Source organism: Pipistrellus hanaki (genome assembly GCF_964339955.1).
Source record: "Pipistrellus hanaki genome assembly, chromosome: 21".
Lineage (NCBI taxonomy): Eukaryota > Metazoa > Chordata > Mammalia > Chiroptera > Vespertilionidae > Pipistrellus > Pipistrellus hanaki.
The window spans coordinates 638,357-774,766 of NC_140523.1; the positions used below are offsets into that span (position 1 = coordinate 638,357).

Genomic DNA, 136,410 nt, shown 5'->3' on the forward strand with positions numbered 1-136,410 from the left:
TGGTCATACCCCTGTGATGTCATCTCTCCGGAAAAGCCCCAGAGGGGGCGTCTCCGTTTCCCACACTTCACTTCCTGATTTATCTTTTTTTTTTTTTTTTAATATATTTTCTTGTTTTTCTTTTGTTTTTTGTTTGTTTTTTTTTTACAGAGAGGAAGGGAGAAACATCCATCAGCCGCCTCCTGCACGCCCCCCACTGGGGATGTGCCCGCAACCAAGGTGCATGCCCTTGACTGGAATCGAACCCGGGACCCTTCTGTCTGCAGGCCGGCGCTCTATCCACTGAGCCACACCAGTTAGGGCCACTTTCTGGTTTATCTTAACCTACACAGAGACCAAGGCTCTTTTGGACACTTGATTTGATGAACATTTTTATTTTTATTTTTATTAACTGTGATGTCCATCAGTACTGGATTGTTTATTGATTGATTGATTGATTGATTGATTTTTTTATTTTTTTTGCCAGAGAGGAAGGGAAAGGAAGAGGGAGAGAGAGTTAGAAACATGCTTGGATCAGCTGCCTCCTGCATGCCTCCTACTGGCGATGTGCACACAACCAAGGTTCATGCCCTTGACCGGAATTGAACCTGGGACCCTTCAGTCCGCAGGCCGATGCTCTATCCACTGAGCCAAACTAGTTAGGGCTATTTTTTAAGAAAAATCTTTATTGTGGAAAATACTACCTAGTTCACATTCCGCCCCCCCATGGGCCCCTTCTAGCCCGCCCCTGCCCCTCACCCCAGGCCTTCCCCCCTCCATTGTCTGTGTCCGTGGGTTATGCATCTGTGCCTACACGTTCATTCTTCCCACCTGCCTTCCCTCTGAGGTTGGACAGTCTTGGTTGAACATTTTTGTAAAGCCACGGCCAGAGGAAGATGTTTGCAAGCTTCATTTCCTCCAAACCCATGAGCTCTTAAAAAAAAAAAAATATATATATATATATATATATATATATATATATATATATATATATTATATGTGTGTGTGTATGTATACATATATATATGTATATATATATAATAAAAGCATAATATGCTAATTAGACCGGACATCCTTCCGGAAGACCTTCCGGACCACGCTGGGGCTGTGAGGGAAGCCCGGGTCCCTGGTGCCAGAGAGAAGCCAGTGCTGGCAGCGGGGGAAGGAAGGCCTGCTCTGGCATGAATTCCTTTCATCGGGCCGCTGATATACATATATAATCTCTTGGAGAGAGAGGGGAAGGGACAGGGAGAGAGAGAGAAACATGGATCATGGCTCGGCTGCCTCCTGCACGCGCGCTCCCAGGAATGGAGCCCACAGCCCGGGCCCGGCCCCGACCGGGAACCGTGACGCCCGCAGGCTCACGGGCGGACACTCAGCCCCAGAGCCACACCCACCCCTCCATTCCTCACGCACCGCTTCCCTCAGACAAAGCTAATGCCTCTGGCCTGCAACACACGCCTGCCATCGAGGCTGGAAGCCAGGTCGGATGCCCGGAACAGGGGAGGCGCAGGCGGGCGTTCGCCGGGCACCTGCCTAGCAGGCCAGCGATCCTGCCCCGGTTCCTGTGACTCAGGCCGTCAGATCTCTCTCTGAGGAGCCGACGCGCTCCTCCGGGTTCCCGGGTGGACGGTCGGTCGGAGGGTGTCTGGGCGAGGAGGCTTTGAACTCCGCGTCTCCAGGGGCGGGGCTGGCTCTCGGCTGGCGGGAAGGGGAGGGCGTGGGGCTTCGCGGTGGAAAGAGCGAGAAGGATCCCAGGGACAGCCCGGCCCCCCGGCGTGGTCCCCGAGGAGCAGCCTCGGTCCACGGAGGAGAACCAGCCCCGTGATTCACCGCGTCCCCGGCTGCAGGATGTTCAGGAAGGCTGGGTGGGGCGGCTTCGCCTGGCATTGTTTTGCTTTTCATCCCGGATCTTAAGAATAGCACGGACGTCACTCACGGCACCGCACGGACACGGGGCGCGGCCGAGAGCACGGACAGACACGTGTGCTCTCCGGGCGTCACGTGAAAAGAATTCCTATGTCCCTTCTTCAGGGCAGTCAGAGCTGGCTGGTCACGGATGTCGGCTGCAAACTGGCTTTGTTGTTTTTGCTTTAAATCCTCATCTGAGGATAGTTTTCCCCCTTGATTTATAAAATATATCTTATTGATTTTTTACAGAGAGGAAGGGAGAGGGATAGAGAGCCAGAAACATCAGTGAGAGAGAAGCATCAATCAGCTGCCTCCTGCACATCCCCCCACCGGACTGAAGGGTCCCAGGTTCGATTCCGGACTGAAGGGTCCCATGTACCTTGGTTGCGGGCACATCCCCAGTGTGGGGTGTGCAGGAGGCAGCTGATGGATGTTTCTCTCCCATCGATGTTCCTTTTTTTTTTTTTTTTTAATATATTTTATTGATTTTTTACAGAGAGGAAGGAGAGGGATAGAGAGTTAAAAACATTGATGAGAGAGACATCGATCAGCTGCCCCTTGCACACTCCCTACTGGGGATGTGCCCGCAACCAAGGGACATGCCCTTGACCGGAATCCAACCTGGGACCTTTCAGTTTGCAGGCCCACGCTCTATCCACTGAGCCACACCGGTTCTGGCCCATCGATGTTTCTAACTCTATCCCTCCCCCTTTCTCTCTGTAAAAAGTCAATAAAATATATTTTTAAAAGGGGAGGAGGAGGAATAGCAGGAGGAGGAGGAGGAGGAAGAGGAAGAAGAGGAAGAGGAAGAGGAAGAGGAAGAAGAAGAAGAAGAAGAAGAAGAAGAAGAAGAAGAAGAAGAAGAAGAAGAATGACGTTTTCTAACCCAGAAGGACCCTCCTACTGGACACCCCGCCAGGCTGTCGGCGTCACTGGCTGGGAAGTCCTGCCCCCTTGTGGCCGTTGACCTGCTCTGTAGCCAGCCTTGGGCCCGGGGAGAAGGTTTAGTTAGGTCTACAATAACCAAGTCAGCCGGGCCGGCGTGGCTCCGTGGTTGAGCGTCGACCTAGGAACCAGGAGGTCCCGGTCAAGGGCACAGGCCCGGGATGTGGACTCCATCCCCAGTGGGGGGCGTGCAGGAGGCAGCCGATCCCTGATTCTCTCTCATCATGGATGTTTCTCTCTCTCCCTCTCTCTTCCTCTCTGAAATCAATAACAACATATGTCTTAAGAGATGTGGGCTTCCCTAAAACACAACATGCTCTGCCACTTCCATGTCTCATTCCAAGGCTCAGACGCCGCAGAAACACCAAACGAGTTACAACCCTTTCGTTCACACCAGCAGGGACCCTCGGGCATCGGTCCCACAGCCCTCCACAGCCCAGGCTCGCCATATACCTGAACTTCTCTGCACACAGACGCCGAGACACCGCCTCACTTACTGCACTTCCCGGAGATGGTTCGTCTGTTCAATGTCAACACTTTGGAACTCGGACCATTCGGGCCAGCGAGTGCAAAGACATGAAACAATACAAGATGGTCTCTGAAAAGCCACAGGCGACCCACTTCAGTTATTTATCTTACCCATAGTTTTACGGATTTCAGAGAAGAAGGGAGCCGGGGGAGGACAGAAACATCCATGATGAGAAAGAATCATGGACCGGCTGCCTCCTGCACACACACACATACACACACACACACACACACACACACACCCCTCCCTCCCCACTGGGAATCGAGCCTGTCACCCAACCCAGGCTTGTGCCCTGACCGGGAACCGAACCGTGACCTCCTGGTTCAGAGGTCGATGCTCATGAGCGCACTCATTCAGCGCACAGGGAGGAAGCTCTATCTCTGTATTTCTATATTTGCAGCCTCCTCTGGCCGGCGCGCCCGCCCCACTGCCCTTGGCCAATGTCACCGATTCCCTCCACACGTCCCTCCCCACCCCCACGCCGCCCCAGCTCATCGCCCTGAGCATGGCACCCCGGGGTGAGTTCCGTTGTTCAGAGATTCGGGCGGGGGGGTAAGGGAGAGGCCACAACTGGCATAGAAATGTGACAGAACTGTCAGAGCCATGACATCCGCTCGGTAGATTTGGGAGCGGTCGTGGCTCTTCTCGTCCTGTGACTGCATGAAACATGATATGATGCCTCCCCGGGAGAGTAAAAAAGAGAGAGGAAAAGACCAGCCAGCGTGGCTCTCTGGTCGAGCGTCGACCTATGAACGAGGTCACGTGTGGATTCCTGGTTGGGTCACAGGCCCGGGTTGCAGGCTCCATCCCCATTGGGGGGCGTGCAGGAGGCAGCCGGTCCATGATCATCTCTCATCATTGATGTTTCTATCTCTCTCTCTCTATCTCCCTTCCTTTCTCTGAAATCAATAAAAATATTTTTATTTTTTAAATATATTTCCTTATTGATTTCAGAGAGGAAGGGAGAGGGAGAGAGAGATAAAAACATCATTGGTAAGAGAGAATCATGGATCGGCTGCCTCCTGCACGCCCACCACTGGGGATCAAGCCCACAACCTGGACATGTGCCCCTGGCCAGAATTGAACCCGGGACCCTTCAGTCCACAGGCCAATGCTCTATCCACTGAGCCAAACTGGCTAGGGCAATAAGAATATATATATTTTTTAATTTTTTTAAAGAATAAAACCTTCTCACAGCAAAGAAAGTTCTGGCAGTCTCTTTATGGCACTGAGCTCTCTTACGGACTAGGACAGTGGTCGGCAAACTGCGGCTCACGAGCCACATGAGGCTCTTTGGCCCCTTGAGGGTGGCTCTTCCACAAAACACCACGGCCTGGGTGAGTCTGTGTTGAAGAAGTGGCGTTAGAAGAAGTTTAAGTTTAAAAAATGTGGCTCTCCAAAGAAATTTCAATCCTTGTCCTGTTGACATTTGGCTCTGTGGACGAATGAGTTTGCCGACCACTGGGCTAGGACAATACAATTCTTAGGGGGGGGGGGGGAACATGCATGAATTTATCACACATCCATTTGAAAACCTGTCACTCTGCTTGGAAAAAAATAAGACCCCTCACGTCAATCACTTAGAATGGAAAACACCATCATTAAGCACACTGACATCTGTCCTAACAATACCAGAATAACTACCTTCTAAGTCAAAAGCATGACTCGTCAAAAAAAAAAAAAAAAAAAAAGGAAAACCATGATTCAGCAAGAAATCAAATGCATGACAGCAAAAAGTCAAAACCGTGACTAAGGTGTTTGCGGTTTATCAGATACTTAGGTTTCTACTTACACGAATATGTGGATTTGTCATTTTCTGAGATTTATATTATATTATATTATATTATAATTAGTTTGAATTATATTATACACTAGAGGCCTGGTGCATGAATTCGTGCACCAGTTGGGTCCCTCGGCCTGGCCTGTGGGATCTGGCCCAAACCGGCTCTCTGACATCCCCCGAGGGGTCCCAGATTGCGAGAGGGTGCAGGCCAGGCCTAGCGACCCCAATGGTGCAGATCGGGGCCGGGCAGGGACGCGGGAGGTTGGCCAGCCGGGGAGGAGCCATGGGAGGGCAGTTCCGGCCCACCTTGTCCGGCCCCGTCTTGCTCAGTCCCTATCGGCCGGACCCCAGCAGCAAGCTAACCTACCAGTCAGAGCGTCTGCCCCCTGGTGGTCAGTGCACATCTTAGAAAGTGGTTGAACGGCCTTAACACATCATTAGCATGTTACACTTTGATGGGTGGAACCGCAGACCGGACCACCGGACACGTAGCCTATCAGGCTTTCCTTCTATAGGATTATATCATACCACATTACAGACTGACTCCGTCAAACGTGATTCCGTTTCCGTGGTATCCAAAGAAGCATCGTTTTTACCACGGTGTTTGAATCAGAACCCACCGTTCACTATTATCAACGAACCGTAAGGCCACCAGTTCGGAAAGCATGCCGGCTGATAAACGTGCTTACGCAAACACAAGCCTGTGGTGTTTTCATGAGAAAACAATGTTTTTGGTAAAGAGACACAAAGACTGTTCGTGTCCTTTGGAACCGGAGAAGGGCGCGGAACCACCTGCTCACCGTCAGTTCATAGAAGTCGGCGCTGTCGAGGCTCCTGCTCCTGTGCAGCCGCCCTTTGATGCGTCTCAGGGAAGGTTTCCCTTGGCTGTTACTGGAGGTAGCACCATTCTCAGAGGACGGGGTCACCCTGCAGGAAGGGGCAACGTTTTAATTTTATTTTTTAAAATTTTTTTAAAGTCCTATTTTTATAAATTGTTTCTGTTGATTTCAGAGAGAGGAGATAGGAGAGAGAGGGAGAGAGATAGCAACATGGATGGGAGGGGAAACACCCCTCGGCTGCCTCCTGCATGCCCCCTACCTGCTGAGCCACACTCTGCAAAAAAAAAAAAAAAAAAAATGGCAACATGATTCAGCAAAAATCAATACCGTGACTCGGCAAAGGGATCAATCCTTGGCTTTTTGCTGAGCCGCGCTTTCCATGTTTGCTGAGACGAGCTTTCAATTGGATTAGCGAGATGGATCTGGTGGGTGGAATCAGTGGGTGGGATCAGCTCTATTGGATTAGTTTGCTTACATCAATGTATGCGCTAAGCCAGCTTGCATCGGGCTGATTAAATGAGTAGGTGATATTAGCTAGATTGGACTAGCATGCTTAAGTTAGGTTGATTATATTTATATATACTACGGTAGAGGCCTGGTGCACGGATTTGTGCATCAGTGGGGATCCTAGGCCTGGCCTTCGGGGATCTGCCGGAAACCAGCTCTCCGACATCCCCCGAGGGAGTCCCGGATTGCAAGAAGGCGGTTCTCTTGTGATGGACCCAGAATTGGGCTCTCTTCTCTCCCGTTCCAGGTGCGTCACCTGAGAACCGCAGCTGCCACATCGCTGCAGCTGGGCAGCTCCTTCACTGAGCGTCTGCCCCCTGGTGGTCAGTGTGATCATAGCTACCGGTCGGGCGGTTGTGCTGTCGCTTAGGCTTCTATATATAGAAATACACACATATATAAAGAATAACAAAGAATTGGGCAAAAATAATCCAGATTGTAAAAAATAAGTTAGCTATACAAGAACAAAAGGAAGACTTGATAAACCTACAACATGTTTCTTTTTAAATATCAGCATGGACAGCAATGACCATCTTTAGAGAATGAAGCATCCTTCAACCAATTGGGGAGGAGTGGGATTCCAAGCCAGGGCGTGAGCACAGGAGCCTGGGGACACATGCACAAAGTTTGGCTCAGGGGAGAGAGCGTCGGCCTGCAGACTGAAGGGTCCGGGGTTCGATTCCGGTCAAGGGCATGTACCTTGGTTGCGAACACATCCCCAGTGGGGAGCGTGCAGGAGGCAGCTGATGGATGTTTCTCTCTCATCCATGTTTCTAACGCTCTATTGCTCTCCTTTCCTCCCTGTAAAAAATCAATAAAATATATATATTTTTTAAAATACGCAAAGCAGCTGAGGTCACACTAACCCTGACGCTTTCAGCAGAAGCCAGTAAAATGCTAATCTTCCTTTACGAGTATGAGGCTTCGGAAACCTTAAGAGCTCACTTAAAAGGTAAATATTAAAACGGCTTTGGGTTGCTATGCTTACGATGACGTGTGCAACTGCCTGTAATTCGCTCATTAAAGAAACCAAGCAAGGACTTGGATACGATAGTATCCAAGGACTTTTATTTTCTTTCTTTTCAAAAAACAAAAATGAAAAAATTCTAGAGGCTTGCCCTGGCTGGTTTGCCTCAGTGGACAGAGCATTGAAGGGTGGACTGAAGGGTCCCGGGTGCGATTCCAGTCAAGGGCACATGCCTGGACTGTGGGCTCGATCCCCGGTGCGGGGCGCGCAGGAGGCAGCCAGACCCAGGATTCTCTCTCCTCCTTGGTATGTCTGTCCCTCTCCCTCTCCCTTCCTCTGTGACACCAATAAAAATATACATATCTCCAACATGCAATGCAACCCGAGAGAGAAAACCCCGCTGCGGGCACCACGCCTGGCCACCCCCTGGGCCTCGCGCTCTCGGGGCGGCGATCCCCGTGTCCAGCGGGAACTGGGGCGCGTGCAGAGGCCCCCCCGGACCCTGCCCCTCCAGCCCGGCCGCCTGTCCACCTGTCCCCGGGCCGAGGAGCTGGGGGCGCCGGTCCTCCCTCCCTCCGCCCCTCCGGTGGAGACATAACGGAGCAGAGCGCATGCGGGAGCGGACGGTCCGGTGCCCAGCCGCCTGGGCCTGGCGCGGGGAGGTGCCCGGGGCCCCCTCCCGCCCCCTCCCGCCCCCCGGGGTCCCCGGGGCCGCGGGGGGGATGCGGGGAGGACGCTGAGCAGGGGTCGCCCGCCCCCCCCCCCCCCGGGCCGGCGGCGGACGGTGCGGTGCGCCCCCCGCGCCCCGGCCCCGGCCCCGCGCCCGCCCCGCGCTCACCAGAGGCGGCGGCGCAGCGGCAGCAGGCTGCCCCGGTTGGCCGGCGTGACGCCCACCGCCATCTGCAGCACCGTCAGGTACTTGTGGTACCGCATCCCGTCCCCGCGGCCGCGCTCGCGGCCCGCCCGCCGCCGCCGGCGCCGCCGCAGGCACAGCCCCTCCAGGCGCCGCATAGGGCCCCGCCGAGCCGGCCGCCGCCGCCCGTCTCCGCCGCCGCCGCCGCCGCCGCCGTGCGTGCGGGCGCTCCGCGTCGCCGTGCGTGGCCGCGGGCGTCACCCTGTCCCCCCCCCGCCGCCCGCGGGGCACCTGGCACCGCCGCCTCCGGGGAGATGGGGGGGCTCCGCCGGCCCGGTCCCCCCGAGACCCGCAAAGACAGGCTGCCCGGCCGGAGGGCGGCGCCTACCTCCCACCTGCGTGTCCGTCCTCAGCCAGCGCGGCTGGAGGTTCTGTGTGTCTGTGAACTGCATATGCATGCATGTACACATGGATGTAAATGCAATTTATAGGCACATGTGTATATGTGTGTAGATGCAATTCACAGGCACATGTGTATGTGTATGTGTGTGCAATTTACAGACACGTGTGTATGTGTGTGTGCAATTTATAGGCACATGTGTATATGTGTGTATATGCAATTCACAGACACGTGTATATGTGTGTGCAATTTATAGACACGTGTGTATGTGTGTGCAATTTATAGACACATGTGTATATGTATGTGTAATTTATAGACAGTATGTATATGTGTGTGCAATTTATAGGCACGTGTGTATATGTGTGTATATGCAATTTATAGACACATGAAATCTCCAGCCACTCTCAGCTGAAAACAGACACGCAAGTTGGAAGGTTTCACACGTGTGTGTGTATGTGTATGTGTATGTACTAGAGGCACAGGGCACAAAATTCATGCACCACTAGGAGGGGGGCCCCTCAGCCCAGCCTGGTCTCTCTTGCAATCCAGGACCCCTCGGGGGATGTCTGGCTGCGGGTTCAGGCCCAATCCCACCGGCAGCTGGGTGTCCCTCTGGCTCCTAACCACCTGCCTGCCTTTGTGATGGCCCCTCACCACTGTCTGCCTGCCCACCCGCCTGATCGCCCCTCACTGCCTCAGCCTCGGCCCCGCCACAGCACCATCCGGAAGATCATCTGGAAAGACGTCCGGAAAGCTGTTTGGTCTCATTAGCATAGTATGCTTTTATTATATTTATATATATGTGTGTATACATATATATAATGTTTGCGTGTGTGTACACAGTATACACATATGAATACACATGTGTATGGACATATGAACACACCTATACACACATATACATAAATGCATACACACATACTAGTACATGCAGTCCTGACTTGTCCGGTAGCTCGGGACAGCAACTATGAACCAAACCAAACTATCTTGTTAGTCAACGGGAAAAACTAAGAGAGTGCTGGGCTCTTTAAAAAAAAAAAATGTACCCACATATCCCACCCTCTTCATTGATGGTTATCAATGTCAAGGGAAATGAAAAGTAAATAAATAAAACGAATCACTGAATACACCGTGGTTTACCAGGTTGCAAACATGGAGAATTCAAGTGTCTTATTTCTTCTTTTATTTTTATTTATTTTTAAAATATATCATTATTGATTTCAGAGAGGAAGGGAGAGGGAAAAAGAGATAGAAACATCAACGATTAGAGAGAATCATTGATCCGCTGCCTCCTGCACATCCCCTACTGGGGATCAAGCCTGCAATGATCAGGCATGTGCCCTTGACCGGAATCGAACCTGGGACCCTTCAGTCCGCAGGCCGACGCTCTATGCACTGGGCCACCAGGGTTAGGGCAAGTGTCTGATTTCTTTGTCAAGTTTGTCAAACTCTCAGCCGGCTTCATTTATTCCCGGTCAAGGGCACATGCCCGGGTTGTGGGCTCGATCCCCAGTAGGGAGCATCAGGAGGCAGCCAATTAAAGTTTCTCTCTCCTCATGGATGTTCCTCTCTCTCCCCCTCTCCCTTCCTCTCTGACATCAATAAAAACCTTAAAAACAACAATGATAAAAACACAGGGAGCATCAACGGCTGAACCATCAGTTCTTCCTGTGGCTGCTCCTTCGTTAAGAAGGGGTCTCAGACCCCAAATTTGGGCTTTTTTTTTTTTTTTTTTTTTTTTAACCAGTCGGGGGAGGCGGCTATAAAAAGATACCACGAAGGAAAAGCTAGGACCAACAAAAATAAGGAGAACTTAATCACAGCCCTCTCCACCCACCACCAGGAGCCCCGCACGGTCGTAATCAGGCTGATGTGATTAAGACAACAACCCCTAATTTTCCTGACAGCAGTGGGTTTTTTTTGTGTGTGTTTTTTAAAATATATTTTATTGATTTTGTACAGAGAAGAAGGGAGAGAGATAGTTAGAAACATCAATGAGAGAGAGTCATCGATCAGCTGCCTCTTGCACACCCCCTCCTGGGGATATGCCCGCAACCAAGGTGCATGCCCTTGACCGGAATCGAACCCGGGACCTTTCAGTCCCCAGGCCGACGCTCTATCCACTGAGCCACACCGGTTTCGGCTCGACAGCAGTGTTTTGGTGGAGCCAGTACTTTGGACTCCTGCCTCCTCGGAGCCGGCATCCTAATGGTTCGAACATTCTCAACGGTGAATGAATGTTTGCTTTCTGTATTCGAATACATTGGAGGAGCCCTCACCGGTGTGGCTCAGTGGATAGAGCGTCGGCCTGCAGACTCAAGGGTCTCAGGTTTGATTCCGGTCAAGGGCATGGACCTTGGTTGCGGGCACATCCCCCATAGGGGGCGTGCAGGAGGCAGCTGATGGATGTTTCTCTCTCATCGATGTTTCTGTCTATCCCTCTCCCTTCCTCTCTGTAAAAAAAATTTTTTAAAAAATCAATAACATATGTATTTTTTAAAATACATTGGAGGATATATGAAGGGGGTAATGTGTTTGTCCCACCAGGCAGTAAAGAACTTAAAAAAAAAAAAACATTCATGGTGGTGCCATGTGTGTTTTTTTAAACATGGAAAGAAGTGAGTTGCTTTGAATTTAGGAAGAACAGCACATATATAATTAGCGAGGTCCCTCTTCTGTTTGGATTGTAACTTGCTTCCTGCTTAGGCTATATATAGGGGCGGGGCGGGGGGATGTGTATAAGTAAGAATTAGAGAAATAATAATGTAGGCTATTCATGAACTGAAAATAGTCCTTGTTCTGACCGGTGTGGCTCAGGGGATAGAGCATCAGCCCATGGGCTGAAGGGTCCCAGGTTCGATTCCGGTCAAGGGCATGTGCCTTGGTTGCGGGCACATCCCCAGTGGGGGGCGTGCAGGAGGCAGCTGATGGATGTTTCTCTCTCATTGATGTTTCTAACTCTCTATTCCTCTCTCTTCCTCTTTGTAAAAAATCAATAAAATATATTTAATATATATATATTTAAAGATGGCATCTCTTCCTAGTGAGTCAAATCTCAGAAATGCAAAAGTCTCAACAACCAGGGTCTTAGGTATGGAAACTCAGAGATTGATAGGCTGCCTTCTTTCTCTCTCTTTAATATATATATATATATATATATATATATATATATATATAATTGATTTTTTTAAAATATATTTTATTGATTTTGTACAGAGAGGAAGGGAGAAAGATAGAGAGTTAGAAACATCGATGAGAGAGAGTCATCGATCAGCCGCCTCCTGCACACCCCCTACTGGGGATATGCCCGCAACCAAGGTACATGCCCTTGACAGGAATCGAACCCGGGACCCTTCAGTCCCCAAGCCGACGCTCTGTCCATTGAGCCAAACCGGTCTCGGCTGATTTTTTTTTTTTTTTTTTACAGAGTGAAAGAGAGAGGGATAGAGAACTAGAAACACCGACGAGAGAGGAACATTGGAAGGAAAAGAACGATGTAAGGAAAGACAGACACGTCCCGGTGGAATCTGCAGAAGGGCCCGTGGTCTCCGGCTCGGCATTTGCTGCCTTCTGGGCAGAGCTGCTCGGAGGGCGTGTGCCCGCGTGATGGCTCTGGTTCCCCCGGAGCCCGCTGCAGACAAAGAGGGGGGAGGGGTTGGTGCGGGTTCAAGGCCCGGCGGCTCCCAGTGTCCGGCGGAGTCAGCTGACCAGGAAGCCGCCGGACACAGAGGCCCTTTATGCTGTGATGCCGGGCCCCGCCAGCCTGGCCGCCCCAGGCACAACCCGCCATTCATTTGTCCCCTTTGGATGTCTGTGCTTGGGTGTGTGTGTGTGTGTGTGTGTGTGTGTGTGTGTGTGCGGTGTGTTTGGGATTCATGTTGCTGCAAATGACAGCAGTCAGGGGTGGCTGTATGTGAGAGCAGGGTTTTCTGGGTTATTTTTATTTTATCAACTATTCTTTTTTAATATATTTTTATTGATTTAAGAGCGAAAGGGAGAGGGGGAGAGAGAGAGAAACAACCATGATGAGAGAAAATTATTGATAGGCCGCCTTCTGCTTAAGCCCTGAGCCAGGCAGGAGCCTAGAACCGAGGGACATGCCCTCGGCCGGAATCGAACCCGGGACCCTTTGGTCCATAGGCCGACGCTCTATCCACTGAGCCAACCCGGGCGGGGCTACATTTTGACGTTAAACCCAGGTCCATCTTTCAGTCCTAAAACACAGAGCCGAAGCCGGGACGTGTGGGTTTACCTGAACCAAACGGAAAAATGGTGTCTTTCTCCACCTCTGCAAAAGGAGGCCAAGGATTCACCCCAGTTTTCATTATAACACTGAGCCAGCACCACATGCAGCCCTTTGCTCTGAGTGGAGGGCTCTATTTTAATATATATATATTTTTTTTTTTTAATTGATTTTTTTACAGAGAGGAAGGGAGAGGGAGAGAGAAACATGGATGAGAGAGAAACATCGATCAGCTGCCTCCTGCACACCCCACATTAGGGATGTGCCCGCAACCAAGGTTCATGCCCTTGACCGGAATCGAACCTGGGACCCTCCAGTCCGCAAGCCGATGACCCTGGAGTCTGTGGGTGGAAGGAGCATACGGCCGGGTCTGGGTACTGGCTCTGCCCTTTAGCTGTATAGCCTTTAAAAAATTCTTTTAAATGTTTTTAAAATTGGATTTTAGACAGAGAAAAGGAGCGGGAGAGAAAGAGAGAGACAGAAGCATCAAGGATGAGAGAGAATCATGGCTCAGCTGCCTCCTGCACGCCCCAGACTGGGGATCAAGCCCACAACCCAGGCAGGCATGTGCCCTGGATCAGCGTCGAACCCAGGACCCTTTGCTCTGAAGGCCGATGCGCTATCCACTGAGCCAAACCGGACATTTTTTTTCATTGAGTTTTAGAGAGAGTGAAAGGAGGGGAAGAGAGAGAGAGAGAAATATTGATGTGAGAGAGACACATCGATTGGCTGCCTCCTGCAAGCCCCAACTGGGGCCGGGGGTGGAGCCTGCAACCGTGATACGTGCCCTTAACCAGCATCAAACCCGAGACCCTTCAGTCCGGGGGCCCATGCTCTGTCCACTCAAACCGGCCAGGGCAGTGGGCGGCAAACTCATTTGTCCTCAGTGCCAAATATCAACAGCACAACGACTGACTTTTCTCTGGAGAGCCACATGTTTTAAACTTAAACTTCTTCTAATGCCACTTCTTCAACGTAGACTCGCCCAGGCCGTGGTATTTTTGTGGAAGAGCCACACGCAAGGCCCCAAGAGCCGCAGGTGGCTCGAGAGCCGCAGTTTGCCAACCACGGGGCCAGGGCATACACTTATGTTTAAAATATCCATTTACTGGTAAAGTACACGCCCAGGGCTGGGCTGGGGCAATATACCTTATATTGGGCAGCACTTGGAGCCTCACGGAAGACTGGACCAGCGGTCCCAGAATTGGTGGCTTTCCTTCCCGTTAGCCATCAAGTTAGTTGGATGCCGAGTCGAAAATTCTGAAGGAAATGCTGCCATCTGGTGGGCCTTTTGCAGTATTACAGGCCACGTTTTTTGTTTTTTGTTTTTTCTTTTCTCTTTTTAAATAGACCTTTGGAGCAGTTTTACGTTCACAGTAAGGGCCAAAACCGGTTTGGCTCAGAGGACAGAGCGTCAGCCTGCAGATGGGGATGTGCCTGCAACCAAGGTACATGCCCTTGACCGGAATCGGACCCAGGACCCTTCAGTCTACGAACCCGCCAGGGCTCAGTGGCCACTTTTTTTTTTTTTTTTTTTTTTAATTTTAATCTTTATTGTTGTATTACAGATGTCCCTCTTTTTCCCCTCATAGCTCCCCTCCACCCGGGTCCCACCCCACCCCAGGCCCTCGCCACCCTATTGTCTGTGCCTATAGGGAATGCATACATGCACACAAGGTCTTTGGCTCATTTCGAGCCTTGAAGCCAGGTGAGAGACTAGTGGAAGCCAGAACTTGGGAGGGCGGAGTCAGGAGCCATTCCCGGGAGGGAGATGCTAACCTTTCCAAGATTTTAGACCATTTGCGTTCAGCGGACGCCCAGCGACAAGCGAAGAGCCTTGAAAGCACCTTGAACTTATTCGGGCCCCGCACCGCCCTCCAGGCCCCGCCCCTGCGGTCTACGTAACCTCAGTCCCACCCCTCCCCGGCGCCCCGCCTCCCCAGTCCCTATAGCCCCGCCCCTGCGCTGTACGTAGCCGCAGCCCCGCCTCTGACGATCGCCCCGCCCCCTAGCTCCCATAGCCCTGCCCCTTCGCCCTACGTAACGGTAACCCCGCCTCTCCAGTTTACGTGGCTCCGCCTCTGCGGTCTACGTAAGGAAGCCCCGCCTTTCCGGTTCCCATAACCCCCCGCCCCTACGCTGTGCGTAATGGCAGCCCCGCCTTCCCGGTGCATGTAGGCTCCGCCCCTACGCTGTGCGTACCGGCAGCCCCGCCTTTCCGGTTCCTATAGCCCCGCCTTTGCGCTGTACGTAACTGTAACCCCGCCTCACCCAGTATAACCCCGCCCCTGCGCTGTACGTACCGCAGCCACGCCTCTCCGCGTGGCTCCGCCTTCTAGGTTCCCATGGCCACGCCCCTGCGCTGTACGTAACCGCGGCCCCGCCCCCCAGTTCCCAGGGTCCCCGCCCGCCCGTCGCCCTGCCCCTCACGGTGTCCGGTCCCCGCTGCCCCTTCGTCCTCCCCGTCCCCCCGCGCTGCCACGGCGCGGCGCCCGCGCTGAGGGAGGCGGGCGCCATGGCGGCCGAGGCGCTGGCGGCCGAGGCGGCGGCTTCGCGGCTGCAGCGGCAGGAGGAGGACGTCCGCTGGCTGTGGGCCGAGGTCCAGCGCCTGCGGGACGCGCAGCTGAGCGCGCCCGACCGCGGCCCGGCCGAGGGGCCCTGCCTCCCGCGGGAGGTGGCGCGGCTGCGGGCGGAGAACCAGGACCTGCGGCGCCGCCTGTCCCGCCTGCGGCTGAGCCTCGCGGAGGAGCGGAGCCGCCGGGCGGCGCGGGAGGAGGAGGCAGGTAGCGGGCGGCGGGCCTCCCTCCGCCGGGGGCACCCTGAGCCTCCTCCCCGGTCCTTCCCGGTCCCTGCGGGCGTGCCCTGCCCTCCCGGGACCCGGGACCCTGCCTTCCCGCGGCCGCCGGGCTGGCCGGGGTGCACGCTCACTCCGCTCAGCGCCCCGCTTCCATCGCTGCCGCCGTGATTCTGCAGGAGCAGAAGAGCCGTTTCCTTTGCTTGGGGATCCCTCCCCCCAAAAAAAATTGCTGGCGTGTTGAAAGTTCTAGTCTTCGCTTGGGCACGTTGGGGTTTTGTTGTCTTGAGGTCTGTGTGCTGAGCATCATTATTTAGTGCAGGATTTCACTCTTTTAATTCACGGAAGGACAATGAATTTAATTCATTACTTTTCTGTAACGTCACACATTTCCTATGTTTAGTGGGCACAGTTCTTGAAAACCAGGGGCCCTGTCCCCATCTTGGTGAAATAATGGGCTGCGAGTCCCTGGTGGCAGCCACACCACCGTGTTCCAGTGACATTACTTGTTTAAAGTCTAGGGGAGGGGGGGCTTTAAATAATTAAATGTATTTAGGTTTAAAATGCAGTAAGTATATAGACATAGCCCTGCAGGCGTGGCTCCGTGGTTGAGCATCCACCCATGAACCAGGAGGTCAGGGGTCGATCCTCAGTGTGGGGCGTGCAGGAGACAGCGGATCCATGATTCTCTCTCATTGAAGATGTTTCTATCTCCCTCTCCTTTCCTCTCTCTGAAATCAACAAATACTTATGTATATATATACTTAAATATTTTAAAATATATCTCCAGTTCTTAGCAAGAATATAGGGGAATTCCCAGACAGGAAGGACCAAACCTCAGAAAACAACGTGGCCCTTGAGGGCTGTAGGGGTTGCTCAGGACAGCCCAGAGCCCCCAAACAGGGGTGGGGGGCACTTGCTGCTTGCTGGCATGTCCCCCCTCCCCCCTCAGGTCTCAGATGTGCTGCTCTTCCTTTTTTTTCTTTTCTTTTTTAATATTTTTTATTGATTTTTTTACAGAGAGGAAGGGAGAGGACTAGAAACGTCAATGAGAGAGAAACATCGACCAGCTGCCTCTTGCACCCCCCCCACCAGGGAGGTGCCGGCAACCAACGTACATGCCCCTGACCGGGATCGAACCTGGGACCTTTCAGTTCACAGTACGATGAGCCAAACCGGTTTCGGCTGCTGCTCTTTCTTGTCGTGGGCATGAGCTGTTTACCGTTTACCTTTCTCTCCCCAGCCTCCTTCTAGTCCAAACCAAAAAGAGGACATTCAGAATGCCAAGGGGAAACAGGAGCCTGACAGCCAGGTAAGTAAAAATGCTGCCTGCGATTCATGTCAGCACTCAACCACCGAGCCACGCCAGCCGGGCCTGTGCTGCTTTTAGTGTAATTTACGCCCCCCCCCCCCCCGAGTTTTATTTTTCCCACTATTGTAAACATATTAACAAGACTGCGGACATCAACCAATTTATGAATATCGATTGCCTATTCATGAGAAAGAAACCCTGTCGCAAAACAAATCGAGAAAACTCAGGTCTACGAAATGATGAATTGACCTGTAAAAAAAAAGCGTTTTCTGCTTGACTGAAAAATTCAAGGGTCCTTTATAAAGAATACTCTTACTCTTTAACTTAATTTACTTGTTTTTCTGGTTAATCTTCACCTGAGGACATTTTCCTATTGATTCTTAGAGAGAATGGAAGGGATGGGGGAGAGACAGACAGAGAGAAAAGCATCGATATGAGAGACACATTGATTGGTTGCCTCCTGCACTTGCACCCAACCAGGGTTGGGGATCAAGCCTGCAATCGCGGTATGCGGCCTTGACCGGAATCGAACCTGGGACCCTGCAGTCCATGGGCTGATGCTCTATCCACTGAGCCAAACCGGCTTTTCTTTTAAAAGGCCAGAGGCCCGGTGCATGAGGACAGCCCGGCCAGGGAGGCGCTGCAGCAGATCTGCGGGGTGTCCCTCCCTGAGAGCAAGATGATGGCAGCCCGGGAGGAGGCCCGGGAGGAGGCCGGCAGCCGAGACCACAGGAGAATCGGGAAGGTGGGTCCGGCGTCTCTTTCCTCCCTCCTCCCTCCCCCCCCCTCGCCCCCCCGAGATGGAGCAGGCCTTTGTCGGCTCGCCACTCTGTCCCAAAACCAAAGTGTCCCAAAAGTAGCATCTGTCCTCCTAGGTGCTTAAATATCTTTTAAAAACATTTTATTGATTTCAGAGGTGGGGGGCGGGGTGGGGGGAGAGAGAGAGAGAAACATCAATGAGGAGAGAGAATCATGGACCGGCTGCCTCCTGCACGCCCCCTGCTGGGTATAGAGCCCGCCACCCAGGCCCGTGCCCTGACTGGAAATCAAACCCAATTCACGGGTCGAAGCTCAACCACTGAGCCAAACCGGTTTCGGCTAAATTCTGGTCTTTTCGCCGTGTTTTCTCCCCATGGCATCCGTCCCCCGAGATGCCAAGTGAGAACGTCAGCAGGAAATAGAAGGCGGAGCAGAAGCTACCGCTCGAAGGGTAGCGAGACCGTCCATCCACAGTGTCGCTTCCCGGGTGCCGCTGGGTGGAAGTCCCGAGGGACAGTGGGTGCCGTGGCTGGGGGATGGGAACGGGGGTCCTGCACACGTTATGTGTCAGCACATGTTGTGTCAGCACGTGTTATGTGTCGGCACGTGTTATGTGTCAGCACACGTTATGTGTCAGCACATGTTATGTGTCAGCACGTGTTATGTGTCACGGTGTCGTTGCAGGACCAGGAGCTTTTCTTCTTCCACGACCTGAGCCCCGGGAGCTGCTTCTTCCTCCCGCGGGGAGCCTCCATCTACCACACGCTGCTGGGCTTCATCCGCGTGAGTGGGGAGACGGGGCGGCCCCGGGGCAAAGAGGGAAAGAGCTCTGGAAGGTGCTCGGCCGCCGGGCACACGCGTGGGCCGGCGTCCGTCACGGGCGGGACCGCGTGCTGCGGCTGCTGCTGCAGGCGACCCCGCGGACTGCGGGGTGACGTCCCTCCCGCGCTCTCCGTCTCTGTCCCCGTGGACCAGCGCCAAGGGCCACGCCCTGTGCGGGTGCCCGCCCCTGGCCCGCCCTCTGCTGTCCGTCAGGACCCGACGGCCCTTGGGGCGCACTCTGATGGCCCGGGGTGGGGGCCTCGGTGACTCTGTCCTTCGCGTCTTCTCGCTCAGAGCGGTGCCGTCTAAGGCTCCTTCCTGTCGCCGTCCTGTGCTCACGCTCCTCTCCCCCTGTCCGTCTTCCTCCTCCTCGCTTATCCCTCTCATTGGGATTCGCCAGGCACTTTCTCCAGGGGCTTCCTGAGGAGCCGGGCCGGCGTGGCTCAGGGGCTGAGCATCCACCTAGGAACCAGGAGGTCACGGTTCTTATCCCGGTCAGGGCTCAGGCCCGGGTTGCCGGCTCCATCCCCAGTGTGGGGCGTGCAGGAGGCAGCTGCTCCATGGTTCTCTCTCATCATTGATGTCTCTCTCTCTCTCTCTCTCTCCTTCTCCATCTCCCTTCCTCTCTGAAACCAGTAAAAATATATATATTTTTTTTTTTAAAAAAAAGAACAACTTCCCGGGGACAGAGCACGGGCGTGTGCGGTGGTTCTGTGTGGCTCACTCTTCTCGTTCTGTCCCCTCTCCTCGCGCTGCGCCCAGGACGCTGCCCCGCGGGGCTCTCATCCGGGCTGCGCGTCCTGCCCAGCGGCCGGCGGCCCCGTGAGGCCGTAGGAGGCCATCAGAGGGCAGGGCGGCGAGGCTTGAGGAGTCGCTGACTGTGATCAGAGGAGCCAGCGGGGGGCAAGGCCCATCCTGACCGCTGACCTCACTGCGCCGTCTTTGCTGGAAAGGCATCCAGGCCCGGCACCTCGGACTCCGCAGGCCGCGGGAGGGGCGCGCCGAGAGGAGGCGGGGCCTCCGGGGGGCCTCACAGGGTCTCTTGTCTCTCGTAGATGCGACACAGACCTGGCGGGGGCGGCCCCAGGCCTCCCTGTGTGAGGCGCAGGGTGCGCAGCCCTTTAGACACAGCCCCAGGCCTCACTTGCCAAGGTAAGGGTGCTGGGGGGGGGCCTGCGCCCCGGATGTTGGGGTGGGCACGGGGGGCCAGACATAGCCGAGGGGGTGCCTGGGCCTGCAGCACACACAGAAAGCTGCAAAACCGGCCCGGCCGGCGTGGCTCAGCGGCGGAGCGCCGACCTAGGAGCCAGGAGGTCACGGTTGGGTTCCCAGTCAGGGCACAGGCCCGGGCTGCAGGCTCCATCCCCAGTAGGGGGCGTGCAGGAGGCAGCTGATCCATGATTCTCTCTCCTCAGTGTTTCTGTCTTTCTTTCACTCTCCCTTCTTCTCTGACATCAATAAAAATATATTCACTAAACACACACACACACACACACACACACACACACACACACACGGGTGGCCTGCAGCAGGAATGTGTCCTTTCCCTGTTCCCGAGGCCGGCAGCATGAAATCCGAGCGCGGGCAGAGCCGTGCTCCCTCTGAGGCCCGCGGGGAGCCGGTCCTCCCTGCCTTCCCCAGCCAGGGCTGGCGTGTCCGTCACACTGGGCTTCCCTGGCGGGTCAGTGCCTCCCTCCAGTCTCCTGCCTTTTCCTGGTGTCCTCTCTGCGTATCTTCGCGTCATCTTCCTCTTCATGTGTTTCTTTCTCTCTCTCTCTCTCTCTCTCCAAACCTCCTCTTTTTATGAGGAAGCCTGTCCCATTGGATTAAGACCCAGTCCAGTGACCTCCTCTGAACTGACCACCTCGATAAAGCCGTTTTCCGATCGGTTCGCGTTCTGCGCTCCGCTAGCTTCTCGGGGGCAGGGATACCATCCACCCGGACAGCGGGCGCCTCCATCTTCCCCCGGGGACCCGGTTCCCAGCGGGCCTGTCTTTGCTGGGTCCCTGGGGTTCTCCGCTGGCCGCTGTGGGATAAGGACGGCACCCCCGACGTGGTCTTCGCACTCCGCTGTGTGCCAGTGTCCCGGGAACCGGGGCGGCATCCTGCCCAGAGAGCCGGCCGTGCTCTGTCTGCGGGCTCCGTAGCATCGGGGGCCCCACGCGGGCAAGGGATGGCGCCCGCTCCCCGCAGAGGCAGGTCTGGTGCCGGGGTTTGCGTGTGAAAGCATTACCGAGAGAGAAAGAAAATACTCTAAAGGCGTCCCGAGAGAGAGAGCACAGGCGTGGTGTGGGGTACCGGAACGGCAGTGCTGCTTTCGAGAGGAGACAGAACCGCTGCCGTAAACATGTGGGTCCCACGGCCCGGCCGGCGTGGCTCAGGGGTTGAGCATCGACCTATGAACCGGGAGGCCGCGGTTCAATTCCCGGTCGGGGCACGTGCCCGCGTTCCAGGCTCGATCCCCAGTGTGGGGCGTGCAGGAGGCAGCCTATTGATGTTTTCCTCTTCTCTGTGTTTCTATCCCTCTCTCCCTCTCCCTTCCTCTCTCTGTAAAAATAACTTTTGTAAAAATCTCAACGATAATAATAATAATAATAATAATAATAATAATAATAACTGTGGGTCCTAGAGGCCTCTGTCAGCTGGAGCGGCTGCTTCCAGATCCTCCCTGCCCTGCCTTCCTGATCCTAAAGGTGAGCTTTCACCTCCGCTCCTTTCCCGCTGGCCTGGGAGGTTCATGCTTTTATAAACGAACGCGCTCTGTGTAGCATCCCAAAGACTTAAAGCATCGTGCGCCGTCCCATATGGTAAAACACACGTACCCGACGTGAAACACAGGCGTGTGCACCCCCCCCCCCCGTTCCCGACCCCGAAGGGACCACGCCCTGCTGAGGGCCCGTCCCCCCAGGACGCGGTGACCCTGAGCACACGGGCCCACGGCAGGGCCCCGCGGCGCTGACCTCCCCTCCCCGGCCTTCCCCGCAGGAGGAGTGCCGCCGCCGGGGCTTCCTGGAGGTGCTCTCCCCCAACGTGCTCAGCAGCAGGCTCTGGGCGGCCTCGGGCCACTGGCAGCTGTGCGGCCAGAGCATGTTCGCCTTCGACGTGGACAAGGACACGTTCGCCCTCAAGCCCATGAACTGCCCGGCGCACTGGTGAGTAGTCACCGGCCGGTGTGGCTCGGGGGGCCGGGCGTCGTCTGTGCACCGAGAGGTCACGGTTCCATTCCTGGTCAGGGCACACGCCCGGATTGTGGGTTCGATCCCCAGTAGGGGGCATGCAGTAGGCAGCCGATGGATATTTCGCTCTCACATTGGTGTTTCTCTCCTTCTCCCTTCTCCACTCTCTAAATATCAATAAACTAGTCTTTTTTGGGGGGAAAAATTTTTTCTTATTGATTTTAAAGAGGAAGAGAGAGGGAGAAAGAGATATAAACATCAGTGAGGAGAGAGAATCGTGGATCTGCTGCCTCCTGCACGCCTCACACTGGAAATCTGCAACCCACACATGTGCCCTGACCGGGAATCAAACTGTGACCTCCTGGTTTGTAGGTTGATGCTCAATCACTGAGCCACACCAGCCAGGCAATAAACTATTCTTTAAAAGAAAAAACGTGGCCTTTGGAATGAGTGGTAAACAGTGAGTGGGAATTCCCAGGAGGCTGCGTTGTGGGAGAGGTGCATTCTGGGAGAGAGGGCAGACAGGTCCGTGGGGCGCCGGAGCCATGCAAATCCAAGGTGCGGTAACTCGCAGGAGAAGAAATTTCTCTAACGCTGGTGACCTAAGGACCAGAATAAAGAGGGACCCGTCTGGAGGCGTCATCATAACTTGTTATGGTTTCTCTCATCGCTTAGCCCTCTCCCCGCCTCTCTTCCAGCCTCATGTTTGCCCACCGCCCGCGGTCCTGGAGGGAGATGCCCGTGCGGTTTGCCGACTTCGGGGTTCTTCACAGGAACGAGCCGCCGGGAGCCCTGAGTGGCCTGACCCGGGTGCGGCGCTTCCAGCAGGACGACGCCCACATCTTCTGCACCGAGGAGCAGGTGGGCGGGGCGCCCGCGCCCGCAGCACCTCAGTCCCTCAGGGCCTCTGTGAACTGCAGAGTTCAGCCTCGTCTCTGAGGTCTCCTTCAGCATCACAGTCTGTGATTCTCCAATCGGGGTCACAGATCAGTAATCTCTTTTAATTGTATGTATATTTTACATCAGAGAGGGAGAGAGAGAGAGAGAGAGACATCAGTGAGAGAGTCACAGATCAGCAGCCTTCTGCACGACCCCAAACAGAGGTCGAGCTCTTGACTGGAATTGAAACCCAGTTCCTGTCAGTCTGGAGGCCGATGCTCTATCCACTGAGCCACACCAGTTAGGGCTGAAGTCAATAAAATGATATTTAAATTTATTTATTTATTTATTTATTTATTTATTTTAATAAAACGTTTCCTTTGCCCTCTTTTCAGATTGAAGAGGAGATCCGGGGGTGTCTGCAGTTCTTGCAGTCTGTCTACTCCACGTTCGGCTTCTCCTTTCAACTAAACCTGTCAACGCGGCCGGAACACTTCCTGGGCGAGCTGGCGCTGTGGGATGAGGCTGAGAAGGTGGGTGGGGACGGGGTGCGGACTCGGGGAACGCCAGCGTGGCTGCGGTCACCGGGTGCGGAGGGCTCATAGGTCGATGTCGCGCCAGCCAGGCACGCTCTCATCTCTCTTTTCCTTCACAGCAACTGCAGAAGAGCCTGACGGACTTTGGAAAACCGTGGAAGCTGAGCCCAGGAGATGGAGCGTTCTATGGCCCTAAGGTAAGCGGACCTCCTTGTGGAAGGTCAGGGGAACAGAGAAGCGGGATCCGTGTCTGAGCAGCCCTCACTGGCTCTGCAGATTGACGTCAGCATCGAGGACGCCCGGGGCAGGTCCCACCAGTGTGGGACCATCCAGCTGGACTTCCAGCTCCCGAGGAGGTTTCGCCTCACCTACGTCAGGTGCGTGAGCGGATGTGGGCATCAGTGCGGTGCTACATCCTGGCCACGTGGCACTGTTGCGTGTCGAGAGCTCTTTATATAGTCTACATGTAAGCCCTCGGGTGTGTATGGGATTTGGTAGTATTTTCTCCTAAGCTGTAGCTTCTTTAAAAAAAAAAAAGAAAAAGAAATATATTGTTATTGATTTGGGAGAAGAAGGGAGAGGGAGAGAAACATCCATGATAACAGAATCATTGATTGGCTGCCTCCTGTAGGCCCCTGACTGGGGATCAAGCCTGCCACCCGGGCATGTGCCCTGACCAGGAATCGAACCCTGACCTCCTGCTTCAAAGATGGATACTCAGCCATTAAGCCACGCGGGCTGGGCTGCTGCTGCTTCTCCTGCTGCTTCTCCTGCTGCTGCTGCTTCTTCTTCTTCTTCTTCTTCTTCTTCTTCTTCTTCTTCTTCTTCTACAGTGTCTTGACGTTCCCTTTCGTTTTAGGTTTTGTATTTCACTGATGTCTAAGTGATGGGGTTTTTCTCTTATGGACCATGTCTTTGGCATCACATCTGCACACTCTTTGCCTAAGCACAGGCAATGAAGATTTCCCCTACGTTTCCGAGTGTTGACTTTTACACTTAGGTCTACAGTCCACTTGGAGTCCAATTTTTGTCTAAGTCTTAGACTCTGAGATGTGAAAGTTTAGGTCAGAGTTCACTGGTTGCGTCTCGGTGTCTAATTATCCTAGCATCACTGGTCGGAGAGAGCGTCCTTTCTCCATTGACTTTGCCATTGTACTTTTATCAACACTCAGCCAGGCTCAGCCGGTGTGGCCCAGTGGTTGAGCATCCATCTATGAACCAGGAGATCATGGTTAGGTTCCCAGTCAGAGCACACGCCCGGGTTGCGGGCTTGACCCCTACTAGGGCGCACGCAGGAAGCAGCCAATCAATGATTCTCATCATCGATGTTTCTCTCCCTCCCTCCCTCCCCCCCTCCTTTTCTGAAATCAATAAGAAATATGTTTTTAAAAAACAGAGCCCTGAAGTGTGTGGTTTTCCCTTCCCAGTAAGGACGGGGACGACAAGAGGAGCCCTGTGATCATTCACCGGGCCGTCCTGGGCTCCGTGGAGAGGATGGCCGCCCTCCTGGCGGAGCGCTGCGGGGGGAAGTGGTGAGTGACCTGGGAGAGGGGACGCGGCCGTGACTCCTCAGAAGCCACGTCTGGAGAGAAAGCTGCCGTGGAGGAACACGAGTGGCTCCTGTCTCACCATCAGCCAGCATCCCCTCGACGAGTGAAAAACTCCCGGTACTCTGCCGAGCCAGAAGAGACGGGCTGGTGACAGGAAGCCGTCTCATTGGCCTTTGGGGGAACTCAGTAGCGCTATACAGTCATCTCCTCGCCGTTTCAGGCCTTGGGAAGCTGGAATCTGGGAATCCCAAGGCCCACACTCCCAGGGGGGCACCCCCTCCTGCCATCCCCCCTTCACCCCCAGGTGTTGGCCTCGTGGGGGGCCCTGTGACCACTGACTTGGGAGGAAGCCCTGCAGCACAAAGGGCCCTGAACAGCAAGCACGTTGGCACCCAAAGAGGCTGCTCCCCAAGCCCGGCCCCGCTGAGGGGCGCAGTGAGGGAGCGAAAGTGTGATATATATATATTTATATTTGATTAGAGAGGAGGGGGAGGGAGGGAGAGAAACATCAATGATGAGCCCTGGCTGGTGTGGCTCAGTGGATACAGCGTCAGCCTGCAGACTGATTCTCTCTCCTCATGGATGTTTCTCTCTCTCAATTCCTCTCCCTTCTCTGAAATCAAGTATTTTTTAAAAACTATTGAGTGAGAAATCTCCTAAAAAAAATCTTTGGTTATTTTTAATCATGTAACAAATGGTCATTCTGAAAAGACACGTATTTCCTATTTCTCAGGCCTTTCTGGCTATCTCCTCGTCAGGTGATGGTCATCCCCGTGGGGCCGACTTGTGACAAGTACGCACTTCAGGTAAAATCAGATGCACTTGCCCTAACCAGTTTGGCTCAGTGGATAGAGCATCAGCCTGCGGACTGAGGGGTCCCGGGTTCAATCCTGGTCAAGGGCATGCACCTTGGATGCGGGCACATCCCCAGTAGGGGGTGTGCAACAAAGACTTTGGTTGTTAATATATTTTTATTGATTTCAGAGTGGAAGGGAAAGGGAGAGAGAGAGAGAGAGAGGAACATCCATGATGAGAGAGAATGACTGATAGATAGCCTGCCTCCTGCATGCCCCCCACTGGAGGTTGAGCCCACAACCCAAGCATATCTCCTTAACCGGAATCAAACCTGGGACCCTTCAGTCCTCAGGCCGACACAATAACGGAGCCTTTTCTATTCTTGTAGGTCTCCAGCACGTTTTTTGAAGAAGGATTCATGGCTGACGTCGATTTAGATCATAGCTGTACACTGAATAAGAAAATCCAAAACGCCCAGCTGGCTCAGTATAATTTTATTTTCGGTAATTTAAAGTTGCATCTGTTCTCCTAAATGCTTGTGTGATTTTTGTTGGGTTTTTTTTTTTTTTTTTTTTGTGTGTGTGTGTGTGTGTGTGTGTGTGTTTAGCACTTTAATTCTATACTGAAGAAAAAACTCAAGACACCGGTCATGTGATTGCTCGCTCGATCTTCTGCAAATGGTTGATTTACGATGCTATTTCCCTTCTTCTCCGCAGTGGTTGGAGAAAAGGAAAAAGCAAACAGTGCTGTCAACGTTCGAACAAGGGACAACAGAGTTCCCGGAGAGATGTCAGTCGCTTCTGCCATCGATAAATTGAAGAATCTCAAGAAATCGCGTACACTAAATGCCGAGGAGGAGTTCTGAAGCCCTTCCTTGCTCTCTCTTCCTTCTGTGTAACCTTGTTTTGACACCCGCCTCCCCCCCAAAAAAATGCATTTTTCTTCAATAAAGTTAGAACTTCTGAGAACTTTGGGGCACTGTCGGTTCCTCTGCTGGGGGCGGCAGAGGAGACAACGAATGAGTAGCCGATATATGTCCGAAGTTTAATTCACTCTTGTGTCTGAGAAGAAGCCTGGGGAAATTTCTAATTTCCTAAATGTCTCGAGAGACTTATATGGGAAAATGTTATTGATTGAAAAAAAAGGAACATACCAGGAAATGAGGATTATGAGGTGGTGTTGCTAAGATTTGTGATTTTCAGAATATAGGTTTTAAATAAAAGTCTGCAAGCTCTTTAGACTATGGCAGAAAATCTTATTTTCTAGTAACAGTATGTTCTCATTTGTTTTAATTAACCAACAACCACAGAGAAGCTAATCCGAACTTTGGGTTATTGACAAAGGTCTCAGGTTCAGTATTTTGAAATCTGTTTGCCACCTGAGCACACAGGATGCCAGGGGGCTGTCTCCCCTCCCCAGGGCTGGCCTCCAGGGAGGGACCCAGACTTTGGACCCTCATCTGACATCCAGGGCTCCTGTCCCGGTACCTGAGAGGCCTGGAATCCGGCCTCTTCCAGTCCTAAAGGAACGTCTGGACTTAACAAGTATCTTGAACCCACAGCAGCTGCAGAGAGATGCCAGCTGGGTACAGGCTGGGCCAGGCCCCAGGATCGGGGGCCACCTGGCACAGCCGAGAGCCTCAGTTTGGGCTACAGTTTCTTCATCTGCAAACTAGGCCTTGAAATGGAAAGCCATCCAAACTGTCGCACAGCCGACACCGGTGTGGCTCAGTGGATAGAGCATCGGCCTGCGGACTGAAGGGTCCCAGGTTCGATTCTGGTCAAGGGCATGTACCTTGTTGAGGGCACATCCCCAGTGGGGGGTGTGCAGGAGGCAGCTGATGGATGTTTCCTTCTCATCGATGTTTCTAGCTCTCTACCCCTTTTCCTCCTCTCTGTAAAAAAAATCAATAAAACACGCACATAAAAAAAAACCCTGCCGCACAGTACCTAGCACATGGCGGCTCTGTCTAAACATATCTATCCAGCCAACGTGCCATTTCAGGTGTGCCTTTCGGTCCCGGTGCCCTTCCCGGGTCTCTAGGGACGAGCGCCTCTGTCCTTGGGCACAGAAGGCGCTTGGAAACCAAGGCAACCAGTCAGCGTCGCAGCTGTCAGCGCCACCGCGCGCCTGCGCCCTGGATCCCTCCTCGTGGTGAGGAGGCGGGGCCGAAACGCTCCAGGCTCCTCCCCTTCCGGCGCGCAGACCGACGCCCCGCCCCTCAAAGGACCTCTAGCCCGCGCCCCGGAAGTGCGTCACGCCGGCAAAGATGGCGGCTGCGGCGGGCCGGCCGGGGGTCCTGGGCCGCCTCTGCCGAGTGCTGCTCTTCCTCTCGCAGTTTTACATCTTGTCGGGCGGTGGTGAGTTCCAGGCCGGGGCCACGGCGGGGCTGCGTCTGGCTGGGTAGCCGGGGGGGACCCCCGAGACCTACGGGAAGAGGGCGGAGCGGGGTGGCTGGGCGCTGCGGCCCCAGTCTGGCCGCCGCCGGTCGCGGGGGAGCCCCCCGGCGCGGGGACACCTGGGCCGCGAGTTCCACCCGGAGGGCTCGGGGGCGCGGCCCGGGCTGCGGGGCGGGTCCCGACACCGCGATTTGCTCCCTCATTGCCCACAGACCTCAGTGGGCGTCGACCCTTGGCGTCTCCTGCTTCCGTTTTCTGGGCAGCGGAGTTGTGAGGTTTTTTTCCCCACGAGCAAGTCATTGCGTGGCGTGGACCCTGCCGCTGCCCACCCACCGCACGGAGGTGTCCATGCCCCAGGGTAACCTGTTTCTCTGATTGTAGGATCCTTAAATCTAGAGCATTCGCAGCCGCTGGCGCGGGCCGTAAGGGATCCGGGCGCGACGCGCCCTTTCACAGTGGTTCCCAGGGCAGCAGGTACTGGACGTTTTTGTGTTCCGGTAAATGTGTGTACTTACATGTGCTGGGTTCTCCCTCGCTTTTGGTGGGTAACATGTCGTTTAGTACATGAAGGCACTTTCCTTCCCACCCACCCCCCTTTTTATCATTATTATTATTATTATTATTATTATCATTATTATTGATTTCAGAGAGAGGAAGGGAGATGGATAGAAACATCCATGATGAGAGAGGATCATGGATCGAATGCCTTCTGCATGCCCCTCTACTGGGGATCAAACCCGCAGCCGGGGCATGTGCCCTGACCTGGAATCAAACCCTTTCCTCCTCGGGTCAAAGGTCGATACTCAACCATTGAGCCACACTGCCTGGGCTATGTAATATTTCTTATGAAAGACTATGAGAATTTAATTTTATGAGAATCACTCTATTATGGTGGTGCTGCCATCTTCTGGGCATCCTGCCTTCCCCGTAGGCTGGCTCCCTTAGTGTGGGCGTGGAGCGGGGAGCTGGAGCTGGGCTGGGGAGTAGGGGAGTTCTGGGAGGGCAGCTTGGTGTGGTCCCCTAATGGGGATCAAGCCTGCAACTGGGGCATGTGCCCTGACCAGGAATCAAACTGTGACCTCCTGGGTTCATAGGTCAGTGCTCAACCACTGAGCCACACTGGCCGGGCTCAATGCTGTTTTCTAAGCTATGGAGCTGTTTTATCAGGTCACAGAGCCGGCTGGTAGCAGAGCCCTGCTGTCATTGCAGCTGTCACACTGGCTCCAGCTTTGCTTTTCCCAGTCCCTCCTTGCTAACCATCATGTCCCGTACCCTTAGGAAATGGTGTGTGTGTGTGTGTTTTAAATCGGCGCTCTGAGAGAATAGCTTCTGTCTGGCCTCTCGCAGAAAGCACCGACATCCCGCCCTACGTGATGAAGTGCCCGAGCAACGGCTTGTGCAGCAGACTCCCCGCCGACTGCATGGAGTGCAGGACGAACTTCTCCTGTGTCTACGGGAAGCCTGTCACCTTTGACTGCACAGTCAAGCCTTCTGTGACCTGTGTTGTAAGTGCTGCCACCGACCTGTTCTAAGTAAACTCGCCGTAAACCGGGAGCTCCTGGGAGAGGTTAGACCGGAGGGCGGGATCAATTCTGAAAGAAAGTGCTCTGCCTTGTGTATGTAATATTTTAGGACGAAAGCCAGCTTGGTCAAAAAACTGGAGCCTCGCAAGTCAGGTTTGGTTACAAGGGTTCAGATGGCAGTTTTTTTAATCTATGTATTTTTTCATTGATTTCAGAGAGGAAGGCAGACAGAGACATGTCAATGATGCGAGAGAACCATTGATTGGCTGTCTCCTGCATGCCCCCCACTGGGGATGTGCCCTGACCGGGGATCAAACCGTGACCTCCTGGTTCATAGGTTGATCGCTCAACCACTGAGCCACGCCGTCTGGTCTATTTAAAGGCTTTTAGAATCATGTGTGTGATTGGCACATCGTAGGTACTTAGTGAAAATGGACAAACTTTGCTGTGGAAGGGAAACCTTTCCAGAATTCATTTTCTTTGTTGCTTGTTTTGTTTTTTCTTTTAATATATTTTATTGATTTTTTTACAGAGAGGAAGGGAGAGGGATAGGGAGTTAGAAACATCGATGAGAGAGAAACATTGATCAGCTGCCTTTTGCACACTCCCCACTGGCGATGTGCCCGCAACCAAGGTACATGCCCTTGACCGGAATCGAACCCAGAACCCTTGAGTCCGCAGGTTGACGCTCTATCCACTGAGCCAAACCGGTTACGGCCAATAAAATATATATTTTTCTTAAAGGAAGTGTGCATGACAATATAATGTCAAGTGCAGGTAAGAAAGGTTACAAAATGCATTTAGTGTAAGTCTGCTTCTATGAACCTATATTACAGAAGGAAAAAGTGGAAAAAAAAATTTTTAAGATTGGGTCTCGAGGTTACTGGTTTTTCCCCCCCCTGTAATTTCCAAATGTACAGCTTACAAAGAACACACGCTCCTTGTGTGAGCAGAAAACAAAACAATGACTGCTAACAGTGGAATGAAAAGTCTGGTCTCAACAGCTCAGGCCCCCAGTATTCACGTGGGTCCCTGCTCGTGGGTCTCCTGAGTTGATGATTTTCTGGGGTGCCTGTGGGTGTGTTGGGAGCAGCTGTGACAGCCCTGGACTGTAGTGGGGATAGTAAGGGCGATTTGAGACTGGCAGGGCCTGGACTCTCGACTCTGAACTTGCAGTTCAGTGACCTTGAACAGATGTCCCATCTGTCCTTCCAGCTGTGCATGCTCTGGCTTTGTAGAATTTCCTACTTTTTGGTATAAAAGTATGCTTGGTTGTTGTTACAGAGTTAGCCAGGTAGAAGGGATGAGCTCACCTCTCCACTCTGAAATAACCTTAGTGCTTCTGATGTGCGTTTTTCTAGATGTTTCCCTATATATTTATGGGTGTATATTTTTATGATTATAGGATCATACCATATACACCGAGGGGCCAGATTATTATGCGTTCAGAGATCATAATAATCTGGCCACTCAGTGTGTATTTGCTTTGGATACATAACGGTTTGTATCCAAATACATTCTTTCCACTTCCTGCCAGATCATGGAGTATCTGGCACACTGTGCCATGTGACTGTGTGGTTCTGTTGACACATTAATAAGCTCCTCGGTGATGACTGATGAGTTCTGTGTCCTCTGCCGCCCAGGATCAGTACCTCAGATCCCAGAAGCACTTCGTCATCAACATGACCTGCCGCTTTTGCTGGCAGCTCCCGGAGACGGACTACGAGTGCACCAACTCCACCAGCTGCATGACGGTGTCCTGTCCCCGGGCGCGCTACCCCGCCAACTGCACGGTGCGGGACCACGTGCTCTGCCTGGGTGAGTCGGGGTCCGTGGGGCCGGGCAGCGGGGCGTCTCCCTCTGAGCTCGCCTGTGGGGCCTTAACCGCACGCTTGAGAACCCAGTCCAAGTGATTTCACCAGAAGCATTCATCAGCACCCGGGAGTCCTGCCAAACTCCATTAACACGAAAGGGAGCCGTAAACACCCAGCACATTTGCCATGCTCCTATCTTGTAAAATGTAGCAATAGAACAAGACAACATCCGTAAGGTATGAAGTTTAATGCACCGTCATTGGGCAGTTTATTATTTTTTAAGGAGAGGGGAAGGGAGAAGAGAGAAGCATTCGTGTGAGACCGTAACGTTGATCTGCTGCCTCTTGCACACTCCCTGCCGGGCATGTGCTCTGCCCAGGAACTGAATCGTGGCCTCCTGGCTCGTAGGTTGATGCTCAGCCACGGAGCCCCGTCGGCCACGCCTGATCTGACATTTAAATTCTAAGTCTACGCTTAGGAATGATCAGGTCTTTCTTTTTCTTTTTCTTTTTTAATATTTTATTGATTTTTTACAGAGAGGAGATAGAGAGTTAGAAACATCAGTGAGAGAGAATCGTCAATCAGCTGCCTCCTGCACACCCCCCACCAGGGATATGTGTACAACCAAGGTACATGCCTCCCACATGTCCTCCTCCTGGGGATCAAGCCCAAAACCCAGGCGTGTGCCCTTGACCGGAATCCAACCTGGGATCCCTCAGTCTGCAGACCGATTCTCTATCTACTGAGCCAAACCAGCCAGGGCAGGTCTTTCTCTTTACCACTCCCCATGGTGGGCATTGCTGTGCGGAGGCTGACTCTTAGGTCTTCAGTTACAAGGCCCTCGTGCCGGCAGGTCTCTGTGAGAGAATGTCCGTACCCGGGTGTCCAAATGGAGCCTTTTCTTTTCCCTGAAAGGTAACCGGACGTTTCTCAAGATGCTCTACTGCAACTGGACCGGCGGCTACAAGTGGTCCACAGCCCTGGCTCTGAGGTGAGCCGCTCCAGTGAGCCGGGGGGCCGGTGGGAATCGGTGGGGTCAGTGGAACCTTCCAGACACGGAGCTCAGACCCGAAGAGGCAGCTGTGGGAGGCGTTCGGGTTTGTGGGGTTGTGGCAGGAAGCCTGCACCTGCCTCAGCTGAGTCGTTACAGCATCAGAGCCACCGAGGGTCCCCAGCCTGATGTACCGCGAGCCAGTAAGCCCCGCGTACTGACTGCAACAGGCGATTTAACTTTTTCCTTTATTATAAAAGTACCACATGCTCCATAGTGAGCACCGGGAAGGTGAGAATGCTCAAAGAAAAACTAAAGCCACCTATCACCCACCATCCTGAAATAATCATAGATTTATATTTTTACATGCTTGTATTTGTCCAACTCCGCCAAGGACCGGAGATGGAAAATATTTGGAGTTGCAAAGCGTGCGCTGGTCCTGTGATCCCACAGAGGGCTGGGGTCTGGAGATGGGGCGGTGGGAGGCGTGTGGTGGATCTGTCCTGTTTGTCCTTCCAGCATCACCCTCGGCGGCTTCGGCGCGGACCGGTTCTACCTGGGCCAGTGGAGGGAAGGCCTGGGCAAGCTGTTCAGCTTCGGCGGCCTGGGCATCTGGACGCTGATCGACGTGCTGCTGATCGGGGTCGGCTACGTGGGGCCCGCGGACGGCTCCCTCTACATTTAGCGGCGGCCGTGCTTCCGGAAGGCCTCGGCCCGGAGGAAGGGTGTCGCGGGTGACACAGTGAGTTTTTAATGTACAGCATCTGTACTCGGCCTGCCTCGATGAAGGTAACGTTAAAGAAGAAAACACTGGACCGTGCTTCTCTGGAATTCGCTTTCATTTGCCTGGATGTATTTTTTTTCTGTGAAAAAAAACTGGGACTCATTCGGCTGGAGGAACTCACTGCAGCAATTGGAAATGGATTTCGTTCCCGTGGCTTCATTTTCTGTTGCTCAAGTCCACGTGTACCCCCCGGCTCTCAGCCTGCAAGCCTTTCAGCTGTGACGCGCAAAGCGGGCCGGTTCATTCTTTAGCCCAGTGAGTGACCACCGCACTTCTGTGCCCCGTGAGTTGTCCGATGTCGTACGTATGTCTGGTCTTCGTCTGTGACTGTTTAAAGTGACCTAGAGCTTCCAGATCTGGAGACTGGTTTGAACCTGATTAGTGATGAAAAAAGTTGTGCAGGGACGGAAGAGTTAATAAAGTTATAACTGGCTTTAAGAAACATTAGAGACTGTTTTCTGTATTAATAGATCATCTTGAGTAATTGAAGAAGCTTTACCATTAAGAGGTAAAATGTGCTCTCGTTGGTTTGGCCTGGGGACTGAAGGGTCCCGGGTTCGATTCCATTCTGGTCAAGGACACATGCTCGGGTTGCAGGCTCGATCGCCAGTGTGGGGCGTGCAAGAGGCAGCTGATCAATGATTCTCTGTCATCATTGATGTTTCTCTCTCTCTCTGTCTCTGAAATCAATTTAAGAAAGAAAAGCTATTTAACATACACACACACACATATTTTTATTTATTTCCAGAGAGAGAGGGAGAGAGAAATACCGATGTGAGAGCAAAACATCCATTGGCTGCCTCCTGCACGCCCCCCACTGGGGATGGAGCCCCAACCCACCTGGGAATCGAACCGGCATCCTTTCCATGAACGGGACGACGCCCTACCAACTGAGCTACACTGACCAAGGCAGGAAAGACAATTATTAATCCAAAATGGGTTTTACAAAGGTTTCTTAGGAAACGGCGTTCTCCTTCGGAATGGGGCATCTGTGCACAGGGAGAAGGGGTAACCAGCCTGTCAGGTTTGGGAGCTGTGACGTGGTTTTGGAGAATATCTCCGAGAATCTCATGGGGTTTTCTTCACCAGGGGACTGTGGGTACCTTGCCCTTGAAGATCTGCTCAGGTGTGTCTTGGTGTCACCGAGATGCAGTTCCAGCTCCGGCCACTAGAAGGCGAATCCTCTTTACATTTGAGCCTTGAGATCAGCTGATCAGAGCTGGACAGACACAGCGCCCAGGGCTCTCTGGCCTTTTGCCATTCCTTTTATTGAGATTCTGAGACAAAGACATCCCTTGGGCAGAAAATTCCAACAACAGAAAATCAACAAGAATTTACATAGATGATTAACAAATTAAAGTTGCCTCAACTACTACCACTATCTCAACTAGACAATGAGTTGATAGCTCCGACCATTCAGAGCCATCAAGGTTGGCCAGCTCCCTTTACGTTTTACTACCAGTGACAATGTTGGGTTTCCGGCAGTGAGCATCTATCGCCATCAGTGGCTTTGAGCAGCAAGTAGAATATCATGTACAATCCGTGAGCTGTTACCTAACCCGAATAGAAGCAGGGTGTCCGGCCAGCATGGCTCAGTGGTTGAGCATCAACCTAGGAACCAAGAGGTCACGGTTTGATTCCCGGTGAGGGCACATGCCCAGATTGCAGGCTCGATCCCCAGCGTGGGGCCTGCAGGAGGCAGCCGATCCATGGTTCCCTCTCATCATGGATGTTTCTCTGTTTCTTCCTCTCTTTCTCTAAAGCCTCTGTTGTCATTGCCTTGTGCCTGGGACCCTGCAATGGCCTCTCTCACCCAGTGTGTCCCTGTGGCCTGCTCCAGCTCACACACAGACCCTGTCACAGAGGCTCCTGCGTCGCTCTGCTGTGCCAAGTCTCCCCCCAACCCTTCCCAGCTCCCTGGCTCCCACTGAGACAGAGCCACAGCCCCTCTGAGGGTGACAGGCCAGCGTGATCCACCCTGCCCGACAGGGATGTCACCCCCTGGCCCTGCTCCCCACGTGGCTACCTCCACCCTCAGGGCCCGCTGCCCCCTCTGGGGCTCCCGACCTCATTTCCTGCGTCTCTCACATGTCACCAGGGCGGAGGGGCCCACGCACCCCACCCAACCAGCCAGCCACCAGCCAGCCACCAGCCAGCCACCGCCAGACCATGTAATTGCCGCCTCCCAAGGCCCCTCTGTCCTCTTTCTTGCTGCATGTGCCTCTCCATCACGTCTCGTGTCCTTTGGAAGGCAGCCCGGCAGGGTCCTTCTCCTCTCATAAAGCCTGTGTCCTGGTAAAAAAGAAAATAAATAAATGCCCTGTTTACGTCTGCCTACCCCGGGAGAGCTTAACAGAATGTCCACCCGGGAGAACAGGGCGTGGGCTGTGTCCCTCCCGCCGGCGTCCCCGGGGTCCCGTTCCCACCACCACAGCGCTGCTGAGCTGCTGAGCGAGGGAGCCGTCGGCTCAGAGCGGCTGCCCCGCTCCCTGCCAGGCGCCCAGGTCCCAGGGCCCACACACCCAGGGCGCATCCACGGGGAACAGGCAGGCCAGTCTGCATCCAAGTGATGGATGGCCCCTCAGCACGTCCACAGGGAGCAGCGTCCAGGGCTTTGCGTTCTAAGAGGCCCTTGGAGCTGGGCTGGGGCCCTGCAGGCGTGGCTACGTGGCTGAGCATCAACCTATGAACCAGGAGGTCTCGGTTTGATCCCCGGTCAGGACACAGGCCTGGGTGCGGGCTCGATCCCCAGAGTGGGGCGTGCAGGAGGCAGCCGATCCATGATTCTCTCTCATGGGCGTTTCTGTTTCTCTCTCCCTTCCCCTTCCTCTGTGAAATCAATACAAATATATTTCAAGAAAATTTTAAAAAGGAATAAGTGGGCCCTCAGGATCGCAGGGCCGAGGTGCGGGCACACAGGAGCCTTCCCTGCCGCCTGGGGGTCTCCTTCTCCTCTGCCCGGAGCCAAACGCTGGCGGATCCCCCCAAAAAGCTGGTCTCTCCCAGCCTCGAGGGCCACGTGGCCACAGCGGCTCCCGCGCCAGGACCACGGACAGCGCACAGCCCACGGCCACGTGCCCCGCCCGCAGGAGGTGCTCCGTGCGGCCACCGAGGGAGGGCGTGTGGTGGACATTGGAACGGGACCTTGTCTTCCCCGATAAAGCAGGGATAAACCCCACTCCGTTCCCCGAGAACCGAGCTCGTGTGTGTGTGTGTGTGTGTGTGTGTGTGTGTGTGTGTGTTTTAGAGAGAGTGGAAGGGAGGAAGACAGAGAGAGACATGGATGCGAGAGAGACACATCCATTGGTTGCCTCCCTCACGTGGCCCAAACCAGGGCCAGGGATGGAGGCTACAACCCATGTACCTGCTTTATTTATTTTTTAAAAATATATTTTTATTGCCGAAACCGGTTTGGCTCAATGGATAGAGCATCGGCCTGCGGACTGAAAGGTCCCAGGTTCGATTTCGGTCGGGGGCGTGTACCGTGGTTGCGGGCACATCTCTAGTAGGGGTTGTGCAAGAGGCAGCTGATCGATGATTCTCTCTCATCGATGTTTCTAACTCTCTATTCCTCTCTCTTCCTTTCTCTGTAAAAAATCAATAAAAATTAAATATGTATATATATATTTATTGATTTCAGAAAGGAAGGGAGAGGGAGAGGGAGAGAGAGAGAGAGAGAAACATCAATGATGAGAGAGAGAATCATGGATCGGCTGCCTCCCGCGGTACACCTCCTGCTAGGGATTGAGCCGACAACCCGGGTATGTGCCCTTAACCAGAATCGAACCTGGGACCCTTCTGGTATGCACTGAACCAAACTGGCCCCGGCATCTTTTTTAAAATATTTTTTAAAACTTTTTTCTTTTATAAAAAGACTTCTATCCCGCAGCCCCTGCCAACAGTCCCGCCTGCCACCTGTGGGACGGCCTGTCCCAGGTCCCTGCCAGCCCCAGGGTGACCCAGGCGACCTTCAAACCCGCTCGTGACTCTCCTGGCCTCCGGCACCTGCTCGGGGCGGCCGCCAGGGATCCCGCCGGGGCCCTGCAGCTGTGGCTTCTACGAACCACGAGGTCACCGTGCAGGACGCCCGCCCAGCCCCGCCGGGGGCCGCAGGACGCAGCTGCCCCGGGCGGTGACGCCGGCCTGGCTCCCTCGCCAGCAGCCACCTCCCCGGCCCAGCTGCAGGGCTGGGTTTCCTGCAAAGCGCGATGCTGGAGCGGGGCCGCCCGCCCCGTGACCGGCCGTGTTTATCCTCCTCGCCGACCCCAGGGACGGCCGTGGGCCTCCCGCCCCTGCCCCCGCCGCCCGAGGTCCGAGCCGCTGCAGTTCCCCCGACGCCAGACGCGCCAGCAGCTGGGCGTCCCCTGAGGACCCCCCCCTCCCCAGCCCGTCCCCCCCGCCCAAGCCTGGAGCCATCTGCAGGGTTTGCTAATCTCTCCCGTAAACAGTTGTTTTCCCAGCGTTAAATATTAACAGAGCGAGCGGCTCGGAGGCCGCGTTTTAAATATTGAAGCCACCACCGCTGTGCTGTCCCAACGCGACCCACCACCCCCCCACAGCCCTGCTCTTGGAAAAAAACGGGACAGGCTTCTCAGACACAACATGGCTTCCCACGTGGGCTGGTGTGCTCACAAGCTGCCCCTGGCAGAACGTGTGTCTGGCCCTGGCCAGTGTGGATAGAGCGTCAGCTTGCGGACTGAAGGGTCCCGAGTTCGATTCCCGGTCAGGGGACAGGCCCGGGTTGCAGGCTCCATCCTCCGTGTGGGGCATGCAGGAGGCAGCTGATCCATGATCCTCTCTCCTCATGGATGTTTCTCTCGCTCCCTCTCCCTTCCTCTCTGAAATCAATCAAGATATATTACCAAAGAGAGAGAGAGAGAGAGAGAGAGAGAATTCAAGCCGAAGGTCACTGCCCCCGACGCCCTGTTAGGACGGGGCGGCTGGGTGCCCCCAGCCAGGAAGCATGAACCCCTTGTGAGTGATAATCACACGCTGCTGCGCTTGGTCTCGTCCAAATATTTGGAATGCAGCGGAGGCCGAGGCTGGAGCGCCGGCCGCTGTTTACGGGGATGTGCGGCTGTTTGTTATGTTAGGCCTTTGTGTACCAGACCGCTTCCCGCCGCGACACCGGGCCCGTGGCTGCAGCCAGGGCTTCGCAGGAGGCGGCCGTTACGATGGAAATGGTATGTTTTGGGGTTGGTTTTTTAAAAAAATTTTTTTAAATAAAATCCTTGGAACCAGTGGAAGGCAGCGGCAGGCAGCTGCAGGTGTGGAGCGGGGTGCGCCCTCCCTCCAGGCCCCCCAGCTCCGGGCAGAGAGGTCCATGCTAGAAAATTGCACCCCGCAGCTGGGAAACAGGAAACGGAGAAGGACCGAGGACAGGGACTGTGGCATCTCTGTGCTCGCCCATCCCTCATCCGAGGGGCCTCAGCCATCCCCAGGGAGTGTCTTTGTCACTGGAGGATGGATCTGAAGAATTCGTTTTTTAAAAATATATTTTATTGATTTTTTTTTTTTACAGAGAGAAAGGGAGAGAGATTAGAGAGTTAGAAACATCTATGAGAGAGAAACATTGACCAGCTGCCTCCTACACGCCCCCCACAGGGGATGTGCCCGCAACCAGGGTACATGCCCTTGACCGGAATCGAACCTGGGGCCCTTCAGTCCACAGGCCGATGCTCTGTCCACTGAGCCAAACTGGCTAGGGCAAAAATTCCTTTTTTGTTTTTTTTATTTCTGGCTATAGATATATATATTTTTAATGCATTTTTATTGATTTCAAGGAGGAAGGGAGAGAAACACTAGAGATGAAAGAATCATGGATCGATTGCCTCTTGCATGCCCGCTCCTGGGAAAGGAGCCCGCAACCCGGGCGTGTGCCCTGCCTGGGAATCGAACCCTGACCTCCCGGTTCCTAGGACCAAGCTCAACCACGGAGCCACGCTGGCCGGGCGGAGCAGCAGTTTTGCTAGCAGACTTTTGGTCCAACATCCTGTTGAACGCCCTCCCTCCTGCTCTGGGTTCCTAGGGAAGGTCGTGGCCCAGCTGGGACCCATCGCTGATGCCCTCTGTTCCCTGTGCCCCCTGCTCTGCACCCCTCCGATTCCTCTTAGTGTCCTGGTTGCCCGGAACCCCTTCTCCTACCCCCTCCCCCCTGCACCCTCTGCCCCTGGGTCCCTCTTCATTGGGACGTGGTAGGCAAAAGGGAGACCCGTTTGCAAGAATCCACCGTCTGACCCCGCCAGCCCGCCGGCCCCGAGTGGAATGAGCCTTAAGCCTGGGCAGGATAAACGCGTAATTGGTTTTGCCTGAACCCGGGGAGACTACGTCTGAGGGGGAGCCGTGGGCCCTTTCAAGTTCTGAGCCGGTCGGTGCCGTGTGTCTGAGCCCCATGGACTTCCCGCCCTCTGCTCGCCGCGGTGGGGGCCGATGGGAGAGAGGCCAGATTTGCCGCAGCAACGTGTGTGACTCCAAACAGGATCCCGGCCCCATGGGGCGGCTTGGTGGCACAGCATCCACCTAGGAACCAGGAGGTCCAGGTTCGATTCCCGGTCAGGGGCACATGCCCAGGTTGCAGGCTCCGTCCCCAGGAGGGGGCATGCAGGAGGCAGCCGGTCGTTGATTCTGTGATTCTCTCTCATCATTGGTGTTTCTCGCTCTCTTTCCCTCTCTCTTCCTCTCTGATCACATGCCCACTCCCACCCCCACCCCCCAGCACCCTGCAGACTGTGACCAGGGGGCATGGGGAGGGGGGCAGGGCTGCCACCTGGCTCCCAGGAGCTGAGGGAGAAAGGGAAAATAGCAATATTAAAATATTTCTTCTAATTGTTACCCTTTCGAAGTGCATGAATTCGTGTACCAGGCCACTAGTGTGTGTGTGTGTGTGTGTGTGTGTGTATACACGGAGTGGCCAGATGATGATGATCTCTGAACGCATAATCATTTGGCCACTCCGTATCCTATATCATAAAAGGCTAATATGCAAATTGTCCCCTCGACCAGGGGTTCGACCAGCAGGCAGGCCAGCCAACCGCCCATGTCCCCTCCCCCTGGCCAGACTGGCCGGACTCCACCCATGCACAGATTCATGCACTGGGCCTCTAATATATAATATCTAATATATATTTTATATACACACACTGAATGGCCAGGTTTTTATGCGTTCAGAGATCATCATCATCTGGCCGCTCGGTGAGTATTAAACCAGAAAAGTCGAATGCAGGAAGGGTCGGAGGTGGAGGCCTGGGCCTCCCCATGGGAAAAGGGAATGGCCAGGTCACTCTTGCTTTTCCTCACACGCCTCCTCCTGCCGCACATGCGCGGGGAAAACATTCGGAAACACTTCCTGTGGGTAAGCTCAGCGGCGGATTCAGGAACGCCTCCCTGCGCTGAGACCTGGCTCTGAAACCATGTGGATGGGACGATTCTCAGGCCTTCACCCGTCCCCCCTCTGACACCTGGGCCTCGGGAATGGGGTTTAGTCAGCGGCCAGCATCCCTTCCTCATGGGTATTTCCGACCAGAACATTCAGAATGAGAATCCTGGACCAGCTGGCTGCCTCCTGCCAGCCCCACTCTGGGGATGGAGCCGGCAACCCGGGCCTGTGCCCTGGACCGGGCGGGCATCGAACCGGTGCCCTCCTGGTCCCTAGGCCGATGCCCCACCACCAACAGGGAGCCACGCCGGCTGGCAGGGCACCCACCGCTCGGACTTTGAAATGAAGTCAGCCGTTTCGGGGTGAGGGCGGAACCCCACAGATCCCTCACCTGTTTCCCACGGAGAAGGTCCTCACCCCAGCCGGAAATTCAGGTCACCTCGCTCCCGCCCCGCCCGGGATGTTTTCAGTGCCGTCAGCATCTCCGCCGACATTCCGACGTTCCGTTCACATGTCGTGAGAGTTGCATTGTTCTCCCCTTTAATGACCACGTGGGTGGGTGTCCGTCCCCCTGGGGCTGTGGGTCGCACCCCTCGCCAGCCCAGCCTCCGTGGGCAAAGCTCTCAGGGAATCACGCTGGCCTGGAGCTCAGAGGGCGCATCGTCCACAGTGAGAAGCAGGCCCTGGCCGGTGTGGCTCAGTGGATAGAGCGTCGGCCTGCTGACTGAAGGGTTCGATTCCAGTCAAGGGCATGTACCTGGGTTGCAGGCACATCCCCAGTAGGGGGCGTGCAGGAGGCAGCCGACCAATGATTCTCTCTCGTCATGGATGTTTCTATCTCTTTCGCCCTCCCTATTTCTCTCCAAAATCAATAAAAATATATTAAAAAACAACAACAACACAAATGATGTGTTGGTAGCAGAAGTTTGTGCCATGTCAGTAGCTCTTTGCCCTTTTTAAAAACATGTATGTTTTTATTGATTTTTTTTTTTAAAAAAATATATTTTATTGATATTTTACCGAGAGGAAGGGAGAGAGCTAGAAACGTCGATGAGAGAGACACATCGACCAGCTGCCTCCTGCACACCCCCCACCAGGGATGTGCCCGCAACCAATGTACATGCCCTTGACCTGGGACCTTTCAGTCCGCAGACCAACGCTCTATCCACTGAGCCACACCGGTTTCAGCGTTTTTATTGATTTTTAGAGAGAAGGCCCGAAGGTGGGCGGGGAGGGCTGGCCGGCCCGGGCTCCATGTCCAGGGGTGTCCCCTGTTGGGTGGGGTGCTGCATCGGACTTGCCGGATGGAGTCTGGGGCTAGGCAGGGAGAGAGGGAGGGCGCTGAGGGGGGGGAGAGGCCTGGGCGAGGGTGGGGCCCTTGCAGGGGGCTCCCACAGATCCTCGCCTGCCTCCCAGCCAGGAGCCCTTTGGTTTCGTAACCCCGTGACTCATTCTGGAGGCATGAGTCACCCCAAAAGAGGTGGGAGAGGAGGAGGCGTGATGGGAACAGCCAGGTCGCTGTTCACCGCGGCCTCTCTTGGAATCTGCGAGTGGATTTCACACACGCTCTCTCTGGGCCCCCCTTTTTTTAAAAAAAAAAAAAATATTTGTATGGATGTCAGAGAGGAAGGGAGAGGGGAGAGAAAGAGAAACACCCAGGAGGAGAGAGACTCATGGATCGGCTGCCTCCTGCACGCCTCCCCTCCTCTGGATGGAGCCCACAACCCAGGCATATGCCCTTGACTGGAACTGAACCCGGGACCCTTCTGTCCGCAGGTTGATGCTCTATCTACTGAGCCGAACCAGCCACGGCTCTGGGGGAGGCATGGAGCAACTACAAGCTGTCCCTCTCCGACGAGACTCTCCCTTTCTGTCTAGAACATCATCCCTGTCAGAAGAAAGAGCCTTGTGAGAAACGCTGGCTCCTTGTCAAACAAGGATCGTGGATCTAGCAATTATGTGTCACCGTGTTCCCTTCGTAAACTCCCACGTGGAAATACAGTGTCAAACAAGCAAGGAATGTCGGAGCAAAAAAAAAAAAAAAAAAAAGCTGACACTCCAACTCCTGAGGTGCCCTTCCCAACTGAGAGTGAGCGTTTTGCCATTCAGCCGCTTTCCCTTTTCGCCGTGGCTGCCGGGAGGCTCACGGCCCCGAGTGCTAGAGAAGCACGGGGCGTTGATTTCCTCCTGACCACGGCGGTGGGGTTGCCTAGAGTGCCCACCTCGAAGAAACACAAACAGAAGATCAGTGACAGGCAGGGGGAGAGTGGAGAAAGGCATGCGGAGGGGAGGGCATGGGAAAGCTAAGCTGCCCGGCCGGAATGGCCGGTCTGTCTGGGAGCAGCGTGTGGCTCCATGGGGCTGGGGGAGGGGAGGATAAGCAAGAAAGACAGCCCCATCTTGCTAGGGGCCAAGAGGGCTGAGCCCCAAGCCTGCTCTCCACCCTGCTGGCGGCAAAAACTCCAGAGAGAACCAAGACTGAGGTCGGGGCCCGGCCGGTATGGCTCAGTGGTGGAGGGTCAACCTAGGAGCCAGGAGGTCCGGGTTCGATTCCCGGTCAGGGCACAGGCCCGGGGTTGCAGGATTGATCCCCAGTAGGGGGCCTGCAGGAGGCAGCTGATCCATGGTTCTCTCTCATCATGGATGTTTCTCTCCCTCTCCCTCTCCTTTCCTCTCTGAAATCAGTAAAAATAAATTTCAAACAAAACAAGAAAAAGCCATTTCTATATAGTTCTCCAGGATGCACCGACCCCGTGTCCCTTGGGTTCCAGGCTGCCCGGGCAGCACCTAAGAAACTATTCACCCCGCTTTCGAGCTGTTACGAGCCCCCACTCCACCAGGGAACCCCTAATGTGGAGCAGGCCCCGGACTCCCTCACAGAAGCCAACACTTATCAACAGCTTACCACAGGCATGGGCTCCTGGCATTTTCTCAACAGCCCCCCGGGGGTGTTACCACTGCATTCCGCAGATCCCACAGATACCAGGGGCAGCTTGGGGTGCCGCTGGCTGCCCCCCGCCTCCTGAGGAGGCCCCGAGCTTCCCCAAACCACTAGGTGTCTCCCCGGAGCCCCGCGGATGGTCGGATATCTTTGACTCATTCAACACCCCCTACGATCAGGTCTCCTTTGGGGGGACAGGGCCATCACCCCGCCCTTCCTTGGGACTACTTTTTAAATATATATATTTTTAATTTATTTCAGAGAGAAAAAGAGAGAGAGAAATGGAAACATCAATGATGAAGGAGAATCATTGATTGGCTGCCTCTTGCATGTTCCCCACTGGGGATTGAGCCCGCAACCCAGGCATGTGCCCTGACCCTGACCAAGAATCCAACCCATGACCACCTGGTTCACAGGTCGATGGCTCAGCCACTGAGCCAGGCTGGTTGTGCATGAACTTTTCTTTAAAATATATTTTATTGATTATTTTTCAGAGAGGAAGTGAGAGGGAGAGTTAGCAACATCGATGAGAGAGAAACATCCATCAGCTGCCTCCTGCACACTCCCACCTGGGGATGTGCCTGCAACCAGGGTCCATGCCCTTGACTGGAATCGAACCTGGGACCCTTCCGTCCGCAGGCCGACGCTCTGTCCACTGAGCCACACCATTTTCGGCATGATTACTTTTTAAAAAAAAAAAAAATCTATATATTGTATCTTTATTGATTGATTGCAGGCAGAAAGGGGGAATTCAGTCCATCACCAGTGCCTGGGCCCTTGGCCGGGACCCGAACCGGGACCTCCTGGTTTCTAGGTCGAGGCTCCACCAGGGAACCAGAACCTGGGCCCGGTGCGCCCGCAGGCGGAGCCGGGCCACCTGTGCGGGGCCAATGGGGACGCGGCCGCCGCCCACCAGGAGGGCGCGGCCCGGACTGGCCTCCCGCCGGGTGCGCCCCGGGCCCTCCCCTCCCGCTCCTCCCGCCTCCCGGGGTCACGCGGGGTCACGGCCGCCGCTCGCTCGCTCCCAGGGGCTGCCCGGCGCCTGCGTCCCGCGGACCCGCCCGAAGTCGGCGAGGAGTTCCCGGCGCGGGGCGTCCGGTCCCCAGGGGCGCGGGGCGCGGGGCGCCACCGGGGCGCGGGCGGGAGCGCGCCGCCTCCGTCCCCTCCCCGCGCTCCCCGGCGGCGGCGGTGGCGGCGGCGGCGGCGCTCCCCCGGCGCGCGGGGCGGCTTTAAAAGGCGGCCCCCGCCCCCCGGCGCACACTCGCCGCGGAGCCCGCCGCTGCCATGCCGCCTCCGCGCGCTCCCGCCGCCGCCGGCCCCGGCCCCGCCGCCGGGGACGCGGGGGGCGCGGGGGGCGCCGCCCGGCCCGCGCCCCGGCCTCCGGCGGCGCCGCGCCCCGGGACGTGGCTGCTGCTGCTGCTGGCGCTGCCCGCCGCCTGCCCCGCGCCGCCGCGCCGCGTCTACACCAACCACTGGGCGGTGCGCGTGCTGGGCGGCCCGGCGCAGGCGGAGCGCGTGGCCCGCGCGCACGGCTACCTCAACCTGGGCCAGGTGAGTGCCCCCGCGCCCCGACTTCCCCGAGACCCCGCCCGGCGCGCCCCGAGCTTTCCGGACTCCCTGCCCGGCGCCCCGACTTCCCGGAGACCCTGCCCGGCGCCCCGAGCTTCCCGGACACCCTGCCCGGCGCGCCCCGATTTCCCCGGACACCCCGCCCGGCGCCCCGAACTCCCCGGACTCCCTGCCCGGCGCGCCCCCAACTCCCCGGACACCCCGCCCCGCGCGCCCCGAACTTCTCCGGACACCCCGCCCCGCGCGCCCCGAACTTCTCCGGACTCCCTGCTCGGCGCGCCCCGAACTTCTCCGGACACCCTGCTCGGCGCGCCCCGATTTCCCCGGACACCCCGCCCGGCGCCCCGAACTCCCGGACTCCCTGCCCGGCGCGCCCGAGGGCGCTGTCCTCTGTGCCCACCGGGCTGTCCTGGGCCCCTGAGACCCCCACCCCGGTCCCCGGTCCCCCGATCCCTCGATCCCCTGATCCCCGCGCCCTGGACGGAGAGCCGGACCCTGAGCGCGCGCCCGGGCGCACGGCGGGGCGATGGCTGGGGGCGCCTGGCCGGCCTCCCGGGCCCCTGCGCCCTCCCTCCGCCCTGGGCCCGGCTCCCGGAGGGGACACCGCCCGGGGCCCTGGGTCTCCGGCCGGAGAGTCGCGATGAGGAGGCGGGTTTCGGGGATGAGGGCGCAGGGCCCGCAGCCCCGGGGGTGGCCATGGCCGGGGCCCGCGGGAGGGGTCTTGGGGAGGGGAGGATGTAGGGTGTGCGGTGCGGTGTTGGCTTGGTGTCCAGGCTTGGGCCATGGCCCGGCGAGCGAACAGGGTGACCCCGAGATGAGTCGTTTCCCGGATTCAGTGGGGACAGGGACCCAGGGGAACAGGGACAGGGACAGGACGAGGTGCCAGCAGTCAACAAGTTGCTGGACTGATTTCGGGGTGACTGGCAGCCAAGTGCCAAGCCGGGGCATGAGCGGCCCGGAGCCAGCAGCAGCCTCCCGCGGCCGCTGCTGCTCGGCTGTCACTTAGCCCCAGAGGCCGGCGGTGTGGCTCAGTGGATAGAGCACTGCAGACTGGAGGGTCCCGGGTTCGATTCCCGTCAAGGTTGCATGCAGGAAGCAGACAATCATTGATGTTTCTCTCTTTCTCCTTCTTCCTTCCTCCCTATCTAAAAATAAAAATAAAATTTAAAAAATGCTGGCCCTGGCTGTTTTGGCTCAGTGGCTAGAGCGCCGGCCTGCGGACTGAAGGGTCCTGGGTTCGACTTATTTATGTATTTATTTTTTAAATATATATTTTACTGCTTTCTTACAGACAGTAAGGGAGAGGGATAGAGTTAGAAGCATCCATGAGAGAGAAACATCCATCAGCTGCCTCCTGCACACCCACCACTGGGGATGTGCCCGCCACCAACGTACATGCCCTCGACTGGAATCAAACCGCAGGCCGACGCTCTATCCACTGAGCAACACCGGCCAAAGCTTTATTTACTTTAAAAACATATTTGTATTGATGTCAGAGAGGAAGGGAGAGAGAATCACTGATCTGCTGCCTCCCGCCTGCCCGCCCCCTACTGGGGATGGAGCGTGTAACCCCGGGCATGTGCCCTGACCGGGAATCGAACCGGGACCTCCTAGCTCCTAGGTCGGTGCCTATCCACTGAGCCTCCTGGGCCAGTGGGCGGGCTGGGCCTGGTATTCTTCATTCAAAACCAGCCTTTGTGCCCCTCCCCCAGCAGCAGGTACATGTGGAAAAGGCCCCGGGCGGCCGGCGGCCTCTCCCTCCCTCCCTCCCTCCCTCCCTCCCTCCTTCCCTCCCTCCCTCCTCAATGAGAACGCTTCAAAAAGCCTCTGTGCCTTCCCAACCCTGGAGGTTTTGTGACTCATAAACGCGACGACGGAGATATTCTTAGCTTTGATTTACGGGCAAGTTCCCCGAGGGAGCAGGGGCCAGGATGGGAGCGATTTCGTGTCCGCACAGTAAAAGCCTGTGTTACCCCCCGACCGACCGACCGGGACGCCCGGTCTCTGTCCGCTGTGAGGTCCCCTCCCTGAAGCCTTGCCTGGTACCTGCCTTGACGCTCAGCCCAGCCCCGGTCCTGGCTCTGGGCTCGCCCCAAAGTCCTGGCTCGGTTCTTCTCAGGTTTCTTTTGCTCGGCGGGTACCCAGTCCCATGGTGAGGGGCGGGGGGGCAGAGGGCATGGGGACAGGTGGTGATCGCCGTCCTCCGATGCTGGGTGCCTTCTCCGGTGACAGCGAGGCACCCTGCCCCGGCCGTGATGGCTCTTTGGTTAGACAGATGTGGAAGGGTCCCAGGTTCGATTCCCGGGCAGGGCACGTGCCCAGGTTGAGGGCTGGATCCCCAGGAGAGGGGGCGTGCAGGAGTCAGGTGAGCTGTGAATGTCTCTCATCATGAATGTCTCTCCCTCTCTTCCTCTCTCCCTCTCTCCCTCTCTCTCTCTTTCCTTCTCTCTCCCTCTCTCTCCCTTCCGATCTGGGATCAAAGAAAGAAAAATAGGCATTTGGCCCTGGCTGGTCTGGCTCAGTGGTTGGGACGTCTATCCACTGAGCAAAACCAGTCAGGGCGAAAGAGGATTTCTTGAAAGAGAGAGAGAGAGAGAGAGAGAGAGAGAGAGAGAGAGAGCGCCCCCCTGGCCAGTGTCATTCATGGTTACAGAGCTGGCCTACCCACGAGAGTCCTGGGTTCGATACCTGGTCATGGGCATGTGCCTGGGTTGCAGGTTCATTCCCCGGGAGGCAACCAAATTTTTGTCTCTCTCACATCGATATTTCTCTCTCTCTTTCTCCCCTCCCTCTCTTCCACTCTCCCTAAGAATCAATCAGGTGAGGATTAACGACACCAAATTAATAATATTAAAGTATATATGTGTGTATATATATATGTATGTATGTACATATATATACACACATTGATTTCGGAGAGGAAGGGAGAGGAAGAGAGAGAGAGAGACATCCATGATGAGAGAGAATCTTTGATCAGCTGCCTCCTGCACGCCCCACACACCGGGGATCGAGCCCTCCAGCTGGACATGTGCCCTGACGGGGAATCGAACCTGGGACCCTTCAGTTCACAGGTGGCCGTTCTATCCACTGAGCCACACTGGCCGGGGCCTGAATAGTGATTTCTGGAAGTAAGGAGTCCCTCCTTGGAGCACCCGGGCAAATTGGGGCAGATTCGGGGCACATAGGAGGATTGGGGGCAGGGGGAAAGAATGAGTGCATTATTCTACGGAACTGCTCTTATTTATAGACTCGCCGAGTCCTATTACCGTATTTTCCGGCGTATAAGACGACCCCCTAATTTTACAGTTAAAACATAGGTTTAGGCCTATATTCGCTGTATAAGACTACCCCCCACTTCCGAGGCAACACCAGTTCTTTTTTTAATAGACCGCCTCTCTGACTCTGGCCAATCTGAGCAGGCTTTTTACTAGAACACAGTGTACATGTTCTGTACCCGAAGCTACACTGTGTTCTAGTAAAAAGCCTGCTCAGATTGGCCAGAGAGGCGGTCTATTAAAAAAAGAACTGGTGTTGCCGAATCCGGTTTGGCTCAGTGGATAGAGCGTCAGTCTGGGGACTGAAAGGTCCCAGGTTCGATTCCGGTCAAGGGCATGTACATTGGTTGCGGGCACATCCCCAGGTGGGGGTGTGCAAGAGGCAGCTGGTCGATGTTTCTCTCTCATCGATGTTTCTAGCTCTCTATCCCTCTCTCTTCCTCTCTGTGGAAAATTAATGAAAATATATTTAAAAAAAAAAAAAAAAAAAAAGAATGGTGCATTTTCCTGAAAGCGGCTTGCCTCAGAGGGCACTCTCTAGAGGGAGAGTCTGAGAAAATAAGGACAGAGACATAAAATACTTCGTAACGCCGGCAGGCGTGGCTCAGCGGTTGAGCGTCGACCTAGGAACCAGGAGGTCCCGGGTTTGATTCCCGGGGTGGGGGCTCCATCCCCAGTGGGGGGCATGCAGGAGGCAGCTGATCCATCATTCTCTCTCCTCGTTTCTCTCTCCCTTCCTCTCTGAAACCAATACACAACCTATTTAATAAAAGGCTAATATGCAAATTGTCCCCTGGGGAGTCCAACTGGGAGTTTGCTAGCTATGATGTACGCTGACCACCAGGGGGTGGTGGGGTGCTGAGGGAGCGAGGGAAGGAGGAGGCAGGGCGGCTGGGAGGCAGGGAACCTGGTCGGCCCCGGTCGCTGTCCGGGCCTTGGGCCCTCCCTGTAGTGCCTGGATTTCGTGCACCGGGCCTCTCGGTAAAAAAAATCAGAGGACGGTCTCCCAGGCTCTGAGGAGGGACACCTTACCTCCAGAAATCACTATTCAGATTGCCACACGTGGGCCCCTTGTGGACGTGAAAGGGGGCGGCTGAGGCCGGGTAAGGGCTTCGGGAAGAGAACATGAACTTGACTGTGTCGAAATGAGCCTTTTCAGGAACCCACAGGAAGTGCAGCAGCTTAATTGCATGCTCGGGGTTGGGGAGAACGAGGGGGGGTAGGAATACGTGCTGCAGAAGGCCAATTTGGGAGGCTGGGAAGTTGAGCAAGCATCTTCCCGTCGGCCCCAGCATATTGCCGTGTGTCTGTGTGACTGAAATGGGAAGCAGGGGGTTCTCAAGTTTTAAAAAATACATATATATATTTTATTAATTTTTTACACAGAGGAAAGGAGAGGGATAGAGAGCTAGAAACATCGATGAGAGAGATACATCGACCAGCCGCCTCCTGCACACCCCCACCTGGGGATGTGCCCGCAACCAATGTCCATGCCCTTGACCGGAATCGAACCCGGGACACTTCAGGCCGCAGGCCGACGCTCTATCCACTGAGCCACACAGGTTTCAGCTCAATTTTTTTTTTTCATTAAAAAAAAATTTTTTTTTTGGAATGCTTTAAGAAAATAACAACAAACCTCGCATTCTCTCTCTCTCCCCCCCTCGCTCTCCCTCTGGACTTCCTTCATTATAAACACCAGGTAGCCCCGCACTGGCTAAATATAGGCGCTCGGTGTGTTTATAACCTTCCCGGGCGGAAGCCAGCCGGGCAGGACGGAATTCATTTGGTTTTTTACGGGCCAATTAGTCGGGTTTCTCTTCGGCAGCCCCACAGGGACCCGTCACATTATATAACCGAGCCCCGTCGCCAGCGGCTTTTTAAACAGGAGCTCCGAGCAGACAGGGCTCCGCTCAGCGGTGTCAGGCCCTGGCTGGGGTGGAGGGTAGGGGAGGGATCTAGTGGGCTAGAGCATCGCCCTGATAGGCCAAGGATGCCGGTTCGATCCCCGGTCAGAGTGCTTGGAAGAATTAACCAGCGGCCCTGCCATTGTGGCTCAGTGGACAGAGCGTCGGCCTGCAGACGGAAGGGTCCCGGGTTTGATTCTGGTCAAGGGCACAGGTCCGGGTCACAGGGTCAATCTCCACTAGGGGGCTTGTCACGCAGGAGGTGGCCGAGCCATCCATGGTTCTCTCTCATCAATGATGTTTCTCTCTCTCCCTCTCCCTTCCTCTCTGAAATCAATACAAATGTGTAGAAAAAAATAAATAAAAGAATCAACCAATGAGTGCATGAATGAGTGGAGCACCCATCAATGTTTCTCTCTCACTCACTCCCTTCCTCTCTCTCTCTCTCTCTCTCTCTCTCTCTCTCAAATTAATAAATAGGAAAAGAAAAAGTTTATAATAAGCAGAAAAATAACAGCAGCCACCAGAAAGGAGAACATCTGTTGGGTCAAGGGCAGGCCGGGGGCGCTGTACAGCCAACATTCATCACTGAGCTCTTACTGGGCCCGTTCCCAGCTGCTTATCGGCTGCTCCTCCCTGGGGGCCGGCAGGCGGCTCCTACCCTGCAGCCTGGGAGGGAGGGAGGGACCCTGTGGCCTGACCAAAGTATGTGCTTGGCCCCACACCCCCTCCCCCTGCTCCCCCCCAGCTTGCTGACTCCGGAGCTTACAGACTTGCACCTGCGTCTGAGGTCACGTCCACGGGCGGCCTGGGCGGGCGGGGGACCTTTGAAACGGTCTGATCGGATGGCATTCGGGGTGGAATCCGCCTGTCCCTGGCGCCTTTGCTGAGAATCAGACGGGATCCCTATATCCTCTCTGAAACCAGTCAAAACACATCAACGGGCCCTGACCGGTGTGGCTCAGTGGATAGAGCATCGACCTGCAGACTCAAAGAGTCCCAGGTTCGATTCCGGTCAAGGGCATGGACCTCGGTTGCGGGCACATCCCCAGGAGGGGGTGTGCAGGAGGCAGCCGATGGATGTCAGAGAAGAAGGGAGAGGGAGAGAGAGAAACACCCATGATGAGAGAGAATCATGAATCAGCTGCCTCCTGCACGCCCCCCCCACTGGGGATGGAGCCCGCAACCCGGGCCTGTGCCCGGACCTGGGAATCGAACCGTGACCTGGTTCATGGGTCGGTGTCCAAGCGCTGAGCCACGCCGGCTGGCCGGGCGGGATTTGGGGGTTTGGAAACCGTTTCGGGGACCGTTCACCAGTGACGCCCCGTTTCTCGCCTTGCAGATCGGGCACCTGGAGGACTACTACCACTTCTACCACAGCAAGACCTTCAAGCGGTCCACCCTGAGCAGCCGGGGCCCACACACCTTCCTCCGCATGGACCCCCAGGTGCGGCCGCGCCCGCCCGCCGGCGGCTCCTCGGGGGCGGCTGGTTTTTCCGTTTTCGTTTCTTTTTTTTCTTAATTCTATTGATTTCAGAGAGGAAGGGAGAGGGGGAGAGAGAGAGAGAGAGAGAGAGACACATCGTGATGAGAGAGAATCACCAATCAGCCGCCTCCTGCACACGCCCTACTGGGGATGGAGCCCACAACCCGGGCCTGTGCCCTGACGGGGAATCAAACTGTGACTGACCTCCTGGTTCCTAGGTCGAGGCTCAACCCCCTGAGCCACACACCCACTGGGCTCAAAGTACTTTCTTTGTGTGTGTGTGGGTCTTGTTTTGTTTTAATCCTGACGGGAGAATATTTTTTTCATTGATTTTTAGAGAGTGTGGAAGGGAGGCAGAGAGAGAGCGGGGGGGGGGGGGGGGGGGGGGGGGGAATGGATGTGTGAGAGACACTTGGATTGCTTGCCTCATCCACGCACCCTGACCTGGGTGCCTCATCCGGCAATCAGACCTGCAACCCAGGCACCTGCCCTTGAGGCTGGAACGGAACCCGGGACCCTTCTGTGCGTGGGCCAGGGCGCTAACCACTGCGCCCGCTGACCAGGGCTCGAAGTGTCCGGCTGGCCGCTCCGAGGGCCCCGGGCCGGTCGCTGGGCTTTCTCCGGAGCCTGCCGTTGAAGCGTTTGTTTTCGGCGTGTCCTTTGGCCCGAGGCCGGCGAGGCCTCCCGCATTTTTGTGAGATGACTCGTCCCGGTTCCCTTCCAAGCTGGAGCGCGGTCAGTGGGTCTGAGGCTGCTGCTGCTGCTGCCGCCGCCGCCCGTGTCTCCCGGCCCTTGCGTGTCCGGGGGGTGATTCCGGCTCAGCCCCGGCCCGCCCTCGCGGCTCCCGGCCAGAGGGATGACAGAAATAGGAAGATAAAGATGTCATGCGGCCGCTCCTCCTGGGCGTGGGAGCCACCAGCCCGGGGCTGCGTGTTAACTGTGTTTTTACTGCTTTCAGGAAGGAAGGGAGAGGCAGAGAGAGAGAGAGAAACATCCGCGATGAGAGGGCAGCATGGACCGGCTGCCTCCTGTCAAGCGCATGGACCTTGGTGGCAGGCACATCCCCGGGAGGGGGCCTGCAGGAGGCAGCTGATGGCTGTTGCTCTCCCATCGATGTTTCTCACTCTCTATCCCTCTCCCTTCCTCTCTGTAAAAAATCAATAAAAAGTGTTTTTAGAAAAAAAATCAATAAAATATATATATATATATTTAAAAACGTCTCCTTGGAACGTACCAGGGAAGACATGGATGAGGACACATATTCATGAGAAGCGCACCCTCCCGTCACACCCAGGCAGAAGCCGCACAAAATCGGGAGGTCACCTGACATAAACCCTAAAGCCTGGAGCACTGGCCTAGGAACCAGGAGGGCACGGTTCGATTCCCGCTCAGGGCACACTCCTGGGCGGCAGGCTCGATCCCCAGTGTGGGGCGTGCAGGAGGCAGCTGATCTGTGATTCTTTCTCCTGCTGGATGCTGCTCTCTCTCCCTCTCCCTCCCTCGCTGGCATCCATGCATGTCTGTTACGTACATAAACACGTGTCGTCACCGTGCTGCCTCCCACGACAGGTGAAATGGCTCCAGCAGCAGGAAGTGAAGCGCCGGGTGAAGAGGCACGCGCGGGGCGACCCCCAGGCCCTCCACTTCAACGACCCCATCTGGTCCAACATGTGGTACCTGGTGAGTGGGTGCTGCAGGCTTGGTCCCCGCCCTGGTCAGGGCCTGTGCAGGAGGCCAGCAACCGATGTGTCTCTCACATCGATGTTCCTCTCTCTCTCTCTCTCTCTCCTTCCACTCTAAAACTCAATGGAAAAATATCCCCAAGTAAAGGGTTAACAACAGCCGGGATCGGTTTGGCTCAGTGGATAGAGCGTCGGCCTGCGGACTGAAAGGTCCCGGGTTCGATTCCGGGCAAGGGCATGTACCTTGGTTGCGGGAACATCCCCAGTAGGGGGTGTGCAGGAGGCAGCTGATCGATGATTCTCTCTCATCGATGTTTCTAACTCTCTATCCCTCTCCTTCCTCTCTGTAAAAAAATCAATAAAATACAATATATTAAAAAAAAAAAAAAAAAAAAAGGACAGGTAGAGACCCCACCCTTGCTTTTCCGGAAATTGAGGAAAAGAGCATCTCGGCCATAGGGGGCGCCAGAGAGCGTCTCCTCCGGCCTGCATGGGGCTGGCTGCCCGCGCTGGGCCGGCTGTGTCCGCCCCGGTGAGGACTGTCCGTGTGTCTCTCCCCCCAGCACTGCGGGGACAAGCACAGCCGCTGCCGCTCGGAGATGAACGTGCAGGCGGCCTGGAGGCGGGGCTACACGGGCGAGAACGTGGTGGTCACCATCCTGGACGACGGCATCGAGCGGGACCACCCGGACCTGGCCCCCAACTACGTGAGTCGGGCCTGGGCGGCCACGTGTCCGTGAATAGACGGTCGTGCACGAGTTTCTATCTTTATTTATTTTTTAAAGTCTATGGCCGGCGAAGTATTTTTTTATTCCTATTTTATTTTTTAAAAGCATACTGATTGATTTCAGAGAGGAAGGGAGAGGGAGAGGGAGGAGAGAGAGACATCGGTGATGAGAGAGAAACGTGGATCGACTGCCTCCTGCACGCCCCCTACTGGGGCGAGCCTGCAACCAGGGCGTGTGCCCTGACTGGGATTCGAACTCGGACCTCCTGGTTCATAGGGGATGCTCAGCCACTGAGCCACGCCGGCCAGGACTGGCAGCTCAGCTTTGAAAGTGAAATGTACTTTCCTAAACGCTGCCTTTATCGTTTATTCAAAGTGCGCGTATACGTATTTTTTTTTTTGTTTTGGAAATCCTAAATAAAGACGATGCGTTATAGATGTGTACGTCTGAAAGCAATGTAATTGTATGGACCAACTAGAGACCCGGTGCACGAAATTTGTGCACTGCGGGGAGGGAAGGGTCCCTCAGCCCAGTCTGCTCCCTCTCACAGTTCGGGACCACGGGCTCCTAATTGCTCATCTGCCTGCCTGCCTGGTTGCCCCTAACTGCCTCTGTGTGCTGGCCTGATTGCCCTTAACTGCCCCCCCCCCACCCTCTGCTGGTCTGGTTGCCCCTCACTAACCTTCCCTGCTGGCCTGGTCGTAGGCAGCCATCTTGTGAGGGCATGAGGGTTAATTTGCATATCGCCTCTTTATTATATAGGCTGTCACCCCGATAAATTCAATTAAAAAAAAAAAAAGGAAAGGAAAGGAAACCTAGAGAAGGCGACAGTGAGAGGGACGGGGTCCGGAGTCCGTTTTTCCCTCTGTTTTCCGATGGAGGCGCACTGGTAGCGTGGGCAGGATTGCCACCCCGGTGCCACACGGCCTCGCTCAGGAAGGTTTAATTCCGCAGGATTCCTACGCGAGCTACGACGTCAACGGGAACGATTACGACCCGTCACCACGCTACGACGCCAGCAACGAGAACAAGTAGGTCTCCCAGCCCCTCCTTCCTGCCATCCTCCTCCTTGGGATCCATGCTGGAGTGTCAGCCTGCGAACCAGAAGGTCACGGTTCGATCCCCAGTCCGCGCACATGTCTGAGTTCCAGGCTCGATCCCCAGTAGGGGGCGTGCAGGAGGCAGCGGATCCATGGGTCTCTCTCCTCCCTGGTGTTTCTCTCTCTCTCCCTCTCCCTTCCTCTCTATATTCAGCCCTAACCGGTGTGGCTCAGTGGGTAGAGCGTCGACCTGCGGACTGAAGGGTCCCGGGTTCGATTCCTGTCAAGGGCATGGACCTCGGTTGCGGGCACATCCGCAGTAGGGGCTGTGCAGGAGGCAGCTGATCTGATGTTTCTCTCTCATGGATGTTTCTAACTCTCTCTCCTTCTCCCTTTCTGTAAAAAAAATCAATAAATTATATATATGTTTTAAAAAGAAATAGATTAAAAAAATTGATTAAAACACACACACACACACACACACACACACCATGGTTGTCGCCATCACTCTGCTGCCAAAGGGGGCGGCATTGGGAGGCGGCAGGTCCCTCGGGTGCTGTCTGTCCGTGGCGGCCTCGGGGTCGGAGTCCAGCTGCTGTCCTTTCTCTGTCAGGGTGTCCCAGGCCTGAGCTTCTTTTTAAATTTTTTTGCATCCTTCCAAAAATATTTACAGGAAGGAGAACAAAAGCCCCTTTTCTCTCTTCCCCTGCTGCCGGGCCAAGATGCATCCTACCCACGCTCCCGTTTTCCTTTGTGGTCGGCCCGATTCCGACGGGCAGAGGCCGGGCCCTCCTGGCACCGCGCGGGGAGGCCTGGCAGGGCCAGGGACCCGAGGAGGCCCGGCTGGGGGCCTGCCGTCCCGGCCTCCCATCCCCCGGTGCCCTTCCCTCTGTGCACGGAGCCCATCTGGGGTGCAGGGCGCCTCCATCTCCAGCCGTACACCCACCGGGCACAGAGGCAGGGCCGTGGGGGGAGTAGGGGGTGGAGACGGCCCCTGAGCGGCCCCTGAGCGGCATGACCCCATGAGCAGCCGGCCGGCAGGCGTGGGGCGGCGGACGCAGGGCTTTTGGGTCCAGGCTATTTTTAACGGCGGTTTGACGCGGGCATCCCTGAGCCTCGGCCCCCGGGGACCGGCTCTCAAAGAGGCGCTGTTCTCGCAGGAGGGACTGAGCGACCGGCTCCGTGGCGGCCGGGGTCATGGGGGAGGCGGGGGGAGAGAGGGAGGGGGGGAGCAGTTTGTTTGTTTTCCTGGCGATTTCTCCCTAGCTCCTGCTTCCGTGGTGTGGGGATGGCAGGAGGGCCGTGCGGGGACGGCGGCCGCTCCCTGCAGGAGCCTCGAGCAGCACACCCAGTCCCCCCGGCGTGCCGGGCCGGGCCTCACTGCGTCTCGCCGTGCTTGTTTTTTGTTTTTTAGGCACGGCACGCGCTGCGCGGGCGAGGTGGCCGCCTCCGCCAACAACTCCTACTGCATCGTGGGCATCGCGTACAACGCCAAGATCGGGGGTGAGGCCGGGCGCGGGGCCGGGAGCTGCCGAGCCGGGCAGGGGGCTGGGAGCATCCCATTCTGGGGGGGGTTGGATCTCGGCAGCAAACCTGTCACCGAGGTGCATGCCCCTGACCGGAATCGAACCCGGGACCCTTCCTTCACTCCGTAGGCCCATGCTCTACCCACTGAGCTAAACAGGCCAGGGCAGGAGTGACCTGTCTTAAAGAGAGTCATTCATTTAGGGACGGTAAGACCAGCAGGCCAGGAAACATGGGTGTTGCACAGTGTGTTACCCACAGTTCTCCTGGCGGGGGCCACACCACACACACACACACACACACACACACAGGGTCAGGCAGGAGGCAGCGGGTGGGGAGTTGGGGGACACACAAGGCCTGGGCTGTGGTTTCTGCAGGAAGGAACAGGCCGGGCAGGTTCTGCAGGTTCGGGATGGGACAGTTTCCAGGCTCTGGGTGTGGGGCCGGCCTCCTGGTCTCGTGCCTGGCCCCGGGGTGACGGGATTGGGGCAGAGGCAGAGTGCCCGCAGTGTGAGTGTAGGAGCCCACAGAGCAGGTGGCTGGTTGGGTGTGGCCTCCAAAGGAACTCACGTGGGCAGGGGCGGTCTCCAGGAATTGGCTGATTGGAGAGGGGAGAGGAGGAGGAGGATGTGGGTGGGGGGTACCCGTCCCTTCAGACTCAGCCAGGCCCCACGACATCAAGGCCTGGTCTCCCCGAACTGCCCTCCCCTGCAGGCCCTGATGGCCCCTAACAGCCTTTGCCTTGGCCCCCACCACCGTGGCTTCGTCCGCAAGTCCGTCCAGATGGATGTCCTCTAATTAGCATATTACCTTTCATTAGAATAGATAACAATAATAGGCATTCCTGCCCAGCTGGGCATGGCTCCGTGGTTGATCCTAGACCTAGACCTAGGAACCAGGAGGTCACGGTTCGATTCCCGGTCAAGGGCGCATGCCCAGGTTGTGGCCTCGATCCCCAGTGTGGGGCGTGCAGGAGGCAGCCGATCCACGATTCTCTCTCTCATCCTTGATGTTTCCGTCGGCCTCCCTCTCCCTTCCGCTCTGAAATCGATAAGAATATATTTATAAAAAAAGAAAGCGCAGAAAAACAAACTGAGGGCAGACGGGCTCCCCGGCGGCGGGGGCTCCCCCGGGGGACGCACACCCACCGGGCCCTCTGTGCTTGCAGGCATCCGCATGCTGGACGGGGACGTGACGGACGTGGTGGAGGCCAAGTCGCTGGGCGTGCGGCCCAACTACATCGACATCTACAGCGCGAGCTGGGGGCCGGACGACGACGGGAAGACGGTGGACGGGCCCGGCCGGCTGGCCAGGCAGGCCTTCGAGTACGGCATCAAAAAGGTGTGAGGGGCCCAGGGCTGCCGGGCGCACTCGGGGGCACGGGGGGCGCCCAGAGAGGGACTCGGCCCTGCGGCCAATGGGGCTCAGTGGATAGAGTGTCGGCCTGCGGACCGAAGGGCCGTCCCAGGTTTGATTCCTGGTCAAGGGCGCACACACCCAGGTTGTGACTCGATCCCCATTAGGGGGTATGCAGGAGGCAGCTGATCAGTGATTCCCTTTTGTCATTGATGTTTCTCTCTCTCTCTCTCTTTTCCTCTCTGAAATCAATCAATCAATATATACACTGAGTGGCCAGATGGTGATGATCTATGAATGCATAGTAATCTGACCACTCGGTGTATCTTCTATAGAATAAAAGGCTCATATGCAAATTGCCCCCTTGACCAGGAGTTCAACCAGCAGGCAGGGCAGCCAACCACCCATGTCCCCTCTCCCTGGCCAGGCTGGCCGGAGCCCGCCCCATGCACGAATTCATGCACCGGGTTTCTAATACACACACACACACACACACACACACACACACGGAGTGGCCAGATTGCTATGCGTTCAGAGATCATCATCATCATCATCTGGCCGCTCGGTGTATACACTAGAGGCCTGGTGCACGAAATTCATGCACTCCGCGGAGTCCCTCAGCCCAGCCTGCACCCTCACGCAGTCCGCAAGCCCTCGGGGAATGTCTAACTGACGACGGCTTAGGCCCTCTCCCTACAGGTTATATTGTTCAGAGAAACACCAGTAATGAAAGAGAGAGACTCATGGGCCGGCTGCCTCCTGCACGCCCCCTCCTGGGGATGGAGCCCGCGGCCCGGGCCTGTGCCCTGACCAGGAATCGAACTCTGACCTCCTGGTTCCTGGGTGGACGCTCCACCACTGAGCCACGCCAGCCGGGCAGGAAATCCTGATCTTGTTTGCTCCCCGTCCCTGCAGCCGGCAACATGAGACGTGTAGAGTTTGCGTGGCGGGGGGGGGCGGGGGTGGCACCTCTCCAGGGGGCTCATCGGAGCAAAGCTCTGGGTGCCAGGCCTCCAGGCTCCGGGTGCACAGTGGATGCTGCAGGCTCCTTCCGGGAGGCCCAGCCCCGTTGCTCTGCGTCCCTGTGAGTCAGAAAGGCGGGTGTGGAGGGCGGGGGGAGGGGGAGGACTGGCGCTGACCCAGCTGTAACGAGCAGGGTGGTGAGGCGGGCGGCGGGGCGCGGACAGCTTCTTGGAGCCGCTGGGAGGCTGTGGTCAGCGCCCGGTGGCCCTGGGTGGCCCAGCAGGCCCCAGGGCCCGGTGACGCTGGCAGGGCTTTGGGCCGGACACCCAGGCATTCCCGGCAGCGTGTGCCTCCGGCTTGTCCTGTTGGCGAGAAGAGAGAGGGGCCCCGGGTGGGGGGCAGGGGGCAGGCCCTTTGATTCACTCATTCATTTTTTAAAAATATATATTTTATTGATTTTTTTAGAGAGGAAGGGAGAGGGATAGAGAGCTAGAAACATGGATGAGAGGGAAACATCCATTCAGTTGCTTCCTGCACGCCTCCTACTGGGGATGTGCCCGCAACCAAGGTCCATGCCCTTGGCCGGAATCGAACCCGGGACCCTTCATTCTGCAGAGTGACGCTCTATCCACGGAGCCATACCGGTTTCGGCCACTCATTCATTTTAAAATATATTTTTATTGATTTCAGAGAGAGGAAGGGAAAGAGAGAGAAACATCCCTGATGAGAGAGAATCAAGGGCACATGCCCAGGTGGCAAGCTCAATCCCCATTTAGGTGGTGTGCAGGAGGCAGCTGATCCGTGATTTTCTCATCATGGATGTTTCTCCCTCTCTCTCTCTTCCTCTCTAACTTCAATAAATCAATATATATATACATACATGCACACGCACACACACACACTAGAGGCCCGGTGCACAAAATTCATGCACTCCGTCCGGCCTGCACCCTCACTCGGTCCGCAGCCTTTGGGGGGGGGGTGTCTGACTGACACCTGAGGCCCGGGCCTGTGTCCTCACCGGGAATCGAACCGTGACCTCTCAGTTCACGGTGGTTCATGGGCTGATGACGCTCCACCACGGAGCCACGCTGGCGGCCGGGCCGCTATTCCTCTCCTGTGTTGGGGTTGGAGTCTGTATCTTTCAGAATGTCCCCCGCCCAGGGCCCCTCCTTTCTGACCTTAGGCCTTCTCCCCGCAAACCCCACCCCCGGCCCCACAGTCCTTCACCGCCCGGGCTGGCGCGGGCCGAGCCCCAGTGCCGGCAGCTCCCTCCGGGGCCATAAACACGCCTCCTCCTCTGGGACTCGGCGCCCGCCGCCCCCTCCATCACCCGGGCCCGGCTGATGACAGGCTAATCCTAAGCCGCAAATTGGAGCTGGCGCGGCCCGCCCCGCCCGGCCCCGGCAGCTGACGGCGGCCGCTCCTCTCTCCCCTCCCTGCAGGGCCGGCAGGGCCTGGGCTCCATCTTCGTCTGGGCCTCGGGCAACGGCGGGCGAGAGGGCGACCACTGCTCCTGCGACGGCTACACCAACAGCATCTACACCATCTCGGTGAGCAGCACCACGGAGAACGGCTACAAGCCCTGGTACCTGGAGGAGTGCCCGTCCACGCTGGCCACCACCTACAGCAGCGGCGCCTTCTACGAGCGGAAGATCGTGAGTGCCCGGGGCGGGCAGGGGGCGGGGAGCGGGGGCTCAGAATGGGGCTCCCGCCCTCCAGGACCAGTTCCTTTTCCTCGGAACGAAAAGAGGAGTCCAGGCCGGTGCGGCTCAGTGGATAGAGCGTTGGATGCCTTTGGACTGAAGGGTCCCGGGTTTGATTCCAGTCAAGGGCATGTGCCTTGGTTGCGGGCACATCGCCAGTGTGGGGGTGTGCGGGAGGCAGCTGACCGATGTTTCTAACTCTCTATCCCTCTCCCTTTCTCCCTGTAAACAATCAATAAAATATATATTTAAAAAAAAAAAGGAAGAAAGAAAAACAAGATCAAATAGCCCACCAGACATGGCTTAGTTTAAAAAGAAATAAAAAAAAAAGATCTTTTTATTGGTTTCAGAGAGGAAGGGAGAGGGAGAAGGAGAGAGAAACATCAGTGAGAGAGAATCACTGACCGGCTGCCTCCTGCATGCCCCCTCCTGGGGACCAAGCCCGAAATCCGGGCCTGGGCCCTGACCCAGAATTGGCCGGTGACCTCCTAGGTCATGGGCTGATGCTCAACCACTGAGCCGCACTGGCCAGGCAGTGCCTTTTTTTTTTTTTTTAATCTCCTGCCTCCTGCCGCGCAGCCACGTCTTTACCGATGGCCCGTGGGTTTATTTTTACATTTTTGGGGGAAGCAGGCAGGCTCCCTCTCCTCCCTCCTCACCCTGCACGCACGGAGAGGCCGGTCCCCGCGGCAGCTGCCAGCTCGGCAGCGGCCGGGCCGGCTCGCGAAGGTACTAATTTAGGTTGTTTTCCTTTCCCACTGGAGCACGCGCCCTGGGCCGGGCCGCCGGGCCCTGAATGGTTTCCTGTTCCCGTCGGAGCCCAGCCCGTGGGCACAGGGCACTGGCTGAGGCCTCGTGACACAGACGCCCGTCCGGGAGCCCGGGGAGGGGCCGGGGGGGGCGGCCGGCCTGAGGGGAGGGGAGTAGGGCAGTGCCCAACCTCCTGGTTCCCAGGTGGACGCTCAGCTCCGGAGCCGTGCCCCCTGGGTCAGGGGGGCTGCTCCTCATGTCTCAGCTCACGCCCCTCGTCCTCACACCCCCCGTCCCCCCGGCCCATCCTCACCCCACGCTGGTCTTGCTCGTTCCTATGGCGGGTGCATTTGTTACCGTGAGAGCAAAGCCCAGCAGCTCGGAGCTCCTGGTACGAAGGAAAGCGCGGTCGCCCAGAGGTGTCCAGGCCGGCCAGCATGGCTCAGGGGTTGAGCATTGACCTAGGAACCAGTAGGTCACAGGTTCGATTCCCGGTCAGGGCACAGGCCCAGGTTGCAGGCCCCATCCCCAGTGTGGGATGTGCAGGAGGCAGCCGACCTATGATTCTCTCTCATCATGGACGTTTCTCTCTCTTTCTCTTTTTCTCTTCCTCTCCCTTCCTCTTTGAAATCAGTAAAAAATATATATATAGATATATATGTGTGTGTGTATATTTTTTTTTATTTTAAAGAATGTATCCAGATCATCCCAGGTCCACACGTGCCTAGTGTCAGCATCTTTTTATTTTAAATACATTTTTCTTGATTTCAGATGAGAGAGAGAGATGGAAATATCAATGATGAGAGAGAATTGTGGGTCGGCTGCCTCCTGCACGCCCCCTACCGGGGATCGAGCCTGAGACTCAAACGTGTGCCCTGACCAGAATCCAACCCTGACATCCTGGTTCCTAGGTTGATGCTCAGCCACAGAGCCATGCCGGCCAGGCAGGACCAGCATCCTGAGTGCGTCGGCCCCTGAGTTCTCAGAGCTGACCTCCCCCCCACCCCCTTCCTCCCGCCCGCCAGGTCACCACGGATCTGCGCCAGCGCTGCACCGACGGGCACACGGGCACCTCGGTCTCGGCCCCCATGGTGGCGGGGATCATCGCCCTGGCTTTGGAAGCAAAGTAAGTTCCCACTCACGTCCCTCCTTTTTCTTTACACTCTATCCACTGAGCCACACCGGTTTCGGCAATAAATAGTATTTTTTTTTTTAGAAAAAGAGGGTGTGAATGATCCCTCTGACTGGGCATGGAGCCACCACGGCTTCCTGGCATTGCAGGCCGGGGGCTGGCCCCCTCCCCTGTGCTGCCGTCCGTCCATCCTCCTATCCGTCCGTCCGTGCGACCTGTGTGTCCCTCTGTCCTTGCAGCAGCCAGCTCACCTGGCGTGACGTGCAGCACCTGCTGGTGAAGACTTCGCGGCCGGCCCACCTGAAGGCCAACGACTGGAAGGTCAACGGGGCCGGCCACAAAGGTGCGGGCCCCGGGGGCGGGCGGGACCGGCCCCCCATGCTGGTGGGTCCTGGGGGGCGACCCTGGAGTCTGTCTCGGGGTGCCCTGAGTTCTCGTTGATCCCCGGAGAGCTCTGATGGTGTGTCATGGTTAAAAGTGTCCTGGAACCTCAACATGAAAATCTACGGTCACTGGAATTCAGGATGCCCCGAACTAGTGACCTTTAAAAAATATACAAATATATATTTTATTGGGTTTTTTTACACAGAGGAAGGGAGAGGGATAGAGAGTTAGAAACATCACTGAGAGAGAAATATCCATCAGCCACCTCCTGCAGCCCCCTGCACCGGGAATGTGCCCACAACCAAGGTGCATGCCCTTGACCGGAATCGAACCTGGGACCCTTCAGTCCGCAGGCCGACGCTCTATCCTCTGAGCCAATCCGGTTAGGGCTCAGGTCCCACTGTTTCAACTCGGCCCCTGATACCACTCCCTGGGAAGTACAGGTCACGCCCTGTGACCCCCGACCCAGGGGACACTCCCCTTCCTGTCAGGAGGCCGGGGGTCAGGAGTGGGGTGGCGGGCAGTGCTGTAAGGAGAGCTGACCCACATTTCCAGCTTGGCCTCGGGAGCGAGGGAGAGAGATGATATCGGCTGCCTCCGCCGCCGCTGGGCCTCGGAAATTAAACTTTGAAACCCTCTCCCCCGGCCAAGTTCAACATCGGGCCGGGCCAGTTCACGTGTGCCCGCTGGCCTGCGTCCCAGGCAGCTGGGAGCTGAAGGGCGAAAGGGGAGAAACTAGGGGTCAAGCCTGGAGCCTCCGGGTGTTGTTTTCCTCTGGTTTTATTTTATTTAAATACGAGAGGCCCGGTGCACGAAATTCATGCCAAGCGGGAGGGGGGTGGTTCCTCAGCCTGCCTTGCACCCTCTCCAATCCGGGACCCCTCCGGGGATTTCCGACAATCAGGCATCCCTCTCACAATCTGGGACCACTGGCTTCTAACTACTTACCTGCCTGCTGGCCTGATCGCCCCTAATCCCTCTGCCTGCTGGCCTGATCGCCCCCCACCGCCCTCCCCTGCCAGCCTGGTCACCCTTACTGCTCCCCTGCTGGCCTGATTACCCCCCACCACCCTCCCCTGCCGGCCTGATCGCCCCTAACTACCTCTGCTTCAGGCCCCCCCACTGTGGCTTTGTCCGGAAGGAGGACCGGATGACTGACTGAATGGAAGATGTCCAGTCGACCCAGTCTCCTTAGCATATTACCCTTTTATTAGTATAGTAGGTATTTTATTGATATGAGAGAGAGGAAGAGAGAGGTAGAGAGAGATGGAAACATTCGTGATGAGAGAGAATCATGGACCGGCTGCCTCCTGCACGCCCCACGCTGGGGATGGAGTCTGCAACCCGGCCCTGTGCCCTGACCTGGAACTGAACCATCTGTGACCTCCTGGTTCCTAGGTGGACGCTCAGCCACTGAGCCATACCAGCTGGGCAAGGAGTAGAGTTTTTATTGTTTTTATTTTGTTGTTGTTAAAATTCACGTGAGGGTATTTTCCCGTTGATTTTTAGAGGAAGTGGGAGGGAGGGAGACACATTGATCCGTTGCCTCCCGTACATGCCAGGACCAGGGCCTGGTGGGGATCCAAGCTGCAACCAAGGGACATGCCCTTGACCGGGAATCAAACCCGGGACCCTCCCATCCGCAGGCCAGGGGGCAGGAGTAGAGTTCTTAGACTGAGGAGCACAGAGGGTCTTGGGAGCAATCCTCAGTCGGGTGCCCCGGGAGACTGTCAGTCGGTCGGTCGGACGGATGGTCGGTCGGTCGGTTGGACGGCCGGATGCTTCCAACCCTGAGCAGCCCAGGGGGTCTGTCCCCTGGCTGTGGAGGGAGGCCGGGGTCCGGTGCCCTCCGTCCGGGGGAGTCGGGCCGGCGGGAGGGGCCCGGGTCTGAAGGGCCGTCTCTCCAGTCAGCCATCTCTACGGCTTCGGCCTGGTGGACGCGGAAGCTCTGGTGCTGGAGGCCAGGAAGTGGACGGCGGTGCCCGCACAGCACACCTGCGTCGCCTTCTCGGACAAGAGGCCCAGGTGAGGCGGCCCGCGGGGTCCCGGGCTCCTGGCCCTGGCCCTGGCCCTGGCCCTCACCCTGACCTTCACCCTCACCCTCACTCTGACCCTCACCCTCACCCTGACCCTCACCCTCACCCTGACCCTCACTCTCACCCTCACCCTTACCCTCACCCTCACTCTGACCCTCACCCTCACTCTGACCCTCACCCTCACCCTGACCCTCACCCTCACCCTGACCCTCACTCTCACCCTCACCCTCACCCTGACCCTCACTCTGACCCTCACCCTCACCCTGACCCTCACCCTCACCCTCACCCTCACTCTGACCCTCACCCTCACCCTGACCCTCACTCTGACCCTCACCCTCACTCTGACCCTCACACTGATCCTCACCCTCACCCTCACCCTCACCCTCACCCTCACCCTGGCCTTCACCCTCACCCTCACTCTCACTCTCACCCTTACCCTCACCCTCACCTTGGCCCTGGCCCTGGCCCTCACTCTGACCCCGGCCTTGACCCTGACCCTGACCCTGCTGCCAGGAAGTCGGTGGAAGGTGTGTGCTCATAGTTGGCAGGCACACACACACTCTCTCCTGGACTGAAGCCGGGAAGGAATGGTTTCTTTGTGTTTATCTTGTTTTGGTTCATCCTCACCCGAGGCTATTTTCCCCATGGGTTCTTAGTTATTTATAATAGTTATTTAAAAAGTTACTTTATTGATTTTTTTTACAGAGAGGAAGGGGGAGGGATAGAGAGTTAGAAACATCGATGAGAGAGAAACATCCATCAGCTGCCTCCTGCACCCCCCTGCAACAAGGATATGCCTGCAACCAAGGTTCATGCCCTTGACCGGGAATCGAACCTGGGACCCTTCAGTCCGCAGACCAACGCTCTATCCACTGAGCCATATCAGGATGACTCTTTTATTTTTTACTGTATATTTTTATTGATTTCAGAGAGGCACGGAGAGAGAGAAACATCTGTGATGAGAATGAATCCTGGATCGGCTGCCTCCTGCACGCCCCCTCCTGGGGACTGAGACAGCCTCGGAGGAGGGGGGAGGGCTGTGGGCTGTGGGCCGGTGGGGTGGACGGATGGACGGACGGACGGACGGGAAACTTTGGGAGCCGGCCATGCAAGCAGTCAGCCTCCCCAGCCCACGTGCGGTGCACACACGTCATGTGCCCGCGTGTTTACGGTCTCGGGGGGCTGACATCATTGTTTGTGACCGTGTCCGAGGGTTTCTCATGACTCAGCCAGCGATGTCATTCCTTGGGGCCGCCGAGCCCAGCTTCCCGCCTCCCCTCCTCCACTGCTGCTCGGCAGCCATAGGACCTTTCTGTCTTCGTCTGTTTTCAAATATGTCTTTACTGATGTCAGAGAGGAAGGGAGAGGGAGAGAGAGAAACATCCATGAGGAGAGAGAGTCATGGACCGACTGCCTCCTCCTGCACGCCCCCCACTGGGGATGGAGCCCGCAACCCGGGCCTGTGCCCTGACCGGGAATCGAACCCTGACCTCCTGGTTTCTAGGTCGGTGCTCAACCCCTGAGCCACACACTGGCCGGGCTCCATTCTTTTTTTTTAAATTTCCACCCTAACCGGTGTGGCTCAGTGGGTAGAGCATCGGCCTGCAGACGGAGGGGTCCCAGGTTCGATTCCGGTCAAGGGCATGGACCTTGGTTGCGGGCACATCCCCATTAGGAGGTGTGCAGGAGGCAGCTGGTCAGTGTAAATGTAAATAATCAATGAAATATTAAAATAAAAAACCAAAAATTTTTTCACCTAAGTTTCCATTGATCTTAGAGAGAGACGAAGGGAGAGAGAGAGAGAGGGAGGGAGAAACATGGACCAGTTGCCTCCCAATTGGGGATCGAGCCCGCCACCCAGGCATGTGCCCTGATCGGGAATCGAACCCATGACCCTTCGGTGCTCGGGACGATGCTCCAGCCGACGGAGTCACCCCGGCCAGGGCCTCTCTGAGGGAACCCCAGAGGACAGCCATCCTCCAGGCCGGCCGTCTCCTGCAGCAGGAGCGTCCGAGAGGGTCCGTCAGGGAGGGCCGAAGCTGCTCTCCCCGGGGAGCGGGGGCGGCGGGGACCCCAGAGGCCGCCCCGCACTCACCGTCCCCGTGACCGGGTCCCCCCCCTCCCCCCCCAGGAGCATCCCCGTGGTGCAGACCCTGCGGGCCACGGCCCTGACCACGGCCTGCGCCGACCACTCGGACCAGCGGGTGGGCTTCCTGGAGCACGTGGTGGCCCGCGTGTCTATCTCGCACCCGCGCCGCGGCGACCTGCAGATCCACCTCGTCTCCCCCTCGGGGACCAGGTCCCAGCTGCTGGCCAAGAGGTGAGCCGGCCTGGCCTGGGGGGCCGGGCGGGGGGCCGGGGGCCGGTACAGGGTGTCCGTGGCCGTCCGTGGCCGGCAGGGAACCACGTGGGCATCATCGCAGTCTGGACTCTCGCGCTGACACCCCTGCTGCTTCCCCCGGCAACCAGGCGGCCGGTCCATGACTCTCTCTCCTCATTGATGTTTCTCTCTCTCTTCCCCCTCTTCCTCCCTCTCTGAAATCAATAAAAAGATTTTTAAAATAAGATTTAAAGAAACAAGGGTGGGGCAGCAGTCCGGGCTTGCCTGCCCCTTTACCTCCAACGAAGACGAGGGCTGTCCTCACCCCTGCTGCCCTGGTCCCCCACCCCCCACCCCCACCCCCTCACGGACCCCCGTGTCCTGGCCCCGTCTCCCCCCCAGGCTGCTGGACCACTCCAACGAAGGCTTTTCCAACTGGGAGTTCATGACGGTGCACTGCTGGGGCGAGAAGGCCGAGGGGGAGTGGACGCTGGAGATCCAGGACATGCCGTCCCAGGTCCGCAACCCGGAGAAGCAAGGTCAGAGGCGCCCCGCTCCCCTCGCAGCCGCTCCGTCGTTTAAACTGGGGGCCGAACGCACGGAGATTTGTGCAAGAGCAGGCCTGCCTTCCCCTGGCTGCCAGAGCCCACTTTCCCTCTGGCCCAGAGCCGTCTTTCTGCCTTCCCACGCTGCCCAGAGACCCGGAGCAGTAGGGGGCAGTGTTCTTGCCCAGTGTATGCAAATTAACCCGCCATCTTTGGTGGGTCAATTTGCATACTCGCTCCTGATTGGCTGGTGGGCGTCGTGGGAGGTACGGTCCATTTGCATCTTACACTTTTATTAGTGTAGATGAAGGTGAAAGGCACATGATACACACATCACAATTTTCATCATTTTTTAAAAAAATAGGATTTTATTGCCTTGGCTAGTTTGCCTAAGTGGATAGCGTGTCGGCCTGCAGACTAAAGGGTCCCGGGTTCGATTCTGATCCAGGGCTCCTCCCTGGCCCGGGCCATGGTCACAGTGCGAGCAGGAGGCAGCCCATCGATGTGTCTGTCTCAGATGGATGTTTGTCTTTGTCTTCCCTTCTCGCTCCCTCGCTCTCTAAGAATCCATGGGAAAATGTCCTCGGGTGAGGATTAAAATGATAAATAAATCAGTTAAAAACTTAAAAAAAAAAAAATAATGTTTTTACTGATTTCAGAGGGGAAGGCACAGGGAGAGTGAAACTTATCAGTGAGGAGAGAGAATCATGGGTCTGCTGCCTCCTGCACTCCCCCCCCTACTGGGTCTCAAGCCCGCAACCCAGGCATGTGCCCTGACCGGGAATCGAACCCGTGACCTCCGGGGTCATCGTTTGACGCTCGATCCCTGAGCCACGCCGGCCAGGCTGCCCCTCAGATCTCCACAACTTAATTGTTTTGTGTTGTGTTTAAGCCAGCTCCGCTCCGCTGGCTGCAGGCCCTTCTACTGACTGTCCTGTGCTCTGTTTGACTTACTCAATCTCTGACTGTTCCGTGTCCAACAACAACTCAGAACAAACGCCAGCTCCGTGCCCGTGGCCGCCGAGGGAAACGTTTCCAAATCTCAGATAAGACCGGGGCTGTGTGAGGCAATCAGGGCGGCGGAGTGATAAGCAAGCTCCAGGAATGCCGCCTCTGGCACATTGGACCCAGTGTATGCCCCTCGCTTTGAACCTGCTTTCAAAAACACCGCATCGCCGAAACCGGTGTGGCTCAGTGGATAGAGCGTCGGCCTGCGGACTGAAGGGCCCCAGGTTCGATTCCGGTCAAGGGCATGGACCTTTTTCCAGGCACAAACACACTGGGGATCGAGCCCACAACCAAGGCTTGTGCCCTGACCAGAACCGAACCCAGGACCCTTTAGTCCACAGGCCTACGCTCTATCCACTGAGCCAAACCAGCTAGGGCTCCATTGATTTTTGAAGGGAGGGAGGAAAGAGGGAGAGAGAGAAACATCGATGTGAGAGAGACACGTGGGTGGGTTGCCTTGGAATGCACCCTGGCTGCTGCATTGACCTGAATCGAACCCAGGACCCTTCCATCCTAGGGCCCACGCTCCATCCATGGAGCCACACGGCCAGAGCTGCGTGGGGGGTTTTAACTCCGTGTTACATTTATTGGGCAGAGGCTGGCATTCCTGTGTGTGTGTGTTGACATAGTCTGTCCCAGCACGGCTGTATGGAAATGCAGTGCCCGGATTGTAGAACCCGCACTTTCAAAGTGTGCTTGTGTGTTTTTATGTTTTTATAAAAGCAGACGGGGCCATTTTTATCCCTTCCGCCCGCACCGCTGCGGCAAATCGGCAGCTCAGGGTCACGGCCCTGCGGCTGGGAGAGCGTCCACCGGGCGTCAGCCTGAAACAGATCCCCGGGTTCTTCTGGGCCTCCCTCCTCTCTCTCTCTCTCTCTCCTTTATTTATTTTTTTTAAAGATGGCATTTAAAAAACATGTTTGTTAGCCCTGACCCAGCGATGTATTCCCACGGATGAGATGAAGAGAAAAGGAGGGAGAGGGAGAGAAACATCTATTTGTCGCTCACTTGGGGGCAGGGTCATTGGTTGATGCCTGTGTGAGCCCTCACCGGGGATCGAACCCTCAATCTCGGCGTCTCAGGACCATGCTCGACCCTCCTGAGCTTTCCTGCCAGGGCCCACAGCTTTTTTTAAAAAAAACTAAACTTACATTTTCTAGAAAAATGGATGGATGTGAAAGGTAGTATATGCTGTGGGTTTTTTTTTTTTTTTTTTCATGTAGCTACACTGAATGGCCAGGTGATTATGTGCTCAGAGATCATCCTAATCTGGTCACTCAGTGTGTGTGTGTGTGTGTGTGTGTGTGTGTGTGTGAGTGTGTGTGTGTGTGTGTGAATGAGTGTGTGTGTGTGTGTGTGAATGAGTGTGTGTGTGAATGAGTGTGTGTGTGTGTGTGACTGAGTGTGAGTGTGAATGAGTGTGTGTGTGTGACTGAGTGTGAGTGTGAATGAGTGTGTGTGTGTGAATGAGTGTGTGTGTGAATGAGTGTGTGTGTGTGAATGAGTGTGTGTGTGTGTGAATGAGCGTGTGTGTGAATGAGTGTGTGTGTATGTGTGTGAGTGAGTGTGTGTGTGAATGAGTGTGTGTGAGTGTGTGTATGTGTGTGAGTGTGTGTGTGAATGTGTGTGTGTGAGTGTGTGTATGTGTGTGTGTGTGAATGAGTGTGTGTGTGTGTGTGTGTGTGTGAATGAGTGTGTGTGTGTGTGTGTGTGTGTGAATGAGTGTGTGTGTGTGTGTGTGTGTGAATGAGTGTGTGTGTGTGTGTGTGTGTGTGTGTGAATGAGGCCTATGTCCCCCATGCTGGCCCGGGGTGGGTCCCTGATGGGCGGGTCCCTGACGGGCGGTCCCTGACGGGCGGCCCCTGACGGCGGCTGTGCCCGCAGGGAAGCTGCGGGAGTGGAGCCTGGTCCTGCACGGCACGGCGGAGCACCCCTACCTCACCTTCAGCGCCCACCAGTCCCGCTCGCGGATGCTGGAGCTGTCCACCCCGGGCCTGGAGCCGCCCCGGCCCGCCCCGGCCGAGGGCCCCGAGGAGGAGGAGGACTACGCAGGTACGGCCGGGCCGCCGCAGGGACTGTCCCGCGGGTTTTCCCTCCTTCTGTTGGCGCGTCCTCCTCCCCGGGATCTGTTCTTCCTGACGTTCAGGGAGAGTCGGGGGGAGAGAAACGTCGATGGGAGAGAGACACATGGATGGACTCCCTCCTGCACACGCCCCGACCAGGGTCTGGGCTGCCGAGGGGCCTGCAACTGAGGTCCGTGCCCTTGACCGGAGTCGAACCCGGGACCCTTCAGTCCGCCGGCCGACGCTCTCTCCATGGAGCCACACCCTGAGCCATGGCTGGTTTTCCACTCTGATTGCGTGGGGCTGGCCGGGCTGGCGTGGCTCCGCGGTGGAGCATCGACCTGGGAACCAGGAGGTCAGGGTTCGATTCCCGGTCAGGGCACAGGCCTGGGTTGCAGGCTCGATCCCCACGAGGGGGCGTGCAGGAGGCAGCTGATCCATCGTTCTCTCTCCTCATGGAAGTCTCTCTCTCTTTCCCTCTCCCTTCCTCTCTGAGATCAATTTTAAAAATATATTTAAAAACAAAAATCGTGGGGCTCTTCCCGGCGGACGCGGGGGTCCGGACGGGGCCGCTCCGCGTCCGGGGCCGCAGTAACGCTGCCGATTTGCACCCACACAGCTCGGTCCTCCCAGGGCCCTCTGAGCGTGTCCCAGGCCTGTAAGTACGCGCCCGGCTAGTATGTCCTCGCACCCTGGCCGGGAGATCGAGGGTCCTCTCTGTGCCCAACCAGAACGAGCCTGTCCCTCCCCCGGGCCCCCATCTCTCAGCCTGACCCCCCCAAACCACCCCCTGGCCACCCCTGTGGCCGGCGCCTGCCGAGGACCAGGCTCTTCGGGGGCCCAGGAGGGTCAGTGAATAGAGCGTCGGCCTTCGGACCGGAGGGTCCCAGGTTCAATTCCGGTCAAGGGCATGGACCTTGGTTGCGGGCACATCCCCTCCCATCGATGCTTCTGACTCTCTCGCCCTCTCCCTTCCGCTCTGTAAAAAAAAACAATATAATATATATTGATATATATATATTTTTAAAAAATATATTTTATTGATTTTTTTTTTTTTTTTTTACAGAGAGGAAGGGAGAGGGATAGAGTTAGGAACATCGATGAGAGAGAAACATCCATCCGCTGCCTCCTGCACACCCCCTGCTGGGGATGTGCCCGCAACCGCAGGCCTGTGGCCTGAGCGCGAACGGAGCCGTGACCTCCTGGTTCACAGGCTGACGCCCGACCGCGGAGCCACGCCGGGCAGGCCCGCGGTCCCTCGTTACCAGGCAGCCCCTCCCTCCGGCTCAGGGCGAGGGCTCAGACCCTCCCTGCCCGTGGGTGTAGCTGTTCCTCCCCCGATCGGCCCACGCGATGGGCGAGAGACTCGGTGTCTGGTTGGGCACATCTCCCTGCGCCCGGCACTCCCCCTGCGCCATGCATGGAGGTTCTCCCCGGCACCCTGGTGCTCGGAGTTAGTGATCGCTGCCGGGATGGGGGTCCCGTGCTGCATCTGGAGCTTAAACGACGGGCGATTCCGTTTAATTCCCTGGAGCGTGGACCGTGGGACTACGAATGGGCTAATCGGCTGCTCCCCCGGTGATTTATAAATCGGGCTCAGTAATCATTCACCAATGAATGTGCTTTTTCTTTTTTCCCCCATAACATCTGCCCCCGGCGCTCCCCTGTCCCCCGGGGATCCCGCTAGAAGGCTGGCCTGCAGTCTTGGTCGCTCGGGCTCGCCTGAGTGTGGCCTCGATGGGTGGGGGTGTCTGTGGGGTGAGGGGTGCGGCCTCGATGGGTGGGGGGTGTCTGTGGGGTTGGGGTGGGGGTGGGGGTGGCTGTGAGCTGGGGACCAGGAGGCTCCCCGCCGAGGTGACCCCGGGCCCCGCGGTGCCTTCAGACGGCTTCAGGCCGGGGAAGGGGGTTCACAGCAGCGACATCAAGCCCTCGGGGAGGGCAGCAGCGTGGACCTGCCCGCCGGCCGCCGGGAGGGCCCAGGCCCCTCAGCCCCGTTGTGCGGGGAGAATGGGCCCTTGTCCTCCCGCGTCCCTCTGCCGCCGCCCGGCTCCCGCCGCCGCCCTGGACGCAGACCCTCTTCCTGAAGACGCCAGCCGGGCAGACGGGGCTCCCGGCCACGCCCCGCCCGCTCGGCAGAGGCCGGGGGACCCCAATCCCAGTCCCGCCGGCGGCGTGGGGAGCCGCAGGGCACCACAGACCTGCTCTGCCCCCGCCGCCGGCCGCCGATGGTGGGAGGGCGGCAGAGGGCTATGCCAGGCGGGCAGTTGCGGGGGGCCGGGGCCGGGTGTCCCTGGCGAAGGCGGTGCGCCCCCGCAGGCTCCTGCCACCCGGAGTGTGGGGACAAGGGCTGTGACGGGCCGGGCGGCCAGTGCCTCAGCTGTGTCCACTTCAGCCTGGGCAGCGCCAAGGCCGGCAGGTACGGAGCCACCGGGGCGGCTCTGCTTTCTTGCGGATCCTCCCCCGGGGGGTAATTTCCCATTGATTTATTTATTTTAAGAGAGAGGAAGGGAGGGAGGGAGGGAGGAACATCCATGGGAGAGAGACCGGGGCCGGGAATGGAGCCTGAGGCCCGATGGTGCTTGCACCGGTGCTCTAACCACTGAGCAACACCGGCCACGCCCCTCACACAGCTTCCCGGGCCCGGCGTGGTGGCCGGGGGGCGCGGGCGGTGGGTGGCGGGCGCGGGTGGTGGGCGCGGGCGGTGGGTGGCGGGCGCGGGGCGCGGCTGAGGGGTGAGGTGCCCTCTGCGCTGGCCCGGCAGGAAGTGCGTGAGCGTGTGCCCCGCCGGCTACTTCGGGGACGCGGCCGCCCGGCGCTGCCGCCGGTGCCCCCGGGGCTGCGAGACCTGCTCGGGCCGGAGCCCCGCCCAGTGCCTGTCCTGCCGCCGCGGCCTCTTCCACCACCAGGAGGCCAGTGCCTGCGTGAGCCGCTGTCCCGCCGGCTTCTACGCGGCGGAAAGTAAGTGCCACCCCCCACCCCCGGGGCAGTGCGGCTCAGTGGTCAGGGCGCCGGCCTCTCGGATCGATCCCCCATCAGGGCGCGTGCCCAGGTTGCCGGCTCCATCCCCATCCTGTAGGGGGGGGTGGGGTGTAGGTGGCCGCCCATCCATGATTCTCCCTCGTCACTCAGGCTTCTCTTCCTTCCTCTCTGAAACCAATCTGTGGTAATAAAAAAAGAGTCAGATGCGGATTGGCTGTACCTTCATGGCGCCCACCGGCCGATCACTAGGAACGGGTATGCAAATTAGCCCGACCAAGATGGCGGGTTAATTTGCATACGCGGGCACCGAGCGGCTAGGAGTGGGAGACGGGCGTTCGGCGGGGCCGGCAGCCGGAAGGAAGGCCCATGCCTGCACGAATCTTCGCGAATCGGGCCTCTGGTAGAAATAGACTTAAAAATAAATTAAAAATAAAAGGGGCAGCCGAAACCGGTTTGGCTCAGTGGATAGAGCGTCAGCCTGCGGACTGAAGGGTCCCGGGTTCGATTCCGGTCAAGGGTCGGGTCGCACCTGTTCTCCCCTCCCTCCCGCCCTGTCCCCCTGTCTCCAGGCCAGAGGAAGTGCCTGAAGTGCCACCCCAGCTGCAAGAAGTGCGTCGAGGACCCCGAGAGGTGCACCGTCTGCAAGGAAGGGTTCAGGTGGGGCCCGGGGTCGGCTCTTTTGTTGTTGTTTTTCCTTTTTCGTTTTCGTAGTTGAATCGCCGTGTCTTTGCCCGTGTTCCCTGAAAGCTCGATCCTCGGGGCAGAGGTTCAGCGCTGTCCTCATCGGACGCCGGTGTTTCTCTCTCCTCTCAGGCTCCGCACCCATCTCCTCTAAAAACACTTCACCGGGGCCCGGGGCTTGATCTCCAGTGGGGGGCGTGCAGGAGGCATCCGATCCGTGATTCTCTCTCATCACGGGTGTTTCTCTCTCTCCCTGTCTCTTCCTCCCAGAAATTAATAAAAACATTTTTTAACTGCCTTTTTTTCCCCCCCTGACAGCCTGGCCCGGGGCAGCTGCCTTCCCGACTGTGAGCCGGGCACCTACTTCGACTCTGAGCTGATCCGCTGCGGGCAGTGCCACCCCACCTGCCGGACCTGCGTGGGTGAGTGCCCGCCGCCGGGCGTCAGGGCCGTGGGGCCGACAGTCCTGGAACCCGGGCCGCCTGGGGGGTGGGGGGCTGGCTCCCCGCTCTTGGGGCCTCCTGGGTGGCCGTGAGGTTTGCGGGGTCGAATACGGAGATTGGGGGTCAGGAGGTGCTGTGTATGGGCGTGAAGCATGAATCGGGGAAGAGGCGAAGGTTCCGGGGCCCGGCCGGTGCTGGTCAGTGGTTAGCGCGTCACCCTGTGAGCCGGGAGGTCCCGGGTCCATTCGGGTCCGGCCCCACCTCAGAGGGCGGAGCCACAGGGGGAGGCTCTCGCAGGAGCAGGGCCTGCTGGGAAAGGGAGCATTTGGAATCAGGGCCCACGAACTTTTATTTTTTATTTCCGTGTGTGTGTGTGTGTGTGTGTGTGTGTGTGTGTGTGTATTTACATATATATATGGCTTTGTTGTCTTTGTTCTGTCTGGGTCGTGGCCTCCGGACGCTGAGCCAGGACCCCGGCGCCAGGCTGCGGCGGGCCTGGGCGGGAGGGGGGCGGGGGGCTGCCCCTGATGTCGCTCCCTCGCCCCTTCTCCGCCCCCAGGCCCCGGCAGGGAGGCGTGCATCCACTGCGCCAGCGGCCTGCACTTCCGGGACTGGACGTGTGTGCCCGCCTGTGGCGAGGGCTACTACCCCGAGGCCATGCCCGGCCTGCCCCACAGAGTCTGCCGGCGGTGCGTGCCTGTCTGTCTGTCTGTCTGTCTTATAATCTTTAAGTATATTTCATTGATTTTTTTTTTTTTTTTACGGAGAGGAAGGGAGAGGGATAGAGAGGTAGAAGCATCAGTGAGAGAAACATCCATCAGCTGCCTCCTGCACACACTCCACTGGGGATGTGCCCACAACCAAGGTCCATGCCCTTGACCGGAATCGAACCTGGGACCCCTCAGTCCGCAGGCCGACGCTCTATCCTCTGAGCCACACCGGTCAGGGCTGTCCGCCTTCTTTATTTATTTGTACTGATTGTTGATGACAGAGAGGACGGGAGAGGGAGGGAGACATCAGATGAGAGAGAACCATGGACGGGCTGCCTCCTGGGGGTCATGCCCGCACCCCGGGGTGTGCCCCGGCCAGACCGGCTCCGGGGCCTCCGGGAGCGGGGGATGGGGGCCTGGTCCCCTCCGGCCGCGGAACCCCGTCCCTGCGTGTCCCCGGCAGGTGCGACGAGAACTGCCTGAGCTGCGAGGGCTCCAGCCGCAACTGCAGCCGCTGCAGGGCGGGCCTCACACAGCTGGGCGCCTCCTGCATCGCCAACCACACCTGCAGCAACGGTGAGCGGCGGCGGGCGGCGGGCGGCGGGGCCGGGACCCCCAGGCCGGCCGCCCCCGAGTCTGACCGCCCCCCCCCCCCCAGCGGACGAGACCTTCTGCGAGATGGTGAAGTCCAACCGGCTGTGTGAGCGCAAGCTCTTCATCCAGTTCTGCTGCCGCACGTGCCTCCGGGCCGGGTAGAGGCAGAGGCCAGGCCGCCCCCGTCCGTCCAACCGCCCGTCTGACCGTCCATCCGTCCGACCGCCCGCCTCTGACAGCTTTACCACCCGGGGGCCAGGGCCGGTGGCCGCAGCCACTGTGGGCGCCCGGCCCAGGGGGTGGCGGCCCCAGGGGGCCCCCACAGAGACGTCCCCTCCGGCTAGCACCCCAGTGGGCGCCCGGGCCCCGCCTGGGCACCCCCACGTTTACCGAATCTTCAGACCAAAGCGAACAGCAGGCACGGGGCCCCCCGTCACTGCTCGCCGGGGTTCGAGCATCTCCAAGGTCAGCCTCAGCCGCCACCGGTCCGGCCGGCGGGACACGGGGCCCGGCCCCCCAGCTGCGCCCCCGCCCGGGGCAGTGGGGGGTCTGTGTCGGCATCGGGACGGCCGGGACAATCAGGGGTCTCCCCGCCCCAGTGCCGGGCGCCCAGCGGGGTCCCCGGGGGGTCCCCAGGGCCACCAGCAGGTGCCTGACCCCGGGGAGCCCGGCCCGTGGATCCTGCCGCTGCCAGCCTGTGTGGAGTGAGCATCGGCGGCTCCGGCTCCCGCCGAGGGTCCCTGTGGACGGAGCCCGAGATTCCCCGGAAACGCACCGAGCGGCTCCCGGGCCGGGAGCAGCCTTCGCCTTAAACCTCCTCTGGGGCTGGTCCGGCTCCTCCCCCCCCCCCCCCCCCCCCCCCCCCGCTCTGGGACTTGTCCTGGGAGATGGGGGCCCCCTCGGGGGTGGAGGGACCCCGACACCGAGGGACACGCCCTCGGGGCAGAGGCAGTGTTCGCCCTAAGTTAATAAAAGCGTTAACAGCCCACAGCCCAGCGTCTTTATTCCCGGGAACACCAGCCGGTGTGGCTCAGTGGTTGAGCTTCGACCTGAGAACCAGGAGGTCAGGGGTCTGATTCCTGGTCAGGGCACAGGCCCGGGTTGGGGGACTTGCAGGAGGCAGCAGATCCATGATTTTCATCATTTTCTCTTTCTATCGCTCTCCCTCCCTGAAAAAATTTTAAAAAAGAGACAAACACAGTGGCAGCTGTGCCAGCTTGCGGGGCTGCGGGCGGGGCGGCCTGTCAGGGAGGTGGCAGCGGCAGGAGGCCGGGAGGAGGCATTCCAGGAGGCAGAGGAGGTGGTGTCTCTCTCGGGAGGACCCTGGGCTGGGGCCGCCTGACCTTGGCTGCAGGGTCGCAGGCTGGGGGTGAGGGTTGGACAGCAGAGTCCCTCCCGAAGGACCCGCAGCTTCCAGGGCCTGGTAAGTCCGCCTCCGAGTCTCAAGCAAATGTTCTTTTTGTCTCTGTTCTTTGGAGCTTTGAGTGCAGAGGAGACCGTTAACACCACTGATGCTAAGTGGATAAGAGCATCAGCATGCGGACTGGAAGGTCCCGGGTTTGATTCTGGTAGAGGGCGTGTACCTTGGTTGCGGGCACATCCCGGGAGGGGGTGTGCAGGAGGCAGCTGGTCCATGTTTCTCTCTCATCCATGTTCCTAGCTCTCTATCCCTCTCCCTACCTCTCTGTAAAAAAATCAATAAAATATATATTTTAAAAATATAAAAAATAAACTTTAATCCCGGTAAGCATAGTGGCAAGTGCACATATGTGGATGGATATATATGCGATTTGATACGGATGCTATTTTGAATAACAATCTTAAATTCATGTCGTATTTTGTGAAGGCGTTAACATCATAGATATTTTAACGCCTAAAAACGTCGAGTTTAATGCCAAAAAAAGAGCATTTGCGGGAAGTTTTAGTTCATCATTAATAGCGGCCTCTATGGGGGGGGAAATCCCCGTTATTAGTCCATATACCGGGTAACACCGCTTTTGTGATGTTATGTCGCCGTCTTGTGGACACATCTGGTATTGCACCGTTTAAACTTTTTTTTTTTTTTTTTTTTTCTTTCCCCCCCCAGCCATCCCTAAGCAAACGTAAAGTGACAGGTATAGCACAGAGACGTCTCTTCACGAGCAATCTGAAATTACCCGTGTGATTGCCTGTGACCCCGCAAATGTTATAATTCTTTCTCCCAAATAGCAGGGGCGATTTCCTGTAAACCAGGGCCTGCTCCTGCATCTCTGTCATCCAGTCCTCTGAGGGGATCGGAATGTGGCCCGTTGTCCCGGGAATGCCCTCGGCAGGCGGCCAGAGACCCCGCCGACACCCCCTTCCCGTGAGAGGCGCCCTTTGCATGGAGTCTTCGCCGCTCCCGGTCCCCCTCCCGGAACCTGTCACAGACTGGAGCGCTTTAACGCTTTGCTGAAGCGGCGGATACTAATGTCTGGAATCGGGGACCCTCCAGGCTGCAGAGACGGCCCCCGGAAGGCAACCAGAACCGGGCACGAAGCCGAGGCACAAGCCAGGCTGTGGGCTTCATCCCCAGAGTGGGGTCTGCAATTATCAGTCAATGAATGGTTTTCTCTAATCTTTCGTATGTCTCTCTCTCTGTCTCCCTCTCCTTTCCCCTCTGAGATACATAACATATTGAATAAAAACATATTTTTCTTAAAGCCCGGTAAGCAAAATGGCATGTGCACATATGTGGATAAATATGCAATTTGGTACTTATGCTATTTAAAATAAACGATCTTCAAAACTTCATGTCATACTTTCTAAAGGCGTTAACATCATATATATTTAACACCTAAAAACGTCGAATTTAATGCCAAAAAAGGAGCATTTGCAGGGATTCTTAGTTCATCATTAATAACCGCGTCTATGGGGGAAAAAATCCCCGTTATTAATCGATACACCTTTTAACACCGTTTTTGGGATGTTATGTCGCCGTCTTGTGGACACATCTGGTATTGCACCGTCTAAACTTTTTTTTTTTTTTTTTTTTTTTTTTTTTTTCCCAGCCATCCAAAAATGACAAGTATAGCACAGAGGCCTCTCTTCACGAGCAATCTGAAATTACCCGTGTGATACCCCGTGATCCCGCAAACGTTTTAATTTTTTTTCTCCCAAATAGCAGGGGCGATTTCCCGTAATTCAGGGCCTTCTCCTGCACAACCATCCCCATCGGGGTGTTTTCGCTCTTGCGTGTCTGCCGTTCAGTCCTCTGACGGGATCACAATGTGGCCCATTGTCCCAGGAATGCCCTCGGCAGGCGGCCAGAGACCCCGCCGACACCCACTTCCCGTGAGTCTTCACCTCTCCCGGTCCCACTCCCGGAACCTGTCACAGACTGGAGCGCTTTAACACTTTGTTGAACTGGCGGATACTAATTATGGAATTTGGCACCCTAGAAGCTCCACAGACGCCCCCAGAGAACGCAACCAAAATCGGGGAACGTAGCCAAAGGGCCCTGGATCTACAAACCGCAAGAGAACGGGAATCCGGCTACGCCATTGCTCTGGCCTGGACGCCCAGCAGCGGGCTCTTTAAGCTGGCCTCAGCAATTAATGTTGCTTAGCGACAGGCGCAACGCACGCTGGGAAGTGTAGTAGCAGTGGATCCTGTGTTCTCCCGGAAGTGCGTCACGCGCCAATCGTGAATTGCGTCAGCGTCGCCGCGTTGCATGCCGGGAGGCGCGTCTGGCGTCGGTCGCACTGCATTCTGGGAAGTGCGTCATACGTCAGTCGCGAAGCACGCCGGGAAGTGTGGCGGCGTCGCCGCATGGCATGCCGGGAGTTGCGTCTTGCGTTGGTCCTGTGGCATGCTGGGAAATGCGTCATGCGTCAGTCGCGAAGAATGCTGGGAAGTGTGGCAGCGTCGCCACGGTGCGTGCCGGAAAGTGCGTTTTTCGTCTGTCGTGTGGCATGCTAGGAAGTGTAGAGCGATACAACCGGAAGTGTGGCTGATTGGGAGGCGGGACCAGACGGGAGGCGCGTCTGGGTGAGCGCGGGGCACGCCGGGAAGTGTGTCTGAGGCCGCAGAGTGGACTGTGTGGCGGGAGCCCCGGGCGCCGGGGCCGGAGGAGGAGGCGGCGGGATTGCGGAGCGGACGGCGGAGCGGATGGAGCGAGCGGCGCGGTTCTCAGCGCCGTTCGGGGCCGCGAGCCGGGCCTGCGGGGTGAGCGCGGGCAGCGGGCGGCCTCGGGGGCCCCGCGGTGGGCGAGCTGCGCCGGGCGGTCCCGGGCGCGTCTGGCCGGCGGGGCGGAGGGACCATCCCGCGGGCTCCTGGCCCGGCCGGCGGCTTGGGGACGGGGCTGGGGTCGCTCCCGGCCGGAACCCGTGGGCCCGTGTCCGGTTCGGCCTCGGGGCGCCGGGTCTCCGTCTGATCCGCTCCGGAGCCGAGCCTGGACTCGGGGGCCGTGACCCCAGCACCGAGCGAGCGGCTGGTTCTCAGGAAACACGGTGCGCGATGGCGGCAGAGTGTGGACAGGGCACGTGCTGGTGCTTTTCTCTCTCTTTAGAGAGAGGGAGAGGAAGAGAGAAGCGTGGATGTGAGAGAGACCCATGGGCTGCCTGCCTCCCGCACACGCCCCGCCCGGGCCAGGGACCGAACCTGCCTCCCAGGTTCGTGCCCTTGACCGGACTCGAACCCGAGACCCTGGGACGCTCGGGCCACAGCGACCGCGGCCGAGTCCGTTCTCTCTGATGAGCCGGGGGGAGGCGAAGGCCGGGAGGGAAGCGATGGTCTCCCTGCGCCTCCTCCTTCGCCGCTTCGGTGGCCCCGGCCCCCCATCACCCAGACGCCCCATCGGGAGGCCGGTCTGTCCTGGAAGCGGGGCAGTGAGGCCGCGGAACTCTCAGGGCCCTCCCGGGGCTGTTCCTCCTCCGCTGAAGGCTCGGCCCCTCCAAGCCGTGGCTGCACCCAAGTGAGCATTCTCCACCCCCGCGTCCCCTGTCAGACCCGAGAGAGGGCGGGCTCCCTGGCCAGGGCAGCCAGGCGGTCAGTCAGCCCCGAAATGCCTCCTCCACGGCCTGGACTTCGTGAAAGGAAAGTGCTCTCAGGCCCTGGCGGGCTCACTCAGTGGTTAGCGCGTTGGCCCATGGACTTGAAGGGTCAGGGATTTATTCGAGGTCAAGAGCAGGTACCTGGCCCTAGCCGGCTTTGCTCGGTGGATGGTGTGTCAGCCTGTGGACTGAATGGTCCCAGGTTCGATTCCAGCCAAGGGCGCATGCCTGGGTTTCCGCCCAATTCCCAGTGGGGAGTGCAGGCGACAGCGGGTCAGTGATTCTCGTCATTGATGTTTCTCTCTCCTCCCTTCCTCTCTGAAATCAGTTTTAAAAAAAATAATTAAAAAAGAGCAGGTACTTGGGTTGCAGGCTCACTCTGGGACCCAGTTGGGGCGTGTGCAGAGCCCATGTGTTTCTGACATACATGTCTCTCTCCCTCCCTTCCATTCTCTCTGAAAGTCACTGGAGAGTGAGGATTAGCAACAGCAAGGAAGCCGGAGGACTAATGGGCAGCTCTCTGCTGGGCCAATCAGGTGCCTCAGGAAGAAGGTGAAGAGCCGCTGCCTTAGGGACGAGATGGTTCAGTCTGTGCCCGGGATTCGCTCCAGGTCTGCTGCTGGCTCTGCTCTGGGCTTAGACTCCTTGCTGACAAAGCCCCAGGTCCTTCCATCCTTTATCTTTTTGCTAATCCTTCCTCAAGGATGCTTTTGCCATGGGTTTTTAGAGAGGTAGAGGGTTGGGGGAGAGAGAGAAACATCAATGATGAGAGAAAACCATGGATCTGCTGCCTCCTGCAGGTCCCCTGCTGGGGAGGAACCCAAGACCTCCTGGGTTATCGTCTGGTGCCAATCACTGAGCCACACTGGCCTGGTCTAGGCAAACACTTTACGAACTGAATGCTGGCTTTTTGAACCAAACTATCGGAAGTTCTGCTAATGTACTTTAGCACCTTTTAAACTCATGAATGCCCGTGGGCTTTCCTCTGTCACAGGATATGAAATCCCTGTCAAGGAGAATCCGGGTGCCACCTTAGACCAGTTCGATGCCATTGGTTTTCTGACAATGAAATCCGGACACTGGACGGCTTCCCCCTGCTGAGGAGACCGAAGAGCCTCCTGGTGAACAACAGCAGGACATGGTGAGTGTCTGCCGGGCCGGCGATCTGGTTCCCGGTGTGAACGCTGTGCCCCCTGCCAGTTCCACCTGCACGTCTCCTCTTTAGAACAGACACTTTCCCGTCCCAAGAGCGCGGTGCCTCCCCACTCTCCACTGCTTCAGAGGGTGCAGTCAGCTGAGAGGCCGCGGCTGCACTTGATGCTTCTAAGCAGAAGCAGCCACTACCCCCCCCCCCCCACCCCGGAGCTAAAGAAGGAACTGCCACCAGGGCAGTCAGTCCTACGGAGAGAGCTGGGACCAGGAGTGTGCTGTCTGGGAAGGGGTGGTGCCGGGGAAAGGGGCATTTTGTTTTAATATATTTTACTGATTTTTCACACGGAGGAAGGGAGAAGGATAGAGAGCTAGAAACATCAATGAAGGAGATACATCGACCAGCTGCCTCCTGCACACACCCCCACCGGGGATGTGTCTGCAACCAATGTACATGCCCTAGACCGAATCGAACCTGGGACCTTTCAGTGCGAAGACCGACGCTCTATGCACTGAGCCCAACCTGTTTTGGCCTTAATAGTTCTTTAATTTCTGTTTTTTCCCCCCCACCTACAGCCTTGCTGGGGCAGCTGAATTCCCGACTGAGCTGGGCACCTGCTCAGAGCTGATCCGATGCGGCCAATGCCACCCCGCCTGCAGGAACTCCATCCCTGGTGTGGGGGAGCAGAAGGCAGCGAATTCTCACCGTGGATGTGTATCCCTGTCCCTAAAATTCATAAAAATACCCATTATTGATCAATATGCCTGGTAACACCTCTTTTGTGATGTTATGTCGCCGTCTTGTGGACACATCTGGTATTGCATCGTTTAAACTTTTGTGTGCGTTTTTTTTTGCCCAGCCATCCCAAAGCAAAACTAAAGTGACAAGTACAGCACAGAGGCCTCTCTTCACGAGAATTCTGACATTACCCGTGTGATACCCCGTGACCCCGCACACGTTTTAATTTCTTTTTCTTCCAAATAGCAGGGGCGATTTCCCGTAAACCAGGGCCTTCTGCACAACCACCCGCTTCTGGGGTTCCCTCTGATGCGTGTCTGCCCTCCAGTCCTCTGAGGGGATTGCCATGAGGCCCGTTGTCCAGGAATGCCCTCGGCAGGCGGCCAGAGACCCCGCCGACACCCCCTTCCCGTGAGAGGCGCCCTTTGTGTCTTTGCCTCTCCCGATCCCCCTCCTGGAATCTGTCACAGACTGGAGCGCTTTAACCTGGCTGCGCCCTTGCAGTGTGGCTCAGTGGTTGAGCTTCGACCTGAGACCCTGAAGGTCTCAGATCTGATTCCTGGTTCGTGGGTGTGCAGGAGGCGGCTGGTTCATATTTCTCTCTCATCCATGTTCCTCGCTTTCTATCCCTCTGTTTTCCTCCCTGTAAAAAATCAGTAAGATATATATTTTTAAAAATAATAGACTTTCTTAAATGCCGGTAAGCAAAATGGCAAGTGAACATATGTGGATGGATATATATGCGATTTGATACGGATGCTATTTCGAATAACTCTTCAAAACTTCATGTCATATTTCCTGAAGCCGTTAACATCATAGGTGTTTTAACGCCTAGAAATGTCTAGTTTAATGCCAAAAAAAGAGCATTTGCAGGAAGTTTTAGTTCATTATTAATAACTACATCTATGGGGGGGGAAAATCCCCGTTATTAATCCATATACCTGCTAACACCGCTTTTGGGATGTTATGTCGCCGTCTTGTGGACACATCTGGTATTGCACCGTTCCAACTTTTTTTTTTTTTTTTAAGCCATCCCAAAGTAAAACTGCAGAGAAGTCTCTTCACAAGGAATCTGAAATTATCCGTGTTATACACTGTGACCTCGCAAATATATATATTTTTCAAATATAATTTTTTCCTTCCAAATACCAGGGGCAGCTTCCTATACCAGGGCCTTCTCCTGCACAACCATCAGCATCGGGGGGTTCCCTCTGATGCGTGTCTGCCCTCCAGTCCTCTGAGGGGATCGCAATGTGGCCCGTTGTCCAGGAATGCCCTCGGCAGGCGGCCAGAGAGCCCGCCGACACCCCCTTCCCGTGAGAGGAGCACTTTGCATGGAGTCTTCGCCGCTCCCGGCCCCCCTCCTGGAACCTGTCACAGACTGGAGCGCTTTAACGCTTTGCTGAAGCGGCGGATGCTAATGTGTGGAATCGGGGACCCTGCAGGCTGCAGAGACGCCCCCCGGAAGGCAACCAGAACAGGGGACGGAGCCGAGGCGCCCCGGACCTCCGAACCCCAAGAGATGGGGAGCTGGGGGACCCCCCTCCACAGGGGTGGATCAGACCCATGCAAATGCAGTGGGAGCGCTAGGTTAAGGCGGTGTTCACCCTGAGTTAACAGCCCGCAGCCAAGCAGTCTTTCTCTCCCGGGCACAGCGATTGCACCTGGCTGCGCCCCTGCAGTGTGGCTCAGTGGTTGAGCTTCGGCCTGTGAACATGAAAGTCTCAGATCTGATTCTTTGTTCCATGCCGGGTTGGGGCCGCTACACCTGGTATAGAGGTGCAGGAGGCAGCCGATTCTCACCATGGATGTGGATCCCTGTCCCTGAAACCAATGAAAAGGGGTTATTTTCTCAGAGAGAAACTCGCTGGCGGCTGTGCGGGCTTGCGGGGCTGCGGGCGGGGACGGCCTGTCAGGGAGGTGGCAGCGGCAGGAGGCCTGGGAGGAGGCACTTCAGGAGGCAGAGGAGGTGGTGTCTCTCTCGGGAGGACCCTGTCCTGGTGCCGGCTGACCGTGCCTGCAGGGTCACAGTGGGGGGCGGCGGGGTTGAGGGTTTGACAGCAGAGTCCCTCCCGGAGGCCCTGGAGCCTGGAATGCCTGGTAAGTGCACCTGTGTCTTTCAGGCATAAGTACCTTTTGTTTCTGTTCTTTAGAGCCATGACTGTAGAATAAACAATTATAGCCACCTTATGCCCTCCATCAGGCCCTTGTTGCTCCGTGGTTGGGCTACGATCTATGAACCAGGAGGTGGTTCGGTTCCATTCCCGGTCAGGGCACATGCCTGGGTTGTGGGCTCCATCCCCAGAGTGGGGTTTTCATGTAGCAGCCAATGGATGGTTTTCTCTAATCTTTCGTATGTCTCTCTCTCTCTCTCTCTCTTCCTTCCCCTCTGAGATACATAACATATTGAAAAACATTTTTTTCTTAAAGCTTGTTAATCAAAATGGCATTTGCACATATGTGGATATATATGCAATTTGATACTTATGCTATTTAGAATAAACAATCTTCAAAACTTCATGTCATATTTCCTGAAGGCATAAACATCATAGGTATTTTAACGCCTAAAAACGTCGAGTTTAATGACAAAAAAGGAGCATTTGCAAGGAGTTTTAGTTCATCAGTAATACCTTCATCTATGGGAGAAAAAATCCCCGTTATTAATCCATATACCTGGCAACACCGCTTTTGGGATGTTATGTCTCCCTCTTGTGGACACATCTGGTATTGCACCGTTTAAACTTTTTTTTTTTTTTTTTTTTTTTTTTTTTTTTTTTTTTTTTTTTTTTCAGCCATCCCAAAGAGTACAGTAAAGTGACAGGTATAGCACAGAGACCTCTCTTCACGAGCAATCTGAAATTACCCCTGGGATACTCCGCAAATGTTTTAATTTTTTTTCTCCCAAACAGAAAGGGCGATTTCATGTAAACCAGGGCCTTATCTTGCACAACCATCAGCATCGGGTGTTCACTCTGATGCGTGTCTGCTTTCCAGTCCTCTGACCGGATCGATATGTGGCCTGTTGTCCCAGGAATGCCCTTGGCAAGTGGCCAGAGACCCCGCCGACACCCCCTTCCCTTTAGAGGCGCACTTTGCGTGGAGTCTTCACCTCTCCCGGCCCCCCTCCAGGAACCTTTTACAGACTCGAGCGCTTTAACATTTTCTTGAAGTGGCGGATACTAATTTCTGGAATTTAGGACCCTATAGGCTCCACAGACGATCCCCGAGAATTCAACCAGAATCGGAGAACGTAGCCAAAGGGCCCTGGATCTCCAAACCGCAAGAGAATGGGAGCCAGCTTCCTCCATTGGTCTGGCCTGGACGGCCAGCGGCGGGCTCTTTAAGCTGGCCTCAGTAATAAACGTTGCTTAGCGACAGGCGCAACGCACGCTGGGAAATGTAGTAGGAGTGGACCCGATGTACGCCCGGAAGTGCGTCACGCGTTAGTCGCGATGCACGCCGGGAAGTGTGGCAGCGTAGATACGTTGCGTGCCCATAAGGTGCGTGTGGCGTCGGTCGCGAGGCATGCTGGGAAGTGCTTAAGGCTTTGGTCAAGAGTTACGACCGGAAGTACGGCTGTTTGGGAGGCGGGACTAGAAGGGAGGTGCGTCCTGGTGAGCGCGGGGCACGCCGGGAAGTGTGCCTGTGGCCGCAGAGGGGAGTGAGTGGCGGGAACTCCGGGCGCCGCGGCCGGAGGAGGAGGCGGCGGGATGGCGGAGCGGACGGCGGAGCGGATGGAGCGGGCGGCGCGGTGCTCAGCGCCGTGCGGGGCCGCGAGCCGGGCCTGCGGGGTGAGCGCGGGCAGCGGGCGACCTCGGGGGCCCCGCGGTGTGCGGGCTGCACCTTTCAGTCCTGTCATTCCTCCCGTGGGCTTCCCTCTGTCACAGGATATAAAATCCCTGTCATCGGGAATCCGGGTGCCACCTTAGACCAGTTCGATGCCATTGGTTTTCCGACAATGAAATCCGGAAGCTGGACGGCTTCCCCCTGCTGAGGAGACGAAGAGCCTCCTGGTGAACAACAGCAGGACATGGTGAGTGTCTGCCGGGCCGGCGATCTGGTTCCCGGTGTGAACTTCAACAAGAACCCCACAGAGAAAACCGTGCAAATCTCCTCTTCGGGCCCAGGGCCCTGTTGTTCTGTCCCCGATGCTCCCTGTGACCTTGCAGGTGAAGATCGGTGGCTTGTCCCCTGCTCTGTGCTCGGGGGTTTGTGGGAACGCCCTGGGAGGCCCCGCGTGGACTTGTCTCCTTTGAACTTGACCTTGGCTCTTTGCAGTATTCTCAGGAACCCCGTGACCAACAAGAAGCACTACCGCCTGTACGTCATTTACAAGGTCCCCCAAGTGCGCGTGCTGGACTTCCAGAAGGTGAAGCTCAAGGTAAGTGTGACTGATCGGGAGTCAGCATCCCCTGGGGGGTTCAGGTTTGATATTGTTATTGGGGTTTTAAGTGTCTAAAGGTTTTGCTGTCGGTTTGTGACGCTAACTTGGGAAAGGAAACGTTAAGTCGGATTTTTCCCGCGGCCTGGGCCTGGGCCTGGCAGCCTGTGGGAGAGGCGGGCGGCAGGGCCACAGGAGACGGCCCTCCGTGGGGAGCTGGCCCTCCGCGGGGAGCTGGCAGTGCCCCTTTGGCAGCCTTGTCACGGGGGTGGGACCCCGTTACCGGGCAGGTTTTATTCTTGCCTTAAACCAGGGCTGGGCACCTCTTCTCTGCCCAGGGCCCTCTGGATATTCACAAGGTCATTCCCGGGCCACCAGAGTGATGGGCTTGAACATCAGCCCCTCCGTGTGGCCCAGCATGTAATCACTCCCACAATGCCTCCCAGGGCCAGGCCAAAGGATTTCTTGGGCCGATGTTCCCACCCCTGTTTTAAACCTTAGTTGTTTTTATGGTGTGTTTTTTTTAACGATTTCAAGAGGAATGGAGAGGGAGAGAGAGGAACGTCTATGAGGGAGAATCATCAATTGTCTGCCTCCTCCTTGCGCCCTAATGGGGATGGAGACCACAACCTGGGCATGTACTGTGACCTGGAATTGAAACCTGACTGATGCTCAACCACTGAGCCACACTAGTCAGGGCTCCAAGGCCCATGGGAGGACTCAGCAAGGTGCTTACAGGCAGCACTTGGCACCGGGTCTCCCTCAGCGAGTTCAGGATGAGCACGGGTGGGCTGGGCACGGGGTATTAAGTGGAAACTCACAGTGGTGCACGCTCTCAGCTCTTCCTTTCTCCTGGTTGGCTAGACCAGTGGTCGGCAAACTCATGAGTCCACAGAGCCAAATATCAACAGTACAACCATTGAAATTTCTTTTTTTTAATATATTTTATTGAATTTTCACAGAGAGGAAGGGAGAGATAGTTAGAAATATTGATGAGAGAGAAACATCGACCAGCTGCCTCCTACACACCCCCCACTGGGAATGTGCCCACAACCAAGGTCCATGCCCTTTACCGGAATCGAACCCAGGACCCTTCAGTCCACAGGCTGATGCTCTATCCACTGAGCCAAACCAGTTTTGGCTGAAATTTCTTTTGAGAGCCCATTTTTTTAAAACTTAAACTTCTTCTAATACCACTTTTTAAAAATAGACTCGGCCAGGCCGTGGTATTTTGTGGAAGAGCCACACTCAGGGGCCAAAGAGCCGCATGTGGCTTGCGAGCCGCAGTTTGCTGACCACGGGGCTAGACTGGCCGGGCCCCTAGCGAGGCTGGCAGCTGGAAGGGCCGCTGGAGCTGAAGGCGAGTGAGCCGTTCAGAGACGGTGGTTCTCACGGGGTGTCCCGGGCCCTGGGGGTTGTGAGGTCTGAACCTGGCGATACTTGCTCACATCTCACTTAAGGAAGTCCGTCGTGAACCAGACGCCTCTGCCATCTTTTCCTTTGGGACGTGATCATCCCTTTCAGTCCCTGCCCGTGACAGCTGGTCCCTGACTGGAGACGGGGGCTGCTGGGCGGGTGCCCTGTCCTGGGCTGGCTATCCAGGGCCTCAGCCGGGCACTCATCCCGAGCAGCTCCGTCCCTGAACCCCTGTGGCCCCCCCCCGGCTTTGTGTCTCCTCAGGCCCCGGCCACGACGGGGAGGAGGAGGTGGAGGAAGACATCCACGGCTCCTGAGTGTCTGGGGCCCGGCCACCGGGGACAAGGTCCTGCCTTGAACGTGGAATGTTGGCATCAAGCTTCGCCGAAGGCTCCGGCGGCTGCAGTCGTTTCTAATCCACATTCTGAGCTCTCACCGCCTGGTCCTCAGAGCGGAACAGACACCCACCGCCTGCTGCCCGGGCTGTGCGCCTTTAAGCTGGACTAGGCGTCCTTCTGTGAAACCTTTGGATGTTTAAACGTTAATAAAACGTGTGAATGGCAGCCGCTGTTTGCTCTCAGCTCTTCCTTTCTCCCGCACAGGCTGGGTGAGGCCCAGGCACGGAGGGGATGACTGGGGTTTCTCAGGTCTGAGCGCACCGTGGACACAGTGCCTCTTGCCACTGACCAGAGCAAGCCCCCAGGGCCGCCCCAGATCAGAGGCCCGGAGGTGCGCTCCCCCTCCTGGAGCCCACAGCCAGGGTAGGGCTGTAAAGAAGGACAAACTGGGTCCTTGGCTGGTGTGGCTCACTGGATAGTATCAGCCCTTGGATTGAAGGGGTCTGGGTTCGATTCCAGTCAAGGGCACATCCCTCAGTTGTAGGCCGATCCCAACCCAGAATTGGGGGAGTGCAGGAGGCAAGCAATTGATGTTTTTCTTTGTTTCTCCCCCTCCCTGCCTCTTTCAAATCAACGGAGCCCTAGCCGGTTTGGCTCAGTGAGACTAAGGGGTCCCAGGGCCCATGCCCGGGTTGCAGGCTCCATCCCCAGTAGGGGGCGTGCTGAAGGCAGCTGATGTATGATTCTCATCACTGGTGTTTCTATCTCTTCCTCTCTGAAATAGAAATATTAAAAATAAATTAAAAACAATGGAAAAATGTCCTCGGGTGAGGATTACACACACAAAAAAGGGGTGAATCTGGGCCAATCACAGTCTCCCCTGGACAGTGACAGGGGTCTGGATGCTACCTTTGTCTGTTTTTGCTAACAGCCCGGGAGCAGCGGTATTGAGCCATCATTCGCTGAAATAACTAAGGTTCTAGGTTAGCGAGGTGACTGCTGGTTAAAGGGACCAGCCAGACTAGACAGGGAACCACAGAACTGCAACATGCTAGGAACTGAAATGAGATCCCACCACTCATACAAGCTGGTAAGGTGAACTCTATAGAGTTGAATAAGCCATGTCACAGTGCACATACACATACATGCACTGTAGCCCACAGTATAGCATTTCAAGTACTTAGTTTTTGCATGTGTTTAAAAACACCCTGCAGCCGGAACCAGTTTGGCTCAGTGGATAGAGCCTCAGCCTGCGGACTGAGGGGTCCCGGGTTTGATTCCGGTCAAGGGCATGTGCCTTGGTTGCGGGCACATCCCCGGTGGGGGCTGTGCAAGAGGCAGCTGGTTAATGTTCCTCTCTCATCGATGTTTGTAGCTCTCTATCCTTCTCCCTTCCTCTCTGTAAAAAATAAATAAAATATGCTAAAGAAAAACCCCACAAACACACCCTGCAGGCATAAACCAGGGGACAAGCGCGCCCTCTGGTGGGAAGAAAATGGTAATGCAGGGTGCGGAACAGGTGTTTGCTGGTATTTTTATAGCCACACACGTCCCGGATGCCCAGGACATAAAAGTGAAACCCTTAGAGGGTTATTTGGGAAAGACGTTAGCCAGGTTTCCCAATGGATGAGTTAAACTTTCCTTGTGATTTTTTTTTCTTCATTATGTGGACTTTTTATGAATCTCACCCTCCTCAGGAAGCACCAATTTCCCCCCAGTTGCAGCCCTGCAACGATGAGCAGAATATCGGTCCCGAGGCCATAGATCCGACGTGAGGGCTTATGTGGTGCAAATGCTCGTGATTAACGGGAGTGGAAACGGGCCCACACGTGTTCCTCCCATGAGGGACTGTTACAGAGATCCATGACAATCAAGGCGGGAGAGTGTGGAGATTCACTTGTTTCACCGCGGTAGGCTTAGAGAAAAATGATTTCAAATTGTAAGCAAAGGTACAAGCAGAGCTTCCCTTTTCTTTTTTTTTTTTTTTTTTTTTTTAAATCAATCTTTATTGTTCATATTATTACAAAGGTTCCTCATTTCTTCCCCCCTCCACCAGGTTCCCACCCCACCCTCTGCCCCCTCCCCATCCCCCATTGTCCTCATCCATAGGTGCACAGTTTATGTTCAGTCTCTTCCTCCCTCCCTTTCCCCGATAGTAAATCCCTTTTCAGATAGTAAATCTGTTACTTAGCATTTTCTCATATCAATAATACCTCCACATGCCCAATGATACACTTCACACAAAAGACATTTTCAAATAGGTCAACCAGCCTCATCCAGGCCCCACCCAAGGCACTCACAGATCAACACCCCAGCGCTATACTAACTCAACACATCCAGATCTAAGCCTTCATCACTTGATTCAGCAGACCCTCAAGTTCCCGCAAAAGTTTCCAGCCATGTCTGCGAGGCAGCCGTGGGCAGGTACAGGCGAGGAGCAAGCTGTTTTGGGCCTGGCTGCTCTGGGCCTGGCCTCTGTTGCTCTGGTTCGTTCCACAACCAGCTGCTCCGGGTCTGGTCACTGCCGCTCCCGACCTAGTTGCTCTGGACTTGGCTGTTGCTGCTACAGGCCTGGCCGCACCCGACCCGGCTGCTCTGGGACCGGTTGCTCCGGTCCCGGCCGCTCCGGGCCTGGCCGCTCCCAGCCTGGCAGCTGCTGCTCCGGGCCTGGCCGCTCCCAGCCTGGCAGCCACTGCTCCTGGCCTGGCCGCACCAGACCTGGCTGCTCCGGGCCTGGCCGCAGAGCTTCCCTTTTCATTAAGGAGCTCTGTGCGCTGAGCGGTTATCTCGCTGCTGTCCTTGAAAACTAACACAGCCAAATGTATGGGCATACCTAGTGTTGGCCTGCAAGGTCAGACGGCTAATTTCATGATGCTCGTTTTACAAGCAGGCTAGAAGGCAAACATGTTTTCAGAATAAGAGGCCATCTAAGAAAAACAGAAAATTCCAAACAGCGGCTGTTTTTTGTTTTGTTTTGTTTTTACAAAACAGGGGTTCTCCTTCTCAGGACTAGTAAGAGCCTCCTCAGACCATCGAACGCTCACACTTCCTTCCAAACCCATTTCTCCGTTCGTTTTATTCTTGCTCCTCCCTGCACTTCCTGTGTGCAGCGCCCAGACTCCTAGGCCCTGGTGCCGGGTGTGCTTTTCCTGAAAACCCTGGAACACACACAAGAGAAGGTCCTTTTCCACAAGCTCTTGGCCTGTTGTGCGAAGCAGAGGGCTCCGGGGCTGGGACCCTGTGACAGTGTCGCCCTCTTGTGGTTCGTAGCTGTTATGCTACCAGGAGGGCTCTTTTTGGCCCAAAGAGAGTCCCCTCCGGACCCTTTCCTTCCTGGTCCATCACAGCTGGTTTCTAATGACTGTAAGGTTTGAGGCGCAGAAAACTGACCACCAAGGAGCTTTAAAGTAAAGTTTATTCCCCAGTAATGAAGGGGACTCATTACGGAAATAGAGAAATCAGAATTGAAGGAGTCGGGAGGGGGGATGGACCCAGCCGGGCTACTGCCTGGACATGGAGGATCAGCAGCACGTGACTGGTCTGGGGGTCTTTTTAAGGGGAGGAACAGGAGAGGGTTGGACCCAGGGCAGAACGGGAAGGGGTGGGCTCCAGGACACTTTGGCAGGCGCTGATTGATGGCTCAGTGTCTTGGAGATGTCTCTGTGACAGGTGCCAGTAAGGTCATAACTCCGCCCACCAGTTGGGAGGAGGGAGAACCTTATAATGACCACCGTTACCAGCATGCCCCAGGGTGACTTCGCGGTCCCCGAATTTTGGGGACCCTGTTAGAGGCGAGGATCTGAACTGCAAACGGTCAGCTAGGATCTGGAAAGGGAGTGAGCCAGCGGCGAGGCAGGGCTAGAGGCTCGGGGGTAAGCGGCAGTCGGGATGGTCCCGGTGCCCAAATAAGGTCTGAGAGCCGCGGTTCCTGGCTCTCGGGTGGGAAATGGGTCGGTGTCCCCAGCAGACTGCCTGGGAATGTTCGGACCGGAACCCGGATCCTCTGGCCACCGCGGTGGAAGAAGGAAGCCGCAGGCAGAAGGTGGCCCGGCCACGGTGGCGGTTTATTGAAGAGCAAGCACAGACTCCCCCGTGGGGAGAGGGAAGGGGCCCACGGAGCTCCTTTTCGCTGCGGCTTGTTCATAGCCGTCCCGGCTCACACTGCGGGTTTGGCACATCCCGGTGAACACCGCAGAGCCCGCGGTATGCACGGGCACACCTCGTAAAGGCCGCAGGGCCTTGTGCCTTGGTGTCCCCTCTGATGGGTCACCGTATCCTCGGGTTGGTTACCATGGAAACTCCTGAGCCCAAAGGCCCAACCTCACACGGGACAGGTGAGGTTCTCCCCCCTCCGTCCTTATTGTTCCCTCTTCCCCCTGGGCTTCCTCCTCCTTCTCCTGGAGGAGGGGCTCCTTCCCCGGATTTAGTAAACTCAGGCCTTTTGCAGGTCCCAGCGGCCTCATTCTATGGAAATGCACCTGTTGCAGCTGTTCAGCTCCCCCATTCTATAGAAATAGACCTTCTGCTGCTCTGAGGCCTGTGCTTCCTCCTTGGTCCCCGTAATTTCTAAACTTCCCTAAGCCTGCCCTGTGTTAGTCCTGAGATTCCTGTTTCAAGCAGAGCATCCTCAGGCAGTGTACATGGGCCGTAAGGGTCCCGGGTGCCGGTGGGGAGCATTCGGTCCCCTTGCAACAGAATGCTCACGCTGCAGGGGCGGCGAGGCCCTCTGCACAGAAGTTGGCGGGCGGGGCGGGGTGGCTCACGTTTTCTCTGCTGCTCTCAAAAGGCTCCCTTTTATCTGTTTGTGCTCATGTGAACTGTGGGTGGCAAGATTGTCCGCGCACATTGTTTGCCTTGCTTGTGTGCCCCCGAGAAAGACCCCAGGGCCCCCACACCTGCCTCAGGGCAAAGGGAAGGGAAGTCCCAAAGGGAACGTGCCTTTATGGCCGCTTGAGTGCACAAGTCCCATCTGGGCCTGGGAGCCAGCTGCTGCCGGGCACAACGGGGCCACGGGACGAGATGATCCCCAACCAGCAGCATCTGTTTCCTTCTTGCCGGTGCCTAGGGTTCGAGGCAGTTTCCGGGAACTGTTTCACCTACTTCAATGAGAAACAGGCATGTTTGCTGAATGGGAAACGGGAACATGGACCCCTTCCTGTTCCCCCTGCTCCCACCCCATGGGGGTACAGTGAGGCCACCAGTGATGTGTAAGCAGGCTGTGGGGCCGTGGGAGCCTGGCCTGCTCCTTGGACTAAGAAAGGCCACGGAGAAACTGCTTCTGGGCGTGAGCCGGCATGGTCGCCGCTTGCCCCAGGACACAGCTCCTCAGTCCCCCATGGGCCCTGCCGGGCTTGTCTTCTGTCTCCTGTAGAGCCTTGCCGTGGGAAGTCCGGGCTGCGGCAAAACAACGGCACCGGCACCGGCAGGCGGTCCCCGGTGTGACCCATCTGCAGGCCGTGTGGGACACGGAGGAAAACGTGGGTGCAAAGGTAAGTCCTGCTATGAACACACATGTCTCGCAGCCGGTGCTCTGGGCTCTTTGCCTGATACGTGCCACGGCCGAGTGCATTTCGTGTCTAGATGTTTAGTGACATGAAAGCAACCGCTGCAAGTAGGAGGGGGTGAGCATTCGGAGTAAGTGAGGAGCTCTGGGGTCTTGGGCTGGAGGACAGGTCAGACCCAAGCCACCTCTGCTTCCTTCCTCTGTCAAATGTCCTGAGAGCGAACTTGACAGAGCCTCAGGGACTCCACGGAGAACTGTGGTCCCCCGTTTGAGCCACGTGTGCCACGAGGGTCCAGCCAGGGGATAGGCCCCTCGCCGGTGTATCGACCAGAGAGGATTTTTAACTCAGCCAAGTAAGGTAGGAAAGGGCAAGTGGGGAGAAAGCATAAGGTTGCCAGGTCTGATTGGGTGACATCTAGCTCCCCGCCAAGCACAAATCACCGGGCACCCCTCACCTGTGAACGCTGTCCCCAAGGACGGACAGGGTCCTGGCTCGGGCTGCTGGTCTGCGGGCAAGGAGCCCGGCTGTTAGATCCCTAAAGGCAAAGCACAAGAACAAAAACAGGCGGAGAGAAAATGAAGACGATCAGAGCGTGTTTTCCGTGTTAGGACCCGGTTTCAGTTGTAGACTACAACCCGCCCGGGCCATGGCAGTCCCTTGAGGACTTGCAAAGCTTCCGCTTGGCGGTCAGTCCCCGCCCGGGGGCAGCTAAGTCCTCCCGGAGTGCGTGCTCGCGAGTCCCCGGAGTTCCCACGTGCCCCTGGGGCCCCGGGAAGTCGCGTGGGGAGTCTGTCCCCCTCCGGGCAGCTTCCTGGAAAAAAAACAATTCCAAATGGGCCTTTTGCGGCCAGGGTCTCGCCATGCCAGCCTGGAGGTCTCTGCTGGTCACCTTGGGCCTTGCTGGAGACTCTCCCCCACCCCCTACCCCCCCACCCCCCCCCGTTCGAGGCGGACGCGAGATGCTCTGAGGTGAACGAGATGAATTTGGGGGTCTTGGGTGGCAGCGGTGGTCTCTCGACCCCGCCCCCGCCCCCACCCTTCAGATGCATCTTTGTTTGACTTTTATCCCATCGGCAGTCGCCACCTTGCGGTCAGTTTTCTATAGCTCCGGAGCAAGGTAAGGGCTACAATTTGATCTCGATGCCCGAGGCAGAGTTCCAGGAGCCCGAAGGCGATACCAGATTGCCCCCGGTTACTCTGTTTTCAAAAATTGATCCAGTTTTTGGGAGATTGTACCACCAGCTATATAGGTTATGTGTGCCTCAGGGCGATTCCTGGCTGGCTGAGATGTGAGTGCCCTGGGGGCCGGGGGCCAGCACCGCCGGGGTCCGCCCCGGGTGCTGCTTATCCCCAGGGCTCCCCCGACCCTGGGAGCGCCAATGGGCCGGTCCGCAGAGAGCCGCAGGAAGCCCACCCGGCCGTGGGGGGGGCCTCCGACCTCGTGGTTCGGCCTGCTCGCTCTGCTCGCTCGTGGAAGCGCCCGAGGGAAGGTCCACAGGAGCCGCAGGAGCCTAACCGGCCGTGAGGGGCTTCCAACCTCCTGGGTCGGCCTGCTCGCTCTGCTCGCTCGTGGAAGCGCCCGAGGGGCCCCGTCCAAGGAGCCGCAGAAGCCCACAAGGCCGCGGGGGCCGAGTTGGGCGCCAGCCCGCGGTTCTGCCTGCTCGCTCGCTCGTGGAAGCGCCCGAGGGCCCCGTCCAAGGAGCCGCAGAAGCCCACAAGGCCGCGGGGGCCGAGTTGGGCGCCGGCCCGCGGGTCTGCCTGCTCGCTCGCTCGTGGAAGAGCCCGAGGGCCCCGTCCAAGGAGCCGCAGAGCCCACAAGGCCGCGGGGGCCGAGTCGGGTGCCGGCCCGCTGTTCTGCTTGCTCGCTCGTGGAAGCGCCCGAGGGAAGGTCCACAGGAGCCGCAGTAGCCCAACCGGCCGTGGGGGGGGGCCTCCGACCTCGTGGGTCGGCCTGCTCGCTCTGCTCGCTCGTGGAAGCGCCCGAGGGCCCCGTCCAAGGAACCGCAGAAGCCCACAAGGCCGCGGGGGCCGAGTTGGGCGTCGGCCCGCGGGTCTGCCTGCTCGCTCGCTCGTGGAAGCGCCCGAGGGCCCCGTCCAAGGAGCCGCAGAAGCCCACAAGGCCGTGGGGGCCGAGTTGGGTAACGGCCCGCGGGTCTGCCTGCTCGCTCGCTCATGGAAGCGCCCAAGGGCCCTGTCCAAGGAGCCGCAGAGCCCACAAGGCCGCGGGGGCCGAGTCGGGTGCCGGCCCGCTGTTCTGTTTGCTCGCTGGTGGAAGCGCCCGAGGGAAGGTCCACAGGAGCCTCAGGAGCCCAACCGGCCGTGGGGGGGCCTCCGACCTCGTGGGTCGCCCTGCTCGCCCTGCTCGCTCGTGGAAGCGCCCGAGGGCCCCGTCCAAGGAGCTGCAGAAGCCCACAAGGCCGCGGGGGCCGAGTCGGGCGCCGGCCCGCGGGTCTGCCAGCTCGCTCGTGGAAGGTCCGCAGGAGCCCACCAGGCCGCGGGGGTCTTGCTTTACAGGGTAGTTTCCGACGTGTGCGGAGGATGAAGCCGGTGGTCGGCGTTGCGCTTCCAAGTAGGAAGCCGTGGTCCCTGTTGGTCAGAGGTTCCCCCCGAGCATTTTTTACGTCTTGGTCTAGGGCTGTGGACTGTGTGGAGCGATATGCCCAGTGCCCTTAAGGAGCGCTTCATGATTCTTAAGGCGGCTTCATTGGTTCGTTCTGAGATTTGGTAGCCCCAGGGCTGTGGGGTTGTTTCGGCAAATGGAAGTCCGGACTGTCATAGCAGCGCCCCCCTCAGTTTAGCCCCCCTCACGGGGCTCCTTGGAGAACCGGAGGGAAGGGTGCCGTGCTGCTACGAAATGGGGCCGGTGTGGAACCTGCAGGGAAGCGAGTGGAGGGCATTGGCAGGCTTGTCCACGGACACTGGGTGCCGGTCATCTGGGGCGGCTTTTCTGGGGCTTGTTACCGAGGTGGGGGCCGGCCCACGGTATACTCAGAACGCGTGTAGGACGCTGCGGTCCTGCGGAGGCTCGCTCCTTGGAATTTCCCTGGGATCCGGAGATGGCCCGGAGGTGTAAGGGCCTTGGACCCCAGTGCCTGAGAGCCCCCGGGGCCATGGCACTATCAGGGGTCGCTGCTGGGTCTCGGTGCTTACGTGTAGTGGAAGCTTGTGCCTTACAGGGAGATGGGCCTTTGCTTTAAGCATTTCCCGACCCAAGCGTGTGTGGCTGGCCCAGGAGGGCAAACCAGGTCTTGTGGACACAGGGGTGCGGTGTGTGGTTCAGCCCTGCCAGCGGCTGCAGAGCGCGGGGTCGGGCTTTTCCGGCCTGAGGGGGAGAAGGGCGAGCTCCCTAGAGTTGATGGCAAACGAATTGGTTGGCGCTCTGGGCGCAGGGCTCGGGCTTGTACTGGTCCACCGCCTGACTGCCTCTGCCCTTGCCCCTGAGACGGCCCACGCGGGGCCTGGCATTCATTCGGGCTCCCGGGGCCCTTGTGTTGCAACCTGGTGCGGCTTAGCAAGCCCCACTGGGCGGGCTCCGCTCCGCAGGTGTCTTCAACCTCTTGCCCGGGCTGCCGCCCCACTCTCGCGAGAGAAAAGCGTTGTGAGGCTCACGCTCCGATTTCCGCTTGCCGCGTTCCGGAAGGCTATCCGCAATCCGCGCAGAGGGCGGGCGCCTTTGCTGTGCAGTTGACACTCGTTCTCCGTGTTGCAGGCCGTGCAAGACACGCTCGGAGGCTTGACAGGTTTGGGGCCCCGTGGAGCAAAGGCGTGGGGCTGCGGCTCGCACGCGGGTGTTAGGCCAGGTGCTTCTGGTGGTCCCTTTGTTTTCCTCCCTGGGGGAGATGGAGGCAAGTGTGGCGGCACAGCATGAAGGGGGCAGCAGCCACAGACGGCCGTGCTCCGAGGGGAACTGGACCCCGGGTGTTCCACGCCCGGGGGGGAGAGGCCCACCCGGTTAGAGGTGTGTCGAAAGTCAGTTTGAAGTTGTATGGGGAAAGGCGACCTGGGAAGAGAGGCCGTGGAATGGTGTTTTCCCGACTTTGCTGGGGCTCATTTGTTGGGCATAGGAGATGAGTCCCCGGTGAGAGGCTCATAGAAGGCACCGCGGTAGTAGCATTTTGTCCAAGTCCACAAGCAGACACGGGCGGACCCCTGCGGTGCTGGTGGTCGAGGGTCCCTGGCGGTTGGGTGCCAGCTTCCTCGAGGCTATGGGGGCCGGCACAAGCGGTGAAGGGAACCCAAGGAGTAAGGGGCTGCCTCCCAGAAAGTGTTCGTTTCCACGACAGGATCAAATGGACCTTCCCTGGGGCTCGGCTAAGCTCTGGTTTATCTTCTTGCCCTCGAGGCCTGACCTAGGTGGGCCCCCCTCTAGGGATGCCGTGTGGCTTGGGGTGAGGCCCGGCCATCAGACACGGTAGTTTTTTTAGTCTGAAATGGGCGTTTTGTGCTACCAGATTAGGTTAGTAGGAGAACCCTGCGCGCGCTGGGTAAGTGTGGCTGGCCAGCTTGGCGTTCTGTGGGTTGGACCGTGCCTCATTGATCCCACTTTGCAGGCCCCCTCCTTGGGGCTGCTTGCGGGCTCCGGTGCCCGAGGGCGGGTGAGTGGCGGTGCTCACCCGTGTGAAGCTTTGCGGGCTTCGTTGGCTTGGTCTCTAGGATTTTCCCCCCTGCTAGTTGTCCCACATTTCCATCTTCCCCGTTTCTCTTCCTCCGAAGCAGCTAGCTGGTGGGGCGGAGAACGTGGGGGTGGCTGTAGGGAGAGTGGTGGGTAGGGTGGGTGGCTTTCTGGGGTCGACCAGATGGCCCAACGAAATCGGGTCGACCAGATGGCCCAGTGAAATCCGGCCGCCAGAACGGGGGAAGCGTCCGGGGGTGGTGAGTGACCCAGGGCTCTCCCGAGCCCCGTTCTGGAGGAAAAAGGGCCGGCTCCGGGGTTAGATATCCCTCCGCCGCACCAGGTCTTCCCAGCAGGCCCCAGTGCGGCCAACAGGGCCGCTCCCAAGTGACATCTAACCGCGGAGGGATTTTTTTGTTTTGTTCCTTTTTTTCCAGAGATGACAATCAGTCCAGGCAAAAGCGCCCCCCCAACTGCACGTACACACGCCCGGGGCTCCCCGGGGACATCCGTCCGTGCCGTGGGAAGGTCGCAGTTGGTCATAAACGGCATTTCTGATCTCCAGGCCCGTTTCTGCATGTACGCACGCCTCAGTGGGAAGAGCAGAAACGTGCCTGGAGGTCAGAAATGCCATTTGTGACAACTGCGACCTGCCCACGGCACGGACGGACGTCCCCGGGGAGCCCCGGGCGTGTGTACGTGCAGTTGGGGGGCTGCTTTTGCCTGGACTGACCGGCATTCCCGGAAAAAGAAAACCCCCTCCGAGACTAGATGTCACTTTAGGGCTACCGTGTTGGCCGCACTGGGGCCTGCTGGAAGACCTGGTGCGGCGGAGAGATGTCTAACCCCGGAGCCTGCCTTTTTCCCCAAAAAAAACAGGGCTCGGGAGAGCTCTGGGTCACCCACCACCCCCAGACACTTCCCCCATTTTGGCAGCCACATTTCACTGGGCCATCTGGTCAACTCGATTTTGTTGGGCCATCTGGTCAACCCCACCAAGATATTTGCACTGATTTTTTTTCCCCCTTTACTAGGGGCCAAATACACGACCTGACCTCGTGCATCTTGAAAGGAATTGGGGGCTACAAGGTCACCCCAGGCCAGTCTGCTGGCAGCCCCACTCCCACCGGCACAGAGCAGAGCGTTTGGGGCCATCAGCAAGCGGTGCGAGTGGCAGCTACTGCCCCAGTTGCCCCGCAGGAGCGAGCAGGAGGAGGTGGAGAAACCCTCAGGAGCACCGGGCCAGCGGCTGGCACTAGCAGCGGGGGCAAATGACAGAGACCAGCACCCCAACCTGGGCGGGTGCCCCTGCTCGGTCCTAGCCTTTGAGTACAAAGGTAGGTTTGGGGTGTTTTTTAGTGTGTGTTGCACGTACTAGGCTTCTCAAACTCGCAGCCAAGGGGCCACAGGCCTTGGACACCCCCTGCCTCCAAGGGGGTCAGAGATCCCCTAATGCTCTCCTTGTGCCATTTCTTATGGGGTGGGGTGGGGGTAAATCCTCTTGGAGGAATGTCTTTTAGTTCTTTTTGCTTTTCCCTACTTCTCTAATGCCTGCCTTCCCCAGTCTGTAAGCCTTGGGGACCCCCTTCCCCCAGCATGATTTCTTTTTAACCTATATGCTTCAAGCAATTAGTCCCAGAAAAGGGCTAGTGCCAACTTGTGGGTTACCGGCACCTGGGCAGCCTCGTTCCGGTTCCAGCCGAGCCGGGTGGAGCCTCTGCGCTGGCAGGAAGAGGCAGGTGAGCCTGCATTTCCTTTGGTCGGGACACACTGGCTCAGGCTCACAGCTCGTCCTCCATCCTCGGTACTTCCTTTCCCCTCCCCTAGGGCCCCCGACAAATCTTTCAAAAGCCGTCTCAGCCCTGGGCGAAACCCAACAGCCTGTCCCTGCTCTCTCCTTCAGTCCCCTAAAGAGACGCCCCAGCAGGCCGGGCCACGTGAGACCCACAGCTTGACATGGAAGGTGTGCTCCGTCAGGACACAGGACAGCCGCCACGCGCACACGGTGGCTGAAATGCTGCCGGGAGAGCCACTCACAAGCAAAAATCCAAGCCCAAGACATTTCTTGAAGCCCCTTCCTGGCTCCCCCATAACAAATCGCACAAGGAGAGCTTGCCCTCAGCTGAAAAGACGCTGCCAAACACCCCTGACTCCGGGACTCGCCCCCGTGCACAGTGTTTCCCCGTTAAACCTCGGACCCTGTGGGTGGCTGAGGAACCCTACTTGTCGTAGTTTCTCCTGTGCCTTTCTACTTGGGCGTCTAATTCTTCCCGCATCTTGAGGCGTGGGGAGAGAAGAATGGGGAAGGTAAAGCACCCTGCGTGCCTCGGAAACTCTCCAGAGTCCACACGATTCCAAACACGTGGGACACCCCCCCACCCCCATCTGTTCTGGCCGATTCCGGGGGAGGAGGCTGCCCCACGGCGCCAGAAACTCCCAGAGATGCCCATTTCTGCCACCTGCCCCCCCAATTGCAAATCCAGAGACACCTGGAGAGGCCCAGCCCTGAAATGTAAGTGCTCTGACGGCTATCTCCCGGCACCCGGTGCCCAGGTTGACCAGAATTCCAGAAGATAGCCCGGAACGATCACATCTTCTGACCACTGGCAAATGAGTCCAGGCTGACAGCAGAAAGGTATTTTTTTTTAAAATACATTTTATTATATTTATATCCTCAGGTATTTTTTTTAAAATACATTTTATTCGTTTTAGAGAGGAAGGGAGAGAGGGAAACATCAATGATGAGGGCCCTGACCTGAGCCAGGCCCCTGACAAACAAGGGGACACCACTTCCGGACACCACTCTCAACCTGCTTGAAAGATTTACACTTGTACTTTGTCATTTCTTGTTGCCCACACAGCCAACAAGCCAAGAGACTGGGCGTGCAGGCCCACGGCCCACTGGGAAGGAGAAGCAGGCTTGACAGAGTTTCAGAACATCTGGTCCCCACCTCCACCCCCACCTCAGTAACCACGCTAACTGGGATGCATGAGCACGTGTGTTTGACGCTGCTGCTATGGAAACGGTAGCATCCGGTCTGATGGGTGAGAAGGCCACCCTTTCAGAGGCAAGGATTGTGGAAACCAATGAGCGCCTGGTGATGAATCAGAATAGAGGGAGTGGGAAGACCTAACCAACCCACACCCGAGTTTCTCACCCACTCCAGGCCTGAGGTCACTCGGGGTTAACGGGCAGACCCCTGAGTGACGTTTCCAACCTAATCCTCCTCCAGGAAACATCTCTGCCCTGCCCCTATAAGCCGATTCCCATCCGTTGTTCCTTACTCTCAACCACAGCCTCCATTTGCTATCCGTACGGGGTACTAACCCACAGCAGCTGCCGCCGGGTCCGGCCGCCTCTGCCCGGAGGCCCTCAGGCGGGCGGAGAGCTTCTGAACGGCCGCCAACAGGACCATGCAGCCGAGGGGCCAGCCATAGGCGGCCAGCAGGGAGCGCACTGCGAGCAAAACAAAACAAAACAAAACAAAACAAAACAAAACAGTTTGTGAGAAACAGAAGAGACAAACACCGCTTCCTGGGGGACAAAGAGGAGCCGGGCCGCCTCGGGCGGGCAGAGGCCTCCCACTCCCGGGCGCTGGGAGAGATGGGGGGACCGTGGGGGGACCCCGAAGGCTGGGAGCCAGGGCGGGCGGGGCGGGGGCGCAGCGAGGCCTGGAGGCGCGCGCCGGGGCCCAAGGATCCCAGGGGCCGCAAGGACTGGGTTTGCTTTCCAATAAAAAATAAAAAAACAAAACAAAACAAAAAACATTGAAAATAAAGCGGCCGCCGCGGGAAGAGCGGCTCCGGGAGGAAGAGGCCTCCCGGGCCCCGCCCCTCCCGGCCCGGCAGGCGCCCCGCGGGGGACCACGCACCGGCCGTGGCGGCGGCCCCCGGCTCCCCTGGGCCCCGGGGTTCGCGGGACTCACCGGTGACGCGCAGGAAGCGCAGCCCCTCCGACTCCGGAGCCGGACGCGCCGTCAGTTTCTCCCCGTCCTGCTCCGTGGCGGCCGCGGCTGCTTCCGGGTTCCAGGTTTCGGCCCGCCCCTACGTATACTACGTGCGCTTGAGGGCGGGACATAGGCCTCCCCGGCCAATAGCGCCGCAGAACGGCCTCAGAGTGGCAGGCGCAGCGGGGTTGAGATGCGTGACAGTGTTGACATTTGTAGGGACGCCGCTCCGCCCGCTCCCACCGCCCGCGGCACCTTCTAGGCTGAGAAGGGCCCGCCGATCGTCGCGTCTCTCCTCCCGTCCGCGATCCAGTCCTCTTGGGGCGGAACGATCCCAGTGATGGCCCCCACACGCTCACTGTCACTGTCACACCGTCCCAGGCAGGACAGCCCGGCCCTCTGCCCCCCACATCCTGCACCCACTCAGAGCTGATCCGATGCGGCCAATGCCACCCCACCTGCAGGAACTCCATCCCGGTTGTGGAGGTGCAGAAGGCAGCCGATTCTCACCGTGGATGTGTATTCCTGTTCCTGAAATCAATAAAAATGTTATTTTCTTTTAGAGAGAAACGCAGTGGCGGCTGTGCCAGCTTGCAGGGCTGTGGGTGGGGACGGCCTGCCTGGGAGGAGGCACTTCAAAAGGCAGAGAAATTAGTGTCTCTCTCGGGAGGACCCTGTCCTGGGGCCGCCTGACCGTGGCTGCAGGGTCACAGGCTGAGGGTGAGGGTTCGAGAGCAGAGTCCCTTCCGGAGGCCCCAAAACCTCGAGTGCCTGGTAAGTTCGCCTCCGATGCTGGAGCACATGTGCTTCTGGTCTCTGTTCTTTGGAGCTTTGACTGCAGAGGAGACCACCACATGCCCTCCAACCGGTGTGGCTCAGTGGTTGAGCTTCGATCTATGAATCAAGAGGTCGTGCAGTTCAATTCCCGGTCAGGACACTAGCCCGGGTTGTGGGCTCCATCCCCAGAGTGGGGCATGCAGGAGGCAGCTGATCGATATTTCTCTCATCGATGTTTCAACTCTCTATCCCTCTCTCTTTCTCTCTGTAAAAAATTAATAAAATATATATTTAAAAAAACCCAGCAAGCGAAATGGCAAATGCACATATGTGGATATATACACAATTTGATATGTATGTTATTTTGAATAACAATTTTCAAAACTTCATGTCATATTTTCTGAAGGCGTTAACGTCATATTTTAACGCCTAAAAACGTCGAGTTTAATGCCAAGAAAAGGAGCATTTGCAGGGAGTTTTAGTTCATCATTAATAACGGCGTCTATGGGGGGAAAATCCCCGTTATTAATCCATATACCCAGTTACACCACTTTTGGGGTGCTATGTCGCCGTCTTGTGGACACATCTGGTATTGCATCGTATAAACTTTTGTGTGCGTCCCCAGTGGGGGGTGTGAAGGAAGCAGTTGATCGATGTTTCTCTCATCAGTGTTTCTAACTCTATCCCTCTCTCTTCCTCTCTGTAAGAAAACAATAAAATATATACATATTTTTTAAAGAAGATGTCATTGTCTTTATTGAGGGAGTCACGAATCGGGCAGCATGGAATGCTGCCACTAGAAGGGCACTCTGGAGGGTTGTAGAAAATGGCAGGTTTTTAGAGGAAGAAAGGTGGGTCAAAGGAGCTGTTGAAAAGAGAAAGGAGCCCTGGCCGGTGTTGCTCAGTGCATAGGGCGTTGGCCTCTGGACAGAAGGGTCTGCAGTTCGATTCAGTCTAAGGCAAGTAACTGGGTTGCAGACTAGGCCCGGCCCCCTTTCTCTGTCTCTAAAACTCAGTGGGAAAATATATTCCGTGGGGATTACCAAGGAAAAAGAAAAGAACGAAGACAGGGGGCATTTGAGCTCTTGCTCCCTGGTATGTTACTTTGGCTCAAATGAACACATATAAAATGGGCGGGGGGGAATGAGAGATTCTCTTTTTTTTTTTTTTTTTAATACATATGAGAGCCTCTTTGGAGGAAGGGAATGGAGTGTTCCCTTCAAAACATTCTGGAAAAAACACACACACACCCGAAGTCCCATGTCCCATAGGCTCAGAGAGGGGAGTCCCAGGTAGTGGGTGCAGGACGTGGTGGGCAGAGGGCCGGGCTGTCCTGCCTGGGACTGTGTCAGTGACAGCGAGCGTGCGGGGGCCATCGCTGCGATCGTCCCGCCCCAAGATGACTGGATCGCGGACGGGAGGAGAGACGCGACGATTGGTGGCCCTTCTCAGCCTAGAAGGTGACGCGGGCGGGCGGTGGGAGCGGGCTGAGTCTCGTCCCCTACAAACGTCAACGCTGTCACGAGTCCCAGCCCGCTGCGCCTGCCACTCTGCGGCCGTGCTGCGGCGCCATTGGTTGGGGAGGCCTAGGCCCCGCCCCCGAGCGCACGTAATCTATATAGGGGGCGGGCCGGATGCCGGAAGCCGGAGCCGGAAGTCAATAACAGTAGCTGACGCGGCGCAGCGGGGCAGCCCAGCGGCCGCCATGGAGCAGGACGGGGAGCAGCTGACAGCGCGTCCGGCTCTGGAGTCGGAGGGGCTGCGCTTCCTGCACGTCACCGGTGAGTCGCCGCGAACCCCGGGCCCAGGGGAGCCGGGCGATGGCCGGTGCGTGGTCCCCCGCGGGGCGCCTGCCGGGCCGGGAGGGGCGGGGCCTGGGAGGCCTTTCCCGGCGGCCGCTTTATTTTCAATTCATTGTTTTGTGTGTTTTTTATTGGAAATCAAGTCCTGTCCTTGCGATCCCTGGGATCCCTGGGCCACGGCGCGCGCCTCCAGGCCTCTGCGCCCCTTCCCCGCCCGCCCGCCCTGGCTCCCAGCCTTCGGGGTCCCCCCACGGTCCCCCCATCTTTCCGAGCGCCGGGGAGTGGGAGGCCTCTGCCCGCCCGAGGTGGCCCGGCTCCTCATTATCGCCCAGTAAGCAGTGTTTGTCTTTTCTGTTTCTCATAAACTGATTTGTGTGGGTTTTTGTTTTTGTTTTGTTTTGCTCGCAGTGGGCTCCCTGCTGGCCGCCTATGGCTGGTACCTAGTCTTCGGCTGCATCGTCCTGTTGGCGGTCGTTCAGAAGCTCTCCGCCCGCCTGAGGGCCTCCGGGCAGAGGCAGCGGGACCCGGCGGCAGCTGCTGTGGGTAAGTACCCGGTACCGAAAAGATGACACGGAGTGGGGGGGGCCGGAGACCCGGATGCCAGGACACAGGCTTTATTGGAGAGAAGAGTACCACTGCCCGATGCCTTCCGAAAATAGAGAGCGAGGGCCGGGGTTCAGGCACCTTTAAGGGGAGGAAAGGGAGGGGGTGGGGCTTAGGGCACTCAGCACGCCCTGATGGGTGGTTTCATGTAAGGCCTATGATGAGGGACCTGGGGACTTAGGAATGGGGGGCTTAGGGTATTTGGCAGGTGCTGATGGGTGGTTCAGTGCTCAGGAATGTCTGGCTGCAGGTGGAGTTTATGTCTGTCCATCAGTTGGAGTAAGGGATGAGCTGTCATTACAGGCTTCTGGTAATATTTTAAATAATTGAGAGTCTGGCTGAAACCGGTTTGGCTCAGTGGATAGAGCGAAGGTCCCAGGATAGACTGAAAGTCCCAGGTTCGATTCTGGTCAAGGGCATGTACCTTGGTTGCGGGCACATCCCCAGTAGCCCAGTAGCAAGAGGCAGCTGATCAATGATTTTTTCTCATCCATGTTTCTAACTGTCTATCCCTCTCTCGTCCTCTCTGTAAAAAATCAGTGTAATATATATATTTAAATTGAGAGTCCAGGCAAGGTCAGGGGGTGAAGTTTAATCTTCCAGGTGTGAGGGGGCGTCTTAGGGGCGTCTACCCGGGTGTCGAGGATTCCGGTGTTAGGTTCTGAATTCAGTGCCAGATAGATCTCTCCCACCTTCTGGCTGGCGAGCGCCTGCATTCTGTTCTGCAGTAGACTAGTGAAAGAATGCGTGAGGCAGGTTCCAAAGAGCAAAATTAAGAGTGTAAATACCAGTGGGCCTGATAGTGGGAGGAGCCATGGAATAAGTGAGCCAAAAACAGGTAGTTTTTCCGTGCTGGGTGAAGGGTGCAGCAGCACGATTTCCCCAAGAGACTGGTCTTGAGAGCGGTCCTGTTGAGTCACTTGGGAGGTAAAGGCTGGTCCTGAGGCTACCACAGCGTCACTTGTCTGGTTTTGCTGCTTTTCTGGAGCTGAAATACAACCGAGACCTAGCTGTTATGTTTAGGGGGAAAAGAATAGGGGTGTCGGTTGCCTCACTAGTGATATGAAAGGGTAGAATAGGTTACCCTGGGGGTGAGGTTCTTGTTTTCCCAGTTTTTCCCCTTGCTGGGCATCCACATGTTTCCTGTAGGTCCCGAGGCAGGGTTTCAGAGTAGGTAGAGCAGTGGTTAAGCTCCCTGAGGCAGTTCCAACTGCTGCTTGATGCTGAGGGTTAGGAGGTGAGGGATGTGGACTCCTCTTTTGTGTCAGATATGATGGTTACGGGGACAGGTAGAGACTGATTATTGGGGCTACGTCTACATTGGGTGAGAGATAGATGAGAGTACAGGTTCCTGTCCAGCTGATGGGGGGAGACAGAGGAAGAAAAATCCCTATCACGGAGACAAGCTGGAAGGTGTAAGGAGAAGAGGTGGGCTAAAGGGTATGGGATTCCTTTCACTAGTTCCGCACTCCAAGCTGAGAGAGTAGTCACCATGGCGCCACCAATAAGAGGTGACAGATGAGTGGTTGAGATTGTACTGCAGTGAAAGTGGGAGGGAAAAGGAAGGAAAGGAGTAGTGAAAGCCAGGCACAGGGATGGTTGGATCAGAGGTTAGACACTGATTATTCTGGTTTAGCTTAAGGAGCGTCCAGCAACCTTGTCCTGCCAGGCTCGGGGACTGAAGCCTCACTTTCTTGCTCAGAGTAACTTCTAAGGGGGGTGGGGGAGCAGGCTCCGCAGCCTGTTGCCAGGCTAGCCAGGCCTCCTTTAGCCGCTTCGGTCTTAAAGGGCACATTCTTCTTATAGATAGAGGAGATAAAGAGATGAGGCGTTTACAGTCCCAGGAATGGCTCAGCCTTGTGGGCTGAGAGAGGGAAACTGAGGTAGGTGACTGTGGTTTGAGACAACTGGGTTTTATGAGGGGATGCACGGTAGACCTGGCCGGGCACCGAGGTAGAATGAGAAAAGAGTGAATGGGGGAATTTGAGGTGGCTAATGGCTGTGAGACTGATCCGTCAACCCCCATAATAGAGACTGAGGAGTGGACGAGGGTCGCAGCAAATTAGGAGGGCAGAATGAGCGGCCCCAGTGTCCATGAAGAAAGAGATGGGCTTACCTGCCACCGCAGTCGTTCCCCGAGGCTCTGTCCTGGTGATAGAAGTCTGTGGGGCCCTGTCAGGGCCTGGGCAGCTTCTTGGGCGGCCAGTCCCAGGAGGTCCGGGAGCTCCAAACCGGATCCAGAGGGCGGCCATGCTGGACTGGCTGAGGTGAGGCCTGACCCGGAGGAGCCAGATGAGTCTGATTTCCAGTGGCCTTCCCTTCCGAGCCTCGGGCAGGGTCCAGGCGGGGATCTCGGGTCAGAGCAGGACTTGGCCATTGTCCTTCCGGGCTGCATTGGAGGCGTGGGCCCAGAGGGGGCTCAGCCCCTGAGTTAGCCACGGTTGGAGGACCGGCACTTCCTTTGGGGTTTGAAAGCGGTGGCTAGGAGCTGGGAGGCCTCCTGCTGGGCCTCAGCCCGGGCCTGATCTCGCCTTGTTGTTGGATCTGGGTCTCCTCGTCTCTGTTATCAAAGACCTTAGAGGTCAGGCTAACGAGATCTTTTTGAGGGGTTTGTGGACCTGCATCTAGTTCAGCGGAAAAAGAAACCCGAGCCGAAACCCGTTTGGCTCAGTGGTAGAGCGTCGGTCTGCAGACTGAAGGGTCCCAGGGTTCCATTCCGGTCAAGGGCATGTACCTGGGTTGCGGGCACATCCCCAGTGTGCAAGAGGCAGCTGATCGATGATTCTCTCTCATCGATGTTTCTAACTCTCTATTCCTCTCTCTTCCTCTCTGTAAAAAAAAATCAATAAAATATATTTAAAAAAATATATCCATGTTTAAAAAAATAAAAAAGAAACCCGAGATGCCTCTCAGTCTGTGAGGCTGGACATAGAGAACGGGATGTGGACTCGGACTGCGCCCTCAGCGCCTGCTGCCTCCCTCAGGGGTGGAGTGGACGCGGGAATAGAAGAGGCCGATGAGGAAGGCGGTCTTTGGGCCTGAGCTGAGGACGTGTTAGATGGGAAAGGCTGCTTTGGAGCTCAGGTTCTCCGGATTTGAGCTCTCCGGGACTGGGGAGGAGGCAGCTGCTGGTTAAGAGGGAGCGGAGAGAAAGAGCCTCGGCGGTTTTCAATTTGAGAACCATCAGAGAGTGAGAAGGGAAATGGCCAGCTTCCTGGGAATTCCTTTGCCGGGGGCCAAGGGGGTGGTTAGAATTCTCAGGCAGGAATGGCCCACTGGGAGGAGCTGCACAGGGAGGGGCCTGCCAGCACCACCCACAGCCACGCCACCGGTCAGTGGGCGGGACCAGTGTGTGTTAAGGGGGGAAAAAAATTGCCATGCAAACTCAGCGGCCGCCACAGGCCATCCATCAGTTGCAGGAAGGGAGGACCTATCGTCAGTACCGAGGGCAAATGGAGGCTGGGGTTGAGAGTAAGGAGCGTTGGATGGGAATCGGCTTATGGGGGGTTAGGGGACGGGAACCACTTTTAGGCTTCCAGAACGGAACGGAGCAAACGAACATGCGATCGGTTTTCCCGGGGCAGAGGTGCTTCCCGGAGGAGGATTAGCCCCGAGTGACCTCAGGCCTGGAGTGAGTGAGTGAGTGAGTGAGTGAGGAGAAACCCGCGTGTGGGTTGGTTAGGTCTTCCCACTCCCTCTATTCTGATTCATCACCAGGCGCTCATTGGTTTCCACAATCCTTGCCTCTGAAAGGGTGGCCTTCTCACCCATCAGACCTGATGCTACCGTTTCCATAGCAGCAGCGTCAAACACACGTGGTCATGCATCGGAGTCAGCATGGTTACTGAGGTGGGGGAGGGGGAGCAGATGTCCTGAAATTCCTTAAGCCTTCTCCTTCCCCGTGGGCCGTGGGCCGTGGGCCTGCACGCCCAGTCAGTCTCTTGGCTTGTTGGCTGTGTGGGCAACAAGAAAGGACAAAGTGTCAGAAGACGTGATCGTTCCGGGCTGTGTTCTGGAATTCTGGTCAACCTGGGCGCCGGGCGGACTGACAGCCGAGCGTGCCGTCAGAGCACTCGCATGTCAGGGCTGGGCCTCTCCAGGTGTCTCTGAATTCGCAACTGGGGGGGGGGGTGGGGGGGGTCAGGTGGCAGAAATGGGCATCTCTGGGAGTTTCTGGCGCCGTGGGGCAGCCTCCTCCCCCGGAATCGGCCAGAACAGATGGTGGGGGGGTGTCCCACGTGTTTGGAATCGTGTGGACTCTGGAGAGTTTCCGAGGCACACAGGGTGCTTTACCTTCCCCATTCTTCTCTCCCCGCAGCCCCCGAGGACGTTGTGAGACGGCAAGAGGCTGTAGCAGCCGCGCGCCTCAAGATGCAGGAAGAATTAGACGCCCAAGTAGAAAGGCACAAAGAGAAACTACGACAGGTAGGGTTCCTCAGCCACCCACAGGGTCCGAGGTTTAACGGGGAAACACTGTGCACGGGGGCGAGTTCCGGAGTCAGGGGTGTTTGGCAGCGTCTTTTCAGCTGAGGGCAAGCTCTCCTTGTGCGATTTGTTATGGGGGAGCCAGGAAGGGGCTTCAAGAAATGTCTTGGGCTTGGATTTTTGCTTGTGAGTGGCTCTCCCGGCAGCATTTCAGCCACCGTGTGCGCGTGGCGGCTGTCCTGTGTCCTGACGGAGCACACCTTCCATGTCAAACTGTGGGTCTCACGTGGCCCGGCCTGCTGGGGCGTCTCTTTAGGGGACTGAAGGAGAGAGCAGGGACAGGCTGTTGGGTTTCGCCCAGGGCTGAGACGGCTTTTGAAAGATTTGTCGGGGGCCCTAGGGGAGGGGAAAGGAAGTACCGAGGATGGAGGACGAGCTGTGAGCCTGAGCCAGTGTGTCCCGACCAAAGGAAATGCAGGCTCACCTGCCTCTTCCTGCCAGCGCAGAGGCTCCACCCGGCTCGGCTGGAACCGGAACGAGGCTGCCCAGGTGCCGGTAACCCACAAGTTGGCACTAGCCCTTTTCTGGGACTAATTGCTTGAAGCATATAGGTTAAAAAGAAATCATGCTGGGGGAAGGGGGTCCCCAAGGCTTACAGACTGGGGAAGGCAGGCATTAGAGAAGTAGGGAAAAGCAAAAAGAACTAAAAGACATTCCTCCAAGAGGATTTACACCCCCCCCCCCCCATAGGAAATGGCACGAGGAGAGCATTAGGGGATCTCTGACCCCCTTGGAGGCAGGATTGTCCAAGGCCTGTGGCCCCTTGGCTGCGAGTTTGAGAAGCCTAGTACTTGCAACACACACTAAAAAACACCCCAAACCTACCTTTGTACTCAAAGGCTTAGGACCGAGCAGGGGCACCCGCCCAGGTTGGGGTGCTGGTCTCTGTCATTTGCCCCCGCTGCCAGTGCTCCTGAGGGTTTCTCCACCTCCTCCTGCTCGCTCCTGCGGGGCAACTGGGGCAGTAGCTGCCACTCGCACCGCTTGCTGGTGGCCCCAATGGCTCTGCTCTGTGCCGGTGGGAGTGGGGCTGCCAGCAGACTGGCCTGGGGTGACCTTGCAGCCCCCAATTCCTTTCAAGATACATGAGGTCGTGTATTTGGCCCGTAGTAAAGGGGGGGAAAAAAGTGGTAAAAGGTGCAACTATCTTGGTGGGGTTGACCAGATGGCCCAACAAAATCGAGTCGACCAGATGGCCCAGCGAAATGTGGCTGCCAGAACGGGGGAAGCGTTCGGGGGTGGTGGGTGACCCAGAGCTCTCCAAGCCCCATTTTGCGGGCGGGAAAAAAGGCCGGCTCCGGGGTTAGATGTCCCGCCGCCGCATGAGGTCGACCTGCAGGCCCCAATGCAGCCAACACGGAGGTTCCAAAGTGACATCTAGTCTTGAAGGGATTTTTTTTTTAGAGAAGCCAGTCAGTCCACGCAAAAGCGGCCCCCAACTGCATGCACACACGCCCCAGGCTCCCCGGGGACGTCCGTCCGTGCTGTGGGAAGGTCGCAGTTGGTCACAAATATTATTTCTGACCTCCAGGCACCTTTCAGCTCTTCCCACTGGGCGTGCGTACATGCAGAAACATGCCTGGAGGTCAGAAATGATGTTTGTGACAACTGTGACCTCTCCAGAGCACGGACGGACGTCCCCAGGAAGCTTGGGGCGTGTGTGTGTGCAATTGGGGGGATCACTTTTGCGTGCGCTGACTGGCATTTCTGGAAAAAAAAATATCCCTCCGCGATTAGATGTCACTTTGGAGCCTCCGTGTTGGCTGCATTGGGCCTGCTGGTCGACCTCATGCGGCGGAGGGATATCTAACCCCGGAGCCGGCCCTTTTTTTTTTATCCCCGCAAAACGGGGATCAGGAGAGCCCTGGGTCAACCACCACCCCCGAACGCTTCCCCCATTTCGACAGCCACATTTCGCTGGGCCATCTGGTCGACCCGATTTCGTTGGGACATCTGGTCAACCCTAGCAAGGTTTTTTAAAAAAAAAATTCAGGGCCATCTGGTCGACCTCAGCAAGGGACACCCCCCCTCCCAAAACAACCCCTAAAAGTAAAGCCCAGTTAACCTCCCCTAATCCCCCCTCAGCTTGAGGAAGAGAAACGGAGAAGGAAGATTGAAATGTGGGACAGCATGCAAGAGGGGAAAAGCTACAGAGGCCACGCCACGAAGCCTCAGGTGAGCCTTAACGGAGAGACCATCAGTCCTCCCCCCTTTCCAGTTAGAATAGACAAACCACTGAGCCTTGTCTGTCTTCCAGGAGGAAGACAGCCCCGGCCCTTCTACCACATCCAGCCTCCCCAAACGGCCGGCGGACAGGAAGAAGCCTCTCCGCGGAAGTGGTAAGGACCACCCCCCTCCGCACGGCATGGATTTCCTTCTTCCCGCTAAGGCTGACAGGGAAAGGGCCTGGGTGTGGGAGTTACCCCGCCTGCCCAGATAAAAAGGTCCACAATAAACCAACCTTTTGGGGGGCAGTTTTTCTCATTTGTGAGACACCACCCCCTCCCTTCACGCACTGAAGGAGACTTGGGAGGCAGACCCATTGAGGCAAGCTGGGGAGGAATGACAAGCCTGCTTTTCCTCTCACCCACAGGTTACAACCCTTTGTCCGGGGAAGGAGGGGGAGCCTGCGCCTGGAGACCTGGCCGCAGAGGCCCTTCATCTGGCGGATGAGGCTAAGAAGGCCTTGCCCGTGTCACTCGACACGAAGCAAGCCCAGCCCTCACCCCCAAAACCCCTTCAATTGCCTTACGCACTTTTCACAGTGACCAGCCCAGGGGACATGGGGCTTATTTCTGCTCTCTACTGCCCCATCTGCACAGCCCCCAGTGAGCAACAGCGGGCCCACACCTCCAAAGGAGCCCACGGACTCCGCGGTCGGTAAACAGCGGCACCTAGAGGAACGGGCCCCCTCACACCTTCCTTGCTGCTCGGACAGTCTCTGTGACAGGTTGCGTCGAATGACGTCCTCCTTGTAAATGGTGAAGCCACCACCAAGGATTACCGAGGCTCACAGTTGACGGGGTTTTCTGTAAAAGGCCTTTCTTGTACAGACCACTTTTAGAAGGAATAAACTTTCAGAGCATTTTGACCATCTCCACCGTGTCTCCTTGCACACAAGGCACCCCCCCTCCACAGCCAACTCCTTGCCCCTGGGCCTCCTTCCAAGCCCCTAACTCCCAAGCGCTGCCATCCACCCTTCTTTTGGGGGGCCGGTTGCTGCACCACAGAAGCCTCGCCTTGCTCTCAGAAGAGGGGCAGGTAAGGGCAAGGTCCCCCACCGAGCAAACAAGTGTAGCAGCACACATTGCTCAAGGCTGCCCACTAGGAACCACTGCCTATGGCCCCCCCCACAGCCATTGCAACTTAAGCTCCTTAGACCACCCTCAAGGCCTAGGAGCATATGCTGAGCTAAGGGGGGTAGGCTGAGCTAAGGGGGGTAAGGACAAGCAAGTTTCGCTCAGAAGCCCCATATTACACCTCAATAGGTATACGACATTCCCCACTGGGAAAGCAGCAAAGCCAAGGCTGGGCCTAAGCAGCCACCAAGAACCTAAAGGGAGTCGAGACCATGTTGTGGGGCACACTTCAGGGCAGCAGCCCCACCAAACAGCAGACTCACAGCCGGGAGGTAGGAGCAGGCACACGCACCCATTCGAGAAGGCTCAGCAGGCCCCCAGCTCTACCATACAAGCTCCCAACAGGATGGGGAGACACGGCTAAAGGGCAAGCAACACACCCATCACAGCACGGGCCAGGGTCCAAATAGCCAACACAACCCTGCCGTTCAGAGCATCAGGGCAAAATGGGCAAAGAGCACACCCCGGTCAGCAAGAGCAGCCACCACAAGTTGGGCCCAGCTCCAGCGCCACAAGAACCAGTCTGGAGAGACCAGGCAGCCAGCATTGGGGCACAGGCCCCTCAGTTCTGAGTTAACAAGCCCAGGGAGAGGCTTTGGAGGGTGAGGCCCCGGCAGGACCACAGAGTTGCCAGGACCCTGAGACCCCCAGGTCAGAACCACATTCACCCTTCCCACGCCTTTGCATAAACGAAAGCTGAGCCACCCAACTGGCTTACAAGATGTGGCTTTGGGGCGGCCGGTTCAGCCATTACTTTCCCCAGGAGCCCAGCGCACCTTCCCCACCATCAGGGCTGGCTTCACCCGGGACCACAGCGGTAGCTTTCAGGTGGCTCAACGAAGAGAACACGTGTAACTCCACACCCAGCAGGGCCCAAGCTCCCAAACCACAAGGGAGACAAGCTTAAGTGCCCGTGCCCTAAGGATTCGGGCTCTGAATGCCAACACCATGAGGATGAGTAGGAAGAGCGAGGTCCACACACCACTCCCTAATAGGGAGGATCGAGCCGAAGCGAGCACAGCACACCCCTTTCTTAGCAAGAACATCCACAACACGCATTAAAGGTTCCAGCTCAACATCCACAAGGCAGCAGCGGGGGAAGCTCCGAGCAGAGCCCAGGGCGAACAAGGAAAACGCTCCCACAGTGGAGTCCAACAGCCAGGGGCTGTAGAATGTGAGATCACCAAGGCCCACCTGAGAGCCTAAGGGCATCACAGAGGCCTCCGGGTTGAGAACCGCACCCACCACCTTCGGGCACCAGAGCCCGCAAGCAGCCCGAGGAGGGAACTGCAAAGTGGGGTCAACGAGGCACATTTGACCGAGGCGTTGGTCACACACGGGTGAGCACCGCACTTGCCACCTTCAGGGCCTAACATCCGCGTGCGGTGCGAGCCGCAGCCCAACGCCTCCGCTCCATGGGGCGGCAAAGGAACACAGCCAGCGGTAAAAGGAACTCCACGGGGTAGGGTTGCCAGACACGTCCCGCGGTGGGGGCCGCCTCCAGGTGCCCAGACCTCGCCCAAACCTGTCAAACCTCGGAACGTGTCTTGCAAGGCCCGCAAACCGGAGAACGACGGTGTCAAAATGGCACAGCAAAGGCCCCTGCCCTCCCTCTGCGCGGGGCGCCTTCCGGGACGCGGCAAGCGGAAATCGGAGCGTGAGCCTCACAACGCTTTTCTCTCGCGAGAGTGGGGCGGCAGCCCCGGGGAAGAGGTTGAAGACACCTGCGGAGCGGAGCCCGCCAGGTGGGGCTTGCTAAGTCGCACCAGGTGCAACATGAGGGCCCCGGAGCCCAAATGAATGCCAGGCCCCGCGTGGGCCGTCTCAGGGGCAAGGGCAGAGGCAGTCAGGCGGTGGACCAGTACAAGCCCGAACCAACCAATTGGTTTGCAATTCACTCTAGGGAGCTCGGCCCCTCTCCCTCAGGGCAGAAAAGCCCGATCCCGCTCACTGCAGCCGGTGGCAGGGCTGAACCACACACGGCATCCCTGTGTCCACAAGACCTCGTTACCCTCTTGAGCCAGTCACACACGCTTGGGTCGGGAAACGGTTAAAAAGCAACGGGCCCATCTCCCTGTGAGGAACAAGCTTCCCACTACACGTAAGCACCGAGACCCAGCAGCGACCCTTGATAGTGCCACAGCCCCCTGGGCCCTCTGCGGCTCCTGTGGACGGAGCCCTCGGGCACTTCCACGAGCGAGCAGGACCGCAGTTAGCGGCTACTGCGTCACCCGCGGCCGTTTGAAGCTCATGCGTCTCTGGACGGCCCACAAGCGAGTGAATAGAGGATCAGACCCTGAAGCCCCGCGGCCCAGTGTAGCACCCGACGCCCCCCCGGGAGGGTGAGCCTCCTGGGCTTTTGTGGACGAAGCCCATGGGCACTCCATGAGCGAGCAGGCAAGACCCGCGGGTCGCTCTGAACGCGCCCCTTGCACCCTCTGCGTCTCCAGTGGATGGGGCCCTCAGGCGCTTCCACAAGCGAACTAGACCCATGGGGTCAAACACCCATCGCGGCCCTCACGGCCTTCTGGGCTGAGGCTCCTGTGGAAGGGGCCCTCGGCCATTCCATGAGCGAACAGACCCGCGTGTTAGTGGCTACCGCGGCCCCCGCGGCTGGATGAACATTCTGCGGCTCCTGTAGACGGGCCCACGAGGAACTTCCACAAGCGAGAGCAGACAGACGGGTCGGAGGACCCCGAGGCCCCGCAGCCGTGTAAACCTGCGGCTCTTGTGGGCAAACCCACGGGGGAAAGTCCGAGAAGCAAACTGATAGACCCACGGTTCAGCGGCTACCACCGCCCCTGCTGCCGGGTAAACCTATGGCTCCTGTGGGCGGGCCACATAGGAGCTTCCATGAGTGAATAAGCAGACAGACTGGCTGGAGGCACCCGAAACCCCCGCGGCCGGGTGAACCTCCCGTGGCTCCTGTGGACCAAGCCCGCGGGCGCTCCAACAGCCGGGTGGTACCTCAGCGGCTCCTGTGGACGGGGCCCTCGAGCGCTTTCACAACCGAGCAGGCGGACCCGCAGGTCGGCACCCGACTCGGCCCTCTCGGCCTTGTGGCTCCTCGGACGGGGCCCTCGGGGCTTCCACGAGCGAGCAGGCAGACCCGCGATCCGGCACCCAACTCGGCCCCCGCGGCCTTGTGGGCTCTGCGGCTCTATTGGACCTTCCCTCGGGCACTTCCACGAGCGAGCAGGCAGACCCGCGGGCCGGCACCCAACTCGGCCCCCGCGGCCTTGTGGGCTCTGCGGCTTCTTGGACGGGGCCCTCGGGCGCTTCCACGAGCGAGCAGGCAGACCCGCGGGCCGGAACCCAACTCTGCCCCCGCGGCCTTGTGGGCTTCTGCGGCTCCTTGGACGGGGCCCTCGGGCGCTTCCACGAGCGAGCAGAGTGAGCAGGCCGACCCACGAGGTCCGAGGCCCCCCACGTCGGGTGGGCTCCTGCGGCTCCCTGCGGACCGGCCCATTGGCGCTCCCAGGGTCCGGGGAGCCCTGGGGATAAGCAGCACCCGGGGCGGACCCCGGTGGTTCTGGCCCCCGGCCCCCAGGGCACTCACATCTCAGCCAGCCAGGAATCGCCCTGAGGCAGACATAACCTATATATCTCGTGGTACAATCTCCCAAAAACTGGATCAATTTTTGAAAACTGAGAGTAACCGGGGGCAATCTGGTATCGCCTCCGGGCTCCTGGAACTCTGCCTCGGGCATCGAGATCAAATTTTAGCCCTTACCTTGCTCCGGAGCTATAGAAAACTGACCGCAAGGTGGCGACTGCCGATGGGATAAAAGTCAAACAAAGATGCATCTGAAGGGCGGGGGCAGGGGCGGGGTCGAGAGACCACCGCTGCCCCCCAAGGCCCCCAAATTCATCTCGTTCACCTCGGAGCATCTCGTGTCCGGCTCGAACGGGGAGAAAGTGTTCAGCAAGGCCCAAGGCGACCAGCAGAGACTTCCAGGCCGGCATGGCGAGACCCTGGCGCAGAAGGCCCATTTGGAATTGTTTTTTATCCAGGAAGCTGCCCGGAGGGGGACAGACTCCCCACGCGACTTCCCGGGGCCCCAGGGGCACGTGGGAACTCCGGGGACTCGCGAGCACGCGCTCCGGGAGGACTTAGCTGCCCCCGGGCGGGACTGACCGCCAAGCCGAAGCTTTGCAAGTCCTCAAGGACTGCCATGGCCGGGGCGGGTTGTAGTCTACAACTGAAACCGGGTCCTAACACAGAAAACACGCTCTCATCGTCTTTTTCTCTCCACCTGTTTTTGTTCTTGTGCTTTGCCTTTAGGGATCTAACAGTCGGGCTCCTTGCCCTCAGACCAGCAGGCCGAGCCAGTGCCCCGTCCTTGGGGACAGCGTTCACAGGTGAGGGGTGCCCGGTGATTTGTGCTTGGCGGGGAGCTAGATGTCACCCAATCAGACCTGGCAACCTTATGCTTTCTCCCCACTTGCCCTTTCCTACCTTACTTGGCTGAGTTAAAAATCCTCTCTGGTCGATATACCCGTCGAGGGGCCTATCCCCTGGCTGGACCCTGGGGGCACAGGTGGCTCAAATGGGGTGGGGTGGGGTGGGGGGCTTGGGCCTGACCTGTCCTCCAGCCCAAGACCCCAGAGCTCCTCACCTACTCCGAATGCTCACCCCCTCCTACCTGCAGCGGTTGCTTTCATGTCACTAAACATCTAGACACGAAATGCACTCGGCCGTGGCACGTATCAGGCAAAGAGCCCAGAGCACCGGCTGCAGGACATGTGTGTTCATAGCAGGACTTACCTTTGCACCCATGTTTTCCTCCGTGTCCCACACGGCCTGCAGATGGGTCGCACCGGGGACCGCCTGCCGGTGCCGGTGCTGTTGTTTTGCCGCAGCCCGGACTTCCCACAGCAAGGCTCTATAGGAGACAGAAGACAAGCCCAGCAGGGCCCAAGGGGGACTGAGGAGCTGTGTCCTGGGGCAAACGGCGACCATGCTGGCTCACGCCCAGAAGCAGTTTCTCCGTGGCCTTTCTTAGTCCAAGGAGCCGGCCAGGCTCCCAAGGCCCCACAGCCTGCTTACACATCACTGGTGGCCTCACTGTACCCCCATGGGGTGGGAGCAGGGGGAACAGGAAGGGGCCCATGTTCCCGTTTCCCATTCAGCAAACATGCCTGTTTCTCATTGAAGTAGGTGAAACAGTTCCCGGAAACTGCCTCGAACTCCAGGCGCCGGCGAGAAGGAAACAGATGCTGCTGGTTGGGGATCATCTCCTCCCGTGGCCCCGTTGTGCCCGGCAGCAGCTGGCTCCCAGGCCCAGATGGGACTTGTGCACTCAAGTGGCCATAAAGGCACGTTCCCTTTGGGACTTCCCTTCCCTTTGCCCTGAGGCAGGTGTGGGGGCCCTGGGGTCTTTCTCGGGGGCACACAGGCAAGGCAAACAATGTGCGCGGACAATCTTGCCACCCACAGTTCACATGAGCACAAACAGATGAAAGGGAGCCTTTTGAGAGCAGCAGAGAAAACGTGGGCCACCCCTCCCCGCCCGCCAACTTCTGTGCAGAGGGCCTCGCCGCCCCTGCAGCGTGAGCATTCTGTCGCAAGGGGACAGAATGCTCCCCACCGGCACCCGGGACCCTTACGGCCCGTGTACACTGCCTGAGGATGCTCTGCTTGAAACAGGAATCTCAAGACTAACACAGGGCAGGCTTAGGGAAGTTTAGGAATTACGGGGACCAAGGAGGAAGCACAGGGCTGCAGAGCAGCAGAAGGTCTATTTCTATAGAATGGGGGAGCTGAACAGCTGCAACAGGTGCATTTCCATAGAATGAGGCCGCTGGGACCTGCAAAAGGCCTGAGTTTCCTAAATCCGGGGAAGGAGCCCCTCCTCCAGGAGAAGGAGGAGGAAGCCCAGGGGGAAGAGGGAACAATAAGGACGGAGGGGGGAGAACCTCACCTGTCCCGTGTGAGGTTGGGCCTTTGGGCTCAGGAGTTTCCATAGTAACCAACCCGAGGATACGGTGACCCATCAGAGGGGACACCAAGGCACAAGGCCCTGCGGCCTTTACGAGGTGTGCCCGTGCATACCTCGGGCTCTGCGGTGTTCACCGGGATGTGCCAAACCCGCAGTGTGAGCCGGGACGGCTATGAACAAGCCGCAGGGAAAAGGAGCTCCGTGGGCCCCTTCCCTCTCCCCACGGGGGAGTCTGTGCTTGCTCTTCAATAAACCGCCACCGTGGCCGGGCCACCTTCTGCCTGCGGCTTCCTTCTTCCACCGCGGCTGTCAGAGGATCCGGGTTCCGGTCCGAACATTCCTGGGCAGTCTGCTGGGGACACCGACCCATTTCCCACCCGAGAGCCGGGAACCGCGGCTCTCAGACCTTATTTGGGCACCGGGACCATCCGGACTGCTGCTTACCCCCGAGCCTCTAGCCCTGCCTCGCCGCTGGCTCACTCCCTTTCCAGATCCTAGCTGACCGTTTGCAGTTCAGATCCTCGCCTCTAACAGGGTCCCCAAAAGTTGGGGACTGAGATGTCACCCTGGGGCATGCCGGTGTGAAAGAAAGGAGCCACATGCTAACCTGACAAGCTCAGAGAAGGCCTGTGTGGCAGTCTTGCAAACTCAGAGACCTAAAATAACCACAAAAGATGGTTTGAAATTAAATATTTTAACTACAAACAGGTTATAGTGGGGTAGTCATGTCCTAGACTGATATTTTCCCAGACAAAGATCAACTACGATCTTCTTTACTGAGCCCATTTGCCTTTTTGCCTCTAAGATAACATATCTATAAGATGTCTGGGTAACTTATAACTTCCCTTTTTGGGCGCCAGGACAGATGCCTCAAATTCCTTCGTTTATCATGTTAATTGTTCCTGCACTCACCTGAGTACACGTCCATCATTTTACTTTTTATCCAATCCCAGGGGTTTCCCATCACTTCGCTTTCTCCCGCCTCCTTACTCCATCACCGATGAATTTCATGGAACCCACCTATGTCCCTCCTTTGATTTCAGTGTATAAATAGAGAAATGTAACCCGCCATTCTTAGGAGCATTATCTCAATCCGTTGAGGTTCTGCTTCCCGGCATATATCGACAATTTGGCTCAAATAAACTCACTAAAATTTTTTACAGGTTTCAATGTGTTCTTTTCGTTAACACTGGTAACGGTGGTCATTAGAAACCAGCTGTGATGGACCAGGAACTAAAAGGTCTGGTCAGGACTCTCTTTGGGCCAAAAAGAGCCCTCCTGGTAGCAGTAACAGCTACAAACCACAAGAGGGCGACACTGTCACAGGGTCCCAGCCCCAGAGCCCTCTGCTTCACACAACAGGCCAAGAGCTTGTGGAAAAGGACCTTCTCTTGTGTGTGTTCCAGGGTTTTCAGGAAAAGCACACCCAGCACCAGGCCCTAGGAGTCTGGGCGCTGCACACAGGAAGTGCAGGGAGGAGCAAGAATAAAACGAACGGAGAAATGGGTTTGGAAGGAAGTGTGAGCGTTTCCATGGTCTGAGGGCTCTCAGTGGCCTCCCGCGGGTGGAACACGTGTGGGCCCGTTTCCACTCCCATTAAACAGGAGCATTTGCACCACATAAGCTCCCACATCGAATCTATGGCCTCGGGTACCGATATCCTGCTCATCGTTTCAGGGCTTCAACTGGGGGGAAATTGGTGCTTACTGAGGAGGGTCAGATAGATAAAATGTTCACATAATGAAAAAAAAATCAGATGGAAAGTTTAACTCATCCTTTGGGAAACCTGGCTAACGTCTTTCCCAAATAACCCCCCAAGGGTTTCTGTTTTATGTCCTGTGCATCAGTGTCATGTTTGGTTATAAAAACACCAGCAAACATCACTGCTTCCTGTTCCGCACCTTGCAGTACCCTTTCTCTCCCACCAGAGGGCGCGCTTCTGGCTCCCTGGTTTATGCCTGCAGGATGTTTTTAAACACACGCATGAAGTACTTAAACTGCTATATTGTGGGCTGCAGTGCGTGTACATGTATGTGCCCTGTGAGAGATGGCTTATTCAACTCTATAGTTCACATTGCCAGTGTGTATGGGCGGTGGGGTCTCATTTCGGTTCCTAGCATGCTGCAGTTGTGGTTCACTCTCTAGCCCGGCTGGTCCCTTTAACCAGCGTGCCGTCACCTCGCTCGCCTAGAACCTTAGTTATTTCAGCGAGTGATGGCTCAATACCGCTGCTCCGGGGCTGTTTGCGAAAACAGGCAAAGGTAGCATCTAGACCCCTGTCTCTGCCCACGGGAGACTGTGATTGGCCCAGGTTCGCCCCTCTTTTTTGTTTTATCCTCACCCGAGGACATCTTCCCATTGTTTTTAATTTTTAAAAAATTTCTTTTATTTCAGAGAGGAAGAGAGGGAGACAGAATCATCCATCGGCTGCCTCCTGCACGCCCCCTACTGGGGATGGAGCCTGCAACCCGGGCATGTGCCCTTGGCTGGAATCTAACTGGGCACCCCTTAGTCTCACCGAGTGAGCCAAACCGGCTAGGGCTCCACTGATTTTAAAGAGGCAGGGAGGGGGAGAAACAAAGAAAAACATCAATTGCTTGCCTCCTGCACCCCCCCAATTCTGGGTTGGGATCGGCCTACAACTGAGGGATGTGCCCTTGACTGGAATCGAACCCAGGCCCCTTCAAGTCCAAGGGCTGGCAATCTACCCACTGAGCCACACCAGTTTGTCCTTCTTTACAGCCCTACCCTGGCTGTGGGCTCAAGGAGGGGGAGCGCACCTCCGGGCCTCTGATCTGGGGCGGCCCTGGTGGCTTGCTCTGGCCAGGGGCAAGAGGCATTGTGTCCACGGTGCGCTCAGACCTGAGAAACCCCAGTCATCCCCTCCGTGCCTGGGCCGTCACCCAGCCTGTGCGGGAGAAAGGAAGAGCTGAGAGCAAACAGCGGCTGCCGTTCACACCAGTTTTATTAACGTTTAAACATCCAAAGGTTTCACAGACGGAGGCCTAGTCAGAAATGAGGCCTCCTGGGGAGGGGGGAAAAAAAGAAAAAAAGGAACTGAGGCCTCCTGTGGGTCCAGCTTAAAGGCGCACACACACACCACTGGGCGCACAGCCCGGGCGGCGGGCGGTGGGTGTCTGTTCCGCTCTGAGGACCAGGCGGTGAGAGCTCAGAATGTGGATTAGAAACGACTGCAGCCGCCAGGCCTTCAGCGAAGCTTGATGCCAACATTCCACGTTCAAGGCAGGACCTTGTCCCCGGCGGCCGGGCCCCAGACACTCAGGAGCCATTGGCGACGGTGTCTTCCTCCATCTCCTCCTCCCCGTCGTTGCCGGGGCCTGAGGAGACACAAAGCCAGTGGTCGGCAAACTCATTAGTCAACAGAGCGGGAAACCGAGGCTCTTGAGCCGCAGTTTGCTGACCAACTGGTCTTGCCAAGCTGGCAGCGTGCACCACTGTGAGTTTCCATTTGACACTCTGTGCCCAGCCCGCCTGTGCTCATCCCAAACTCGCTGAGGGAGACCCGGTGCTAAGTGCTGCCTGTAAGCACCTTGCTGAGTCCTCCCACAGGCCTTGAAGCCCTGGCCGGTGTGGCTCAGTGGCTAGAGCATCAGCCTGCAGACTGGAGGCTCTTGGGTTCAATTCCAGTCAAGGGCATGACCTTAGTTGTAGGCTCCATCCCCAGCCCAGGCCCTAGTCAGGGCTCCTGTGGAAGGTAACCAATTGACATGTCTCTCTCACATCAATGTTTCTCCCCCCCCCCCCCCCCGCCCCTCTCTCTAAAAATCAACGGAAAAATATCCTTGGGTGAGATTAATAACAAATACTGTTTGTACTAAGTTTCCATAGAAAATTCCTAGAGGCTGGGCCAGTGTGGCTCAGTGGTTGAGCATCAACCTAGGAACCAGGAGGTCAGGGGTTGATTCTTGAGGATACAAGCCCGGGTTTCGGGCTTGATCCCTAGTACGGGGCATTCAGGAGGCAGCTGATTCATGATTCTCTCTCATCATGAATGTTTCTTCCTCCCTCCCTTCTCTGAAACCAATAAAAATATATATTAAATTAAAAACAAAAAAGAGAGAAAAGCCCAGGCCCTCTGACACAACATTCTGCATCACTTCTCCTCCAGGAGCATCTGCAGGGACCGTGAAGGTCAGGCCAGGCGGCCACAGGCACTGAACTGCGTGGGGTCACTGTGGGTGACGTGGCCCAGGACGTGGACGGACAGACAGACGTGCGTTCTGACCTGCTCGGCGCTCCCTGCCGGGGATCTGGCCCGACTGCAGCAGGCCCTTCAGCCGCTCCACCTCCGCCAGCGTCGACGCGTTCGCTATGGCGTTCTGGGGATAGAGACAAACTGTCATTGCCACCGCGCCCGCCCGTCGCCCAGACAGCCTACACGATTCCCCACAACCTTTCTCAATGGCAACAGGAAGCGGTTCCAGTGCAAACAATGCCGGGGGAAGGGTTTTATCGGCACAGAATCAGCCCCAAACCCGAAACATGAATTTCCAAAGTTGACAAAGAATCACAGACCCGCCTACAGGAGGGGAAATAACCACGGCGTGCCCTGAAATGCAACAAAACGGAATTCCGACGGGATCACGGCACTGGATAAGTAGGAGGCAACATTATAAAGTCAGCATTTCTCACTGGTCCAAGCAGGATCTTTCAGAGTAAATATTTGACAGTAAAAACTTAGGGAGAGAGAGAAAAAAGGAAAAAAATGTAAGGCAGACACTGACTCAGAATGCAAAGGTACTAGCTGTTAAATCTCACACGTCCTGCCCTGACTGGTGTAGCTCAGTGGATAGAGCGTCAGCCTGCGGACTCAAGGGTCCCAGGTTCGATTCCAGTCAAGGGCATGTGCCTTGGTTGTGGGCACATCCCCGGTGGGGAGAGGTGTGCAGGAGGCAGCCGATCCACGATCTTCTCCCCTCATTGATGCTTCTCTCCCCGCCTGCCTCCCGCCAGCCCGCCCGCAGCGTCACCTTGATGGCCTCCACGTCCCCGGGCAGCGGCCCGCCCTTCTTCTTGTCAGTGGGCAAACCCGCTCCTGGGTTGAACCTGGGAGGGAAGAACACCAGCGTCAAAGGGCAGCCCAGTGGGAAGTGCTTCTCTTACTTTCAAAGCCTTTGAAAGTAACTCAACCAGTGTAGTATCTTATCTTTGTTAACAAACTGATACGAGGAACCGTCTCCTTCAGAAACACCGCTCGATCATGGCAGAGAGCGGGACACGTGACAGTGACGTGTGACGTGTGACATGGAGACCAGATTCGAAATGTTGGCTGTGCCCACGAGGGGGCAGGAATGTCTCGTGACGCCCGGACCGCTGGGGTCCAGGGCTCGCGTGGCGCCAATTCGGCGCTGGGCCGGGCCCAGGCGCTTGGTTTGCGTTTGCAGGCCACGTGGGGCCGCGTGTTTCTGAAGGGGACGTGGAGAGAAGGCGGACGCCCGCAGCTTACGTTTTGCTTCTCCTGGCAATATCCTTTGCAAGCTGTGCACCCCGCTTGCCCTTGAACATTTTCTCTGCTTCCTGACGCTCCTACAGCGACACCACACACAGAGTTAATGGAAACGGAAGAGCACACGCGTGTAGATGCATTCCTCAGAAAACACTTCTGACATACACTGGGCTGGTCAACATAGCAGAGAGCCAAGGTCAAGTTCAAAGGAAACACCGGGCTCCTGCCTTCTCTGGTGAGGCTTCTGAAGAAAGTGCCCTCTCCTCGTCTCCAGGCGGGGCTCCCAGAGAACTAAGGCTCAGCCCGACCCGTGTGGCTCAGTGGTTGAGCATCGATCTAGGAACCAGGAGGTCCCGGCTCGATCCCCAGTCAAGGCCCAGGCCCAGGTTGTGGGCTCCAACCCCAGTAGGGGGCGTGCAGGAGGCAGCTGATTGATGGTTCTCTTTTGTGAATGTCTCTCTTTCTCCCTTCCCTCTGAAATCAATAAAAAGACATTAAAAAACACACCATAAAAACAACTAAGGTTTAAAACAGGGGTGGGGACATCCGGCCCAAGAAATCCTTTGGCCTGGCCCTGCGAGGCATTGTGGGAGTGATTACATGCTGGGCCACACGGAGGGGCTGATGTTCAAGTCCATCACTCTGGTGGCCCGGGAATGACCTTGTGAATATCCAGAGGGCCCTGGGCAGAGAAGAGGTGCCCAGCCCTGGTTTAAGGCAAGAACAAAACCTCCCCGGTAAAGGGAGCCCACTCCTGTGACAAGGCTGCCGAAGGGGCACTGCCAGCTCCCCGCGGAGGGCCAGCTCCCCACGGAGGGCCGTCTCCTGTGGCCCTGCCGCCCGCCTCTCCCACAGGCTGCCAGGACCAGGACCAGGCCGCGGGAAAAATCCGACTTAACATTTTCTTTCCCAAGTTAGCGTCACAAACCGACAGCAAAACCGTTAGACACTTAAAAACCCCAATAACAATATCAAACCTGAACCCCCCCAGGGGATGCTGACTCCCGATCAGGCACTTACCTTGAGCTTCACCTTCTGGAAGTCCAGCACCCGCACTTGGGGGACCTTGTAAATGACGTACAGGCGGTAGTGCTTCTTGTTGGTCACGGGGTTCCTGAGAATACTGCAAAGAGCCAAGGTCAAGTTCAAAGGAGACAAGTCCACGCGGGGCCTTCCAGGGCGTTCCCACAAACCCCCGAGCACAGAGCAGTGGACAAGCCACTGATCTTCACCTGCAAGGTCACAGGGAGCATCGGGGAAAGAACAGGGCACTGGGCCCGAAGGGGAGATTTGCACTATTTTCTCTGTGGGGTTCTTATTGATTTGTGAGAGAAACATCGATCGCTGGCCCTTGCAAGCCCAGACTGGGGATCAAGGCGGTAACTCGGGCCTGTGCCCTGATCTGGAATCAAACCGTGACCTTTTGGTGCTAACCATTGAGTCACACAGTCCAGGGCTGCATATTGTTTTTAAAGGGTGCTCTTTCCTTCCTTTTTTTATGGAGGTTAAGACGAAATGAGAAGATTTATGAGTTTTAAACACAGCATAAATATTTTTTAAATTTTTAACTATTTTTAATTCCAGTTTCCATTCAGCATCCCTTTGTCCTCACTGGCTGGTGAGGTCGAGGCCGGGCAGGGAGTTGTTGTAAAGGACTCACTGTCAGCAGAGCATCTCCTACCTCAGGTAAGTCAGCGACTTGAGTGAGGCCAGCGGGTCCAGGTCACCCTGTGGGGGGAGAGCAGACCCCCTGTGAGACGCTTCCCACCCCAGGCTACCTCAGAGCGAGGCCCCCCTGGTCCCGTCCTCCCGCTCCGGCTCCTGATCGGCTTCTAGCGAACAAGCGGACCAATGCCCTTGAGCTTCTGCACCTGCCACCTTGGCCATGACAGCTCCTGTACCCTCAGAGGCGCTGCCTTAAAAAGCCCGTTAAACACACAGCGAGCTGGTGTGTGGGCCGCAGTGGCTCAGGCCCTGTATTGCCTAGGCGGGTAGAGGTGACACTGGCCACCTTTAAACATGGACAGATGTGGACAGACAGCGGTGGCTCACCAGCTCCACGAGGCTGTTGTTGGTGAGGACGAGCTCCGTGAGGCAGGGCAGGGCCTGGTCCAGCGCCTCGCCGATGCGGCTGCAACAGAACAGATGCCCCGAGTCAGCGACGGGGAAGCCGCGGACAGTGTGACCCCGTCCTGCTCGGAGGAGTTCAGACTCCAAGTGGCCAGAACCTGGGAGGCTGCTCTCCCGAACCCGAGCGACAGGCACAAAGGCAGACCCTGCATGCAGGTGGAACCGGCAGCGGGAACCAGATCGCCGGCCCGCAGACACTCACCATATCCTGTTGTTGTTCACCAGGAGGGTCTTCAGTCTCCTCAGCAGGGGGAAGCCGTCCAGCTTCCGGATTTCATTGTCAGAAAAATCAATGGCATCGAACTGGTCTAAGGTGGCACCCAGATTCTCGATGACAGGGATTTTATATCCTGTGACAGAGGAAAGCCCACGGGAGGGATGACAGGACCGAAAGGCACCGAGGCCCAGCAGCAGAACACCCCCGTCATTTGAGTTCAGGCTGGCATCCATTCATTTAGAAAGTGTTTACATAGGCCCAGGCGGTGTGGCTCAGTGGTTGAGCATCCACCTGTGAACCAGGTCACAGTTCCATTCCCAGTCAGGGCACATGCTCAGGTTGTGGGCTCCATCCCCAGTGTGGGGCGGGCAGGAGGCAGCCAATCCACGATTCTCTCTCATCATTGATGTCTCTCTCTCTCTCTCTCTCTAAAAAACAATTTTAAAAAAGTGTTTACCGAGCACCCATGCCAAACACTGCCAGGGCCCAAGCCCCAGCACGCCATGAACACGGTGATGAACATGGCTTCTCTGGCACACCCAGGCTGCTCTCAGTCTGTTTCTCCCTCTCTCTTCCACTCTTCCTAAGAATCAATGGAATAATATCCTCGGGTGAGGATCATAAAAAAAAAAAAAAAAAGGAGGCGGTTTGAACAACTTAATTTCATAAGTGTTCTCGGGCCTTGGCCGGTGCGTTCAGTGGTTAGAGCGCCGACCCACACAAGGGTCAGGGGTTCGATCCTGTGCTGTGTTCACAACGAACCGATGTCTCCCCGTTGATGTTTCTCTCATTCCCCTCCTTCCTCCCCGTCCTCTTCCTCTCCCTCTTTCTCCCTAAAAAAAGCAAAGCACCAGCACGTGCCCTGTCCACACTCTGCCGCCATCGCCCGAACGTGTTTCCTGAGAACCAGCCACTCGCTCGGCGCTGGGGTCACGGCCCCCGAGTCCAGGCTCGGCGCCCGAGCGGATCAGACCGAGACACCGGCCCACGGGTCCGGGCCGGGAGCGACCCCAGTCCCTCCGCCCCGCTGGCCACACTCGCCCGGGACGGCCCGGCGCAGCCCGCCCACCGCGGGGCCCACGAGGCCGGCCGCCCGCTGCCCGCACTCACCCCGCAGGTCCAGCTCGCGGTCCCGCACGGCGTTGGTGTACTGCGCCGCCTGCTCGATCAGCTCCGCCGTCAGCTTCACCATGTTGCCACTTCCCTCCTCCCGGCCCGCGGCGCCCGGGGCCTCCCGCCACACAGTCCTCTTTGCAGGCCTCAGACACACTTCCCGGGGTGCTCCGCGCCCGCACCAAGACTCCCCTTCCGTCACGTCCGGCGGGCCAAAATGACGCACTTCCTGGTGTACCCTCGAGTAACGCAATACACACCTCCACGCATGCCCCGAGTCTACGCTGACGCACTTCCCGGCGTGCACCGCATTGACGCAAGACGCACTTCCCGGCATGCAATGCGACCGACGCAAAGACGCACCTCCCGGCATGCCCCGTTTCGACGCTGACGCACTTCCCGGCGTGCGCCGCGACGACGCAAGACGCACTTCCCGACATGCAACGCGACTGACGCAAGACGCGCTTCCCGGCATGCCCCGCGTCGCCGCTTAGACGCGCTTCCCGGCGTGCACCGTGTGCCCATTCCCTGGTACGCTTCCCAGCGTGCCTTACGCCCGCCCGCAGGCAGCGTTAATCGATCTAGTTAACGTACCCGCGCGCCGCCCGAAACAATGGAGGAGCCGGGCTCCGGTTCTCTCAGGGTTCGGAGGTCCGGGGCGCCGTGGCTGCGTCCCCGATTCTGGTTGCCTTCCGGGGGACGTCTCTGCAGCCTGCAGGGTCCCCGATTCCACACATTAGTATCAGCCGCTTCAGCAAAGCGTTAAAGCGCTCCAGTCTGTGCCAGGTTCCGGGAGGGGGACCGGGAGCGGCGAAGACTCCATGCAAAGGGCGCCTCTCCCGGGAAGGGGGTGTCGGCGGAGTCTCTGGCCGCCTGCCGAGGGCATTCCTGGGACAACGGGCCACATTGCGATCCCCTCAGAGGACTGGAGGGCAGACACGCATCAGAGGGAACCCCCCGATGACGATGGTTGCGCACGAGAAGGCCCTGGTTTACGCGAAATCGCCCCTGCTATTTGGGAGAAAAAGAAATTAAAACGTTTGCAGGGTCACGGGGTATCACACGGGTAATGTCAGATTGCTCGTGAAGACAGGCCTCTGTGCTATACTTGTCACTTTATTCTAGTTTTGCTTTGGGATGGCTGGGGGCAAAAAAAAAAAAAAAAAAAAAAAAAAAGTCTAAACGGTGCAATACCAGATGTGTCCGCAAGACGGCGACATAACATCAAAAAGCGGTGTTAGCAGGTATATCGATTAGTAACGGGGATTTTCCCCCCCATAGATGCAGTTATTAGTAATGAACTAAAACTTCCCACAAATGCCCTTTTTTTGGCATTAAACTCGACGTTTTTAGGCGGTAAAGTATCTATGATGTTAACGCCTTCAGAAAATATGAAGTTTTGGGATCTTGTTATTCAAAATAGCATCCGTATCAAATCGCATATTTATCTAAATATGAGCACTTGCCATTTTGCTTACCGGGCTTTAAGAAAGTTTATTTTTTATTTTTTTTTAAATATATATTTTATTGATTTTTTTTTTTTTTTTTTTTTTACAGAGAGGAAGGGAGAGGGATAGAAAGCTAGAAACATCGATGAGAGAGACACATGGACCAGCCGCCTCCTGCACACCTACCACCGTGGATGTGCCTGCAACCAATGTGCATGCCCATGACCGGATTAAAACCCGGGACCCCTCAGTCTGCAGGCCGGCGCTCTATCCACTGAGCCACACCGGTTTCGGTGAAAGGTTTTTTGTTTGTTTGTTTTTTAATATGTTAGGGATCTCAGAGGGTAAGGGCGATGGTCCGAGGAGGGAGCCGGAGAGGAAGTTTAAGGAAAAGGCTGTTTAAGGTCCCGGAGCCAATCGGTGCATTTACCATGAAATGTCGGGGCTCTGTCCACAGGGACCCCCCGGGGACCCTGCTGGGCTTCGGGCATTGGGGCGGGGCGGCCCCGGGCAGCCCCTTCCCCTCGGGGCGTGAGCTCTGACCTTCTCGGGGTCACGGCCATCTAACGGGATGATGCAGACACAGACACCCCCCCCCACCTGCCCCAGGTCACACAGTTCACACCCGCAAACAGGACCCAGGCCCCGTGCTTGCCGTTCGCTTTGGTCTGAAGATTCGGTAAACGTGCGGGTGCCCCGGCCGGGCCTGGGCGCCCATTGGGGTGCTCCCCGGCCTGGGCCTTGGTCAATGCAATGGGCAGAAGGCAACCGATCGATGTGGAAAACTATCCTTGGGTAAGAATTAAAAAAGAAAATAATAAGACGCCGCAAACCTCACTGCTTCCTGTTCCACGCCTGCAGTACCCTTTCTCCCCCACCAGAGGGCGCGCTTCTGGCTCCCTGGTTTCTGTCTGCCGTTCTGTCTGCTTCGTTCTTGGACGAAGCTGGGTCACTCACTCCTCTCTTCCTCTCTAAGTGGACACTTGGGTTAATCTGAATCTTTCCCTGTCACCAACGACGTGGCCAGGCCCTAACCGGTGTGGCCCAGTGGATAGAGCGTCGGCCTGCGGACGGAAGGGTCTCGGGTTCGATTCCAGCCAAGGGCATGGACCTTGGTTGCGGGCACATCCCCAGTGGGGGTGTGTGTGCAGGAGGCAGCTGGTCGATGTGTCTCTCTCACCGATGTTTCTAACTCTCTATCCCTCTCCCTTTCTCTCTGTAAAAAAAAAAAACCAATAAAATATGTTTAAAAATAAAAACAAGAACCTTTTCCAAGTGTCGCTTTGTGCTGGTAAGCCTGGAGGAGAATTCCCAGAAGTGGGATGGCTGGGTCAGAGGTCAATGCCCTTGCAATGTGCAATCTGGACAGAACTGCCTTCCAAGTAGGCTGCAGGGCGTGGCTCTCCTACCCGCAGGCAGGCGGGGGGCAGAGGGGGAGGGGGGAACCTCTAAATGGCTGTGAAGCATTGGGGGGGGGGGGGCGGGGGCGGGGGTGCTGGTGTCCGGCTGCCTGTTTGCTTCTTGTGAAACTTCCTGCACCAACCACACTCGGGCAGCGGGAGCCGGCAGACACGCTGGAGTCCCTTAGTGCCTCGATGCCACGGTGCCCGGCCTGTGCCATCTCTCACGGGCTGGCCGGGCTGCTTCTGGGGGGTGGCACCTAGTGGCCACGGGCCCAGGAAAGGCCATGGGGGGGTCACCAGGGGCCCCGCGGCCCCATCAGGTGTCTGAGGAGCGTGATGGTGACCAGTGATCACACACCAGGCCCCGCGGAGCCGGGAGAGCGTTTGCCACCAGCTTTTCTGTTTTTTTCCTTTTCTTTCCTTTTTTTAAAATATATTTTGTTGATTTTTTTTTTTTTTACAGAGAGGAAGGGAGAGGGATAGAGAGCTAGAAACATCGATGAGAGAGAAACATCAACCAGCTGCCTCCTGCACACCCCCCCCCCCCCACCGGGGTTGTGCCTGCAACCAAGGTCCATGCCCTTGACTGGAATCGAACCCGGGACCCTTACGTCCGCAGGCTGACGCTCTATCCACTGAGCTCATGGCTAGGCCTCTTTCTTCCTGTCTTTGTTCTCTCTCCCTCCCTTCTTCCCCCCTTCCTCCCTCTCTGCTTCCTTCCAAACCAGCACGTCTCTAGCTCCCGCTCAGAAGACCGCCCGCATCACCAAACCCCTCGCCAAGCCACGCCCTGGCGTCCACGGCCTTCTCTCCGCCGAGGGCCCGGGCCCGGCTCCCCGGGGTCCGCCCTGGGCACCATGCGGAGGCGGCCCTGCAGCCCAGCCCGGGCCCGGCTCCCCGGAGGCCCCACTCCTCCTCACCAGGTGCGAAGGGTGGACAAAGGCGGATCCGCCCGCCCGTCCAGGCGGCCCGGACGGTCCTGGAGGCTGACCGGCCGGCCTGGTCCCGGCAGAGCCCGCTGACCGCTCGCCAGGCGGCGGGAACAGCTGGGGAGTGTCCGGCGCCAGGGAGGCCCGGGCTCCGCTCCAGCAGCCGCTCGGAGGCCGGAGCGGCTCCCGGGGGGCTGGGGGCGCCGGGAGGGGGCCCTGGGCCCAGCTCGCCCCCCGGATGCTGACGGGGATGCTCAGGCCCTCTGCCCGGCCCCGTCCACCGAGCCCCGCGGCCGGCAAACCGCGCACGCGAGCCACAGACGGCTCTTTGGCCCCTGGAGCGTGGCTCTTCCACAGAGCACCACGGCCTGGGCGGGTCTGTGCTGAAGACGTGGCGTCGGAAGAAGTTTACGTTTAAACCATGTGGCTCTCCAGATAACAATTTAATAAAAAAATAAAATGTGGCTCTCCAGAGAAAGAGATTCCGGTCGCTGTGCTGTGGATCGGTGGCTCTGTGGACTCAGTTTGCCGACCCCGGGCCTAGGAAGCAGCCACACCTGTAGCTCACTGGAGCCAGACCGTCCGCCATCGCCAGCATCGGCTGCCTCCTGCACGCCCCCCACTGGGGATCCGGCCTGTAACTGGGCATGCGCCCTTGACCGGAATCGAACCCGGGACCCCTCAGTCCGCAGGCCGACGCTCTATCCACTGAGCCACACCAGCTAGGGACATATTATTTTTAAAAACATATTGTTATTGATCTAAGAGAGCAGGAAAGAGAGAAACATCGGTGATGAGAGAGAATCGTGGATCAGCTGCCTCCTGCAGGCCCCCTAGTGGGGATGGAGCCCGCACCCCAGGCCTGTGCCCTGACCGGGAATCGAACCCTGACCTCCTGGCTCCCAGGCCGATACTGAACCGCTGAGCCACGCCGGCCGGGCCAGCTGGGATCTTCTCAGCGAGGAGCTGCGGCCCCCGCTGGCCTGCCCCCCGCAGGGCCCTGGCCGCCGGGGCCCCCGGGATGGGGTCCGCCCCCGGGCGCTGGCAGGAGGGACGGAGAAGGCCGGATCGGCTTTATTTTTACCTCCAGGGTTGCCCTCACCAAACCAAGGCTGCTATTTGTTTAACCAGCGGCCACTAAAAATAAACATTTAAACACCGCATTGGTGCGGCCGCGCCAGGCCCTGGGGCAGCCCCTCGGCCGGGCCGGGGCGCCCTCCTGCCTCCAGCTGGGGCGGGGGGCGGCTCCCGGAGGGGTCGAGCCTGTGGTTCACACGCAGCCATGTCCCTGGGGGCCGAGGAGAAGGGTAACTACGGAGTTAGGGAAGCTGGTTAGCGTCGACCTGGGACCCAGGAGGTCCCGGTTCGATTCCCGGTCAGGGCACAGGCCCGGGTGGCGGGCTCCATCCCCAGTAGGGGGCGTGCAGGAGGCAGCCGATCCATCCTTCTCTCTCCTCATGGATGTCTCGCTCTCTCCCCCCCAATCTCCCCCCCTTTAAAATCAATAAAAAATATGTTTTCACATTTAAAAAAAAAAGGTGCCCAGCACCTCGGGCTCCTTCTCACCCCGCCCAGGGGGCCGCCATCTGTCTGTGGACTTAAAAAAAACAAATCATCCCAGGTTTCGGATTCCGCCCGCATCAGCCCGGTCCGTTACGGGAAACGGAACCCGGGGTGGCCATGCTGAGCAGAAGGGAGTTCAGAGCAGAGACGAGGGGCTGGGGCCGCGGGGGAGGGCGGGAGGCGCAGCCATTGGAGTGCTGCCCGGGCGCCGCCTGGGGACCAGCTGGCCGGCGCTGCTGCCTCCGCCACGTGACCCCGGGCAGGGCAGGGGTCACCCCTCTGTCGCTACACCTGGATCTTTTTAAAATTTATTTCAGAAAGGAGAGGGAAAGAGAGAGAAACCTGGGTGATGAGAGAGAATCATGCATCGGCTGCCTCCTGCACGCCCCCTCCTGGGGGTCGACCCGCAATCCGGGCACGTGCCCTTGACCGGAATGGAACCCGGGACCTTTCAGGCAAAGGCCGGCGCTCTATCCACTGAGCTACACCTGCCTCTCCCTCTCAAAATCAATTTAAAAAATCATGATCCTTGTGCTCGCGGACCCTTCCCTTCCTGACCCGACCCTCCTCCTGACCCCTGACCCTCCTCTGCCCCAGCCCCATGTTCTGGCATTGGGTCCCCGCACTTGGCAGGACCCAGCAGCCCAGGGCCCGCGTCCGGCCTGGCCACAGCTGCAGGGCGTCCATGCTGCCTCCCGCCGTCTGTTCCCGTTCTCTCACACTCAGGCTGGGGGGGTGGGGGGCGGCCGTGTGGGCCACGCCAGGCCCCGGGGAGGGGGAGGGCCTGGGTGGGCACCGGGAAGGGCTGTCCGCTGAGACCTGGGCCGCCCACCCCCGCCCGGGGGCCCAGAGCCTCGGACGGCTGCTGGGGCCAGAGGCCGGGCATGTGCCTACCTGGGGGGGGGGGGCGGGGGGGAGACCAACACTCGGGGGGAAGGAGGAAGACAGACACTCAGGGGGAGCAGGACTGGGTGCTGCCGGCTTCTGTCCCTCTCCGCCTTCCACCTCCTCATCTGGTCACCCCCCCATCCACCCACCCACCCACCATCCACCATCCAGCCAGCCAGCCATCATCCATCCATCCATCCATCCACTCACCCATCCAGCCACCCACCCACCCATCCATTCACTTGTCCATCCACCCTGACTGGCTTGGCTCAGTGGATAGAGCGTCAACCTGCAGACTGAAGGGTCCCAGGTTCGATTCCGGTCAAGGGCATGTACCTTGGTTGCGGGCACATCCCCAGTAGGAGGTGTGCAGGAGGCAGCTGGTCCATGTTTCTCTCTCACAGACATTTCTAGCTCTCTATCCCTCTCCCTTCCTCTCTGTAAAATATCAAAAAAATTATATATTTTAAAATAAATATTTTTGTCTCAGAGAGGAAGAGAAACATCAGTGATGGGAGAGAATCATTGGACCAGTTGCCTCCTGCACGCCCCACACTGGGGATGGAGCCCACAACCCTGACCGGGAATCGAACCATGATCTCCTGGTTCCGAGGTCAACGCTCAGTCACTGAGCCGGGCTGGCCACTTATCTGGAGCCGGCCACTGCCGCCGCCTGCCTGACCCCGGTCCCCGGAGACGGGTCTGCGGCCGGAGCGGGGCCGGTGCCGGGAAGCGGCGGCTCCTGGGCGCTGAGTCACCGCCCGGCGTCTGCCCGTCTCGCTGTCATGACTCAGCGCTGGCGGCGGGGACGGAGCGGGGCTCCTGGTGGCCTTTTCACCGGATGATGCAACCGAGATACGCGGTGCAGACAGACGCCCCTCGGCAGCTCCTGCTTTTGGCCCCTC

General features: G+C 57.2%; 7 protein-coding genes and 2 long non-coding RNA genes across 23 annotated transcripts; 6 read left to right on the forward strand and 3 right to left on the reverse strand.

Annotated features, from left to right (window-relative positions):
* Nucleotides 1-1,551: 1,551 nt before the first annotated feature.
* LOC311614295 (uncharacterized protein) lies at nucleotides 1,552-8,471 on the reverse strand (the record flags this gene model as incomplete). The annotated part of the gene is made up of 3 exons (XM_084868981.1): nucleotides 1,552-1,680; nucleotides 5,948-6,074; nucleotides 8,299-8,471. 3 exons carry the CDS (start codon nucleotides 8,469-8,471, stop codon nucleotides 1,552-1,554), a joined length of 429 nt encoding a protein of 142 aa, XP_084725107.1.
* A 6,869-nt stretch (nucleotides 8,472-15,340) lies between these two features.
* On the forward strand, nucleotides 15,341-26,547 carry TARS3 (threonyl-tRNA synthetase 3). The gene is made up of 13 exons (XM_084869173.1): nucleotides 15,341-15,735; nucleotides 16,994-17,062; nucleotides 17,661-17,807; nucleotides 18,506-18,604; nucleotides 21,629-21,795; nucleotides 22,518-22,680; nucleotides 23,094-23,231; nucleotides 23,354-23,431; nucleotides 23,511-23,611; nucleotides 24,662-24,766; nucleotides 25,518-25,590; nucleotides 25,968-26,082; nucleotides 26,296-26,547. The coding sequence occupies exons 1-13, from the start codon at nucleotides 15,472-15,474 to the stop codon at nucleotides 26,442-26,444; spliced, it is 1,668 nt and encodes a 555-aa protein (XP_084725299.1). The 5' UTR covers nucleotides 15,341-15,471; the 3' UTR covers nucleotides 26,445-26,547.
* Nucleotides 26,548-27,804: 1,257 nt separating this feature from the next.
* Nucleotides 27,805-33,534, forward strand: TM2D3 (TM2 domain containing 3). Its single transcript, XM_084869293.1, has 6 exons — nucleotides 27,805-27,939; nucleotides 28,360-28,452; nucleotides 29,326-29,483; nucleotides 31,145-31,319; nucleotides 32,231-32,306; nucleotides 32,826-33,534. The coding sequence occupies exons 1-6, from the start codon at nucleotides 27,849-27,851 to the stop codon at nucleotides 32,989-32,991; spliced, it is 759 nt and encodes a 252-aa protein (XP_084725419.1). The 5' UTR covers nucleotides 27,805-27,848; the 3' UTR covers nucleotides 32,992-33,534.
* Nucleotides 33,535-44,419: 10,885 nt separating this feature from the next.
* On the forward strand, nucleotides 44,420-77,267 carry PCSK6 (proprotein convertase subtilisin/kexin type 6). 8 transcript variants are annotated; one of them, XM_084869066.1, is made up of 22 exons: nucleotides 44,424-44,957; nucleotides 51,497-51,601; nucleotides 53,210-53,320; nucleotides 53,886-54,029; nucleotides 55,005-55,081; nucleotides 56,505-56,593; nucleotides 57,783-57,955; nucleotides 60,376-60,588; nucleotides 62,412-62,512; nucleotides 62,758-62,861; nucleotides 64,810-64,927; nucleotides 67,070-67,258; nucleotides 67,661-67,797; nucleotides 70,696-70,863; nucleotides 71,494-71,532; nucleotides 73,191-73,290; nucleotides 73,636-73,832; nucleotides 74,423-74,510; nucleotides 74,853-74,956; nucleotides 75,537-75,666; nucleotides 76,151-76,263; nucleotides 76,346-77,267. In XM_084869066.1, exons 1-22 carry the CDS (start codon nucleotides 44,691-44,693, stop codon nucleotides 76,441-76,443), a joined length of 2,865 nt encoding a protein of 954 aa, XP_084725192.1. In that variant the 5' UTR covers nucleotides 44,424-44,690; the 3' UTR covers nucleotides 76,444-77,267. The 8 variants fall into 8 exon arrangements, 5 of the variants coding, with proteins under 5 accessions (XP_084725196.1, XP_084725195.1, XP_084725194.1 ...); XM_084869067.1 differs by lacking the exon at nucleotides 71,494-71,532; XR_014793628.1 differs by lacking the exons at nucleotides 74,423-74,510; nucleotides 74,853-74,956; nucleotides 75,537-75,666; nucleotides 76,151-76,263; nucleotides 76,346-77,267 and having other exon boundaries at nucleotides 44,420-44,957; nucleotides 70,701-70,863; nucleotides 73,636-73,771.
* A 3,371-nt stretch (nucleotides 77,268-80,638) lies between these two features.
* LOC311614475 lies at nucleotides 80,639-83,195 on the forward strand. Its single transcript, XR_014793651.1, has 3 exons — nucleotides 80,639-80,750; nucleotides 82,288-82,434; nucleotides 83,019-83,195. It is a non-coding gene; the product is annotated as an uncharacterized lncRNA (long non-coding RNA).
* Nucleotides 83,196-86,790: 3,595 nt separating this feature from the next.
* On the forward strand, nucleotides 86,791-89,500 carry LOC311614474. 2 transcript variants are annotated; one of them, XR_014793649.1, is made up of 4 exons: nucleotides 86,791-86,972; nucleotides 87,069-87,214; nucleotides 87,469-87,562; nucleotides 89,243-89,500. It is a non-coding gene; the product is annotated as an uncharacterized lncRNA (long non-coding RNA). The 2 variants fall into 2 exon arrangements; XR_014793650.1 differs by having other exon boundaries at nucleotides 87,460-87,562; nucleotides 89,243-89,499.
* Nucleotides 89,501-93,208: 3,708 nt separating this feature from the next.
* Nucleotides 93,209-103,852, reverse strand: LOC311614296 (selenoprotein S-like; the record flags this gene model as incomplete). Its single annotated transcript, XM_084868982.1, has 5 exons — nucleotides 93,209-94,415; nucleotides 95,275-95,355; nucleotides 102,761-102,889; nucleotides 103,359-103,476; nucleotides 103,838-103,852. 4 exons carry the CDS (start codon nucleotides 103,850-103,852, stop codon nucleotides 95,348-95,350), a joined length of 270 nt encoding a protein of 89 aa, XP_084725108.1. The 3' UTR covers nucleotides 93,209-94,415; nucleotides 95,275-95,347.
* A 1,928-nt stretch (nucleotides 103,853-105,780) lies between these two features.
* On the forward strand, nucleotides 105,781-114,142 carry SELENOS (selenoprotein S). The gene is made up of 6 exons (XM_084869287.1): nucleotides 105,781-105,937; nucleotides 106,367-106,501; nucleotides 110,880-110,986; nucleotides 113,132-113,221; nucleotides 113,304-113,385; nucleotides 113,640-114,142. Exons 1-6 carry the CDS (start codon nucleotides 105,862-105,864, stop codon nucleotides 113,717-113,719), a joined length of 570 nt encoding a protein of 189 aa, XP_084725413.1. The 5' UTR covers nucleotides 105,781-105,861; the 3' UTR covers nucleotides 113,720-114,142.
* A 9,152-nt stretch (nucleotides 114,143-123,294) lies between these two features.
* On the reverse strand, nucleotides 123,295-129,463 carry SNRPA1 (small nuclear ribonucleoprotein polypeptide A'). Of its 7 annotated transcripts, none has more exons than XM_084869219.1 (9): nucleotides 129,272-129,460; nucleotides 128,147-128,294; nucleotides 127,867-127,945; nucleotides 127,496-127,542; nucleotides 126,835-126,937; nucleotides 125,815-125,894; nucleotides 125,339-125,414; nucleotides 123,440-123,685; nucleotides 123,295-123,372 (listed from the first exon to the last, which is right to left on the reverse strand). In XM_084869219.1, exons 1-9 carry the CDS (start codon nucleotides 129,351-129,353, stop codon nucleotides 123,322-123,324), a joined length of 912 nt encoding a protein of 303 aa, XP_084725345.1. In that variant the 5' UTR covers nucleotides 129,354-129,460; the 3' UTR covers nucleotides 123,295-123,321. The 7 variants fall into 7 exon arrangements, with proteins under 7 accessions (XP_084725345.1, XP_084725347.1, XP_084725346.1 ...); XM_084869222.1 differs by lacking the exon at nucleotides 123,295-123,372 and adding an exon at nucleotides 124,594-124,687 and having other exon boundaries at nucleotides 123,481-123,685; nucleotides 129,272-129,455; XM_084869221.1 differs by lacking the exons at nucleotides 127,496-127,542; nucleotides 127,867-127,945 and having other exon boundaries at nucleotides 126,835-126,928; nucleotides 129,272-129,463.
* Nucleotides 129,464-136,410: the final 6,947 nt, after the last annotated feature.

Excerpts from the sequence above, each read along its gene's own strand:
- SELENOS (XM_084869287.1), top strand. The coding sequence starts at position 105,862 with ATGGAGCAGGACGGGGAGCAGCTGACAGCGCGTCCGGCTCTGGAGTCG. Across the intron at positions 105,938-106,366 it reads GCGCTTCCTGCACGTCACCG|TGGGCTCCCTGCTGGCCGCC; the intron begins GTGAGTCGCCGC and ends TTTTGCTCGCAG. Across the intron at positions 113,222-113,303 it reads GCCACGCCACGAAGCCTCAG|GAGGAAGACAGCCCCGGCCC; the intron begins GTGAGCCTTAAC and ends TCTGTCTTCCAG.
- TM2D3 (XM_084869293.1), top strand. The coding sequence starts at position 27,849 with ATGGCGGCTGCGGCGGGCCGGCCGGGGGTCCTGGGCCGCCTCTGCCGA. Across the intron at positions 27,940-28,359 it reads TTACATCTTGTCGGGCGGTG|GATCCTTAAATCTAGAGCAT; the intron begins GTGAGTTCCAGG and ends CTCTGATTGTAG. Across the intron at positions 29,484-31,144 it reads AGCCTTCTGTGACCTGTGTT|GATCAGTACCTCAGATCCCA; the intron begins GTAAGTGCTGCC and ends TCTGCCGCCCAG.
- TARS3 (XM_084869173.1), top strand. The coding sequence starts at position 15,472 with ATGGCGGCCGAGGCGCTGGCGGCCGAGGCGGCGGCTTCGCGGCTGCAG. Across the intron at positions 17,063-17,660 it reads AACAGGAGCCTGACAGCCAG|GCCAGAGGCCCGGTGCATGA; the intron begins GTAAGTAAAAAT and ends TTCTTTTAAAAG. Across the intron at positions 23,612-24,661 it reads TTTCGCCTCACCTACGTCAG|TAAGGACGGGGACGACAAGA; the intron begins GTGCGTGAGCGG and ends TTCCCTTCCCAG.
- PCSK6 (XM_084869066.1), top strand. The coding sequence starts at position 44,691 with ATGCCGCCTCCGCGCGCTCCCGCCGCCGCCGGCCCCGGCCCCGCCGCC. Across the intron at positions 51,602-53,209 it reads TCCTCCGCATGGACCCCCAG|GTGAAATGGCTCCAGCAGCA; the intron begins GTGCGGCCGCGC and ends CTCCCACGACAG. Across the intron at positions 71,533-73,190 it reads TCTGAGCGTGTCCCAGGCCT|GCTCCTGCCACCCGGAGTGT; the intron begins GTAAGTACGCGC and ends GCGCCCCCGCAG.
- SNRPA1 (XM_084869219.1), bottom strand. The coding sequence starts at position 129,353 with ATGGTGAAGCTGACGGCGGAGCTGATCGAGCAGGCGGCGCAGTACACC. Across the intron at positions 128,295-129,271 it reads CCGCGAGCTGGACCTGCGGG|GATATAAAATCCCTGTCATC; the intron begins GTGAGTGCGGGC and ends CCTCTGTCACAG. Across the intron at positions 123,686-125,338 it reads GGGACGTGGAGGCCATCAAG|GCCCCGGCAACGACGGGGAG; the intron begins GTGACGCTGCGG and ends GTGTCTCCTCAG.